Source organism: Gavia stellata, chromosome 5 (genome assembly GCF_030936135.1).
Source record: "Gavia stellata isolate bGavSte3 chromosome 5, bGavSte3.hap2, whole genome shotgun sequence".
Taxonomy (NCBI): domain Eukaryota; kingdom Metazoa; phylum Chordata; class Aves; order Gaviiformes; family Gaviidae; genus Gavia; species Gavia stellata.
Window position 1 is genome coordinate 55,164,512 of NC_082598.1, and position 117,144 is coordinate 55,281,655.

General features: G+C 44.4%; 3 protein-coding genes across 4 annotated transcripts in view; 2 read left to right on the forward strand and 1 right to left on the reverse strand.

Moving 5' to 3' along the window:
- Nucleotides 1-5,726, reverse strand: part of TRMT10A (tRNA methyltransferase 10A) — a 10,309-nt gene extending 4,583 nt beyond the window's left edge. Inside the window, exons 1-5 of the mRNA XM_009811428.2 lie at nt 5,448-5,726; nt 4,258-4,420; nt 2,292-2,363; nt 1,738-1,812; nt 599-748 (exon numbers count right to left, since the gene is read on the reverse strand). Coding sequence (XP_009809730.2) covers nt 599-748; nt 1,738-1,812; nt 2,292-2,363; nt 4,258-4,420; nt 5,448-5,722 — 735 coding nt within the window. The 5' untranslated portion in view covers nt 5,723-5,726. The remainder of the gene's footprint in view (nt 1-598; nt 749-1,737; nt 1,813-2,291; nt 2,364-4,257; nt 4,421-5,447) is intronic.
- A 5,768-nt stretch (nt 5,727-11,494) lies between these two features.
- Nucleotides 11,495-38,853, forward strand: MTTP (microsomal triglyceride transfer protein). The gene is made up of 18 exons (XM_009807125.2): nt 11,495-11,555; nt 16,383-16,570; nt 17,114-17,257; nt 19,249-19,356; nt 20,106-20,222; nt 21,400-21,539; nt 22,383-22,533; nt 25,942-26,099; nt 26,990-27,158; nt 27,734-27,841; nt 28,834-29,046; nt 30,123-30,334; nt 30,978-31,075; nt 31,177-31,298; nt 32,087-32,314; nt 37,137-37,261; nt 37,591-37,761; nt 38,685-38,853. Exons 1-18 carry the CDS (start codon nt 11,495-11,497, stop codon nt 38,851-38,853), a joined length of 2,682 nt encoding a protein of 893 aa, XP_009805427.2.
- Nucleotides 38,854-56,086: 17,233 nt separating this feature from the next.
- DAPP1 (dual adaptor of phosphotyrosine and 3-phosphoinositides 1) lies at nt 56,087-116,272 on the forward strand. Of its 2 annotated transcripts, none has more exons than XM_059818112.1 (9): nt 56,087-56,385; nt 102,915-103,037; nt 106,208-106,341; nt 110,587-110,717; nt 112,808-112,855; nt 113,095-113,157; nt 114,994-115,079; nt 115,665-115,752; nt 116,222-116,272. In XM_059818112.1, the coding sequence occupies exons 1-9, from the start codon at nt 56,087-56,089 to the stop codon at nt 116,270-116,272; spliced, it is 1,023 nt and encodes a 340-aa protein (XP_059674095.1). The 2 variants fall into 2 exon arrangements, with proteins under 2 accessions (XP_059674095.1, XP_059674096.1); XM_059818113.1 differs by lacking the exon at nt 56,087-56,385 and adding an exon at nt 93,527-93,588.
- The last annotated feature ends 872 nt before the right edge of the window (nt 116,273-117,144 follow it).

A 117,144-nucleotide genomic window follows, 5' to 3' on the forward strand; every position in this document is an offset into this window, starting at 1 on the left:
AAATTACATAGGAGTGTCTTTGAAGAAAAACGGTAACAGTGCTTTAATTTCCCAGCTGAATTCTCTATGACATTCCGGGTCCACACAGCATGATCCCACGTACAGGTATGGAACCAGATCCCTGAGGCACGTGTGTTACTTAGCCAAGTTCTCCTGGCAAGCAAACTGATTAAAAAAGGACATCCAAGATTCAAGTGCTGTTCTTCATCTATATTTGGGCACGTGCACATACAAGCGTGCACACACACACACACACACAAGTGCATGAACAGAAACCAAACCCTTCTGTCTGAAAATACGGCCCTCAGTAAGCTGAGCAGTGTTATTAATTCCATTCCTATATTTAAAATGAAAAGATAAAATCCTACAAAGCTCAGCATGTCTGCACTCTGGAACACAAGCCACTGCTAACACCACAAGGTTTTTTTTCCCATTTCTTCAACATTTTTTTGAAGTAAGTCTTTTTTGAAGAAGTTTTCTTGTTATTTATTTTTTGTTAGTTTACATATGAACAGCGTTAATGTCAAATCAGGTGTCAAAAAAAAAAAGGAAAAAAAAAAAAAAGAGAGAGCTGTAAAGAAACGGACCCACAGTTTACCTTGTGGTGATTGTGATCCACCAGTCCTCCAATCACATAGGCTTTCTTCTCATCAAGCTCACTGAGAACGTCCGGGGAATCTGAGGTAAGATATACTAGGTCTTCTTTCTTTATTAGCTCACTATAGTGCTCTGTTCTAATTTGGATGTCCTCAAAAAAAGGTAGTTAAAAGAAGTTACATTCAACTGATGAATTGCTGGGCAAGCTTTACAGAACCAAGATGGAACCAGTAAAAATAAATCCAATAGTATGCAGTCATTCCACATCCCTCATACATGTTTAAGTACATAGCACAGTGCAGACTGACTTCTGCATAAATAATCCACAGTCCCTACAGGACTGACTTGTAAAAATCATCAGGAAATTTTCTGAAACCCCAAAAGAACTTTACAAATCCTTAAGTTCTTGAGATTCCCTTCAAACGTTACCATATTTCTCCTAGGGATCCAAATAATTTTCAAGTCCACCTTTCTAACAAAAGTGAAACCAGAAGTAAATGCTTAGTTAACATTACTTGTTTCATAAGAGAGGTTTATGCTATGCTTTTGCAAAGCAGCTATCGCACAAGCTGTGCTGAAAATAGAAGTGTTTTTATTTATGCAAAGTGCTCTTCATTTGAAGTTGTTGGAATACTTGTTTAACAGGGCGTCACAAGGAAAACCAACGTGAGTTTGACCATAAGACAAGCTACTTCTCTAAAGAACACGTCAGTGTTGAGAGGCAACATAATGGAAGTGAAGGCGCACACAAAAGAAATACATCATGACTTCAAAGTCTTATTTTTCGCCAAGAAAAAAAGAGCACTGTCAAGACAGACAACAGTCAGAACTGCCTAAATCAAGTAGTTTTGCTTGGTCTATCAGAGAATGGAATCTGTTTAATAAAACCAGCTGAAAACAAATACAAGTGGAGTTTTTCAAGCAAAAATCAAATCTAGATTCAAGACAAACAGTCTTTGGCTTATTTAAGTTAAATTAATTAAAAGCACAAAGAGCCACATTATTTCTACTATGCTATTGCTCTAATGTCTTAGAAAAACCCACGTGGAAAAAGCACAGGTCCTTCGGATCTAACAACCTAGTTAGCAACTATAATCAAGATTTCTTTTTCTCTTTTTACAGAAATAGTCAATTATTCACCTTCCAGTTCACCCATCCTTTGTCATTTTCATTCATGTTGCTCTTCAGCTGTCCCCCATGGCTGGTCAAGTAAAACTTTGAAAAGAACAAACAAGAGGTACAAAATACTGAAATGTTAATATGCCTGTTTCTTCTCTGTACAAGACTTTTTCTACCCTTAGTTATTAGCTAAAACTCTTAATTATTTTTTAGCTGAAAGTGGTACTAAGACCGTATTCATACAGTTAGTGATACGTTTAAAAGACAAATACACACTATTGTCACTTTTTTTTTTTAATCTGTCACAGATAAAACTAAGTATCAACAATATTTTAGTGGCATGCCAGTATCTGGCACTTTTCATCTGCATGCACATACTTTTCCATATATACGGGGATTTTTATAACATGTGGGTTGAAAATTAATCTATTACAATAGAATTAATTTTCTTATTAAAAAGAGGCAGCTTAAATATTTTTTTTTCTACTGCAGTTCTCACCACTTGGGTCACAGCTGCCTCTCTCATATGCATTGTACATGGTAATACAGTCAGCGCTCAGTTTGTTTAAACATACCTGCACAGGATGAAATGCTTTGCGGTTTTCTGCATAACATCTCTGAATTTGCTTGTGAAGCTTCTTAACATCCTGTATACAACACAATTTGTTTTTACATAGTCCTTCAGACAGACCACCACAAAATGCTTTACCATGAGCCAGTCAGAAGCTAAAGAGAGAAAAAGGAAGCTTTTAACTGGCAAAAGTGACTACTGAGAGAGTGTGGACATCAGACCCTGAAAGGAAAAAACAGCCACTGTGAAGGGACTATGCTGACAAGGAAACACACACATCTTCCACAAAAGCATATTTAGACACCTCTATGCATGTGCTTGATTTGCATTATTCTAGGAAACGAACAAAACAAATAAAAATCACTGAGATTTAATTATATGTAATAACACACCCAAAACTAATCTGAGGAATCAGGCACTGTGACAATACTCAGTCTTTCACCCATGGGAAAACCCTGATAATATACAGTTTATATTTAAGAAAATTAGATATGCATAATTAACCTGAAGAAACCCAGAACAATGCAAATAATTTAGCGGCTGGCTCCAGCATTTTGACCTGACAATTTGGACAACAGTTAACTAGAAGTACTTAAAATACAGCAGACTTAATTTTTAGCCTATTATGTTTTTTGTAAGGTACACTACATAGCTTTATTCTCAGTGCCCCAAAAGCAGTGTTTTGTAAATATAACTGATTCCCATTTTAAAATGAAACATCATTACATTGCTTTGATTCATGTAGCACTTCGAGAATGTGTTGATATCTCCAAAGGATTTCATGTAAACTAGACTTTATCACTACAATATTGCAGTGCAAGTTCTTACAGACACTAGAAAAAGTGTCTAATTAACTGAAGGCCACAACCATCTTCACTTATAAAGCTTCATCCTTCCTACACACCTGCAGAAGTGCCAGGTTTTATATAAGGCCTAACAGGGGCTCTGCCTGACCAAGGAAGGAAACGTGTTTTAGCTCAGCAGGAAATGCCCAGCCAGCATCTCTGAAATTATCAAGGAGGTCCTCTGGTCTCTTCTGGGGGACTACTGAAGGGCTCCTTAGGGAACCAAGTTCCAAAACACCAACTGGAGCTTCCCCAAAATCTTGTGGTGAGTGGCACTAGCCTCTATTAGTGCTATACATACTTTGCATTACACTCAACGAGCAGCCAGATGGGCTCTGCAAAAGCTTGAATTCAAGCAGTCTTGCAGGGCAGTGAAGTCCCTGGCAGAGGCAGAACTGCTCAGGGTAACAGGGAGGGGAGAGGTCTGCCTCAGAAACCGAAGGCTGCACTTTTACAGGAGGCTGCAGATTAACATACTTTCCTCATAGAGTTCAAGCTGTTTTGATCTCAAAAACCCAATGACTGGTCAAGATGCTTGGTGTGGTGATCATGCTGATCTTTCTCATATTTACCTATCCTATGAACATCTCACCCGTTCTTTCATTCATTCTAAAATTTTAGAGACAGATTGAACAGTGTCCTCCTGTCCCAACTGCCTCTCATGTGACGGAAAGAAAAAGCTCAGTATCCTCATAATGCTCAAAATTTTCATTTCCACAAATACTTACTAACATGGTTGGGAACCTCAGGTCTGCTTTGACAGGGAATGTAACTGGATGGGGCATTTGCAGCCCCTCTAGCAAAACCATTTTGAGACAGAACTGCATTTAGCTTCATGGTAAACATGAGGCAAAAAACTGTTTCTATATTCCTGGTTTTGGAATCAAACCAACTTACTGCATCTCCATGAAGGCAAACAAAATCTCTGGCAAGCTTATATAAAGGTACATTCCAAACCCTAAAAAATTCAGCAGCTGATGTAAGCAGGTCTGGGAGTCATCACAATGTTAAACATGCTAACTGTCCTCTGAAAGCTGCTCTCCAGTTTTTGTGCTCCGACATTACATCAACACTGTCACTGGAGAACCTTTCAACATTTGTATGTCATGGGTAAGTTTCTTTTACCTTTAGCACCATCAAGTCATCAAAGCTGCAGTCCACAATGAGGCGAAGCGTACTAGGAACAACGTCCCTTCGCATACGCTTTCTGTCATTCCCTTCGTTATTGGAGTCCAATTTTGACTGACGTTCTAGTTTTCTCTTCTGGCGTTTTTCTTTTCGCTTCTGCCTAAATAAACAAACAAATAAATCTTCAAAAAGTGCTGCCAAATATGCTGAGGCACGTATTATGCACATAAATGCATTCTGCTATGATCAAGGCGGTTGTCCCATGACTGTGGTAATTTAAACTTATCCTGTTGCTTGCAGTTGTGCTAGGCTGATACCAGCATGAAACACACACCCCGTCTTTGTGAAGTTCTGTATATACCTACAAAGACAGACATCTGACACAAATTCAATGAAGTCAATAATGGGAGTCTCATAGATTTAAGGGTGCTCCGAGTCAGGTCTCATAACAGCAACAACCAAAAAGATTGCCAAAATTGCAGTATCAGAATGTGGAAAGCAATGTACCTCCTGTTTCACTGAACAGTTTCTCAAAAGGCTTCTGAAGCAATTGTTTTTTCCCCCTGTTCCCCCGATGGGAGCAGGCAGCTGGGACATGAAATTTCAGAGACAGCAGCTTGAACAGCCACTGCCTTGGGAAGCAACACTTCGCAATCAGCAGGACAAGGATAAACCACAACCAACCCATTTGCAGACACGCTTTCTGTTAACAACAGAATAATATAGAAGCTCATCATCTTCCAAAACTATTTTACCAGTCTGTAGGTCAATATAACTTATAGCACAGCACTTCATGTGTCAAAAGAAACTTTTTTTATTCACTGTCTTTGTAAGATTCACCAAGTCTGACAACACCAGGGAAATATGACGCAGCCCATTCAGAAAGGAACCAGGCCACACTTATTTCTCCCTTCTGACAAACCAAAAACGTGCAAGTTTGAATCCCTCCTGATATCCTCTTCAAGTTGAGGAACACTTCTAGTCTGAAGAGAGGACGCTTACCTTTATAGCTTCTTCATATGCAGATGGAGTAGCCTGTGACTACTGCTTTAAACCTGGTGTGGGAGAAAACTCGTTCAACTGCCTTGATTTGCTAAAGCAATCTACACTCAAATTGTGCTGACACGTCATCATTATTAGCATTAACTACTACACATGATCCTAGGAAAGCCATTTGCAAACCATACCTCCGTAGATCTTTCTGTTCTTCCCACTGTTTCTGCTTCAGTAGCTTCTTCCTTTGCCTCTTGGACATGGTCTCAAGGCATTCTTCCTTGTCTGAGCCTGCCTCCTGTCTCTCTACTGGATTGTCACTTGACTTCCCATTTCCCCCCACATCAGGAACTTCAGGGGACATGGTATTGTCTGTTGCCACCTCTGGACTTTCTGCTGGTGTTTCTGACGACATTAGCTTTTGGCCAGGTTTACTGACTTGTTTCTCAACACGTGATAAATATTTCATTAAAAGCAAGCTTTTCCCTCACCAATTCTGTAAGAAACAAAACAACAGAATGAGTGTTATTAACAAGAGGCTCACCCTACACCTACCATAAACATGAACAAAGGAAAAATAATAAGTAAGAGATGGCCTTTTGTTTAAAGCTAGGTTACTGCCTCTGCAAACAGTAACACATAACATACTGGAGAGATTATAACCAGAACATGTGTTCAGAACATGGCTAAAATTCCGCCTGCTACATCTGCAGCTATTCAACAGTTTCCAGTTAAAAACTTTGTGAAAACACAACTGCATAGAAATAGGGAATCATACTGGATTAACCATAAAAGAAAAAATATTAGCAGTACTATTATGTGTACACAAACTATTCTCAAATACACAAACAGAAAAAATTAAAGAGGTATCTTGTGATATAACTATGGCAGCATGTTAGAGAAATATAAAGAAACTAAAGCCATTTTGGGGGAAAAAAAAGTGTGAACAAGATGTACCCCTTCAAAATTGATTTTTATTTCTTCTGAGAACCAAAGACACCTGCCAACCACTGGCACTGGCCACTGTCAGCGGACAAAACACAGCAAGTAAGGGGATGAACACACTAAACTGTTACTCAGCAAAACATTCTGCATTTGAATCAATTACAATTATACCTTTTCAATGGCAAGTATTATTTTTTCATACTAGTAGCTCCCTTGTGCTCAACAGCTGCATAGATTTCTAAAGATAACTACTTCACCGGAGAACACTGCACCTACAGAGCCAAAAACCACTGCATCTACATGCAGGAAAAACAATCCCCTGGCTTCTTTACTAACAGAAGAGCTGGAAAACATGCAAAACACCAGAAAACCCGAAGTGTTTTAGCTAACACACCCCGATTTCCCTAACTGGGAGCGTTAAGACAGAAGGCCCGGGGAGTCGAGACGCTCGTAGGTGCCAAATGGCAGGGCCTCACGCGGCACAGCTGCATCCGCAACCACTGCAGCGCGCACGCCCCGCAGATACCGCCTTCTATACATACATCTGTGTATGTATATATAGACACATATACACACGTACATCTATATATATATACACGTATCTATGTATACATGCATTATATATATAGAAACACACGCGTTATCCCTGCTCACGCGCCAAAGTACCTCATAACTCAACAGGACCGGCCACGCCCGCCCACGAGGCCCGGCGGGGCCGTGACCCCCCCACAGGCGGCAGCGACAGCCGGGCGTTAAGGGCGACGGCGCGGAGAGGGGGGTCACGCTCCTCAGGCCGTTGGGAGGCGGCCATTTTCCCCTCCTTCCCTCAGGAACCCCGAGCCTGAACCCCAGCTCCCCCCCCACCCCCATACACAAGAGGTAACGGACGCGGCCGGGGAGTGGGAACGGGACTGCAACGTACCCGCGAGCCGCCCCACGCGCAGGGCCGGGGGTGGGGAGGGGATGGGTGACGGGAGGAGGAGGAGGAGGAGGAGGAGGAGCAACGGCTCCCCGCGCGCTACGACTTCAAATCCCGGCGAGCAACGGGCGGCGGTCACGCGGCGCTAACGGCCGCCGCCCCGGCGCTGAGGGAGAGCGCCGCGACACGCAAATACCGAGTGACGACGTTTCGGCGCGATACCCCTCCCCTGCCCCAGGGCCGGCCGGGGGCCGGGCGGGACTCGTCCCGTCCCTGCCGGTTGCGCAGGCCGGCGGGGGGCTGCCCTCGCCCCGGTCCCGCTGGGCACCGGCGGTTTGCAGTGGTCGCTGCGTTCTGAGTTAGCTCTGGTTTCACCCCGAACCGCTTCCGGTCAAACAAAAAAAGAAATAGCTACAGCCGTAACAAGTGCACCTGAAGAGCAGTCATGGTTTGGGTGGGTTTCTCCTTTTTGTGTCGTTGCTCATAACCGACGCCGACATGCCGAGGTTGGCTGTCGGTGGCCGCCGCCGCCGGCCCTGCGATGGCGGCGGAGCGAATGAGGGTGGATGTGGGTGCCAGGGCCAGGCTTTAGGGGCCTTTAGGGCCCGACCTTGCGGGCAGGTACGCAGATGAACCGATTGCTTTGAAACCAGCCGGAGTACGCGCTGGCAGGCCAATGCCCCCGCTGCAACTGGTGAGGAAAGCCATGCTCCTCCTCCCTGACGGCTGCGGTGGCTCCACCAGGTTAAGAGGAGCAAAAAGTAAGAAAGCCGTATTTTTATCTGATGGTTTCGATGACACTACTGAGTTCACGCAGGGGCCAGTGAAGTATTTTTAAGTGGTGACATTCCTCAGAGCAGATTTCTAACTCCAAAGGTCCCCCAGTTCCCTCTGCCCCCTAAAAAGGGGTACGCGCCTTCATGCTTCATATTTTTAAAGGCCACCGCCAATTAGCTTTTTAAACTCTAGTGTCAATACTCAACGAAGGGCAACGTTCTTTCGCCTTCAGATAACTTCATGAAAGAATGCTGCCCTGCCACAGGAGTCAGTTCTGGAGACCGGGATTATAATATATGAGAAAAATATATTTGGGGCAGCCTAAGTATGTAGGTATCTGTTTGCCCCTGGTTAATGAGGCACACGAAGTTAGCAAACGTACAAGTGCGTGCTACCATAATACCCTTTTCATCTGCATCAATGTTTATCTCAAGTTTCATTGGTTCCAGATATACACACTCTTTCAGTTTTAGTGCTGGTTTCAGGTTTGCTACGGCTATGTTAAAGTCACAAAACTGTATGGTGTCACTATAGTGAGACACTGACCTTTAACTACTGTTGGTATTTAATATTTGCTGTAATATTTGATTTCACTTGTGATTCCTATTCCCTGCATTACTTTAAAAATAGTTAGATTTGCATTTGCTTTTGCTAGCATCTATTTAAAACCTCGCTCATGTTACTATTAATATCTAGCTTTACACGCCAGCATCACACAAATCCAAATGCGCCACTATGAAGAATCCTTCGTTTTCCTTTGGTTATTAAAAGCCTGCAGATCAGTTACTGATAGAAGCCCGTTTGCTTGCTTGCTTTTTTGAAAAAGCAAAAAGGCATCTAACAAATTCACATAATACTCAGATGTGCTTTTTCTTAGAATGAAGAAACTGCTTATGCATTTTGATTTATAAATCTATTTTTCTCATATTGCACTTTCCAAAGTGGCAGTATTGCTAATCCAGACCCCTGCGTCCTCAAACAGCAATACAGGGTAATGCAATGTTTTCCAAAGTCTGCCAAGTGCCAAGTGGTGACAAAGCAAAATGAAGACCTGAGCAGTTGCAAATATTGAGAAAGAGCTGTCTAGCTGAATTTCATGATTTTGATTGAGCCATAACATGACTTTTCAAGATGCTCATTCAAATGGTGAGTTCCCCCCAGCTTTAGAACAAACTCAACACCCCATAGTTTAAAACTGCATATCGAAGCATTTTGTGCAAACTGCACTGCGGGTCAAGAGGCAGAGTATGGAGAAAGGAAAAAAGATCCTCCGTGGAGGCTCAGGTGTGGACACAGACATCACTCTCTGTGGGCCGGGTCTGATTGCAGTGCTCTTGAGGCAAGGCTTAGGATGCGAGTGACGCGCACAACTCACCTTTAGCCAGCGGCTTGGCTGTGCATCTCCCTGCCCCTGTCCCCTGTGGCAGAAGTTGGGGGGGGGGTGTGTCGTATTTAGCGAAACAGCAGGAGCTGGGGCACACAGGCACCAGTTGAAGGGCAAAGATGGGCTCGGGTGCTTCCATGCACATAGCTGAATGTTTGAGTTGAAAACCAAGATCTTCACACTGTCCTTTGTGAAGAGGAGACAAAAACATTTTGTTGACCTCAGAAGATGTGAGGAAATCTCATTAGTTTTATTAGGTCATATAAAGATATGAGCCTTATAGTTTGGACTCTGTAAAATGTGCAGCAACAGTAATACTTTGACCCCAGCACATATGCCAGCATGGCGTGAAGCGTACATTAGGGGCTGATCCTGCAACCTCTGCGTGTAATGGACTTTGGTGGGCGCAACAGTTCTTTCATTGGTGTAATATGACTTCAAGGAAGTCACTGCTGATTACTCCGGCCATAACTGAGGTGAGGCTCAGGCCTCCTGTTTTTAAGACATTTGAAGAATATACCAAGTATGTGTTATGGGTATGTATATAGGTGTATGTATGTATATGCATGTGGAAATGCATGTACACTATTTCTCTATGTGATGGTTACATTCTTAGTTCTGTAACTGGCACTACTACAGTGGTGTCCAAAGAGATACGCTGATTTACCTCAGCAGGGGATCTGGCCTCTGATATTCTAGTGTCTTAAGAGAGGCCCTTTTTTTAAATAACTTTAGTTCAAGGAAGAAATAAATTTCCTGTGTCCCAAGAGCGTAAGAAGAGGACAGTTGCTCTTCTCCAGATTTTAGCCCAACATCAACTCCTCCTCGTGAGTGAAGTGTGAACGTTGCATTTCCAAAACAGGATCCATACCTGTGGTCTTTCTCTAGCCAGAGTTGGTTTTGCACACAGATAGTGTCCTTTTTTTTTTTTTTTTTCCAAAAAAGCACAGATTGGCATCCACAATGCTCAGCTTCTCTTACCACAAGGCAACAACCCAAGACAAAGGCTGTTCTCACCTCACGATCCCTTACTAATACAGAGGAGCTGGTGGCAGAAATGGCCTGTTGGGAGCAGCTAAACGCAGCCTGGGGCAGCACTGGTTCAGTCAGGGTGTTTGTAGCTCACAGTCTTGTTAAAGCAGCCTCTGGAAGTGGAGCAAAAGAGCGTAGTCATGGCTCACGGGTGTGCAGGTGTGCCTCCTCTACCAGCAAGACCAGATCCTCCCTCCTTGCAGGGCCAGGGAGGCTTCGTGTGCCGGGAGAGAGGGTGCCCCTCTCGCAGGCTGTGACACCCAAGGTGTGCCAAGGAACGTGGCGGGGGTGGCCTGAGGGACAAGGAGGTCCTTTAGCGAGCCCTGTGGCGATGAGGCTTAGTGCCAGATGGCCTGGGATTTAGTCTCAGAGGAAACGGGGAAGCGCATGGGTTAGTCGGCCAGGGGCTTATCAGAGGAGGTGGTGAAATTAGTGTGAGAAAAGGGGAAAATTGGGGTGAAAAGGAGGGCTTCGTTTGTCCTGCTCCCAGACCCAGCCGAGCAGGTACTCTTCACCGAGGTGAGACAGAATGGCTGATTTATGTCATCTTTTCAGTCCCTAACCTCTGCCACTGCAATGATGTAAGATGGGGGCTGGGGCTGCTGAAAGAAAGAGAATTTATTTGGTATGGTACAATGTAGCAGGAACTGACATCCCATCTGAGTCTCCGTAATAAAGTAGCATCACTTTTTTGGGATGGCACTGATAAATCCCATGTACTTCTGCTTCCAGGAAGACCCTTAAAAGCATCTGCCTCTGGGGTTGCTCACAGAGTTGATACAAGACAGTGGTCAGGATCTGGCCCCTGGCAGCAACAGACCCAATTGCCCTTTCATTCAGACAGAGGAGGAGTGGCAGGATCTCCTGGTCCTGCCAGGACTGGAGGTGGGCTCCCCCACTCAGAAATGTGGCTGTGTGGACTCAGTATTCAAAAATGAAAGCCTAGGTGATCGATAAAATGGGGTAGAAACCACCAGTTACCTTAGTTCTTAATAATTAACTGGAAGTCCTTTGATGAACTTAGTACCTGAGTGTGGAATTTGGAATCTGACCTTTACTACATCTAGATAAACAGTGTGGCCAACCCAGCGGCTCTCTCTGCACGCGCCCCTCCACGCTCGGCAGCTCACTTCTTGGGGGCTCTCACACTTCATGCTGCAGTCAGGAGCTCAGGGGAGTCCAGCATGATTCTTCTTACCGTGCTGTTCCTTTGCATCATTTCCACCTACTCAGCCTCTGTTAAAGGTAGGTCTGTACCGCGCTTGGTTCAGCTTTTGGCTCAGCAAAGGCATAACTGGTGTGTGTATGCAGATCTGTTCTGCTTCAAAAATTATCATCTTTACTCATCTGTCCTTGAGTAATATGAAATGCATTTAGTAATTACAAAGGTTTCAGCGCTTGTGGCATTCGTGTCAGCAGAAGGGATGGAGGAGACAATGTTTTCAGGTGCACAGGGCCAGCGGTGTGAGCCAGGAGGCCGGAGATCTTGACCTTGCTTAGTCAGGACATGCTGTGCGGGCACCGACTTGAAAGGGACTATTCACACGCTCAAAAGTTAAACACACAGAAGTGATCTGGTGGAGCAGAGCCAGGAAGTGCTCAGGGCTCTCCAGGTTTCAGCTTCTGAACAGTTGACTCAGCTACCACTGAAGTCAGTAACAAGCATCCCATTAATTTCACGGGGAGCTTGCTCTGCAATAAGTCATTAAAACCTGGATGTCTGCACAAGGCCCGGGAGCGGGGCTTTACTCAGGTGTCCTGACAAAGGTCAAGGGCATGAAATCTGGAGACTGCCCGCTTCAGCAGTGCCAGTGTGTGAAGCAAGGAAAGGTGTCTTTAGTAGTGGCCCTTCGTGTACAACCTGACATTAAATTTAGAGGAGCAGCAACCTTAAAACATGAGCCGACACCTAGTTTTTAGTTTAATGAGGATGTCCTCATCATGATGAGGAGCGGGGGGGCACGCCATCCTAGGTTAAACTATTAAAAAGGCTTTAGAGGTGCTCTCATGGGTGCCTCTGCCTGCTCCCTGCAGGGGATCCAGCACACTGTATCCATGTAAGCACAGAGCAGCAACCTTCCTCCCTACCTCCCTACCCCCTTACAACAGGAGTTATAAAGCAGAGAAGTTTGCAGGCAGTTCCTCTACCCGTGAGCATATTTCACAAGAGTGTATTTCATGAGACCGCCAAGTTCATGGCTAGATACCATCGTGCCACATTTCTGGTGTCTGCTCTTCCCAGCTTGTCTTTAATATCAATTAAGCAAAGCTCCTTGATGTGAAGTAATATTTGCTTGTCACTTTACATCCCCAGGGTAGTGAGCAAGCATTTTCTCATTAATTAGTCCTCCCTTCAGCTCTGCCAGGTCTCATCTCTCTCTTGTGCAGAGACTGAGAGCTAAATTACTGGCCCAAAGGCCACTTAGTGCCTCAGTGGCAGAGGATTAGGATAAGTGTTCTACCTTTCCACCAGGCCATGCTGCCTTTTGGAAATGGTGAAGGACTATTATTTCTTTAAGTCAGCTAGATCAGCACACATGAAACTTTCCTACTGCAGTTTCACTTGAAAAATGTTTTCAAAGAAGCGGATGGGTTTTGCTTTTTAAAGCTATCCGGTATCAGAAACAGTGGCAAATATAATTTATGAAGGTAGAGCCAACAAGTAGTTAGAGACGCACATGCTATGCATGCCATATGTATTAATAAAAGGCACAGGACTTGACAGCTGTCTCCACTCATGCAGTGTAACCTTCTGTATTATACAGTATCATGATTTAATTATAGACTTGGCATGTTACCCTTAATGACAGACACTTAACATTACTAGTCAAACTATGTGTTATGCACTCCACCTTGAAAGCAGGCACTTCTGACCCCAAGAGAGCATGGCTGATTGCAGACTTTATGTCCATGTCTCCTCCTTTCTCAGTCAGTGGGACATTTGCCATCAGCTGAAATGGCTAGGTGGCAAGGATCCTAGTGCTCTGCTGAATACAAAGGAAAGAGCTTCTAAAGGCAGGGGGTTTTTTTAAGAAAAGTTTCTATCAGAAAGGCATAGGAATATTCCTTTTTGAATAGTACCAGTGTTTTCTTCATGAAAGATAGCATGAAAATTTCCTTACGCTGTTTTGAATACTGGTTCTGGGCAGTGACACTGCGTCTCTGTCCCTCAGCCACCAATATCCCCCTTGCCTCTCAAACTGATCACGCTATCCAATTGTCTCTCTTGGCTTCCCCATTTCTGCTGGGGTAAGTGTTAGCTCCTTGGGACTGCCTTCAATACTGCTTCATCCCTGCTGCTTCTCTTATGATCCACGGCTGGCTCACCCTTTTCCATCAGTGACACCAGTCTTGCAACTAAAGGTGTCTTCTGCCCTGGCTCCTGCAGTGTTTTCCATGTATGAAATGGTGAAAGCTTTCAGAACCTAATATTCTTCTAGCTCCCAGAAATACTTTGCAACTATTCATCTCTTCCATGACACTTGCAAGAAGCTGCTGTGTCATTTGCTCATCTGTTTCCTTCAGGGGGGAACAGCTCTTTTGTATGGGGGGACAAGCAAATGCTAAAAGGGAGGAAGAGGGAAGGAACTCTTGCAAAAGTTAAGAGATCTATGGGTTGAGCTGTGGGAAAAGGAAGAGGATAGGTGAAAGGTGCTTTTAACTGAAAAGAGAAAGGGAGCAAAACCACAAACATCCACCTTAACTAATAAGACACGTCTCTCAGCACCCAGATCACTTTTCTTGGACGTGCTTTCACCCCACCTTTTATCTTTAGATGGGACTGTGTCACCCTCTGTGTATAGAAGGCACCCAGTGGGTGGCAATCGTAAAACCTGAGCCGATACTAAATCATTAGCACTGCCGTTTCTGCTGCAAATGAAGGACATTTTGAACCAGGAAGCAACCAGCTCCAAGGTACTGCAAGGAATCAGGGGTGTCCCTGAAAGGCGCAGCCATCTCTGGGCAGGCACTGAGCACCCTCTGCTCTCAAGGGCAATGTGGCTTCAAAGCTGATAGGAGTGAGGGGAATTGGGGAAGTGGCTAGGAAATTCACAGTAAACCTGAAGAAAGGGTTGTACGCCTCTTGGTGACTTTGTTTTGAAGCAGACATGCAAGACATGCAAACCCAGAAGATCCCTGTCGTGCCAACATCAGTGCCTCAGCCCCCCTGCAAAAAAATCAATAGTTACAGCTTTGAGCTCTCACATGCAGACAGGCTGCCCCCCCCCGGGATTACCAAACTTGCTGTGCCACATCCCCAGCTGGTGTAAAGCATAAGACAGTTTAGTTCTGTGCAGCTTTGCCAATTTATGTGACTTGCAGACCAAACTTGGTGGGGATGCCGTTTTCCTCAGGGAAAGATTCTTTGAAGCTGACCTTAATCTGCTGCTATGACATCTGAGTGAATAGGGGAAGGAAGTGAGCAAAACCTTAACAAAAGGGTTTTTGGGACTCTCTGAGCACTGCAGGATATATCCGTCCAGCCATGATGGACTGTGCACCTACCTAACTGAGATTTAAAATCTGGGAGTGAAATAAGAAAAGACTTTGGTTTTCCTTTTTACCAATGCGTTGATTTGAAATCTATTTAGCAGAGTCAAATAAAACACTGAGGGACATAGCATAAATCAAGATAGCCTGTTGATTCTCTGCAAGGGACTTTGAACAACCTGATTACATTACAGCATGCTTGAGAATTTGTCTGAGATGTTTTGATAGATTTTTCTTTTTTTTTTTTTTTTCCCCCCTGAACTTGTCATAAGACTGAGCTGCATCTCCTTGAGGACAGCACTTTGCTTTTCTTAGATTAACTCTGTTGTGAAGTTGTCGTGTCTGCTCTGTACCTCCTGAACTCCATGAAGAAATTCCCAGTGGATTCAGTGGTGCAGCATTCGGGTCCGAGAGGCTGGTGCCGTGCTGCTTATAGATAGCACCTAAGGTCACTGTATGTGTATTTGCTTTGTGGATGTAAGAGCACTTTGTGCATAGCCAGCTTCTCCTCCCTTCCCTTCCCTCTACTAACTGACTTCATCAGTTTTTCTTGTGTGGAAGAGACCTTTGTAGCCACCCGCACCAGAGGAGGGAAGCTCTTGAAAGCAGTGAAAAGGGATGTTATGTATACCCTGCGTGACAAAATATTCAAAGGGTGTTCAAAAAGAAATTGGTTTTCCTTAGCCACAGATTTTAGGGGCATGGTCTTAATTCCTGTGCCTGAGGCTGGGTAGAGAGTTGTGACACTGGTGCCACACATTCCCTGCATGGCTGTGCGTGAGAGAAGAGAAAGAGAAGAGAGGAAAGGGTGTGGTAGTAAGTAGTTTTATAAAGGAAAAATAAAAGTCATTTGTATACTACAGATTTCATTTATACTAACAAGAGTTCAACTGAATCCCTAGGGAACAGTCTATCTGAGTTGTTGTTAATGCAGATGGAAATGGCACCATAAATTCACTATGACAGAGTTTGGCTTTTATATCCCTTAAAATACATCAATTAACAGCAGAGGCACAGCTACAGGGACAATTATTTAGTTTAAAGAACAAGGGCTTAATTATTTAATCTAAAAATTATTTTCCCAATGTCTTCATTACATTCATGTCACCCCTGGGCAAGGCTCTCAATGGAAAGATTCCCAATAAATGTGCAAGAGATGCAGAGAACAATTTCTGTTGGCTCCAACAAATTACATCAGTGCATTTCAAGTTGCTAAGCACACAAATTGCATGATTAATTACAGTATTTTGAGTTGCAAATAATTTTGGATTAATTTCTAATGCTAACATACCCAAAGTAAATAATCTGACTCTTTTTTATTTATTTATGTATAGAGCTAGAACAAAGGCTTTTCTGGACATTCTTATCTTAAATATATGAGATTAGTGTCAAGTTAATAACAAAAAAACCCCAGCTGCTCCAGTGGGGCAGCCTCTGTAATCAAGAGTAGCAGGATCAGTTACATAAACCTTTTGTTGGCAATTCAATTTTTAATTTTTCTAAAGGTGTTTTTTAGAGAAAATGACAGATTATGTGAGTTAGTCAATTCTAAAACACGCTTTGTTTTTGCTTTCCGAACAGGGCACACTACTGGACCAAGCTTAAATAATGACAAGCTATATAAATTTGCTTACTCAGCTGAAGTGTATGTTGATCAGGTGAAAGCGTCACTGCAGAGAAGTGCCGGATACCGGATTTCTTCTGGTGTGGATGTCAACCTCTTATGGAGAAATCCTGACAATGATGATGACCAGTTGATCAAAATTACGGTAATTAATGCCAACAGAAAACTGAAAACATGCCCAATCTTTTCTGCATTTATCTGCTAATCTAATATTGAAGAACTCATTTTCAGAAGATGAGCTAAATCTTCTATTCTTCTCTACTCTCATCAACTAAAACCAGCTTCTTCGATAAGCTGATTCATATAGAATAAGACTTCACAAGAATATATCTAACATCATAAGCCAGAACTTCAGAATATCCCCTATGTTTTGAAATTGCTTCATACATCTAGAGCTTCAAACAACTGGTGTGCAAGCACCTACCTGAGGTTGTCTGAAGTCCTCAGTTCTCACTACAGATCATGACATTTGCTAAATACAAACTGGGTTTGGTACTTAGCTTATTTTCCCAGCGGTGAGTGCTGGTTTCTTTTGAAAACATAGACATAGTAATCATGGAAGATTAATGATCAGAACCAGAAATGAAGAAATAAAAAAGATGTATTAGGCAATTTAGTCTATCCAGCCTACTCCAGGCCAATGTTAGACAGCTCTCTACATGAATTTTCTCTGCTTTTACTTTGCTAGATAAGAGATGTTCAAGTTGAAAATGTGAGTGAACGTCCAGCTGCTAAAAACATCTTCAAAGGAAAAAGCACAGAGAAGATCATCGGGAAAGAATATCTGGAAGCTTTACAGAGGCCCATAGTTCTTGAGCTAGTCCGTGGAAAAGTAAGACCCTGTCTTTTAAAATTCAATCCCTGAGGAAACCTGGGAGAAATATTTTCTTACAGGCTTGGAGAATTTACCAATTGACTATCCTCTTGGTGTTCTTAATATGCCATCGTGTCCTATCTTTCTACACAAAACACAATAGTTTAGAATGGACTGTATTTTACCTGTACAAGGGGCCCTTCCAGCCCAAGCCTCTAGTGCATTGAGAACACCATCAAGTACGGAAGTAAACAGCAGCTTGGCCACAAATATATGGGTACACATGTAGAAATATGCATAACTGCTGTGTAAGATTTGTGCTGTTGACTTCAGTGAGGCCAGGATTTTATCTGAAGGCAGAAAAGGAGATACAGTTTGTCATGCGGGAGGTCATACCGAGTCTGTGAGGAACAGTGTTAATCACTTTGAACCCTTATCAAATATTTTAGCATAACTGCTTTTCCCACCTCTCTGGCTTGCTTATTTACTTCAGTATCCCCTGCAGTTTCAACGGTCCCAAGTTAATGAGCTTGATGCTGAAAGAACTACCATCTTTAATGTTGTTCTACTGGGAAACTGTCTCCAAAAATCAGAAGAGAAGGGACAGTGAGCAGGTGTGTCTCGGTGTGTGCCTGGGTTTTGTAGCCTGCCCTGAGAGACCACCAGAGCACTGTCCCACTGCAGGAGCACCCATGTTCAATTGTAGCTCTCAGAGTCCCAGTTTTGCTCGGAAGGGGATTCAAGTAAATCCATCTTCCCCTCTTTTTCTCTGCAGAGCTGCTCACTTGTCCCCTTGCGCTCAGCCTACTGCTCCGGCCAGGGAGCGGCAAGGCTTGAGCCATGGCTGCTCCCGCCTCCTCTCCACGCTCCTTCACCCTCTCGTTGCTTGTTGCATTAGGCCAACAGCCCCGCTCTCCCCCCCCCGCAGCCCGAGCAATGCTGGGCAGGTGGGACGTGGGCAGAGGGGCAGTGAGAAAGGAGGAAGGTTGAAGGTCACACTCCCTTTTCTCTTCTGCAGAGCGGAGTGAGGGCTGTGACACCCTATCCCGGCAGGATCTTTACCTCCTGCTGTAAATAGGCACTGAGCACATACCCTGGCCACCAGCTCAGCCTACTGAATTGCAGCTGCTATCAGGCCTGCTCAGTAACTTCCAGACTCAGCCTTGTCATCAGTTTTACACAACATAAAAAGAAGCAGGTCAGCACTGGCTCCCAACTGTACACATCCCTAAATGAGACCAGAGGTATCAGAAGAACACAGTCAAAATACATCTGCTCCTAATAAATTAAGCAGTTCACACGCTGAGATTGAGAAGTAGTATTAAAAACTTGGGCTTTTTCTCAGAGAATAGGGTCTGTACACTCCTTTTATGATTTCTCTGTGGTGTGATACTTTCATCCCTGGCACAGTGATTTCACTTTCCAGGGTTGCCCCGAGATAACACACTGATTGTACTTACAGTTCCTGAAAAAAGTGCACTTTTAAAGCACCTTGAATGCAAAGTGGAGGTGCAAAGTCTCATTACCAGAGGAGAGGCTCAAGCACAACAGTTGACCCATGAAGTGCAAAGGTTGTGATGTGTTTGACACGTCATTTAAGTCATTCTAACTGTGATTTACCTATGATTCATTCTAGGGTTTTGTAACCTGTGATTAAAGTGCAACAGATACTATGCCCCTGTGGGGAGGGATTATCTGAGGATTATGCAGAAAAATGAGTTACTTGTGAAATTATGTAAAGTTTCCCATTTCACTTCTAAATTCTCTCTAACTAACAGGAAGATGCTCACTGCACTGACACTGTCCTTAGGTACAGCTGAAGCCCGAAACATGTTTGTACTGTTATCGGTGGGCCCTGCAGCCCCTGGAGTTCGCTTAAATAAGGGCAACAGGGCCAAATTCAGTTTCCCAATCAGAAAAAAAGTAAAGGCAGTTTTTCTAGAGAGGATCCTCACTATTCCTTTCTCATTTAAGCAGATTTGTTATATACTTGTTTTTTATTCCTACAGGTAAAAAACTTCTACTCATATCAAAATGAACCTGGTTTTACCCAAAATATTAAGAGAGGTCTGGCTAGCCTTTTCCAGCTACAGCTGCACTCTGGTGCTGCCCATGAGGTATGGTGCTATATCTGGCAAGATAATCATCATCAGAGAAACAGGCAGAGCCTGGTCTGCTCTGAAAGGCAGACCTGTGGCTCCCGCTGACTTCAGAAGGAATGAACTGTGACAGAAATCAGTCCTTTGATTGCATTTGAGGTTGGGCATGTAAAGACAGTCTTCTGAATATTTGGTGACACAAGTCGAGTTGCTGCAATTAATGTAAAGAATTGGTGAAATCCATTTGATTTAAAATGCTTTTACCAATTTAGCAGAATTTGGTAATAAATCAACTTAAACCAGGTCACTATAAAAGAGATTATACTGATGTTTAAAGTCGGTTGATTCCTAAGCTCAATTCAATGGATTAGGCCATTTTAAATCAAATAGAATATCCACACAAGGTTAGCAATGGTTTAGCCGCATCCATTTAACCTGCGTTACGTTGTTAAATTTCTACATCTGTCCACGTGAGCAAAGCTGGAACTCGAATTTGTGAGTGTAGTGCCAGCTGCCAGGTGTTTCCTAAATTTTTTGTTTAAACAAACATTGTTACTTTCCTTCATAGCCATCTAATGAAAAGCACGCCTGCCTATCCAAAGCAGGTAGTTAGAAACACTGATATATTCAAAACTGGTAAATAAACCCAAACAGTGCAGCGTCTCAGGTACAGGATTCCAACAGTGGAGAAAATGGTTCATCTTTGGAAGGCATGCTGGAGTCTCAAAGATAAATTCAAGAAATTGTCCTAATCTGTTTTTTTCAAGGTGGACATATCTGGGAAATGCAATACTACTTATCATGTGCGGCAAAATCAAGTGACTAAAATAAAAGCCCTGGACTCCTGTGAAATAGAAAAACAAGGATTTACCAGCCACAACAAGGTATGATTTCTTTAACAAAATAAAATCTGTTCTGCTTGTTTAAAATATATTCTTAGTAGCTATTACTCATTTTCTCAAAGGTCCTTTCTTGCATTAGAGAAAGTAAATTCTACATGTACATTTTGTAGTATTACTAGTAAAATTTCATATGTAGTACCCATGGGGAGAACAGGGAATGGATTCTCCTCTTGTGTAAACCACCTTGGCTCAGCTGACATCGAGTACAGCACACCAATTTGCATAATATTTGGATCTCATCCGTAACATATTTTAGTTTCTATGTGGATTTACAGCACTTTTGTCCTGGCTTTTTTTGGAGGAAAATACTAGATACAGTCACAGTCATAGTGACAACAGTAACCTTTTTGCCAGCTCCTAAGTCACAGCATTTAGTCTACACAATAAATGCCAGGCAAGATGCTGACTCCTGAATGGAGCCCAGTCAGGCTTGCCTGGAAGGTCAAAGGCTTCCCAAATGCACAGGTGTAATGTAGGAGATGTGCCGTAGAGGTAACTGAAGCCCTACTATGGCCTTAATGGTCCTCCACTACTAGTAAATGCCTTTCTAAGCAATTACTACTGAGCGCAGGCTGGACACACGCTGAAGGCGCTGGGATTGTCCGCATCAGAAACGGACCTTTCTCAACTCAGACAAGTACAAAGGTAGCACACGCTTTGTTAATAAACCGCCTTAACACTATGACTGAATTCCTGATTTTCACACTTGTCACTAAGACTTCATCTTGTTTACAAACAGATCAAGCAAGGTGGCTGGCTTTGCTTCCCAGATGTGAACATGACAATCTTATTTACAAGACATTTCCTTGGAAAAGCTTCTCATCTTATTTAAAGTGTATTTTTAACTAAATGTAGTACCGGGCATTTTCTCAGTTGCAGCCTGCCCCATAACTTCTTCCCCTCCTTCCCCTTTTTTTTCCCCTGGTACGTATCGAATTTGAAACACACGGTGCAGAAATGAGTGGCTTCTTGTTACAGAAGGAATTCTTGAGAACCTGGTTTATAGGCTTAGCTTGAGATGTTATCAACCCACATGCACCTTCCTCATTTGGCTCTGTTTCATTACGAGTTTTGCCCTGATTTGGAACTGTGAGCTCTTTTCATATTCTGTTTTTTATTGATCACCCCTTTTTCTGGTTTATTTTTTAATTATTTTCAGATTTTAGATGGCACTACAAAAGCCACATCTGCCACAATTTATGTGCTGGAAGACAGTTTCATTAAATCCATCAAGGCAGAAGAAAATTATGTTTTGCTTCTGAATTCCAGACGAAAAACAGGTGCCAAAATTGTTTCAAAGTAAGTTGGGCAATTTGACTGTCATTGATGGTAGCAGGTCTAGTGGTTCAAGTCAGGTTATCTGTGTATGTCTTGTAGCATCAAGATCTAAGGCTGTAAACTCTCCAGGTAACAATTTAGGTCTCTCTTGTATCCATATGGTACATAGTCCGACTTTGATAAAGGGTTCTACCACACTGCAAATAATAAATAATGGCATTCATAAGAAATTAAATGAAAACAGCTGGAATTGGCCAAAACGTTTTAAGCAACACATTACTTCTGTAGGTGTTCTGTTTCTGTGTCCTCTCCTTTCTTACGAAATACTTCCAATGGATCCCCATTTCTAGCATGCAAAAGTTCAGAAGTATAGAAAACAAAATCTGCTGCACAGAAAGGAAACAGTCTGTTAGACTCCAGACTCCAAAACACTGGAAGTTTGGAGATACTTACACACAATAAATGATTCAGGCATCTCCTTAGTACTATGATATTAAAAAAATACACATTCAAAATCTCACTTTCCAGATCTTCTTATGAACAAATATATGAAACATATCAGAATATATATGGTTACTGAAGGCTATTTACCAGGTGCTATAAATCCATACTTTAGAAAGTGTGTTATTTAGGTATTTTATGCCACATACCTCTAGCAGTAATTCTGCTGGTATCAGATACTGCTGTTACCTTAAAAAAGCCATAGACTTGCCATGTTCTGAACATTTTAAAGTAAGGCTTCAGTAAGTCTGTGTTCTATATTTTTGGTCTGTGGAGGGGTTTTTTGTTTCCTCTTGCTGTGATTTCTGCATTTCTGCTCTAACGGTTGAGCTCTAATGGTGTCTTCACCGTATGGATACACAGGCAGAGACTGGAACTGAAGTCAGTACCAGCTGGCCCTGGACTGATCGCTGGGAAGCAAGTCGCCAGCGTTATCAAGACCTTGGACTCCAGTTACGTTGCTGTGCCACTAGTAGCAGAGCCAGTCAAATCCGAATGCAAAAAGTGTCCTTCGGTAAGTAAACACAGGCTTATTGGACGTCAGGTCGGTTAGCTGAGCAGAACAAGTGTGAAAGAAGTTTCTGTCTAAGCAGCCCACTAGGAGAGGTCTAATGTAGCAACATAAAATACGCCCCAGAGGAGGGAGCACAGTAGTGATGCAATGGTGCTCCACCACACAAGGGTGTTTCAAGGTCTACCTCTAAAAGTACCAACCGGTTTGCTTCTCTTTCAAAGATTGAGTGCAGTATTTTTCAAGACCACTAGAAAATAACAACCTTTTGTTTTATCTCATCTTTGCCAACCTTGAGTTGGCAGGAGCTTATTTCCTCTGGATAATGGAGTGGGAAATTACTTTTAAGATGGTTGGCCAGTGTTTAGAAACAATTCTGTCATGGAGGAGCTGAACCGCTCCTGGAAATTAAAGGTAGTTAGCCATTCCTTAGGCAGGCTAAACATTTGTTGGTAATATGCCTAGCCTCTTCTTACTGCCTGACCCCAAAGGAAGTCTTTTATTTAAAAGGCTTTATAGGTATTTCATAAGTATAAAATGGGGCGTTAGTATTCTTGGCAAGTCCAATACTGTTCTCATTTTTCCCCTGGAAAAAAACCCCAGACTTCTTTTTTTATATTTAAGACATCTAAAGACTACTAAGAGCTTGGTACTGTAAATGCATCATCTTTTGTTTTACTGATGCTATTCATCATAAACTAATATAAATTGCTACAGTGACTGTTAGCAAACAGTTTTAATGCTATTATCATTGTGGAATGAATTTAGCAGTGAATGGGAACATTAATTTAAAGATTATTATTCTCTGTCAGTTTTTGATAAGCAAGATAAGGCTTCTATTCAGCACACATAATTTTAATCCTCCAGAGATACTCCTTATGAGCACAAATACCTTACTATATTGGAACTTGTGCTAGTTATTTGGAAGTAGCATTGCACTGTAATAATTTATCTTGTCTAATGCTTGTTGACCTGCAGAGAAGATAAAAAAATATGTTGGAGGAAATTGAATTAAAATGATGCTGCATGCATGCCGGAGCAGTTCTGAGCAGGGAACATCAAGGGATCTTAAACAGAGCAGGGACAGGTGCTTTTTCCCTGACTCTGCCCATCGGGGTTTGTGCTGACCAATTTGTCACTTGGAACCAAGTTTGTAGTAATAGTTATAGAGATAATTTTCAGACCAAGGTAACAAACATAGGGCATAATTCCAGAGCACTGGCTGGGGACTGAGCTATGTCATTATAAACCTAATGGCACGATGAGAATGAAGTCCTGCTTTCTCACTGTATTTTACAGTAACTGCTATGAAAAGATGGGGTCTATAAACAGAACACTGTATCCAAAGCAGCAACATAACATTTGGTACTTATATATCATAGTATACATTAATGCCATGCTGACATGGTATGCCCTACAGTTTTACATTTTCAAAACCCTTTTTAAACCATAACAGGTCTTATCTCTCTGTTTATTAATTTGGTAAAATAACCATTACTATCCCCACTTTACAGATGGTAGGCACTAGATTCTGTGAGGCTATGGCCAACATTTACATTTAAATTTAGGCCTAGATTTCGGTGTTTAGACATCATAAAGCATGCTCTTTTCAGAAGAACTCATGGTTCTTACATTTTTTTTATGCTTATGGTTCCTACAGGAACGGATGCTTGCCACTTCTGAGAGTGAAGTGGGTTTGTTCTGTCTTGTGCAGCCAACCTTTGTAGGTTGGTAAAGCAACTGTCAGGCACTGACATTCAAAACCAACTCCTGCTCAGTTTAGGACCTCTTGGTTTGGCTTGAATTTTCCTAGAGTGCCCACAATACCTCTGGTCTGGTCTCTCTATTGGAGAGACAGAGATTCGTGTCCGAGCTCGGCTGAGTTGCCATGTGGAAATGCATGCATCTGTGCCTTAATCCTTGGGATATTCAATCCAAACTGCCTGACATTCACATCAGGAGGACAAGGCCCCTTGCAAAAGTCAACTGCGAATGCTGTTTTTTAAAGTCATGGTCACTGCAGGAGATGGCAGCTGCTCCTTGTAGCAGTTGAATGGTTACAGCATCCCCGCAAAGAGGAAGACTTGGTCTCCACTCTCTTTTGCTTGAGATAGCTCCATCTCGCCTCTCCCACCTTGCTCGTCTCTAGGGTATGGGCTAAGCTGACTAAGGGCAGCCCACACAGCTGGGCTCTGCACGGGAGAAAATACAGGATTGATGAGGTTAGAGATTTTCTGCCAGGCTATGGTGCAACTTCAACAGGGGGAATAGAAAGTGCCCCATATGTTTATCCAATTTCAGCTTATAATAGCCAGACTGACCTTGGTGCTAAGCTCTAGTGACCAGTTGAGGTTAACAGACCCATCTGTGCCTCAGAACATGAGCTCCTCCCAGCTGGTCATTAATCCTCAGGAAATATCCTATGTCTCAATCATTGTTGCCTAATTATTGTTTGTTACAGTTGATGGAAGTTGCACTCTGTACTGCTGAATGATTTGCCGGCAGGTTCAGGTGTTATTGCCTAATACAAAACCCATGAAGAAGGGAAACATTTTAGTAAAGGTCAAATGGGTGCTAGTGTTATTTCCCTCTTGGGAAAACTGGAGTAAACACTGCTGCAAAGCACAGCTGAGTTTTCACCAAGGAATGTTCTCAATAATTTGAGATAACAGAGGCAAAGGCAGGTGAGAGAGGAAAGGCCAAAATGCCTGCACCAGTTTCTTATGAGAGTGTATCTGGAAGGACAGATATAGGTGGTTTGGTACCATGTTAACTCATTCAGGTCAAAACTGTGGTGCGTGGAATAAATACAGCAACAACATATGAAGAAGCCGATACCTGTTCCAATACCATCTTACCTATCATTTTGTACAATAGCCACAAATCTTATGCAGGCTTATGACTAAGAAATGGCAATTACTTATGGGACACTTACTCCTGTTCCACACTAACCACTTACAAAATTACCATATTCTAAGAAAATATGATTCATTTGTGAGTTGGGGATGTGCATCTCCCACTTCAAAAAATCTGACTTAGGAGAAAATGGGAACAGAAGGCAAACACTGTATTCACCAGAAAGCACAGTAAATTTGCAAGAGAAGAGAATTCACCTTATTCCACTTACAGTATAAATGATCGTGTTTTGTTCCAAAATAGACTGCATTTAAGGCAATGTGCATTATCAGGAAGGTACTGAAGTGTTGGAAGAGAGACAGCTATAGAAAGGTTTCAAAGATATTTGTACTGGGATATCATAAATTAAATAATACCTAGCTAAAGGATCACCAATCTATTAAATTTCAGCTAATTTGAGCAATAGCTGGCCCACATAGCTGCATTTATTATGTCTGATTTTGAGAACTGAAACCACAATCTGAGAGATTTGACATAACGTGAATTATTTTGCAGCTTTCTGAACACTGGCAGAGCATCAGAAAACATATGGATCCTGAAAAACTTTCCAAAGCTGAAGCAGCAAGAAGCTTTTTGTCCTTCATTCAGAACATCAGAAAAGCTACGAAAGAGGAGATACTGCAGATTATTAGAAGTGAAAATAAAGAACTTCTGTAAGTCATCATGAACAAGCTTTCAAAAAGTTTAAGTTACTTAAAACTGCAGAAGTGCAAAATGCATGCAAACAGATTCAGTTCTACTGGTGATGTCCTAGCAATGCGAAACCAGTATTCAGTACTGTCTACAGGAAAAGGATTTTTTTTAAAAAAGCTGTGTTTGGTTTTGTAGTGTAATATATTTGCAGCACATTGTTCAGCCCCTAAGATTGCATCTACAATGCAAGGCAAACATTCTTTTTAGCTTACCCAAAGGTTTTCATCCCAACTACTTGTTCTGAAACACTCTGTAACTTGTTCTTGACTTGTCTATTTGTTTCCTTCAAATGGAAATACAGCAAAGAAGGGCATGGGTCAGCTCTGGATATTACCCTAATGTTAGAGTTTGGGTGTGAACAGCATGTGCACCTAGACTTGGGAGTTGGAAAGCATTTCCGAGTCCCACCGTATAGTCAGGATCTTTCAAACAAATTGTAGCAGTTGTTAACAATAGAGATAAATGTGAGAGTAACTCAGGTAGCGTAGAATCCTGTTCTCTAGTTTCCATTGTGTATGTAGAAATAAAACACTTTTTTCCATTTACAACCTTGTCCTGTAAACTTCAAGACGCTCGGGATAGTTCTGGTTTTTTTAATACTTCTTGGTCTCATATTTGCATAAATTCAAATATTATTATCCATAGATATGAATAATTTGGGGAGTTCATCTGCCATTTTGAGGTGGAAGAATTCAGGGACACCTTTTCCAACAAGAGTAAAAAATACTGATTCTTAACTGCAATGAAGAGAATTTTCAGCACATTAGCTTCTTTCTTTCTATATGCAGCAAAGTATTTTCAGTATTTTCTAGCTCATTACAATGATACGTTCATTTCCACTTCCTTGTAGTCCACAGATAGTGGATGCCGTAACCTCCGCTCAGACCCCAGCATCGCTGGAGGCCGTCCTGGAGTTTCTTGACTTTAAGGATGCAAGCACTTCTATCCTGCAGGAGCGATTCCTCTATGCCTGTGGATTTGCTTCTCACCCCAGTGAAATGCTCCTGAAATCTTTAACTGTAAGTCAAAGGACAAAACAAATACAACAGAGTTAATACTCTTGAACCTCATACCTGTCAAGGAGAAAGGGAAGAAGAAACAACCGTTGCTGTTTCCTATTTTCCTTTCTTTATCCCTTCCACAGTTTCCTTTAAGTGTGCCAGTAGCATATAGCCTGGAAACAACCAAAATTCTTAGGTCTGGTCAGAAAGTCTATTTACTTTGTAAAATGTTACCAAATCTACTGCTTAGAAAACAAACATCATTCTGAGTGTTAGCAAAACAATTTGAGGATGAAAAGCTTTATCAAAGTCCTGTAACCATTTAATATTCTTTTTTTTTTTTTAAAACATAGCTTCAAAATCAATTTACTGTTTGAGACACTGAATGTAACTCAAGGGAAAAATGGCAGTCAGTTTTTATATGTAATGATAGAGCAGTGCTTTGCTTAGCCTGAGCCCAGGTCGTTGTGGTCATCACTGCCTTTGCATTGCACTAACTTTCACAGGAAATGAGGGATGGTATTCAGCCCACAACAGACTGTGGTTCATCATATTTAGACAGAGAGACTAATTGCATTGCTTTTCCGTAACAGGCTAAGTTCAAGGGTGATATCGCCAATGAAGAAATCAGAGAAACTCTTGTCATTGTCATGGGAGCACTCATCAGAAAGCTGTGTGACAGAGAAGGCTGCAAGCTTCCAGTGAGTATTTCCTATTCACTGCTGGCCAAATTCTGGTCTGCAACACACGTGAATGATCCTTGCTGATGTTACTGGGAGAGTGTGAGAGACACGGGCAGCATATTCCCCCCCCCGTTTTAAAATAAGCCCATAAACGCCTATGTTTGATAGAGAGGATTTTTTTCTTTTTAAATAGTGACATCTACTTTGTCATCTTTAGGCTTTAATCTGGCCTCTTTCCATTTCTATGGATTTTTCCCAATTTGCCCTCATTTGACAGAACTTTTTCTCACTGCCTAGTCTGCCAGCAGAAGCAGTACTTGTGCTCCGTTGTCCAAAAGCTTTGCATGTCCTCAGAGAAACACTGGAGGACCCAGGATCTGTTTAATATTTGGAGTCACTGTAGGTTATTTCAGCTCTGTGAGGAAAATTCATTTGTCCAAGTACTCAGCTCTGCCCCAAACATGCATAGAACAACCCAGGAGGAAGGCTACCACCTTGATCATGGACTGAATAGACGCTGATGATAGAGGGTGAGGTTGATCAGACAAGGCACTGCAGCCTGCTGGATCTGTGCTGTCCGGGATTGCAGCACACTGCTGAAAAGACACAGAGCACCTGAATGGCCCTTAGGATTCCCTTTTCCCTTCCCCCTGTTAATTGCCAGGCACTCTTATAACATTATATTATGCAGCACTAAAGAACACTTCCCTTGTCTTTTCTTGTGGGGACATGTTGGCCCCACAAGTAAGACCTGTGAAGACCCTGAATCAGGGCAGAAGCAGCTGGCAAATGATAAATCTACGGACCAGGTGTCACTGTGGCTATAGCCGCTTTCATTATGCTTGAAGGGTGCCACTGACATACCATTTACAAATGACAACTTTGCTAATCCTGTGCAATGATGCTTTGAAACGAAAACATGCTAGAACGCAGCCCTGCCCCTCCTACTTCTGTGAAGGAAAAAGATGGGTTTATGATCACCATTTAAACGTGATGTTGATTTTCTTTAGGCTGTTGTGGAAGCCAAAAGGCTGATTCTAAGTAGACTGGAGAAGGCTAAGAAAGATGACAACGTGAGGATGTACCTGCTGGCACTGAAGAACGCACTCCTTCCCGAAGCAATTCCACTGCTTCTGAAGTATGCCGAGTCAGAAGAAGGGCCCATCAGCAATGTGGCTGCCACCGCCTTGCAGAGATACGATCCTTCTTTTCTCACCAAAGAGGTAAGAAAATATACTGCCCAAGAAAAGAAGTGTGAGAGACTGTATTAAACAAAAGTATAAGTTAACAGAGTTCATTTGTCAGTCCCACTCTTTTTAAAGATGCCCCACATACGTTCTTTTTTTCCTCTGGGAAGTTATTATACACACTTCAGTTCTGGCCAGAAATCTCTACACATTCCTGCTTGCCAAATCCCAGCTCCCAGTTTTTCAGTGCTAGTCAGCCTTTGGCTCCAGAGTCACACACAGCCATCGAAGGTGGCAGGCAGCCTGCAGGGAATACTGGGCTCCCTTTGCAAAACACTGCCTTCTCTGTGATGTACAGGAGACATGAGGAACACATGGGCACCTCCGTAATCCCTGTCCTTTCTTGTGCTTTCACATAGCAAGGCAGAACACATGAAGTAAGAAAAGAGTAAAATAGCTGCATCTTACCTCACAGCTTCCAAGAGTAAGAGAAGACATACAAAATAGTGCAACATGAGGTCCTGCCTCTGCTGCATTACCCTCCATCCCATTTCATACCTCCTGCTGGCAGCTGTGACTGAGGTTGTCAGGGTGCTGCTCTGCAATGAATGTGCCAGAGGCCGTTCTGTCGCTGGGGCTACATGGCTCTCCATGGACTTATCTGTAACAAAGATGTGTCATAACCTTCTCAGGGACATGAGGCCACCACAGGCACTATCTAGAAAATTAAAATTGCAAGATTACTATTTTTTTTTAATACATCTTCCCTTAGCAGTCAAGGAAATCTCGTTCTTGATCTTATCACTGACACAGTATTTTGATCTTAGTGCTCCTACTTATTTACAGCCTCACTGGGAAAATCAGTGTGGAAGGCTGTATTTGGACTGTGGCTGAGAGAACATAACATGCCCCACTTGCCCATGTGGTCACTGAGCTATACATGTCTCGTACATTCCAAAAGGACCATGAAAAACAGGGTGCTGAAAATATATCCTTATGTATTAGCCTTAGCTATGGAGCTAGCTTAAGCTGATATTATAAACGAGATTCCAGGCTGTACTTTGCCCAGTCATCTGTGTGAGCACTGACTGAATGATCTGTTTCCTGACCAGGTGAAGAAAACAATGAACAGGATATACCACCAGAATCGTAAAGTCCATGAAAAGACAGTGCGAACCACTGCAGCTGCTATCATCTTAAACAGTAACCCATCCTACATGGAAGTGAAAAACATCCTGCTCTCCATTGGTGAACTGCCTCTGGAAATGAACAAGTACATGCTCTCCATGATCCAAGATATACTTCACTTTGAAATGCCTTCAAGGTACATTAAGTTCAGTATAAATAAATACAGCTCGCCCTTACTCCTTTGCAGAAACCCAAAGAACACACAGGTTCTCATGAATTACTACTGTAAAATTTAAGGAGAGTATAAAAGGATGCCTGATTTTTGTGTCACTTTTAAGTATTGATATTTCAGAATAAACCTCTGCATTTCAATGACATTCATTTACTATCTAGTCACATTTTCAGAGGTACAAATAAGAATTAGGCATCTAACTTGCATTACTGTGAAAAAGGTCATCTGTTGGTCTTAATTCTCTCAGTGGGGCGCTTACTTTTATATTTTAAGAACCAGTGAACCAGAAAAATTTTAAACATCACAGCACTAGAATGAAAATAATCTAAATATCTCTTCTTCTCAACACCATTTAATTTTCAAGCAAGACCTTTGCTTGCCTTTCTACCTATGACTGCAGGGAGTAGCTGAAATTGGAAAAGAGACTCTGGGTTAGGGCAGATTTTTATTTGGAAAATGTGAGGGTTTTGAAGACCCTCTTTTCTACTGAGAAATTCACCCTCTTTCAAATTTGATATTTCTACAGAACAGTAATACATTTGGTACCATAACATTTTTGTGTCTCTGTGTTTTTGTTTGTTTGTTTGTTTGTTTTGAAATACCACAGCAAAACAGTTCGGCAAGTTCTGAAGGACATGCGTGCTCATAACTATGACCGCTTCTCCAAGATGGGCTCCTCCTCTGCCTACTCTGGCTATATTACACGTATGTAACCATGAAACTGCCTTTTAACCCTGTTTGTATTCCCAAACATTTGATTAATCCACTAGTTTAGTCACAGGTACCTTCTTTCTTTTTTAATTAAGGTGGTCCTGATGTATCATCCACATACAGCCTTGACATCCTCTATTCAGGCTCTGGCATTTTAAGGAGAAGTAACATGAACATCCGTATTTTCGACAGAAATGCTGAACTTCATGCCAGCCAGGTAACTGCCACACTGTACATAAAAACTAAGCCGGTATGCGGTCCTCTTCTTACAGCTTCTAAATCAATTCAGCTAGCGCTTAAGACCATAATGGTCGCTGCACTGGGCAGAGAACAAGCCAATAACAGGGGAAAAAGAAACCCACAACAGCCAATGAGGCACATATTTGCCCTAACCAAAAGACAGGTGTTTTGTTCTGTATCATGTATCAAGTACTGTCTCTGGTTAAAGCTTATACTCTTTATCTGATGTAATCAGTAAAAGCTTTACGAGTTTGTAAAATCAAGTCCTGTGTTTCGGATATAACGTAGAACAGAAATAAAAGGAGTAGGTCAAATGTACGAATCAAAGAAATTTAAATGAGATGTCTCTGTTTTGGCCTTTTCTTAATGTTGAGGACTACCTTCAATATTATAATCCTCCTAAATTTCTGCAGGACAAAAATTGTGCAGTGGCACATGTTCAGGTTTTCTTTCCAAATGTCTGTGGAAAATAGTCATATGAATAAAGCAAAATTTGTTTGAAAGAAAAGTAGACTTGGGATTGTGAGCTGCACGTGGGCAAATTCTGCCTGCATCTAAAGGGAACAAACATGCTGTGAGATTATTTTATTTTCCATTTTTCTAGCGGCTCTACCTAGTTCCCTTAAGTCTTAACCTCATATGTTTTTACCTACAACTACATAAATTAGAGTTAGGCTCTTAGACATCAAGAAAATGCATAGGGTTGTTAACAGCCTGGGTCAGGCAGAGTTTTTTCATTGATTCTGTATCACTGTTGCTTCTTAGGTGGTGATTGAAGCTCAAGGTCTAGAGTCCATAATAGCTGCAACTCCTGATGAAGGCGAGGAAAACCTGGACTCCTTTGCTGGCATGTCAGCCATTCTGTTTGATGTCCAACTCAGGCCAGTTACATTTTTCCAAGGGTACGGTGATTTAATGTCTAAAATGTTCTCAGCAACTGGAGATCCCATCAACGTGGTGAAAGGACTTATCCTCCTGACAGATTACTCACAGGTACTAATAGCACACTGTTTGCTTCTTTTTCTGTCTCTTAAGCACAGATGCTCCCTCCCCCACACTGTTACTGTAGGACATCTTATTTTCTCTTCTTTTCAATGCTGATAAACCTGATCAATGTTACATAGGCTTCTCTTACTATGGTAGCAATAGGAAGGTCACAGGTATTAAACAACAGAATGAAATTACATGAAAAGCAATCTAGAACAAAGGTGAGAACACATATTGTTCTAGAAAACAAAGCAACACTGAATAAAAGCAAATCCAACTGAGTTTCCTGTAGAAAACTATTGCTATCAGCTATTGCCTCCCCTCCCACAGTTTCTTGTAATACAATATTGTCCCATGTGACCACCTAAGTTTTCCTCTTCACAAGTTGTCCAGAGAACTTACGTCCAGTTAGGCAATATCTGTCAGGCACTGAATGAATGAATCATTGGTAATCAAACTTTCCCAGATAACTAACCTTAAACGAACAATGCTAAAAGGTCCAAATTTCAAATGCTTATCCCTAGGCAAAAGCAGGAATTAAAATGAGTATTACTCAGTTTTTATGCAACTGTCACCCCAAATGCTCTCTTAATTTTATGCTTAAGTATAGACTCATATACAAATATAACTGGCTACATCATGTATTAGTGGAGAACTGAAAATCTAGACATCTCTCTGAAACTGCAGGGCCAGCATTTGGTTTGATATTTTTGTTCTTCCCAAACAGGGATCTCCTTAGAACCTGTGGATTTAATAGCAGCACTCAGCTCATGAAACATCTGTGGGCTCAAAGTTTACTTTTTACTTTTCCCCTTTAATTCTTGGCAAAAGAAAATGCCAAAAGCAGATGATGAGAAAATCCACTCTGATCAAAATTACACAGAAACATCCCCTGCACATGACAGCTGTCCCCATCCTGAACCCAGCTCAGCCCCTTTATAACGGTATTCCAAGTCTAGAGGGCTTCCCGTGTAGTGCACAAATTGGCGAACTAAAGCTCATTCCAACAATGCTTTACAGTTCACACGCAGATTATGGGCAAAAACTTTACCATGACCTATTTAACAAACAGACTGCAGAGGTGAGAAAGATAATCATGTCCAGTCCTGAGCATATGAGCATGGTGTTTACAGAACTAAATATTTCCAACTGCTGTGCATGCAGCAAGCTCCATACATACCCTGGCTGAATCAGCTGGCCGGGCACCCCGAGGGCTCTGCCAGCCAGCAGATTCTCCACTCCTCCTCTTTGGAGAACCTCACAAAAGCCTGGGGCACACCAGGGCTGGGACTGCATGCCATTTTTAACAGTATCAGGGTGTAACAGTTTCGGTCAGTCAGTGACTCCCTGGAAGCCTGGGCAGCAGAGCGATGAGATGGGATCCCACCCTGCTTTCTCTCTTGGGTTGCCACTAGCACAGTTGCTGCCTAACCTCTTTGGGACTCAAGCAGTGGACACAACCAAAAGTGTGTTCACAACCAAAAAGGCACTTGTTCTTACCTCTACACTCCACAAAGGCAGAAATGGTTTAAAGCACTGTTGAACACAGCTTCAGGCTGAGCTGCGTTTTAAACACAGCATGTCTTTCTAAGAATGGTTTTACAGTTACGTTCCGGGTCAACAGCAACATCAACATGGTTTGGGCACTTCCACATAATCCGGTTAAGCTTCATTAGAAATGCTTTCACTTGTCAAGTTCTTGAACTGTGATTACAACTGTACCAGCAAACACTGTCAGAATGGAAGTGTGAGTGGCATAACACTGAAACTGAGGAAAAACAGTGCAAGAGAGCCATAATTAATCTAGCTCCTTGATAGCTGAGTACTACCTCCACTTTCCCTGGCCAGCATGGACAGGCCTTGCCTAGAATGTAAGCCCCTTTACAAATTCATACGGTAGACAACCAAGCCAAACATGGATTTATCTTATTTCAGAGAAGAAAACCAGGCATGGGCAACAGTGCCCATTCTATGATACCAAAACTCAGTGTGCCACAGCTGGCTGCAGTGTGATTTCAGAACAGGTGAAAACCAAATGTGAGATACAGACAGCGCAGTTGAGATCAAACATCAAACGGATGGCTTGGAAGCCAAGACTGGAACTTAAAAATGAGGCAACTGAATTGTCAGAAAAGAATTTATGTAATATTTGGGTTGCAATTTTTGCATTGGTGCAGCCTGATTTTGAGAAAAGTGATTTTTAAATATTAGAAGAGTTCTGCCCCCTATTGCTGTTTATAAGGATCATTTTGCACAGAAAGACCAAAACTGAGTTGTGCTCAAGGTGCTGTCAAATCTACCAAAAAACTCCCCCCCTGGAAAATAGCTTCCTTTCATTAACTTTACAACTGCAGTAATCACAATAGGCACATTTTGGAGAGGTGATTTCCAAGTTAATAATATTGCTTCTAGAGCTTACACTCCCGCCCACCGTCTGTAACATCTTTTCTCACACAACTCCACAAACTGAAATCAGAGTGTATTTTACAGCCATTGCCAGTTCTCACAGTGTTGTTTGAGGGTTAAGAATAACCGTCCAGAAGTTATAATTCCCTCTATAAAATAAGCAGCTCTCGTAAAACTGTTTTTGAGACTCCTAAGTCACCTGCATTAAAGTTCAGTCATGTTAATATTTCTCCTAGGCAACACACCTGCCAGCAGCACAGAGAAATTAAATGCTGTATTAATAGTTCAGAGAAACCATTTGAAAGCCAGACTCCAGTGGAAGATAGCCAAAGTTCCCAAAGAAGTGCCAGTTTCAGCCGTCTCTGTGTTGCATTACAGTAGCACTATCAGTGCAGTTCATAAAGAAACTTTTCTTTATTGAAACATCGCAGATTTCAGCATTTTAAACAGTAACAAACTACTGATTCTGATCTTTTGGATCACATTTTCCACTGCAAATGACATACAACGCTTAAAATAGGAAAGGAAAGGAAAATACTGCTCCTGAGGAGGCTGGCTCCCTGTGATTTACACCTCCCATCAGCCTGGACTGGATTTGCACATGAGGCAAAGGACAGGACTGAGATCTAAATAAGGAAATAGATGAGCTAGTAAAACACAAGACGAGTTCTCCTTAGCTTCTCTGCTGGTTTCAGTGACAAACCTGACTTAATTCTAGGTAGCTTTTAAAGCCTTAAACTGTGCAGCCATTGCAAACCAAGCCTACTCTAATATTATTAGGTGCAATTTGACAATGCATCTAAAAATATCTGCTCCTCTGGTTGTGTGTACATGTCTCTGCCAGAACGTGTACTGTTACCTCCTCACTCATTAACAGCTGCCCACCAATTCAGTCCCAATTAAAAGCAAAGTAAAATAAAGTAAAACAAGCTTTATCTCCACACCCAAACAGACTGACAAGGAAAGTATTCCTTGCCCCATTGCAGTCAGTAGAAAAACTCCCTTTGATTTCAGAAAGACCACAATTCCAACACATGATTTTTACTTGGGTGAAAATAAGAAATCAGTGCACAATATGACCACGCTTGCTGGGGTCGTGCTGGATTTATAAGCCGCAGCCAACACACTGCATTCTTGCATTAAATCTCAAGCCCACTTCAGCAGCAACTGACTGCAAAGTTGGTTCTGCCAAGGAGATTGTTTCAGAGATTGTGTATTTGCCCTAAAATGTGAAGTAGCCATATACAGCCACCATAATTATCCAAGTCCTGGATTACAGCAGGAAAACTTTAATGCTCTGAATAAAAACCTCCCCAAATGGTGCTCCTTGCTATAGGGATTAGGAAGCCAGACTGTCTCTGCTTGCTTCTTTCTTAGCTCTTGGGACAGCATTAGCTGAAACCACTGGGCTACTGAATAGCTAAGAAGAGAAGAGAGACTTTTAAGGTGCCCGGACATCAAAAAGGGGGAGGAAATTGGGTATTCACATGTGCTACAAATGCCTGCAGCATTACAGGTGCTGAGAATACCACAGGCACAGAAACCCTCGAGGAGGGAGAAAACCAGCTGGGAGAGAGGAGGAAGTGTCCTGTACTCGAGGGACATGATCAAAACAAACTGTTCCCAAATTAATGGTTCTTTTAAAACAGTGAATTAATCCACTAGTTCTTAGGGAAGCAGGACAACTATATAAAGTGAGTTAGATTGCCAAGCTGAGTGAACCTTAAAATCTTGGCTGTGTGCCGAAACTTAAAAGTAATGAGCTGCCATGACCCTGAGCTATATTATCGCTTCCGAAACGGACTCCACACAGTGTGTTTCCAGTCCAGCCGTAGAGCTTTCTAGAAGCCATGGGCACACTTGATGGTTGATGGAAAATGCATGAAATGCAAATTTACGGCGGCAATTAAGGTGCGTTAGCTTATAGGTTTGGCCACCCAGCCACTGAAGACGTAATTCCTGCCGTACGGTGGGTTCGGAGCCACTACACCCTGCATGACTGCTTGCAGCGCTTTGCATCCTACTGCCAATACGGGGCTGCCTTTGGGTGTGCTGAAGAAGCCACATTGCACTGCACCATTGCTGGGGCTCCAGTGAGGAGTTTAACCTGACTTAGCTGGACTGCCAGCAGAGCCTCCGTGAGGCTTGCTTGGTAGCTCTTGGGGACAGAGGCTGTGATACTCCTTGCAGTGATAGTCCTTGCAAAAATGATGCCAGCTGGCACCTCGCCTTAGCCTCATCCCCTTTTCTAGGGAACGAGGTACATCAGGGCTGTTTTGTCCACCCTTTCAGAAAAGCCCTCTGTTCCTTTTTGTTCCTGCAAAATGACAAATGGCACGATGGTAGTACAAAAGGGAGTAAGGAAACCACTGAGGTCTGCAGTCAGTAACGGGGGGTTACCTGTGCTTTCTGACGGCTCTAGGACATTCAGCTGCAGTCCGGCCCAAGGGCCAGCGCGGAGTTCCTGGGCGGCCTGGCCATCGACATCTCAGGAGGGATGGAGTTCAGCCTGTGGTACAGGGAATCCAAAACCAACGTCAAGAACCGGTGAGATACTCCGAGCGTGCGCGCTATAGCTGTAGAGAGCTCAGACTCCTGAGCCCCGATAGTCCCACTGAGAAGAATTTAAATATTAAAGACCTTGCAGATGAGTTAAATAACAGTTACGTGCATGGGAGAACATTTGTATTTCTCTTTTTCTTTCCACCTGGGTAATACCAGTTCCCACTGGTCTCATCTGAACTTATATACCTTCACCTGAAGAACAGGCTCCTTTGAGGGCAGCTTTTATGTATGGATGGTAGGACTGTTTGCAATTTAATTTCCTCTTTCTTAATGTGTTTTGAATTAATTGTATTGCTTGAATTTATTTTCAGGGTAGCCATGTTTATAGCTGGTAACACCGAGGTGGATTCCTTCTTTGTAAAAACTGGTATGGAAACCACTTTGGAAGTAGAAACAGCACTAGACTTCATCTCCACGGTGCAGTTTTCGCAGTACCCATTTTTAGTCTGTATGCAGATGGACAGAGTCGAGTCTCCATTCAGGTAAGATATAAGAGCACACAATTTATGAGCCGTCCTTCCAGCCAGCTGCTGAATCTGGAACTTTTGGTGTTCACAGCCACGAGAGATTAATAACAGAGGCCAAATTTCAGCCTAACACTGTCAGGTGCAACGTAGGTTGTTAACGCACACCAAACTCTCTGCTAACCCATTCTTCCCTGTCCTCGCCCGAGATTCAGAAAGGACCTGTCTGAAGATCACAACTTGCTCCAAATGTGCATTTTAGTCTGATTTTCTAATTTGGTTTTGCAAGTAAACTAACTGAAGTGGCAGGACACTGGTCCCCTCGCATACAACCCGTTCTGATGGTGACCTGAAACTTTGCCAGCAGTAGTTCTCTATTACACTGCTGCGAGAGGAAGTGCATAGCTGTTAACTAGCTGAAGTTGAAAGCTTTCTTCATCATCTGCGATTTACTAGTGTTGACAAAAGTACCTGGTGTGTTAAGTTCTTGCAACCGTCATGTTCTGTCATATTTTACTAAGGCACCAACTTTCCTGAAAGCTAAACAACTGCACAGTAAGGTAAAAAAGATGCCTTCCAGTAGCCAAAGAGTAGTAATTGCATTGCCATGTGAGAAGCTGGGTTTACTACTCTCTCCTAATCCCTATTTGCTAAGACCTAAGGGCGATAACATTTGCAGAGCCTGTGCCAGATTTCCATTCAGGCTTTTCTGATCCAAAAAGGTAAGTCTGAGAGGAATGAAAGAACTTGAGGATCTCCAAGAATTCCTAAAAAAACAGTATCTGTTATTCTGCAGATACTACAACATCTTCTGGTTATACCTACACAGTGTAGAAGTGTAAGCTCATCTGGACGTAAAGTGTTTCTCTCTAGCCTCACCTACACGGTACAGATTTTGCATAAATTTGCTAATGCCAGACCACCACGTTGTGTCTTTACAGGCGTTACGTGACTAAGTATGAAAGTCTACCATCTGGCAGACGGTACACTGCAAGGAGAGGGAAAGCAGAACTGTTGGCAGGCAATGAATATCCTCTCCATCAAGAAAACTCCAACATGTGCAGGAAGGTTTTCGGTGCGAAGTCTGATTCCTCCAGCAACTGGTTTTGAAACAAGCACCCGAGCTTTTGCTTTCCTGAATCCATGGCTCCCTCGATGACTTAGGCTTGTACGTACCGTACTAACTTGGAGCTTGATCTCGCACTACTGCAGTTAATGGGAAATTTGCCATTGATTTCAATAGGCCAGGATCAAACTCTCAGTGCGTGCACAGTGTTTACATATTAACCTGTATTTAAGACTTTTGTAAAAAAAAAGCTAAGGCAAATAAAGACCAATTTGGTAGTATTCTGTGCACTCCCTTAAGGGCAGTGCTAGTTCTTTATTTTTACTTTTTCGTGCCAAAAGAAAAAATAATCCCTCGTTTTTCTTTCTTGGGGAATACAGAAGTCCATGTTTTTGACATGCAGTAAGAACAATTATGATGTACAAAGAATGATTATTTATGAATATATTTTAAAGTATTTACGTGTTTTAGGCCTATGACCAATCCTCATTCAAATATTCAAGTACAATTAACATCTAAATGGGACCATGAATTCCTGCTTACTCAGTATTGCCTGTTTACAAAAAAGCGGGTTTTATTTTACATGATTTTAAAGGATTTTCCCTTTTTTTAAGCAGTCAGTGCTTGGTTATTGTTATTATTTATCTTTTGGGGTTTTTTTTATTAACTGCTATAGTTAAATACAATTGATTAAAAATGAGGGGTAACATTTCCAGAAGTACTTACAGTTGCCTTAATTCTGTTCCCACTGAAGTCAATGGTATAATCTCTGCAGTTATCACCAGGAGCAGAGTTAAGCCAACACTGGTTGCTCTTCAAGGTTGCCTCCTGACAATATATGTTCCTGTGTGTAATCGAGGCAGGCGTATTTCAAAAAATGAGCACCCACTAAGGCAATTCTGAACTATGATGAAGGAAAGGGTCCTGAAAGAAATTCATTTTGAATGCACAGTCTGGCAAAGCCTGTGCAGAGCCAGAACATTTTCTTCTAGGTAAGTTAGGCTCATATTTCAATGCAAAAAAGTAATCATTACCCATACAAGTCCTCCAATTAAAGTTACTGATACCTTTTTGCTCATTCAAGCAGTGTCTTCATAGGAACTGTGTAAAAAAAAAAAAAAAGTAAGTTTTACATTTACAACAGCATTGCAGATTAAGAAAGAATATACTTCATCCCAGCTCAGCTGATCTCTGACATGATCCATCTGATTTAATTTTTATAGGACAAGGTGGGTGAGTGCTGGTCACAAAAAAGTAAAATAAAAAGCCAGGAACAATTGTTTTTCAAAAAAAACAAAACCAGGCAGGAAAAACTCATAGATTGTCATGAAAAAAAAAAATGTATTACAAGAATAAAAAAAAATTCCAAATTCTTTTATATTGTAAAAAACCAAGAGTGCAGAAATCTGAAAAAAATCAAACTATCAACGGGATGAAACAGTCTGCTTGTCGTCTTTCCTGAAAATGCTTACACACTTCTCGTCAAAGCGTAAATAAAACAGGTAAAAATACAGTGTGAAAAAATTGGTTTGTTTTCAGTCTTGTTTTTTTTCTCCGTTACCTTCTGGGTTGGGAAAGCCTCTCGTTGGGGAAGGAATGGTGTTGATAGGGGCAAGAGGAACCATTTAATTCACCACCACGTAGGAACCAATAACCTAAGTTGGACACCCACTTCTCCTTGGCTCCCCCTCTAGTCAGGAGATGGAGGTGTCTCCAGAGGGTGGTGTAGACCCCAAGCAGGATGCACTACGTGCTGGTGGTGCCTGCCCAAATCCTCTGCCCAGAGGAGAGGTAAGACCTAGGCACCCCTCTTCAGTGTTGACACTTAGCAGAAATGAATCAAGGCCAAAGCAATCCCAGCACTGCTGGCAGTGACACCACCCTGTAAAATAACATGGCCAGCACCACCAGCAAACCTGCTCCTGTTCCTCAGCCTTAAATGTCCTCTTTCACTCCTCTGCTGAAGATTTTACGCAACACCCCATCCCCAGGCATTCCTCCTCCCTCAACGAGGGGCAGCTTCTCCTTCCTCGCTTCCAAACCTCCCCTCCTTCTCCCCAAACACAGTCGTCCTTCTTTCAGCAAGGCTGCCACAAAGCTGTCTCTTCCCCTCAATACCCATGCTCAAAGTCTGCGCCCTCTATTTTGTAGACACTGATACCTCCACGACTGGTTTAGGAATTGAAACTGAAGACAAGATTTTACATTTGTTATTGCTACTTTGTGTCATATAAAACAAAAATAAGATCAGAGCTAAGCATTCACACACCTAGAAAGAGGCAGTCTCCTCCTGCGGTGATCTGACACCCTAAATATAGAAGACAGACAAAGAGTGGCACAAAGAAACAGCTACCATCGCTATTTCACTTGTAGGGAATTGCGATATCAACAGATGACGACCTCAACTCCACATCCTGATTTGCATCAACAGTCTGCCAGGCTTGCCCATGACTTCACAATCCAAAATCAGAATGAAAAGATTCTAGATAATGCAATTTGTATCTGCATGATCTGTGTCTGGTATCAGCACTCCCGCTGCAAGGCTTACCCCTTCTCAAATTTATCAAATCTAAGAACCTTCTGAATGTGCGCCTGTGAAATGGGGCCCTTTGGCACATGAAACTAATGTAACATCGGTGCTCACTTATAAAAAAACATACCATAAAGCATTTTCCAGTTACAAAAGATCATCTGGCTATTGCCAAGTAACTGGCCAACACCACCAGGTGTGCTTCTCTTTCAAGTGAAATGCACAGGTCTGTTTAACATAAATACGGTAAGTCTCCCAGAGATACTGATCTGTGTCACCAAGCCCTGGCACAGCTTGTCGAGGAAAATCGTGTGCCCGTCTGCACTATTGAAAACCGGCCTTTCAGAATGGGACAACCAGCCTGTAAGGGCAATTTTGGGGCTTCCACAGCTTTGACAACAACCCCTGAAACGAAATCAGAGCCTCCGAGGCGCACGTTGCTCCTGAAGTGATACATGTCCTCGTGGATACCCCCCAGTATCGCAGCAATACACTTGCTTCTGAAGCTATCTGACCCTAACAGCTGGACATAATGGGGATTCCGGAGGGGGTTTAGCCCAACAGCTGGGTAATGGAAGGCCACGGCTTCCTTATGTGGGCTCCATAGCTACGGAAACAACAAAACTGACAATCTTCTAAAAATAAGGTGAAATTAATACATTGCTTAAGCCTGCATTTGAAGTGAAAACACACTTAGGGTTACAACCAAAGCAAACACTGTGAGTGTTTATCAAATCAGTGGGGGTTAATCACAAATACGCAACATACATCTTTAGTAACGGCTATTATGTGTACTTTTAAATAATCAGCAATGGCAGCAATTAAACAATAATTCACATGTGAGGTTTAGAGAAGCAAATAAATGCTCAGTCCTTTCTAATCAGAAGCCACAAAAAGAACAGTGCAATGATAATCCAGCTAAGTCCAAAAAGCAACCCACTCGCAAGAGATTTTGAAACTTTCCCCTTAAACTTTCAAGGTGTGCTAATTTTTAAAGAGTATTTTTCATATACTCTTCAAAAAATGTTCAAATTCCAGGATTCAGTTTCTCACTCCACTCCTAAACATATTCTGCTGCAGAAAGCGCAGGGGAATGTGAAGATCAGTGGTTTGGAAGGCAGACCTCCTCATGAGGTTATGAATTAAGCCATCAGTGCAGTACAGATTAGCAGATATGGGGACTAAACATCATTATTTTTGTAACACTTGACCACGAATAGCTGCTGGTAAAATGCATTCTTTCCCACCAATAAGGGATACCCACCAGAGCTGCATGAGTGTAAATCAGCATGACCTCAGAACAGCCTGCAGTCACGCTGGCAGCATCCTTTCCCTTTGTTAGTGGGAACAAGATCATAATTTTAATATAATTTTCAAGTAAAATACTTTTAATAAAATTAATTGATACTTGGTGAAAGGTGCTAGGGTTAACACACGTGCAACAACTTGTAAAATACTTATCCCGGATTTCCGATGAATGCATGTTACTAATAAAGTCAGCTCTGTCTTACTGTAGAAGAAACTGCAGTCCTTAAGTACAGATACGGCTTAGCAGTTACAAGCTCATGAAATGCATGCTGCAGTTGTACCTTAGAACACAGGGGGATTTGTTAAAAATAGCAAAATAAAGAGAAGTCCTGGTTGAGCAAGGTTTTTAACCACATTTTCATCTTGAACTGTGTGCCTTGCCCAGCGGAGGTCAATGGCAAGCGGGGCAGTGGCAGAGCTGGGCTGGCAGGCACGGTTCTGCAGCGTCAGGCTCCGATTTGGTAACTAGATGATAGGTACCTCAAAAATGAAACAGCTGGATAGACGAGGGATACAGTTTGGGTTTGGCAAGCAGATCACTTGTTCTCAATAGCGACAATCCAAGGTGACAGCAGTGCTAAAATAGGTGCCTTTTCTTTTTTTTTTAAAAACTGCTTTGTTTTATCCTGGATAGCTTGCTTAGATCTGACATCAGGGAATTACCTGCTTCTCATTTTGCTTTGTTCCAACTCCTCCTAACAAAAAGTGCTGCATTTCTACCTTTTGGTCTCGTCATTCCTACCAGTGATGTTTTAAAAACTATTTAGAAACTCCAAAGATTTTCTCCACCAATCCTTGAAAATCTCAGACATATTTCACCTGGCTTTTCAGCTTAATTTAAGGTATCGTAAGAAACCCTCTCACTTCAATTTCAGTGGTTTCCTGTAGCGTGAGGTGCATTGCTGTTGGACAAACGCTGGCTGCAAGACAGCCCCTTGGGGAAAGGTTAGAGTTCATCTCTCTCAGCATGTTTACTTTTGACCTCTCTTTTGTAGAGGTTTCAGCTTAAAATGTCCAGCTATCATGAGAAACCAGCAGTGCTGGGAAGCGCTCGTTACAGAGGTCCACCGAAATCAGGCTCCAAGAACTCTTCTTGGAGAAAAGTAGATGAGCAGTTCCCAAATTTTCCTGTCGACAACCCTGGCTCCCTTTGCAAATTCAGACTCCTCCGGTTTGAACAAAGTGATCTAAGGCCTTTATCTCTGCTCGACACACCCACTATTAATTTGGTTCTGGTTTGGTCACCCTTTGATCTCCTGCGGCCACCCAGCTTACTGCTGTTGAGCTAAGCCTGTGTGGCTGTGCTCTCCCCACTTCATTCCCCCTCATTTCCAATTCTTCCTTTCAACATCTATTCTCATTCCTCTCTTAAGTCTTTTGGGTCTGCCAATCAATCCATTTGCATCTCTGTATAGGAATCACTAACTATATATTGGCAGTGAAGTCACTTGATGACATCTATCCTAAATGCAATGCTAAGGTACAAATTTCAAAGAACCCAGAAAGACAGAGAGAGAATGTCACAAACACCAAACCACTGTTTTATCAGTAAACTTGTGCTTCCAGCAAGGTAGGGAGACCGTGTAGCCATGTCTTGGAATGATACGGTAAATTCACAGTAGAAGTCTTCATACTGTATTACTTGCAGATAAATAACGAGGTGGAAATCTCTTTTCCTTTAAGCATCTAGGGCACATGATTAAAAGGAAGATCATTATAATGCGCCCCTTACATACTGAAAACTGAGAAGTGAAAGTGTTCTCTTAAACTGCAGAACTAATCTTTTAGTTTTCAAGTCCATTTTGTGATTTTTCAGCGTTTGATTCGTGCTTTTTTAAACATTTGGACTTAACATCAGAAAGCTACTCGATCTCCATTAGGGTAGAAGGAACACATGAAAGCAGCAAAAGGTTTTTCCTAGCAATAATTCAAGCAATACTGCTATCTACTAATAAAGTGATCCTATTTTTGATCATATCACAATATTAGACAATGAAAATAACATAGAGAATGAGCAGAAAAAAGTTATTCACCCCACCAACTGCACTCTCTGAACATATTACAACAGACAAAGATGCAGTTCTTTGGATACCAAAACCCAATATACCAGTCAAAGTTAGTCCACTGAAACTGGGGAGTTCTTTTTTCATTTAAGTTATATCTGGGGAAAAAAAATAAAATCAAAGAGAGTCAAATGAAGCAATGCCCCTAACTTCCCTTTGTCCTAAGAGGGCAGAATAAACAGCGATATGAGGTCAGAAAGACACTTACAACACTGGAACAAACTCGGGGAGACTCTGAGTGCGGGGTTTTGGCTCTGCTCTCCGGTGAAATCTTTTCTTCTGTTACTGTTTACACGTCGAACCAAGTAATGCTTCTGTTATCACTTGTTCTGTGCAACAGCGAAGGTAACTTTGCAAACGTACAACCAAGCAGGAAACTGCAGGCTTACTTGTAGTGTGTCTTTTACTGAAAAATACATTTTATTTACCATAACATTCAAAAAAAACCCCAACATAATACAAATGCTAACTCATTCAGTTACAAACTTTGGTACTCAGCGGTTTCAGACAGTCCGTTCTCGCGTGGTCGTGACGTACTGAAGCGTTCCCGACGTGCTACACGCTGCTAGTGCAATTCTCAGAGCGACTCTGCTGTCCTTCAATCCCAGGCTCACGGCATCCTGCAGCGGGATCACTTTGGGCTTCGGCTATGCACTTGCCACAGTGTCATCTACGTTGAGAGCAGCTCAAAGAGTCAATTTTTCTCCAGTTATGTATCTTCTTTTTTTATTTTTTCCCCCCCACAGGCAACAATCATCAACACAATGTGTTCACGGCATTTTCCCCTTTGCCTTATATCCCACCGCTCTCTCATCAGACATACCACCCACATCCTCTTAACAATCATTATCCTTACTTCACATTTGCACTTTTAAATATCTTTACACTGATAACACATCCCCTTAAAAAAGGGAGGAAAAAGAAAAGAGAATAAAAAGTAGAACAAAAAAAAAAAACAGAAAAAGGGGAAAAAAACACAAGCATTTTTAAAGTATGTGTTCTCAGGTAGCCACAAGTTAATGGTAATTTATAAGCATAAGGAATGACACTTTGGCCATCAACACTAGAGAGCAAAGGTAGCTTTGAATGCAGACAAGGGAAAAAAAAACAACCCACACAACCCATAAATACATTTTAAATCGTTCACCAAGTGATTCACCAAGGATTAAACTTAACTGAGTGAAACCAACCAGGCTGCAAAACAACATTCGTGCATCACTCCAGTCCCGCTCAAACTTTTAATTGGATCCTGACCTAAAACGCGTGGAAGTGGCCGGCCGGCTGTTGCAGACCCCAAACCCTGACGGCAGGGCTGGGAGGGAACTCGAGCGGTGCGCAGGATTTTGCCCTGTTCTGCACACAGCGTGAATTTCAGCTGTAACATACTATGACTGCACTGTGAAACATATAATACTAGCAGCTTGTGAACCCTGACATGGAGGGCTGGACTCTAATCCAAGATATGTGGTTACACATCACCCCATCAGCTGGAGAAATTCACTACTGGGTATACACGGGAGGAGCACCATATAACCGGAATTTTTTCTGGTGACCTTTCATGGCACTATCTGCTGGGTCTGGCTAGACTCAAGCCCAGAGCTCCGGTTTTATACATACAAAGAGAAGAACCTGAGAGTCGGGTCTGCAAGGTACTCAGCGCTCTGGGCCAAATTCAGCAAAGCGTTGTGTTGATGGGTAAAAAAAAAAAAAAAAAAAGAGACTGCGCTTCTACTGAAGTCCCCAGGAATCTGCTTAGATATTTGGAGTTAGAGATGCATGTGAAGGCTTTGCTGGACTGGGTCTGCGAAGCTCAGCTCCTTGCAAAACTGACCCCTTGACGCAAAGACGGAATCTCTTTAGTAATAGACAAAATTAAGCAAACACTGTTTGACATTAGAATTGACACATTCCACTGAAGAAATCTCCCCTGAGAAAATAAATAGCTGTTGGTATTGCCTCATTTCATTGCTTTCGTCTCCACAAGCAGTTAAAAAAACCCTGCAAAATTTGTCTCCAACAAATACCTGTTGAAATCCTGGGCTGTTTGTTTTCTATGGATTTTTTGCCTTTCAAGTACACTGGGTGAAACTGTAAACCCTGAGTTTGTGTGTGCAAACCTATATCTTGTAAACTGCAACGTGAAACTTCGCTCCTAGCACCGATATAGGAAAAGATAGGACAAACCATTTTTAAACACGGATGCTAGCATTATAATGTACGTACCGTACATGTGTATGTTACAGTGCACGAGCTACTCTGGTACCTGCACTGTCCAGCAGTCCGAAGTACTGTTTCGTTTAACACCAATACTCTAGTTGTAATGTCTACAGACTTACCAGTCATGAAAACGCTGAAGAAGCATTCATTTTCTTTAAGAGGCATTCAGCCCAAATCCCAGTAGGAAGTTAAAGCCTGTAACTGTAGACCGTACAACGAAGAGCACGGGGATTAAGCTTACACGCTATATGCTCTAGCTGGGCACGCTAAGCTCTTTAAAAAGGCTTAGAATAGTAGTTTTTCATCGGATTTCCACAACGATGAAGATAAATGAGAAGATACATGTTAAATCACTCACTATGTGTATACTTGCAGTGCATTTCATCCTGAGGGCAATTTCAATTTGTGCCTGTAAACAAATAAATCGCATTGAAATACAATCTCACATGTATGGTTAAAGACAGTTGTAGCTGAGTTTTCTGTATCTTGAGAGCTACTCATGGAAATGAAAACCTGATGCTTTCTTTAAGAATGGGAAACCCTGAAACGTCCTTCGCAGCAGGAAACCTTGAGAACAGGTGCAGGAAAATCCTGCCGGTGGGTAAATGCTTAAGTACAGACTTTTGGGTTTTGCATTTAGATTCTAGATTTCCAACCTGTTGCCTCAAGAAAGCTTTATGCTAAATAATTGAGGCTTGATCTTACATTTAATTGGCTTCCCAAAGCGCTTCGCTGAACTGAAATTTTGGGTGGGGAACACACTTTGGTAGTTTAGTTTTACTGTCGTGATAACAATTCTCTTTTAATGAGACAAACTGATTGCTGGCAACAAAATCATCAGTTTAAGCAGTTTGACACACGGACACGCATATCACTGCATTTTGAGTAGTCTTATTTTATATTCTCTTGTTCAAAGGAGAAATATTTTCTTAGCAAATACAGATAGCGTGGATGTAGCCCTCAGATAAACCTGTCAAACAACGGCTAAGGAAAGGACTACGTATTGTTGGGGCTGTAACATTAAAAAACTCCTCTCACAGGGGAAGCGCTAGGATTGTATTTTCAGCAATGTTGCAATTTAAGGAAGAAAAGACTGCAGTCTTAAAGAAAAATAAATGCTGACCTCTTCTTTAGAACTGGGGTCTAAAAACATTAAATTCAGTTTCTGGCTTTCCAGTATCTAAACACTGTCATAATTAAGGCAACTTGTGATGTTTAAGGCAGTACAGAGGAGCAAATGAAAAACGAAAGCAATCAAATGTGTTTTCTGAAATTTACAGAATCCGTTTTGAACCATGCCAAAAAATAAACGCTAAAGATAATCTAAATAATACAGATCTCTCCATTTGCAATTCCAAGTGCAGAAGTACAGACTACAAAATAGACATCTGATCACAAAGCGTCACCAAAACCTATGGGGAAGACCCTCATTTACTGCAGTGGGAGAGAGCTGAGGGCTTTGTTTTTTTCAAGAGTTGCAGGGCTGCACTGGATCATCACAACACGTTCCAGGGACCTGGACGAAGCTGTGCGTCAATCCACGCTGGAACACTGCTGCATTTACACCCTGCACTTTACAAACAGCTGTTGTGGCACTACCACCGCGAGCCACCAGCACAGAGGCAACACCTAAAGCCTGCACATTGCCTTCAATGTAAAAACAGCTTTGCAGAAGATAATGCAGTAGTGTTGCTCGCATAATTAAATGTATGCATACTCCAAAACTGGGGGTATTTAGGAGAAAACAAGAAACTTACACACTTGTTTTGTATGATAAAGCAAAAAAATGAGAAAACTGTAGAAGCAGTTTTTAGGATGTATGTTTAGAGTTACCAAGTGTACTTCAGATTAAAGGAGCATGATTCTTCTTCCTTATCCCTGTAAAAAACAAACAAACAAACAAACAAAACATAAAAGCATCATTAATAAGAAGTAGACTCTTAGAGAGCTGCCACAACCAATTCTTAGAGAGCAATCTTTACTACTCCAGGGAAGCACATAGTATCTCCTTCATTGTCACACTATTCTTGCTACTAATTTCCTAAGCTACTGACAAGCATCAGACAATAGCCCCCGACTTTTTAAACCGAGTCAGCGGTCGGGCAGGCTTCTTTTTTGAGCAGAACCGATCCTTGCTGCTCGAGGTGTGAAACATGCACTGCCTTACAATGCCAGAGCTCCCCGCGGACTGGTCCTGGGGAACCCCATGCACATAGGCAGAAAGAGGGCAAAGCGATCCACCTGGGATTTAAATGATCCATCGGCTTAAGTTAAAGACCTGAGCACCTTACTTACAAACACAGCATCCAGCATGGCGTACATAAGCAGAAGTGAAACAACCCGTAATCATGTGCTCCGAGATTTGTGGAGTTAAGACTGAAATACCAGCCCAGGAAAGCATCCAGGGCAAGAAGAGTCATTAAGCTCACACCTAACTTTCATTGGTATCAAGGTTAAGCACCATTTAAATGTTTCCTCAGTAGCTACGGATTTGAACACAACCTCAAGCTTATTCCACCTGTAGACTGATTTACTAGATCAAATGCTGAAGCCTTTTTAGTTCTTGGAATATTCCTGTATTTCCCACTAGAATTGGACGGGCGCTTTACTAAATTCTCAGTGAAGGCATCAGCATGAGTAAATCCTACGTACTGTCTATTTCACCGTAAGTTGACTTTTTGACTTAATAATGTAGAATATACATCTTGCTGAATAGGGCACAACTAAAACAGAGTTTAAAAATATCAATTTATGAGCCTTTAAAAAAATCACACATACACGCTACCCATGCAAAATTACTTTTTAAGGGCAGGCATAGATTGTCTGACAGCAGGTAGGAAGAAACACTTACAACTACTGAGTATATTTGCATACTTTGGTGACATAACTGCTCCTATTTGACTTAGCCTACTTGCACCACAACAATAAATGCCCCATGTATTCCTGTAACTACAAAGTGGCTTCAGTTTAGGCAGATGTTTGAACAGAGCAAGGAAAAATACCCTTCTAATAGTGGCAGTGCTATTTACTACAGTTACTTTCTACTTTGCTACATGTTATTTTCTCATTTATTTACCTAACACAGGAAGAAACTCCCCAGGGTATAATGTGGGAATAGATACAAAAGTTAAAAACACATTTTCAGTCATTCAGGTTGGGATTGAGCTCCCTTCAGGCAGTCCACTCACTACAGGTCGGCGCTGTCTTGGTTTGGATGCAGGCAGATACGGCAAGTTTATAGAACTGAAAATCAGCATCTTTTTTTTTTCTGTATAAAGGAAGAAGTGCAGCAGGCAAGAACTGTGTTGCTAAAAGCTCACCAACTACTGTGAGCAAAGAAGAGGAGGGAGAAAAGTGACCTGATGATACCTCTCAGAAACACGTACACATTCTCTAATACTTGCTGTACATCAAAAAATTGAGAATTGTTCAGAAATGGCATCTTGGATTTTGCCAGAATCCAAATTGATAGGATCCATTTTATCCCACTGATGATGCAGAAGAGTACCAGGCACAGAAAGAAGTGCTGGAAGAGCAGCAGATGTGCAGAGTATCTGGTGCCAACAGCCCCACAGGCATCACACCACCAGCAAAGCTTGAAGTCAGCTCTATCATCCTGATCTCCAAGAGGTGACAGAGACCAAAATGGAGCAGTCCTTGACACGGTGACAGTTTGTGAATGAAGATGTGGGAAAAATAGAGTAAAGAAGGGAGGAAGAGATTACGTGCAGGGCAGAAAGAAATACAGGAGTGGAAAGAACGAGCATTCATTCAGCTTATTTGGGCTAGTGAAAAAAAAGGGACCTGAAAGGACAGTATTTTATTCAAACCCCACGCTCATGTGATGAAATCTGGCTGTTTTAAAATCTGTTTTAGGATCTACACGCCATTGCTGAAATAAAAAAAAAGCAAACCTGATCTGATGTGAAAGCAATTGGAAGGAAAACATGATCAACAGTTCACTCTCTGATTCATATGAAATTACACTCCTGTTCTTGTTAGAGGAAAAAGACTACCCCCAGCAAATGCACGCATTTAATTAGGAAGAGCAAGACAAAAGAGAATCAGGAAAAGAAGGGGAAACAAAAAAAAGCAGATAATAAAAGAGGGAAGAAGAGAAAAAATTATCCACAGGGACATGAAAGTTATGTAGGTGAATGAAAATGCTGGGCAGGTACAAGGACGGAACAGAACGATGGGAAAGAAGGCGGCAGCTATGGATGCGATTCCCCTCTGGCATGTACCTTATTTTTCACTGAGAGCTGTATGAATAACCAAAGTCTGACGACAAGCTAAACCCATCTTCAGCACGCAGCTAAAATGATTTGTTTCACTGACTTTCAGAACAGGTCAAGGAAAAAAAACCCCACACCGCATCCATTATACACCAGCAGGACACCTACCTCAGCAGCTCTGAGACGGCAGGGAGGGGGCATCCCTGTCTCTATGAGACAACGTGCATCGTGGCATCGCTAATGGTAAAAGGTGAAACGAAGTCTTCGAACTGCTGAATGACCTTCTGTAACGAGTACAAAAGTTTCAGCTTTCACACCTGCATCGCAACGGTAGAGCTCCGGCGGAACGCAAAAAAGCAGACCATGGATGCAGTTATTTATGTCACCGATACGAAAGAGCAATTTGCTGAGAGCGTCGTGCTGGGCAGTGACACACCGGGCACTGCAGGCAAACTAGCCGCGCGACACGGCAGCATAACCCCCTGGGAAACGAGGGGCAAGTCACGCCGGGAAATATGATGGGTTTCACTGCTAAAGAGTGAAAAAAGATCGAGAAGCTAGGGCTTTTCGTTTAAATAGCTGCTGTAAGATAGAAGTACCCTTTTCAAAACCAGCGAGTGTCTAAACTGAAGTTTCACAAATAAGTGATTCCTTGTGCTAGCAGTCCGAATCTGGCCTAAAGACCAAATGGAAAAATCAAACAGCTTTTGCCATTTTCTCTAGATACTCTATCAAGACTTTACTGACAAGATCGACTCAAGTAGCATGGCAGAGCTCAACTTAAATTGGTACTTTGCCTGTCCCGAGTGACCCCATAAGGGGCAATGAAAACAACTTAATTTATATCCAGGATAAAAGAATGGTATTTTGGAGATAAAATATTTTCAAAGCAGATAAGAAGTAAGCGCATAAAGTGTTTCAGTAAGGTTTCATTCAACAAATAATCTACTACATTGTAGTAGAGGATGCAAATTAAAAGAACTACGGAAGCAAAAAAAGATAACCCAAACACTGGAAGAACAAATTTACCCTCTAGCACGCGACCGAACAAAACTCAGTGCAAACTGGTGACAAACCCAAACCTCCGACTGTCACCGCTGCTTCTCTTGGCCTCTTGATAAACACCAAGAACAAACCCCACGAGTCTTCGGTAAGCCGCAAAAGGCTTTGGTAGCTCTGCCCAATACTGCACTTGATAAAGATGAGCCGTATGTTTCAACGCAAGAGGCAAAAGGAGGAGCGACACCCATCCCAAAGCACTTTCTTAATATTTCAGGTATTTTAAAACGAAAAGTCATCATTCCTTGGTTATTTTGCGCAACGCATCCTGCACCCTGGTTTCGACGCGTGCTGTACACCCAGCCCCGTGCCCTCCTCCTTGCTCCAGACCGGACACTCAACACTCCCGCACGTGCATCCCCGAATTTGGAGGCCGGCCCTGGGTTATAGCCCTAGGTAACCGGACACTGGCGGGACCGCGGCGGGCCAAGCTCGGAGTAGCCGTGCGAAATCGTGATTCGCAGCGGTGCCCGTGGGCTCTGCTGGAGCCCTCCTGCAGTGCAGGCAGCTGCGGGCGCCCCTGCCCTGGCCGGCAGCCCCACGGCACCGGGGTCTACCCACATATCCCGCTCCCTCATCCTGCTGACAAGAAGGACCCGAAATAAGGGTTTGCCTCCATCAGACCCCTCTCCCGCTCCTCCCGCAGATGGGGAGAAGCAGGGGCTCAGGGCAGAGAGACAGGCGCTCTCCTCCCCTTGGGAGGAAGAGGCGAGGAATCGGGGATGCGCGGCTGAGGCAGAGGGGATGATTCATGGCTTGCAAGGGGGGTCCAGAAGAGGTGCCCAGCAGCACTCCCCTCACCGGGAGCAAGGGGACCCTTCTGAGAGGGGGCCCCCCAGCCGTGGGGCTGCACAAACACGGGCTGTGTGACAAGCAACCACGGTGTGCTTCTACTGAAGCTGCCGCCGGGCCAAAAAAAAGGGGGTGTTTACCTGCTCTGAGGGATACCGAACGGCACCGACGGGCATGTGTAGCCTTTGCGCTTCTATCTCACGCCTGTATTGTAAGTCCCGTTGAGGGGCCGCCTGTGGCCCCGGGCCCCTTACTTACCCCCCTCACGGAGAAGCTGTGGCACAGCTCTCGTTTGGAGGGTAACCCCGCCGGCCCTTGCCCGTGGCTGGGGACCGCCACGCCGACCAGCCTGCCCCGACTCACCGGCGCTCCTCACTGGTGCTCCACCACGAAGCGCATGGTGGTGCCGTCGAAGGAGGGCGGCGCGACGATCCGCGGGCCGGTGGCCGGCGCGGTGATGCTGATGACCGGCTTCGCCTCGGCTGCCCCACGCCGTGGCGGCGGCGGGCCCTTGCTGGTAGCCACGTAGTAGGGGCTGTCGGCGAAAGCCGCCTCTGCCGCCGCCGGGCTGCCGGGCTCGGCCGGGGCGCTGGCATCGCTGCCCGGGTGGGAGAGCGGGCGCGGCAGGGCGCCGGCCGGCAGCACGGCGGCGGCGGGCAGGAGGCCGGGGTAGAGCATGTACGTGGCGCCGTAGGCGCCGGCGTTGAGGGCGAGGGGCGAGAGGGGCAGCGGGACGGGCGCGACGGCCGGCTGCTGGGGCACCGGCACCTCCACGTACTGCCCGGTCTCGGGGTCGAAGAGGCGCCGCTTGAGCGGCTGCTGCACCGGCGTGTCCACCAGGTAGTACTGCCCGGTGCTCACGTCCAGCAGCACCTTGCGCTGCGTCTGCGGGAAGGGCTCGGCCGCTGTGGCGGCGGCGGGCACGGAGGGCGAGAAGCAGAGCAGCGGCGGCGGCGCGGCGCCGGGCAGGGCGGCGAAAGGCAGCGGCGGGCGGTAGAGGGCGGCGGGCGGGCCCTCGGCGGGCGGCGGGGCGGCGGCGGGGGCCTCCTCGGCGGGCGGGGGTCCGGGCGGGGGTCCGGGGCTGCCGGGGCGCTTGGCGGTGCCGAAGGGCTGCAGGCTGCACAGCGCCGCCGCCGCCGCCGCCGCCACCGGGCTGGGGCGGACGCCGCCGCCCGCCCCCGGCACCGGGGAGGGGGGGGAGCCGGGCTCGGCGGCCGCCTTCAGCGGCAGGGCCAGGTAGTTCCCGCAGTCCGGGCCGCGCTCCGCGTCGCCGCCGCCCGCAGGCAGCCGGGGGGAGCGCGGCGCCGCCTGGCCCCGCAGGCCGCCCTCGGAGGGGGGCTTGCCCGGCGCGGGGGCTCCGGCTGCTCCGGCTCCGCGGAGGGTGAGGAGGGCGCGGGGGGCGGCAGGCGGCTCGGCGCGGGGGGGCGGCGGGCCGCGCTGCCGCTGCCGGGCCAGGCTCTCGAAGGCGGCCGCCTTGGCCGAGACCTTGTCGGCGGCGTTGTTGGAGGGGCGGCGGGGCAGCCGCTCGCTGCCGGGCCCCTTGCCCGACGGCTCCTCCGCCTTCTCCGCCGGCGGCGGCGGCGGCGGGGGGGGAGCGGCGGCGGCGGGGGTGGGCCGGGGCCCGGCGTCCCGCTCCTGGCTGGCGATGAGGGAGAGGACGTGGCTGTCGGTGATGGGCAGCGGGTCGCTCTTGCGCTTCCACTCGCGCTTGTTGAAGCTGTACAGCTCCTCCATGCTCCGCACCGCCGCCGTCAGCTTCTCCAGCGCGTTTTGCACCGGCGCCGCCTTGCCCTCCTCCCGCGGGTCCTCCTCCGGCGCCCGGCCCCTCTCGGCGGGCGGCGGCGGGGGCTGGTGCCGCCAGGGCGCGGCGGATTTGGAGACGATCTTCAGCACGGCGGGCTGGCGCGGGTCGCTCTTGTTGGGGGCGATGGTGGCCACCGGCAGCCTCCCCGAGGTGCGGTGCACCAGGACGGTGCCCTCCGGGGGGCAGGCCGGCGCCCTGCCCGCCGCCTTGGGCCCCGCCTCGGTGGGCTTGATGCCGGCGTGGCCGACCGCCTGGCAGGTGATGACCACGGGGGAGAGGGACCTGGGGACGCCGGCAATGACCAGCTGCTGCCGGGGCTTCTGCTCCGGGCCGCCCTGGTCGGAGGCGACGCTGCCCTTGTCGCTGCTGTTATCCCCCGAGTCGCAGCTGTAGGAGCCCTTGATGAGCTTCCGCACGTCCCGCACCTGGTGGAGGGGCCCCTGGGCTCTGTGCTTGCCCTCCCTCACGTCCCGCACCAGGAACTGCGGCACCTTCTCGGGGCCGTCGCCGGCCTTGGGCGGCTTGGGCTGCGGGCCCCTGCCCTCCTCCGGCGGCCGGCCCGCGATCTGCGGCGTCAGCAGCTGGGCGATGCTGAAGGCGGCGTCCCGGGGCTGCTGCAGGCTGCCCAGGCTGATCTTGATCTCGGGGGCTTTGGGCTGGGCGGCGGGGGGCGAGCAGGAGGCGGCGGCGGCGGAGCACTTGGTCGCCCGCTTGCCGGGCTCCTTCTCCCGGGGGGTGTGCTGGATGGCGGGGACGAACAGGCGGGACATCTTGGTGGACTTGCCGGCGGAGATCTCGCCCAGGTCGGCCCGCCAGTCGTGCCTGGGGGAGAGCTTCAGCTTGCCGACGGGCGCCCTCTCCTCCTTCCTCTCCGCCTCCCGCTCCTTCCAGGACCTGAAGGCGCTGTTCTGGCTGCGGAGGAAGGTGGCCTTGATGGCCTCCGAGGCGCTGCGCTTCACCTCGCACAGCTCCTCCGGCAGCGCTCGGTCCAGGCTGCGGCTCCCCTCGCGGGGCGTCGACGCCTTGGAGGCCGGCGACCGGCCACCGCCGCCCTCGCCCGCCTCCTCCGCCGTCGCCGCGGTGCTGTCCGAGCCGCCCTCCGAGTGCCGGGAGCTCTGCCGCTGCACGCCGCCCTCCCGCTGCCGCTCCCGGCCGCCGCCGCCGCCGGCGGGCTCCGGCTCCCGGCCGGCGCTCAGCCCGGTGTAGGAGGTGTCGGTGATCTCGCCCCGTTCCATCTTGAACTCGTGCTCCAGCTGCATCTTCTTGGAGATGACGTTTTTGAGGAGGCTGGAGGCGAACTTGGACTTCTTGCTGGTCCCCCCCCCGCCGCCCTCCGCCGCCGGCTCCCCGCCGCCCGCCTCGGGGGGTGGCCCGGCCCCGGGGGCATCGCCGAGGTCCAGCAGGGTCACCACCCGGGAGCCCGCCCGCAGCCGCCGCGGCGCCTCGACGTGGGCGATCTCCCCGTCGAGCTTGCTGACCACGAACTCGAGGGCTTTGCTCTGCGAGCGGCCGGAGCGCAGCAGGCTGGGCTCGGCTCTCGGCCCCAGGCTGCCGCACTTGAGGTCCAGGTAGGTGGACCAGCGGTTGATGCCCAGGGCATTGTCGGGCAGCGAGGCGGAGGAGGCGCGGGAGCCGGGGCGCAGGGTGTCGAAGTAGGGGTACGCCAGGCTGCGGAAAGCCCTGGCCGTCAGGTTTCGCACCTCTTTGTCGGCATCGTCCAGCTCGCTGACGGCGCTGGAGGCGCCGCTCGAGTGCTCCCCCGCCCTGGCAGCCCCGCACCGCGTCTGCAGCCGCGCGGGGACCGCGATGAACTTTTTCGCGTGGTCGCGGACCGCGTCCGGTTTTAAACTCGCATTGCGTTCAGGAGCCGCGGGGACACGGAGGCTCATGTCGCCTTCATGCTTGGCCGCGTAAATAGTGTTTTGCTTGCCGCGCACGTTGCTAGACTCATTTATAGCCCGGGAAGGGGCTTTGATTGATAGGAGAAGCTGGGCGGCCGGGCTCCCGCCGGGGCGGCCGGGCTGCTTGGACCGGCTTTCCCCCGGGCTGGCGCGCTTGTCCCCGCCGGGGGTGTCGTGTTCGGAGGCAAGGCTGACGATCTCGGTGCTGCTGGTGTTGTCGCGGCTGTCCGTCTGGTTGTTGGGGTCGCTGGTGGTCGTGCTGAGGTAGCAGCTATTCTCCTCCTCCTCCGTCGGCGTGTCCCCCGGGGTCTCGTCGCTCCCGAAGGAGGCGTAGTCCACGAAGGAGTAGATCACGTTGTTGTCCTCGAAGTCCCAGCGAGCGGCCAGCCCCGCGTCGAAGTCCATGTCGTGGTCCACCTCGCTCAGCTGGATCTCCTGCGTGCTGATGTAGTGCGCCTCGTCGCGGCCGCCGCCGCCGCCGCCGCCGGGGGGGATGCCCGGGGGGGCGCCGGGGGGGGCCGCCTTGCGCCCCGCGTCCTCGTCCTCCTCGCTTTCGTAGCCGAAGGAGGACGAGGAGGTTTTGCCCTCCGCCGACACCGGGTCGCCCACCGCGGGAAAGCCGCCCGCCTTGGTCACCGGCGAGGGGCAGGAGGAGGAGGAGGACTCCGGGCAGCCCCCCGCCTCCGCCGGCCCGCCGCTCCCCGCCGCCCCCCCGGAGCCGGGGCCGGAGTCAGCGCCGCATCCCGCCGCAGCCGCCGCGCCCGGGGAAGGCGGCCGATCCCGCCCGCCGTCCGGGGATGCTGGCCCCGCGGCCCCGCCCGGCGGCCCGCCGCTCGCCGAGCCGCCCGCATCCCCGGTCCCGCCGGCTGCGCTTTCCGGTGCGGGACCGGCCGCTCGCTCCGCGCCGCCGGCCGGGGCCAGCTCGGGGGGCTGGCGGCTCTCCTCCGGCTCCCGCGGCGAGCCGCGGATCTCCACGTACGCCGCCTCCTCCTCCGCGCTGGCCGCCTCCGGGCTCGGGCTCGGGCTCGGGCTCGGGCCCCGTCCCGCCGCCGCGCCCTCGGGGCCGGCTCGGGGGCCGGCGGGCGGCTGGCCGGGCGCGTCCATGCCGGGGGCCGGCGGGGCGCGGCAGTGGCCCGAGGGGGCGGGCAGGCACGTGCCGGCAGGGACGGGCAGCGCGGCGGGGACGGGGGGGCAGCGGGCCGCCCGCCCCCTGCCCTGCCCTGCCCTCCCCTTCCCTCCCCTCCCCTCCTCCGCCCGGCGCGCCGGTTCCCGGGCCGGGCCGGCATCGCCGCCGGGGGGCGGAGGGGTCGGGCCGCGCCGGGCCGGGCCGGGCCGGGCCGGGCCGGGCTGCCCCCGCACCGCGGCCAGCCGCGGGACAGCGGAGGCCCGCTTGGTCGCCCGGGCAGGGGGTGGGGTGGCCGGTCACCCTGCGGGGGATCCCGGGACGGGCCCGCGTCGCTCCGGGTTTTTCCGAGATGGGAGGCACTTGGCCGGTCCCAGGCGCGGACTATACATAGAGCCGGCGGCGTCACTTGCGCCGGTTGAACAAAATCCTATTTTAAACCTCTGTGTTTGCCCCGTGGAAGGGGAGAGCCGCCCCTGTCCGCAGAGATGCTGCTGCTGCCCGGCTCCCCGGCCGGCGAACCGGCGGCACCGGCTGCAAGAGACAGCTCCCAGGGCACCCGCTGAGCACGCAGCCTTGCCTACGCCGAAGGCGCTCTCGTCCCCCACGCAGCGGTGGCTAAACAGCTTTTTTCTTCCTTAAACTACCTCCCTGCACCCCGTGTCCCCACTCACAGGAGGTGTGTTGCAGAGGGGTGCCCTCTGGCATCAGCATTCCCTACACACAACTTCACCAGGTTTTGTGTCCCCTCCACACACATTTTAGACTTGCCCCTCTGTCCCAAGCAGCCATAACAAAACCATGACATAACTAGAGAAAGGCAATATTTTAGCACCTTATTAGAGAGACATCTTGGTTTTAATTAGCAGTGGGACAAGAGTAGATCCTCAAATACAGTCCTTTGCAAATGCTTGGGATGCAGAGGGATACTAGGTTTTAAACCCTGATCATTCATTGTACTTGGGTGAGTGCCGGCAGCGGTAGCATCCCTGCCTCCTGCTCTCCCTCCCTTCTACCAGGTGCCTCCTCTCAAACCAGGTCTCCACTCCACATTCTCACTGCCCCCGCCCTCTGATACCCCAAACCAGGGTCTTGGGTGTCATTCTCTCACACCTTACTCTCTTCTCTAGTATTTGGTTTTCCTGCATGAAGAATACACAGTAAATCAGATCTTTGCTCCTGAAACCTGCACAATTAAAAGTGGTGGGGTTTTTTGAGTTGTAACAGTTGTTCATATACTCCTGCCAAGATCCCCACCAAAACTAGCATCAAAAGTTGACTCTTTATTTATCTATTTCAGCGGTCTAGTTTCCAGCTATCATCCAGAGATTTTTTTCTGCTGTTTTCCTTTGGTGATATCTTGAACTGAATCTACTCAATCTTACAAAAACCAGGCGATGACTCTCACCACTGAGGCTGCGACCATAATGGAGCACTGATACATGCATGTTCATAACATATCCATGTCTCCACCACAGGGAATTTATGTCCCTGATGACAAAAATACGTACATAAAATCCACACCTGTTCTTCCCCACTTTCAGTTCTGGTTAGCCCTGGAGGCCTGCGTGCCTTAGGCAGCCAGATCAGTGTATTTCCCGTGGCGCTAAGAGGTTGCTACGGTGTACGGAGCCACCCAAATCCTAATTTCTTTTGGAAAAAGTGAATCTGTAACATCCAGCTTGAGTGCTCGAATCACAGTACGCGTGTTAGAGGAGGGGGGGGGAAGGAGAAGGATTTCCTCCTCTTTTTTTGTATCAGAAATTTCTGCACTGACACGGTGCCAGCCCCTCAGAGATGCTTTGCTGCTAGTCTGGCCCTGAGCAAAGTGTAAAATTCCACGGGGGTTTAGGCTTAATTCCTTCTCCTCAGCCTTTCCTCTTAGCTACCTTAGCGTCAGCTTTTGTAGAGCCTGTTTCGGAGGTGCCTAATAACCCCTGTGGATCGTATCCAAAGCTTGGGCGCACGGCTTGAACCCAGGGACTGACTCCCCAGGACTGCTCCCCTGTAGGGCTGCCTTACAAAGGACCAAAGTTCTTCAACAGCATTGCAAAGGTGTAGATGGATATTTCAAGTTTTTCTATATCTATTACTGTTGCCAGACAAACCCTACAGCATGCAAAAGTAAAGTGATAGACCTGTTTGCTCCCAGTCAAAAGTACACAGGAAAACTGTGGCTCCATCGCACCTTCTTGCAAATAGCCATTTCTCGCTCTCAGCTGGCAAGACATCTCCACTGATTACTAATTAGATCAACGTGATTTTACTTAATAATGCTGGATATCAGTAACTAACGTATGTCATCCTTATGATCCTAGCGATACTCAGTTGAGGCGTTCATTAACACCGATTATTCTTTTGTGTTTTCCACCTTTAAATCTCTCTCGCTCACTAAAGCTACCGATGTCTAAGATTTCTGCATACAAATCTGTCATGAAGTGTTACTGAAGCTGACCTGACAACCACACAAAATCTGTATATATTTAATGCCTTTCGTAACGTAATAGGTACTCTACTTTTAAGCTCTTACTGTTAAAAATAACAACCCACGCTGTTTAGCCACATTCAGCCCTTTGCTAATATAAGGTTAGATCAGACAGGTAAAGGTGGTGGGAAAAATTCAGATAGGCTGAATTATCTGTGCACCTTAAAATACATCACTCATGGAAGTAGCAGGGAAGTGGGATTTAAAAGGGATTTGAGAAGAGGCACTTAAAAGCAGAATAAAGACATTAAGGATGAGGTTAGGGAGACTGTAGCTATACTCTGCACAGGAGACCATGCAGAAGAAGGCATAGGGGTTTTTCCCTTTAACTGAGACATGGACAGAAAAGTGAACAACTGGTGGAGGAATAGCAGGAGGGGAAGGATGTAGTTGAGCTTTCTGTGACTAGGGAAAGGGAAAATATTGTTAATTAACATTAAGAAACGTTAATACTGCGTTACACATTTTAGTTCTTACAGTGTTGAGTCACAGTTTTTAAAAACTGAAGTAGGAATAAAAATCACAAAGAAGTTAATAAAATCAGGCTGATACAGAAGGAAAATCAAAATGTTATTTGCACAGAGAACACGGACGCAGTTCCAGTAACTAAGATGGCCTGCAGGAGAGGTTGTGTTTCCCTCATGGAAAGACATGATGGCTTTTGCAGAAAATAAGGAAAAGCGGAAGGATTCTGCTGCATTCTGTGCACACAGCAAAAGGCTTCGTTTCGCTGTAGGTTCAGGGAGAGATGAAGAATGATACAGTCATAGGAAGAAGCTTTAATTTTGTCTGATTAGTCTCTTTTGACTAGTATTTGAACACTATTGGATTTGATTTTTCTCTCAGTAGTTTTTTGATAACATTTGCACATTGTCAAAGTGAGCTTTGTGGTAGACACTGTCTTTGAAATCAAAGCAAATAAATACTTGGCTAGAGTTTAGATATGTGTGTGTGTGTGTGTGTGTGTTAAGGAGAAAGGAAAATTGAAAACAGCACCCTGATTTGCCCTCAGGACTGGTACCTGAAACAGAGGGAGCAAAAGCCACTTTGGGAAAGGAGAAGGGGACTTGTGGTTTAGCAATAAACAGTGAAGCCCAGCGCACATTATTAAATCTCCAAGTGCTACCAGATATATTGAAAGGAAATACAATACCCACACATGTGCTTTGGTATGGAAACTTTCTAACAAACCCAAGTGGAAATAAAATGAGGTTTTTGTAGCTTGCACTAAAATGGTGTCTCTTCTGGGATTTAGCAAGAGCTTGGCTGACAAAGTACTGAGTCCTAAGTAAAAACCAACACCTGGATGGGTCAATCCCTTCTCGCAGAGAGAGGACTACGCAGGTGAGGGGGTCTTTTGTTTTCCACCCTGACCCTGTTGGACAGATTGAGGGGCTCTTCTAAACACTCAACCTGCAAATGTAAACCATATGTGGGCTCCTTCCTGGCAGACCTCTCCCTTTTAGTGAAAGTCAGACCTTTCAAAGGAAAGAAACTCCGGAGCTGGGTGGATATCAACACCCCAACCTGAGTGCTTGAGCTTGCAGGATTCAAAGGCCTTGGCTTTGAATGGGAGGCCGCTTTTCCTTCCAGGATGAGATGGGATCGTGTTCTGGCCATTGCCTTAGGCCCCATGGTGCGCTCCCGTGTAACTGAGCCCCTGCGAGAATCGGCGGCTGAAGTGCTTGTCGAACGACAAAAAAACCTCCCCCGCGGCTCTCTCCGGCCCTCGCTATAAGCAGCTCCCACTGGATGCCTTACAAGGTCTGCAGAAGATGAATATATTTTTAAAACAGATCCTCCCCCTCGCTACCCATCCTTCTCTTCCAGACCCCAAAATCTCATGCCAAAACAAACAGGCAGGAACGTAATCCCAGAAAGAGCTTAGATTTCTTCGGTACTTTTCTGTCGTGCTGCAAATACAGTCTAAATATGAGTTCATGTATTTATATGGGGAGTCTGCTACTCAGACGAAATAAATTAAATACTTGCTGAATTTTGCGTATGTCAGGTTAAACAGTGTCTACAATGTCATTGACACAAGAGAATATTCTGGTGGCTATTACACGTAGACAGCAACAGCACATGCAAACTGCGGGAACATGGTGAATAAGACTATTTATAAACACTTTATTGCCTTCACGAACATCCTGACAGGTGCCTGTCCAGCCTGTCCTGACAAACGCCTACTTGCAGATACTTCACAGCTTCCCCAGGCCATTTTCCCTGGTACCTGATAATCCATATACCATCAGAAAGACAGTCCTCAAGTCTACCTGACTCCTCCTTGCTGTAAAGCCATTATTTCTGCCATGGGTGGAAGAAGAGATGATTCCCACTCTCTGTGCTGCAGCTTTTTGCTTATCTAAGGGTGACCAGCATGTTCCCTTCACACTCCATCTTTTCACTAGCCCTAACAGCCCTAATTCACTTAACCTTTACCCATGGGACATACCTGCTAGATCCCCCATCACTGCTGTTCAGACTTTCTTTAGCACATCTGTATGTGCAGTGCAAAGGAGTGGCCACAAGATGCAAGGTGGAGCCTCCCCCCAGTGAGAAGAGGGGAGGAATGACTTTGTGTCCTGTTCATACACCCCTGAGTAACATCCATCGTTTTTATGCTGGCATGACCATGTCCTTCAGCTCAGGCCCTACTGTGAGCACGTTTTCCATTTGTCCTCCAGGTACTAATGAAAATACTGAACAAACGCAACCGTGTTGACCCCCATAAGTTCACTACTAATACAAATGATGCAATATTTGTAACTGGCGAGCACAATCCAAGCAGTCGTTTCTCACCTCGTGATTTCACCTGCACAGTGCTTCCCTAACTGGCTAAAAGAAGAGTATCACGCCATACCAAAGCCAAATGCCATTTCTGTGCTCTCTGCAAAGCCCATTGCCTTATTTTAGAAGGAAGTTAGAGGGACTTACCAAGAACAAACCCTACCCAATTCACATTGGCTGTTATTTATCTGTTCGTTATCTTTTAAGGGCCTACAGATTGCACGTGTATGCCAGTATTTCTCCAGGAACTGAAGTTACACCAACTGATCTCAACTTGTCTGCTCCTTCCCCCAGGTCTCTCGAGGTCCCTGTTCCACAGGACCACCTCTCCCAGGTCGCTGGGTCCGCTCGAGTCTCCCATCACGGGCCTGCCTTTGGAAATGAACTTTCCGCAGTGACCCTATTCTTCATACAGTATTGTCAGGTAACCCGAGAACAGCAGATGTATCTGATTATTGGAACTGTGGAGACGATTGCCACAAAACCCGAAACCGTGACCTTTCCTTGAGGTGTTATCAACCAAGCTGGTGGGGGGACAAGAGAGCTGATTTATGACCGTTCATTAAAATTACATGAAACTGATTATTTACAGAGGTAGACTTGAGCTGAAAGGTTCAGGCTCAAAACCTGTCATCTTCATAGTTCAGGGTGTTTGGACATGGGAAAACAAGGAATGATCTCTTGAAGCAATGTGAATCTAACTGGATTATATTTTATTATATTTTTATTAGGTTTTGTATTATATTTTAAAATACACTTTGTTGTTTATATTTAATAATTTTTATTAATTTGCTCATAGTTTTTAGTTTTATTAATAAATTTTATGAAACATATTTTTATTATTTTAATCTTTTTTTAAAAAAAATCTGTTTTTAACTGGCATGGGGCCATCACACAAAAACATAAAGTGGTACCATTCTTTTTCACTTACTTTAGAATTAGAAACGCAAACAGCCGGGCTGGATTTTATATTGGATAATACCATCCCTTTATGCAATCAACTGCTTCACAGAGGGGTTTTGAGTTCTGGCAACAGTTTGTTGATATAGAAGAGCTCCTACAGACAAATGCGCACCCAAGCAGTAAATTGCGAATCCGGTATCGTGAGACTGTAACATGAAATTGCCATGCTTTGGAGAGCAGCCAGCGTCGGATTGGGATTAATTTGCTCTCAGCATTCAATAAATAATGTTCGGAGGGCCACGTGAAAAGCGATCCCTGTTCGTTATGCACACCTCCCTGCCATGGGGCCTATGTTTGGTCACCGAGCTGAAGTTCGTGCAGCAAACGTCTTGGGGGTATTTCTCACCGGGCTTACAGTAAAAGCCAGCTAAAGTGCCTCCCACTGCCTGGCGATGAAAAGGAGGATCAAGCAGCCCTCGGAGCGAAGCCTCTCTCGGGCTGGAGTTTCTATATATAGGGGAGCTCAATAAACACCATTATGAACCCCATGTGATCCGCCTGCCCGGAATTAAGGTCACATACATAATTTTGTATATGTTTCTCCACTGGCTTGCTTAGCTTACAAATTAAAGAATTACAGGTGAGAAGCCGGCTACATAATGAGGAGTTATAAATCCAATCAGCTCTCATCTGACAAACCCCTTTAGTCAGTACATGAGGCAACTGCAGGGGAAAGCAAGAATGAGATTTTTAAACCCAGGTGTAAAATCCATTGTAAAGGTCAGGTTTATAAGGAGAACATCCCAAAACGCTAATGACATGACAGTTTTATGAGGTTGGAAAATGATAGCTTGGCTGAAGCTGAGTAATACTAGAGCAAGGGATTTATTTAAATTGGACTACTTTTTTTTTTTATTTTAAATTTTGTCCTTGGTCCTGCCAAATCGCACGGAGATGAGAAATCCTTACTTGTGTAAGCAGCCCCCCACATTCAGCTAAACAACTGAGGTAGGAGAAGGTTATTTATCTGAGGCATTACTCTGTGATCTTATCTTCCAAAAGTTTTACATATTTTTCCGCAGTATATATAATTGAAAATTATACAAATTTTTATGTCTGTACTTTGCAAAAAATATATAAAACATCAATTCTTAATAGCTAGCCTCAGAAACAGAAATAGTAAGAGTTGTCACACAAACTTTAACACAGTTTTAACTTAGAGAAACTGCGTTTCTCTGGTGTAGTACAGGAGGACAACCTGTCCAGAAGAGCTTGTAGTCAAATGTACACTTTTAACAGAGATGCATACAAGCATAGCCTGCACAACCTTAGCTGTGCACCCTAAGAATAGGCATTTGTGTATCTAACCAGAGCAAAAGTACTTTTTCATTTGCAACATAAAAATCTCTCTCATCTTAATATCGTTTCTTCAAAAAGCAGTGTCAACACCCAGTCTCTCTTGTTTTTTTTTTTTTTTTTACTTTGTCCTAATCCTTGTGCAATGAGTTAATTCACCCCTTAAAAGACTGCAAGCCCCTGGACACATCCTTCGTCAACTAGGCACTTCTTGTCATGCTGAAGCATAATGCAATTTTCATTAAACTGCAATTTCAAGCTTCGGCCTCAAATCATACAATATCTAGCTATAGCTATGTAAAACATAGCTACGTAAAACATAGCTATAGATACGCTATAGCATAATATCTATCTATAGTCATGTAAAACATACAATATCTATCTATAGCTATGCTAGGTTTTTGCATATGTAGTTCCACATTTCCCACAGTTCCTTTAATCAACAGTGATTTAGGAAAAATAGGAATATTTTAATGTTTAAAATTGTCTATCCTCTTTTCTCCAAGCAGTCCAAGGTTCTCTGACTAGGTCTACTATTTCACTTTACTGCAGTATTTTGAAAACGCAGGTGGTGTTTCAGCACCCGTGAGCGTGGGGTTTAGTAGGGCTCTCTGCACTGAGCACGCAGGCCTGATCCTGTGAGGTGTTGAGCGCTTCCCAGGAAGCGATGAGCTCTCTGAAATCCCTGCGATTCAGATCCCCGGGCCAGGCAGACACTGACCACATCTCCCCCGACACCTTCCTGTGAACCCTCCCCACCGCAGCAGGAGCCAACCTCATCCTCCAATGTTGCCTTCATGGAGGTTCTCAACTAATAAATCGCTCATCCCAGTAATGAGGCAGGGTGAATTTGGGGCAAATACCAGTGGAGACCACTCTGCCAAAATGCTGATATATTTGTCCACTTTCTGGCCGGAGCACGTTTTCACGTAGCTCCTCAGAGAAGAGGGCTGGCATGCAAACCCGCTGGGGCGATGGGCTCCCCATACAGCCCAGCTGGACATGGCAGGGTGCTTCCCTTTCCTCAGCCCCAGAGTCCAGGGCCAATCCAACACCACAGGGCAACATTCTTCCTCCAAACAAGCCTCTTCTGCTCAGAAGACCTTGCAGTTGCCAGGTGGCTTCGTACCCCTCTGCCCGCACACCATGGCTGGGGAATCACGCAACTGCGCACGAATCATCATCTGCTTTGGGTAAGTCTCTAGGTGGAGAGAAATTAGAGGGAAAGACTTCCCCCTCCTGTCTGTGAATGGTTTCCAAGCCTCTCTGTGAATCGAGATTGAGAAAACAAAACCAAAACCCCTTCTGTTTCAGAAAATCTACACACTAACCACTTTTTCTCCTCCTCTTTTTCCAACTTAAACTATTTGCTGAATTTAACCCAAATTAATAAATAGGTCTGAAGTGTTCAATAAATAAGCAACCAGCTGGAAATTTTATTTAGCCACACTCTAGTAATTGTTTTCTTTCCTATACTATTAATATAAGCCTAGATGACACAAAAGATTGCTACGCAGTGACACGAGTAACAACTGTATTAGCTTGTGGCTGCAGGGTGGCACGTAGCGCAGAGATACTTGAGCTAGATTTAAATTGGTTAGCTGGGATGCTGGCCATTCGTTCATCTGCAAAAGCGGAGACGTTAAGTTGGGCTGGGATAGCTCACCTTTAGGCACCCTTGTGTGAGCTTTTTCATCTCATTGCCACGTCGCAGTTCCCTCTGCAACAGCAAAGACCGTCAAGGGCCAAACCCAAGAACATGCTCCTTGTCAGAGAGAGGGATTTTATTTTTTTGTTTTATCATTTGTGATATGAAAAAGACTAAAAAAAGAAAAAGCCTAGATTTTTTTCACAAAAGCTGTTTCTCACCTGCTGCTCTATGCTTTAGAAGATTGGAAAACTGAAACAGATTTATCTGAGTTTTATCCCTTTACAATTACTTTATGTATTTTCATTCCTGTTTCCTGACCCTGCCAGGACTAGGCACAGATGGGAGAAAATGCTTCTAGAATAAGACTCCTCCCCAAACCTTAAAGAACAGAAAACAAAGACAAAACCAACAACCCCCTAAATCCAACATCACCTGATTCAAAACAAACAGGTATCATGCCCTTAGAAATCTCCCAGCCTGATTTTTAAGGCTGAAAAGACTGCAGGGAGACTCCTCCACTTTAATGCCTCTCTGGCCAAATGTTGGAGTTCACTGATCTGTAATTCATCCCACTTCGCGCCAGGAACTTGGTCAAGCTGCTCAGACTGGAAGCGCAGGCTGCTTGTATAGCCACCAAAGGGGGAATTCAACCCACCTGAAGTCCCCATCGCTCTGTCATTAGCCTACAGTAATTAGCTTCTTACTTCAGACGAGTCACTTTGGTGCCTAAAGGCACGTAGCACAAACCTCCCCATCTGGCCATAACTGCCTCACTTCCCATTTATGAGGAAAAGCAAATGGGGTTTCCAGAGGGACTGCTGCCCTGAGTCTTTTTTAGGGCCTCAGAGAGGTATGTGATGTACTAGAGACCCACTGCTGGGTTTCGGTAAAAAGATCTGCCAGCTGGGTAGCTCCATCTGAACTGGGATGAGTGGTCTTGCTGAGCCTATGTAGTAAAAGGGAAAGCAAATGAAAACCAGTTAGTGCTTTGGGCTGTTTTTGTGAATGGTGCCAAACCATTCAAGTGAGTTCGTATGGAAAAAAAGTAGTCATATATAAGTTTAGTGCCTGACACCTCGAACAGCACTGCAATGATATATTTAGCTTGAATGAACTCCTGAGCGCTGGTTCAAATGCGTTCAACTAGTGCGTGTTCATCTCTGTGCTGGAAAAAGATGAGTCCACGAAGGTCTTATTCTGGTACACCAGCAGTCCAAGCGAGTTGACTTTCCATGCAGTAAGTCATATGAAGTGAATATAAAGCAGGCAGAGAACACGGATTAACGATTTTCTGTCACTGGCTGATAAAAGGAAGCACACGCCGATCTTTTTGGACAAATCACAGCTCTCAGCTGAAAACTCCATACCTCGTCCTGTGAATATGTTGAAAAGGGTGGGCACTTAAAGTGATCCAAGCTGAAGTCAAGTACCACTTGACGATAAAGCACTAGTTAACACATATCCTGTTTGGGCTGCACAGTTGTTTTTAGTGACCAGATATAGCAAAAAGCATTTAAGGGGATATGATGGCAACCCGAGAAGAGCTGTGCAGCAACGGAGAGAGTATAGCCCGTAGATCGAGCTGAACAGACCAATGCCGACCTCTAATGTATGCGGCCAGGCTCTCAAGTTACGCGATTTAGTCCGTTGCTTACCAGGAGTGATATAACTAATCATGTATGTTTAGGGGAAAGGCACGATTTCTCAGATCCTAACCCAGAGGTTCATGTTCTCTCTCTTTACCTAGAAAAGATGGTCATCCAAGGTTACGGGAGAAGTAGCTGAGAGATCAGCATGCAAAAACTTCCATGGCAGCTGCCTTCGTCTGTTAGGCAGGCTTTTCTACCCCAGAGCAGATGGCTTTGAAGTTGGCATAAAAGCCAACCAGACAAGGCACAGATACACGTACAAAAACTTTCTCGCCCCCACATGCATTAATGGCCTCTGAAGACAAGTCACACCGGGCTTTCGCAGAGAGGTCTCTGGGTATGAGTGTGGAGGAAGTTCATTACATTCTCCTTTTTAACAAATCAGTTTGGTTCCCAAGCTTTGTTACTGAGGAAGTGATTGGGTAGCTGAAAATTCAATACTGTCACACTACGCTGCTGCAAGAGATGAAGACATGTTTGTCCTCTACTATATTCTGCACAGGTTTTATTTTTGGATATCATGTTTATATATTTAAGTACTAGAAGTTGTGAACAAATACTTAGTAAGAACGTATTAAAAATACACCTGTGTTAAAAGAGCGTCTCAAAAAGGAAAACTCTGAAAATTCAAGAAATAGCTTTTTCTTTTGTGCTTATCAGAGGATGATACAGTATATGACTTAAGTCGAATACCATCGCTTTGGTTTAGGGGGAAACCCCACGACCACCATTAGCAGTAAGAAAAGTCAGCAGAGCTATTAATATTCCTGATAACGCTTTACAAAGTTTTCTGCGGTTGCATAATCTTGCTGCTGTTCCTGTGCAGTGTTTCCCTGGATATGAATATCAATAACCTCTGAGAGAATAAGGCTATAATTTCCTGACCGATCAGCTGACCTACCAGAATACGGATTATCTGATCTTCTTTAATGCAAAGTGGTTGTCAGTACTTTATGGCTGTAACGGCTGGTCAGCAAGGCAGAACAGAAGACCAGACTTGGTAATAAAAATTAACATTTAAAATAACATACAATTGGTTGCGTACATAGCAGTAAAACACAGAGAAGGCAACGTCCTTTCAACAAAAAGTTTGTATGATTTTTTTTTTTTTGCAAATCTAGAGAAATAAAACTAGGTCCTGGGCTCATATCTGAGCACTTCCCGTTGATGGGGTGCCCCTGACATCAGTACAAGGCCTCCTATTTTGACCAGAGGAGCGGCTGGCCTGTTGACTTTACAGCATATCTCCAGATTCACACCAGCATGAAAGCAGAACCAAAGGCTCTCCACCTGCTGAACAACCTGCAGCGCTGCTCCAGCATTTTCACTGGGCACAAGATGGAGATTTCCTCCCAACTGGACGTTATCTGACCTCTCTAAAGCAGAAGAGGATTTCAAGTTTCTGAATAGAAGAGCATGGCAATGTACCAGGTTGGATTTGTATTGATCAGGCAGCATTTTAATAGCTCTCCTCAGCCTAATTTTAAGTGCAGCGTACCATATCAATAATCCCTATCATCCCTTATCAGCTGGACAGGTCTAAAATACGTTTCAGTAGAAGATAGGAAGGTTAAGTGAGACATCTGAAATTTTTTGCCTTAAGAACCTGGTATCTCCCACAGACACTTTATTGGGGGTTTTTGTCACATTAATGCTGACATAAGCATTAAGACGAGGATGCAATAGCTGCACTGGCTATTTATAGAGGCACTGTATAAAGATCAACAGATGTTTTCAGGACAGCCATATACTTCAGTGGTTACTTGCAAAAATTCCATTAGAGAAGTCAGAGCATTAGAAAAAACTATAATGCAGAAACTCAAAAATAAAAGTCCTGAAATGTTGAGGTTTTCTAGAGGATCCACCAGTCATTAGGCTAATTGCTGTTCTAGTCTGACTGTTGCAGGCTGCTTCCGTCTTTGATCAATATCAATTTAAAACATGGAAGTGTGGAAAAAGCAAGCCAAAGGTTGTGATGCCGTCGACAACTCACAGCAACACCTCAGACAAGGTACATATTAGATTCTTGGCACTAGATTAGTAGTTAATTGTATTGCCAATCCCAACCATTTAAAATCGAAAATTCACCAGATTTTTTAAAACAGTGTAGATGGATGTACTGGCTTGGAGCGTCCATTTGTCACTCTCAAATTCTGCTATTAAATCACAAGTAATTTTTTAATAAAAGCTGACACTGAAAAATAACCCACATACCAAAACACAACGCCGATTCTACCGCTATCATGGCAAAGTTACAATGCAGCTGTCGGGTTTTGCTAAAATGCACAGTAAGTACAAAGTACAAATCGAAAGTATCCCTTTCAATATAAGGCACATTTTGGTGAGAGTCTGACTGCAAAATACTCCCAAGGCAAGTTTCAGCTAAGTCAGTATAAAAGCATAATTATCGGGTTTATCTTTGAAGTTGGGTTTATTTTACCCAGTCCTGTTTAGTGCCTACAGGTGCTAAAGCCACTTGCCTGATTTTCAGGGTGAACTGTCTAAGCAGTAAGTTATTTCAGAGTGCTTTAATCCACAGGATAAGTACATGCACCACGTCTGCACAAAAGTGTAAGTAGCGCAGGCTGAGCAGTCGTCGGGCACCTGCAGGGTCAAGGCTTTTTTGTAGTGATTGGGAGCGAAGAGTGAAAATGAACATCATTATCACTGCTAATGAAGGATGAAGAGCTCAAGCTAGCCATACGGTAGAGCCATCAGGAAGGATGTCAAAAATTGGCTAATAAAATGTAGTAAGTGTGAAGTTCATGTGACCTTTCCATATGGAAAGCGAGCTCTCCACAGAGAGCATGCTTTCAGAGTTGCCAGATGGAAGGAAATACCTGGTACAGTACCTCCCCTGCTCTCAGTTTAGCATATGGAGCAGAACAGAGCCTGTGCTTTCGCTAATCTCTCATTACATCTGACGAGCAGCATGGATAACCATCAGGGAGAATATTCTGACCTTCACTAGGCATTCACAGAGCCCTGAGCTAGAAGCAGCTAACCTTACCAGCATCCCGATAAAGTTCCCCTCCTGCACTTGAAGGCAGCCTAGAACAAGGGACCTGATTTCAGAATTTCAAGATGTAATTTGAAACACCTCCTAGGACCCAGGTCAGGAGTGGAATTTGAGAAGAGTTTTACCGCCAAACTAAAGGCTCCAAATAGCTCTGAGTTTTGTGATGCCCGAAATGCAGACTTGGCATTTCGCAAAACACCACGTAGGATTTTCTGTTCCTTTTTGTCCACACCTATTACAGGTTATTAGCCTGAATGGCAGTGCATCAAGTTCATGTAGTATCTCTGCACATCAGATGTGCAATTGGCAAGTTAGCAGACCTCTGAAATTAGGCATCTTAGCTGTTTTAAGTAGAACAGGTGCCCTCCTGTAGTTGTCCTTGCCCATACTGTGGTCCCTGCCACAGGCTCCATCCAGGACAGTGTCCCAGCTGGGCTAGGTGCTGTAAAATCAGAGTCCAAACCTCACAGAAGAGCTCCAGCAAAAGCTTTGAGGGGCTGAAATGGAGGCAGGCAAGGAGAGAAAGTGAAGCGATCGCAGTAAACCTGGCACACGTCCTGCTAGACTGCAGGCATCAAACAGGCAGCTCTGAGGACATTTCATTTTAAATTTGGCTTTAATCTATCTGACCCAGTTCCTCCCTTTGTAATTTTCAATTAAGCCTACAAGAAAAAAGAAATGCAGTTCTGTTTAAACCACTCAAAGAAAATAAGCCTTTTCTGCTGGTTTGAGCAGCAGACCGCAATAGCATATGTTGTGTTCAGGCCAAATACAATTTTGTCAGATTCTGAAGCTTCCTGCCTATTTCCATGACCAAGAATTTAATCCTGAAAAACCCATCTGCATCTAGAAACAGTAGCAGGACCTGTTCCAACATGAACACCGGCAGGCACAGGAGCAGGGGAGTTGCCTGTGCACCCCCAGCAGTGGGGCAATTAGCACAATTACCCCTGGTTCTGGGTTTGGGTGAAGACTGTGAGCACGGCGGGTCTTGTTCTCTCACCTGAACGTGGCCAGGCTGTGCTTGGGTCGTTCATGTGGTCTGCTTGTGCCGTGGCACAGAGGAGGGGCAGGTGAAATATTTCTAGCTAGAAGGTCCCAGTGAGGCTTCAGCAGCTTTCGCCGACCGGTCACTATCCTTCAGGTGTGCTGGTCCTAAATTAGAGTCTTTTGCTCGGTTGCTTTAAAACTTTCCATACAGTGCAGAGAGACGGAAGACACCGTTTTCCTACTGAGGGATTAGAAGTGACCTCTGCCCAAAAGCTTGGCTACTTTTGCCTACAATGAGGCAAAGCCAGGCTCCTTTTGCTTTTGCTGGGTAAGGATGGCAACTTGCTTCATTTGAACTTTTTCAAACTGGTCTGATAGCCCCATGGGAACTCCCAGAGAAATTCAGGTTGTTGCGGATTTCTCCAACACCACCTTTTCTCCCAGCTGTAACTCACAGCTTACGTTCGGTTTAGATGTTTGCCTTTTACAGGCAAGTTCTTGCAATACTGCGTGCTGTACCCACATTTTAAACAAGCTAATGCTTAACTGCAGGGTTTTAGCAGTTTTCCGACATGGGGCCAGTGTCTGCAGGGACCTTGCAGAGTCCCTTGCTAAATGGCAAAAAGGGAGATGCGCTTAGGGGCACCTAAGGGGCAGATTGGCACCTGTGGGACAGAAGAGACATCTGTTGTGCCCATATTTTAGCAGCACTAATCCATGTCAGGAAGAGCAGGTTCCAAGCCCTCAGGGTTTAAGTCAATCATACTGAAATGCCGTGCACAAGAGGATCGGGGGCGGTAGATGTCTAATCAAGGTCTAGATGGGTCACGTTCATTCAAGGCAGAAGACATTTGGGAATTTTAAGGAGAGCTAAACCCTTGCCAGCCTTGCCTCGCTGCTGTAGGTGGCAAAGGGGACGAGAGACGAGTTGCAGCTGTCTGGTCTCAGCAGAGAAGCGCAGGGTACATGTACAGCTCTCAGGGAGCTATTTGAGAGGCCCCAGCTTTGGACATGGGAACAGCGTGCATAACGAAAGGTACACAAGGACACCCAGAACATGCCCACTCTGTGCAAGGCAGTGCAGGATGAGTTCCCCCTATCCTTATGGATACCTACACCTCACATTGCTGTACAGCAGCAGAGACCCCAGAGGCAAGGACTGTATCAGACCGTAACCACATGCATCTCAGGCGAGGCAGTTACCTCCAGCACAGTGCTTCGGTGTGGTGTCTATATTGCTTCTGACTCCAGAGCTAGCTTATCTGATGTTAACTTTAGTATCACGACACCCTGCTCCCTTGCACGTGTGCTCTTCACTCATAGGAAACCCTGAATTTACTGCCAATGCAAACAGCCACAGACAGGCACACAGACACGTGGAGTTTATGCAGCTTTTCTCCCTACAGCCTGGGAAACCATGCCACATCATGACTTGCCTTCCACTCCCTTTCCTAAGAAACTCATAGTACCAATGCATTTCTTAGCATGCCCTTCGTTCTTCAACAGGCCAGCCTAACTGAGTAAATGCTACTGTAATAACATCTAGTGCCTACTGTACAGCGTTGTTCTCATCCAAGGGCATTTAGAAATACTGAGTTTCTGCAGCTCTGAGGTAGAGGCATTTATGATCCTCATAGCTCTATGTTGTAAATAATTTTTGAATATGGTGAAATGCATGTGGAAAGAATTAAAGACTAGATTATGTCTGCAAAGCCACTGGCAGTTTGGGGAATGACGTAACACATACAAGTCCTCCGAAAGTAACAGGACAGACCAGTTTTTGCCACATTTTTGATGAGAAAAGCTTATATGTCTTTGTACAGAAATACCCTTTCACTGCTCTTTTAGATCATGGATGTGATCACATTTCATTAATTTCCTTTACAGACCACAGGGTGGCAAAGATTGCTTGGTGCTTAGCTTCTGCACAGCAAGATGACAAGCTGGAAAGCTAGGTTCTCAGCACCTACATGGGTAGAGCCATATGAAGCGCCCACTGCCCTTGAGCGAACAGAAACCTCAACCACAGCAGCATGCGCTCCACCATTTGGATACGCAGGTTATGTTCCCTTCCCATGGGAGGAACGTAAGGCGAGGAACGAAAGAAAGATGCAGATGCTACAGCAGAAGATGGGCTACCAGGTGGAGTCCATAAAGGGCCAGGTCTTTGTCCGTTCCAGGTCTCCAGAGCCTAACATGGACCAATGGCACCCCAAGGCCCTGCTGGTGATTCACGCTGCAAATAAACTTCAGAAGGCAGCAGGTGCCAGCACTCGTCAGAGGACGAAGCGCAATTGTGTTCTAGTGAACAGAGTAATTTGAAAAGTATTTGTGCCATCTTGCCAAAAACACACACTGTGCCACGTTTATTTTTAGATGCAGCTATCCCTCCAGGAAGAAACCACAACCGGTTATGTCACACATAAATCAGAGCTACCTGCTGATACCATCACAGAGCATACTATAGTGCTTTTCTAAATGGCTAGCTACCCAAATCCAAAGCTACATTTTCCCTTGTCACATGGCGAGCTATGATATGCTATTAGGTATCCAAACTTTAATTTACATCTCAAACTACCTGCTTTCTCAGGGAGCAAAACACTCACTGGGATAGAGGTGTTGGGCAGGGAAGAGAGGACACGGGGGAGCGGGGCTGCAGCCCTCTCCTCCTCGGCACATTTCTATCCCACACTTTCAGCTCCCCAGAGAGTACTTTGTGCTCCCTGCTAGAGTGTGATTTATTTTTTTTTGTTTTTTAACATTTTTCCTGTTTGGTGAATAGCGCCATGCAGAAAGGAAGGGAATTGATGTGCTGGCCTCAGGGCTATCAAAGCATGTAATGCAGGGGCCGTATTAGGGATTTAGGTGGATGGATGCTCGATCCTGCTGCGGTAGTTCTGGGTAGTCACACAGCAGGCAAGCAGGCAGCTCTCATTAACCTCTGTAGTGGATTAGCCACTGGAGGGGCACAAAGGTCTGAACTGGGCGGGCTCATCTGAATAACATGTGGTTATTTTTTCTGAGGCTTTTTTTTTTTTGCAATCTGCTTTCAGCACTGTGCCATGCTGAGCCCTCTTCTGCTCCAGCCGCCGGGCTCCAGCTCCTCACCCCACTAACGTCTGCATTAAACCGTGTGACATTATTCACCCCTGGATCCCATACAGCACTGCTGCTCTACACACAAAGGCAACATGCTCTTTCAGGTATCCGCATCCCAGTAAGATTAATAGGATTCATGACAGACAACGGAGTACAAATCATAAAAAACCCCCAAACATTTCCTGTATCAGTTACAAAGCTTGTACTACACAGCAAGCCCATGAGTCTTAGAAAAGGATGCGTGAATATATGTGTATACAAACAGAGAAGGGTTATGTCAAAAGAAAGACGTTTCTGCAAGACTTCCTTAATAATATTTTCTTGCTCATCTTGTGTTATATGCTATGGGCAGTACTGGTTATCCGTTGTCTCACATTTCCTGTCTCAAAAGGCCGTTTGACCCAAAGGCTGTTCTTTCAAAAAATAATTATATTATTCACGGTGCAAGGTTCTGCAATTACACTTTCACTATTCTCACAAAAAAATAGCATTTTTCCACATCCTCTTCACTATTTGGAAAATGAGGTCTGCAAATCCAATGTGAACAAGCACTATTTAATTCATTAAGGCAGTATACTTTCTGACTACATAACTGATTTTGGATACATAACATATTTTGTTTAGATTTTGTTTAGATTAGATGCAAACCTGCACATATCAGTGGGAAACATTAGGGATTCAAAGTTCTGGTTTAACTCAAATGTTGGTGGGGATTAAGAGTTATGAGCTCTGACGTCATTTTGTCTTCTCATTCCTCCCAATTTTCATCATCATCCTTGCTTTTTATGGCCACATAATGAGATAATTACAATCCAATTACTGCACTGGCAAAAACTGTTTTGAAAAACGCAGACAAGAGCCCTTGATAGCTGCACAGAGGGTGGGCAACAGCCTTATGGATGGAGGTTGGACTAGATGGTCTCCAGAGGCCCCTTCCGACTTTAATTTTCCTATGACGTTTTAACATGTGCACTTATATGCCAACACTTAATATTACCCTTCTGTATGCCAGTTCATCCAAACAGAAATACCTCCACAGGGCAGATAGGCCTGGGAGGATGAAATTCCTCTGCTAGATCACCTCCTGTGCCTTGCCAGATGGAGCTCTGAGGAAAGGTGATACGCTGCTCTCTAAATATCACACGAGCCCCATCCTTGGGGAGCTCAGCAGTGGTGGCATCTGGGAGGATGGACGCACAGACCTGGCAGCTATTGGATTGAAATGACCTGCAGGGAGAGCCTGCTCCTCCAAAAACCGAGCCTTGCTTTCTCCTTGCAGGGCAAGGACCTCGGCAGAGGTGCTGCCTGTGCATTGTCACACCTGCCCGCAATGAAATTCTCAAGCATGGGTGGATGCTCGGGGTAACAAGCGCCGAGCAGGGTCTCGCCACCTTTCTTTGCCCCCGACCATGGTACACCTCTTGTGTTCACCCTCTGCCTCCCCTGCACCACGACTGTCAGTGGCCTCCAGACCACGCTTCTGATAGAGCCTGAGTACCTCTGCAGCCCTCGCGTTTCTGAAATCCTTCACCCCTTTTACTCCGTCCCATAAAAAAACAGACATAAGCCATTTGCACTCCGGCTATTGAGAAAAGCAAGAGGCTCGCTTCTGTCTGTGAAAAGTGACCATTCCTCCCAGACTGGCCCTTCTGCTGCGTGACACAGAGAATGATGGGCACCGTTTTTGTGTCTTGTTAAGCTAACGCCATCCCTGTCCTGCTTCTCAACTATGCAAGCGATAAAGCTTTGTGTAGTTCCTGTGTTTTCCAAGGCACAGTCCATTTTGGACACGTAAACTCTAAAAATAGCAAATTCTCATGTTCCAAATATCCACCAGCTTACTACCTGCCCAGCACCCAGACAGCACCTTGCAGGCAGGCCAGTATGTCTGTACTTACCTCAAACAGCTTCCCGCAGCCCCTGCCTGCTGGTGTTTTCCTCCTCTTGGATACACGTACAAGTATGCAGCCACACAGGGACTACTTTGTTATACAACATCATTTTCTAAGCTACAAATTTGCAGTGGAGGCCCAGTTTCTCTACCGCAGATTGTATACTGCTCCAGAGACGCTTAGTGTTAAGATTAAAGAGCTATATCATTTTGATTAAGCCTAAGATTAAGATTTTCATTCTCATTCTAATGAAAATATATATTCCCTACCGCCATTCTGGAAATGGTAATACTAATCCCTACTCAAAACCAGAAGCAAATCCATCTGAGATTCTTAACATATAGGTTGCATTAGGAACCCCCAGATTGACACGTTTACAAATTCCCATTTTGTTTTTCTCCTCAGCGATGTTAGCCTTGAGGAGGAGCAGCTGTTTGTACCACGACCCACAGATACTGAAAGCTGTTTAAATATAGTCCAGACGAAGTACTTGCTAGAACTACAACTAGGCTCTGGGCTTTCTTTTTTGCTATCTGCCTCTCCCCTCGCTACTCCATGTTTTTTCTTTCTTCCATCATTCCTTCTTCAGTACTTTTAGTTCCTATCTACCCTGTAATTACTCTTCCGCTAGTTTGTCTGGCTCCTGCCCATTTGCTTGCAAGTTTGACGGTGCATGTCCTATGCTGGAAGAAAACACCTGAGCCTTCCTTTGCCCTCACGTGCCCCGCCAGCTCACAACCTGCTTCCAGCATCCAAGCCCCCCAGGCGAGCTGGTGCGTTGCTTCAGCACCTGGGGCTGCTCTCATCCATCTTTGCTCTGCTGGCATTCTGGAAACACATCTCCAGAGCATCATCTCTGCCCCTCACCTCAGAAAGCTTCAGTGGCTTAAAGGCTCTTTCCCCATGGGGTATCTCAAAGGCTTTTTTCCCCAGTGGTATCTCAAAGCACAAATCAATCGCACATAATTTTTCTACCCAACAGTTTCAGAATTAGATATATTTTATCTACTCTAAAGTAATGAGGCACAAAATACTTTTCTGATGTTTAGTTTCAAAAAAAAGTATGCCATTGCCCGCATTTTTCTTTTGGTAACAATTTTTCTCCTTCATTACTGCTTCAAGTGGAAGTGGTAAAAGCATTTAAAATACAGTGAAAGAGTTGGTTAAGAAGTCAAAAAAGTAAAAAAAAGGAGTGTGTTTGGAAGAGTATTTTCTGCCCTCACCTCCATCACTTCCTCTGATGTTACTATTATTTTCCTAGCGCCACAGAAACACTCAGAGGCTCTGGTTTTGTTGTTTTATGCTGTGTATCCACACAAGCCAAGGAGAACACCTTACTCCTGGTTTCAACAGGCCTGGACTGTGCTAACAATTCAAAACACAGTTGGTTTTTAAGGTGGTGGCACCACCTGCAAGCCAGTGAGGCTGCAGATGTTTACAGGGTCTTGATGAAGTGCGAGCCTGCATGGCAAGCAACAGAACCAGTGGGAAGACATTTGGAAGAAAATATTTCAATGCGAAGAAAATGTCTCCATGCTTTTCAGCTAGAGGAAAAGACTGATTTTTAAAGCTAAAAGTAGAAGCTAGAAGAGGTAAAAGTGTTACCACTTTTTTTAAAATCAAAAGAAATATTCTACTGTAAAACTGCAACTCAGCTGAAAAGTCTTTTCGATTCCTCCTGCTCTTTCTCTCCAAACACGCACCCCTTCAGCCAGCTCGACTCCGCAGGGCTGCGGGAGCAAAAACTCCTGGGATCTCTCTGTAGATGCCAACCCGTGCACCCTTTACGGGAGCAAGGGAAAGAGAGAGGCTCCTGCGAGCCCCACTGACCGGCGGGAAGCAATGTGGAGAATCTGGCGCTGGCACCCGCTCACTGCTCTTTCCTGGACACCCTCTTGAAATGCCTGTCAGGTAGTTTCTTCTAAGAAAATTTATGCCCAAGAGCAAGAGAGTAATGCATTTCCCCCTCCACGGCAAAGCTGGTGCTTGTGCTGTTTTCGATGACTGACTTACAGTGGCTTGACTCGAAAGGTACGCTTTATCCTGCCTTCAGGGAGAAGGTAGGGGCGCAGCCTGGTGCAAACAGGGCTGCTCCATGTTTCATTAAAAAGGCAAACCAGAAGTCCCTGGCTAATCCCCAAGACATGGATGTGACTCTCTGAACCTCTCATTCTTTCTGCTCACCTCCCATGGCCCAAAGCAAGGCAGCTCAGAGGTCTGGATGCAAAGTCAAGAACAGCAGCAGCCACGTTACATATATTCAGACCGCAGTATGCATCCTTTATTTTCTCTTCCTGCTCACAAGACACCGGGATGAGGCGAGGATGCTGTGATATGACAACTGCACAAAGAGCACAACTGCTAGCTGAAATCCCATCTGTGTTTCTCTCCTCGTTAAAAAATAAAACAAAAGAAATCCAGACTAGGTGATGAGAAGAACTGGGCAACTCTATAGCTGTCAGACAAAGCCCTGCCAAGAAGGACAATTCCATTTTTCCACTCCTCTGGCTTCAGATATCATGTGCTAACCCCAGCTGTACAAATTTAAATCTGGTCTTTAAATCTAGGTGACAGGCCACCTTCATGGCACATCTGGACAGCTGCAAGGCTATCCCAAGTGGAAGGGAGAGGGTTCAGAGCAATCGCTTAGCAGATGAGCCTTTAGGTATTGCCTGGAAGGGTTTCAGGACTTTTTCATACCCTCCACAGAAATTACAAACTGTCACTGCTACCTCTACTTGCTGTCCACTCCCTTTAGACTTATTTTATTCCATATAACTATATTAAAATTACATTCAGGATTACTCACAAAGCACTAGGTGCCTTTATTTGTGCGTACAGTATTTGGCCTTCTCATTAACCTCCCCCCAAAAAGGAGCTCAGAGAACAGAAATTAAAATACCATTCTCCAACTTGCCCGCGCAGACGTCACAGTGCAAAAACAAATGGATGACTGACTCCTGAAATTCCAGATTTGGCTTCATAATTGAAGGACCAGAAGAAATTCTAGCTTTTTCAACAAATAGTTAGCTTCACTAAAAATAGCATCTGTTCCTTTCTTGCACTGTGCAGTTGCTCAACCAAATTAACAGAAACAAACAAACAAATTTAGTGATGTTGGAGGCGAGAGTGTCAGACTCTTAGTTGATAAAAGAAGAATCAGCCTCCTGAATTCTGGTGTTTGACAGCTCTGCTGTTGAAACTTTTCTCCAAAATAAAACCAGTGGTTTATATTCACCTCCCTCGGGGACACTCCTGGAGATTTAAAGCAGAACCCTGTATTATTTCTTCTCCTCTAACTCTGTTATAAGTTTTACACATGTTTTCCTATGTAGAGGCTCCTAAAGTAGTCTGAGCATTTCAAAAAAGCTATTCTAAGTCCCACACATATATCATAGTGGAAAAATAGGCTGGGGTTTTTTTTTTCTGGAAAATGAAACAAAATAAGATGAGAAGCTCAGCACATGTGCACCTTACTTGTTTAAACTTTCCTATGCTACTAATCTCTCCATACCCTGAACCTGCCAAGTGTGAAAACCCGTGTCCATGTGGCTAAAAGCAGAGTACCCCTTGCATAAGCCTCCCCACCCTGACCATGACCACAACCATCACCCCTCCCTCAGCTCATGACCTCCCTCCTGGGCTGACTGCAACTGGTTTCCCTGCTCAACCCCAGGCGTGCACTTGCAGAAGCGGAGGTGGATGAAGCAGGACTGCCTCAAGCCTGCACTCTGCACCACCTGGAAGGGAGCTGGTTTTGGCCTGAAAACTAAATAGCTATGTTATCAGGCCTGGGAAGCCCTATGCTCTCCTGCAATGCAAAGATGCTACAGGAGTGGCAAGCCTTACAGTTCGTATCTATTGTGGCATGGCTCAAAATGACGCTGTCATTAAGGAAAGAGGCTTGCCCCAAGTTTATCCCAACCTCCCTCAACCTATATGCAGGCACAAAGTCCCAAGGCAGGAGTTCAACAATGGAAGAAGTCATGGTGTCAGAAAGCAGCCCAAAACCCTCCCTTCCACCACGGAGACCCATTGCTAAATCATGTTTGTACCATACTCAGACCTCTCAGTGAGAAGAGTGATATATAGCTGTCTAGCAGTATTTATACCGCAGCGACCACTGCAGTATCTGGGGAGCGCGGTATAAATACAGACCGAACGATAGCCAGGGAAGCCCAAAGAGTGGGCGAGGAGGGCAAGTGGCCAAAGCAGCTGAGAGACGTGCTGATTCAGTGCATCTCCTTCAGCTGTCCTCAGCAGCGGGTTGCCACGGAGTGGAGGTCGGGAAGGTTAAAAGAACTGATTTTTCTTTTTCCTCCCCCCCTTTAATGGCCTGTTTCTCATCCTTTGCTTGAGTCCACGAGGTTCATCATTTGAGTATCCAACCACGGCACTTCGCATTATTACATAAAGTATAATAAACACACAACTATTTCTTCTAAAGTGATGATTTGGCTCACGCCCGCCAGCGTGCAGCACTCAGCAGATGAGGTTGGAGTTGTCATCCCTGTCTTACAGGTGGGGAAATCCATGCAAAGGGAAACTTGCCCCAGCAGGCTTGTGGCTGTGCCAGAAGCAGAGGAGAAGTTCATGTTCTCACCCCAAAATCCAGCCACAGGTCTTTTAAGATGGCAGTTCGAAACATATTCCTGTTTAAAGGTGAGGGAAATGGAAATGGTTGTTTAAGAAAAACTCCTGGATGTGCATCTCAGTCATATGCTTAATTTCTTCCCAACACACGTTAAAGGAAAGTATTTTCAGCTGACTCTGAATAGGGCCTTTCAGCAGTGAAATCAGTGAGAATTTTAAACAGGAGCTTTGCGTGTTGACTTCTTTCTTCTCTATAAATAAATTACAATTCTCTATTCCCGAATGAAATCTTTGAAATAAAATATAAGCAGGGAAGAATCCCTCATAGAAACAGGGGATTTGCCACAGGGTTTTGCAAGCACATAGCTGGCTTAGGGGAGCTTCTTCCCATCTGATCTAGCAATGCCTGAGTACCCCTCCTTGCTAGAGAAGGAAGGGCACTTTGTTCTATTTTTTCCACTCACGATACTGTATTTTTTCTGAAGAAATGTGACAGACGCAGCAGCCTATTTACTTGCTACAATTCCCACAAGAACAGTTTCTTTTCTGACTCCACCACTCTGCAGGGAGCTGGACTTCTCAGCAGCACCCCAGCATGCAGATTAAATACTCTGCAACTACTTTTCATCACGCCTTCAGAGCCCCTCACACGGCCGGAAAGGCCAGAGTGAACTGTTCTCAAGGGTAAGATCAGGTTTGGGAGTCCCTTCTTCCACCCGCAGCAGTGGAAATCGAGGAGTGCATGGGACTGCACTTACAGAGCAAAACTTACCTATGGTTTACTGAATTATTACCATTTGACTCACTGGGGCTATTTCTGCTCTTACAAAAGAAGCATTCAAGTCGGGTATTGCTGGAAAGCACTATAATGACAACTCGTCTTTACACGGCCACTCGTTCAGGAGGGCATAGGGACACTACTTCTTGTGAACAGCATTTTTCAAGCTGTGCCTCCTGGCTTGATTCACTTAACAGCCTGGCTAAGGACCCTCTCTCCCTGCTAATTTGGCACTCCAAGCTCTTTAGTAGAAGATCACCAAGGTAGGCAAAATCAAGTCCAGCTTGCTTCTCAGCGTACAAAGAGTGGGAGAGCTTCTGGGGAGAGATCTCTGACTGATACCTTCTTAGCCCACTTCTCTGAGTAAGATGCCACAGGACCAGCTTGCTTTGCTTTGGTTTGATTGCAATGCATACTCAATAATATTCTGCAAGTTCAGGATATCTTTCAAAAATATCTCAGTCCTAGTCATCTTCTCCCTGTTTTTGCAGCAGGCTTCAAAGGCAATTTTCACAGCAACTCTACTGTGGATGCTACTTCTTTGCAAGGAAAAAAACCTGTAATAATAAAAATCTTTATCAGCCTGGCAATACAGGGTCTCCCTAAAGCCATGGGTTTTGATCATGAAAGATCTGATGTAGACTTTATTTTCCTTGCAGTTTTCCTTGTGTACTCCTGTAGATAAGGATCTGCTCTGTATCAGGCTGAAGGACCTGACAGTACCCACTGTAACAGGAATGTGCCAGCTCCTCCTGGATAAGAGTTCCTCTTTCCTCCCCTGCTGCTGTTACTCACCAGTGGTGTATGTGTTTGTGCTTGGACATCCCTGAGACAGCTCTGCTTCAATGTAGTGTTCTATACATTTCTAATGTCAAAGAAAACTGGAATTTAAGAGCAGGACAGAAAAATAAGGGGGTTTCTGGTGTCAGGCTGTTTAATCTACAAGGATGATAGTTTACACTGCCTGTACTTTAGATCCTAAAGGACACTTGTAGGACTTGACTACATGCTGGTAGCACAGAGCAGCCAGTGGAGCCTGCTCCCTACGGTGAGAAGCAGCACAAAAAGGTGAGCAAAACCTATCACTCATAACCCCCCAAACCAGTTTTCTCCTTGAATCCCAAACAAGCAAAAGCTTGTTTTTCAAAGTGCTAACAGGGGCTGCTTGCTGCTGCCTAGGTTATTTCTTGTAACCATGATAGCAGACAAAGAATCAAAGTGACATTTTCCTTCTTGGCATCAACTAAACTGCCCTCCCACCCCTGCATCTGACTCCACAGGTTTTTTTCTGGAGATGCTGAGTGTGTTCCCTATTTGTACACTAGTGAGACATCTCCAAGGTATGCTGAATGTCCAGCTCTCCTTTGACGAATGTGATTATGAACAGGCATCTGTTATTAAAATGGATTTTTATCACTTGCAAAATATGCCACAGATTAAATGCTGTCCAGCTTCTCGGGGCTATACTTTTTGTTACATCCAGATTGAATTGCTATAAATTCTTTGTCTGCAGCTTTGCCAGAAACACTCTGACACCACTTGCAACCAATACAGAAGTCAAAATAGTTCTCACTACCTGAAGCAGATACACATTTTGCTCTATTCCGAGATCTCTACACTAGTTCTGCATTTTTAAATTCAGAGTGTTTTTGCTCTATGGACATGTCATTTACAGAGCTTCCATTTATTTCTGTCAACCTCAGGACTGCTATTAAACCTGCACTAAAACAACTATGAATTTCAGCAGCGTTTCCTAAACAACTGAGCTTGATTTTAGCAGTTTAAAAATAGCTTCAATCTCATTAATACTTTTTCATTGCCATACCATTTCCTTCCCAGAAGCCTGTGCTTTGCAAACTTTCATTAGTGAACACAGAAAGGGATTCGCTTGTAAAAACACCTGGGTTCTGCTCCCAGATGTGGTACGGGTTGCTTGGCCTTATCAAACCACGCAGCTCATGCGGACTTCTATGTATCTCCAATAGCTGGTACGATTTTGTGTGCAGTTTTTAAGCATGCCACAAGCACGAAAGCTCACAGGTCTCTGTCTGACACTGGCGCACTCTGTAAAACCCTCAGATGGCACATTTCTGGGTCTATCAAGTAAACGGCACCATTTATGTGGCGAAGTGCTACGGGCCCCTGCAGCTCTGGAGTGAGTCTCTTCTCTTCTGCGTACGTTTGTTGCTTATATTAGAGCATGACTTGTATCTGGCTCTCACGACTGCAAGGATGATTCCCATGGGCAGGATCCTGTGGTCCCTACAGAAATACGGCAAGGAAGTCTTCCTCTTAGTATATGAACCTATATGGTGAGGGGTCTGGAGCACAGGTCTTATGAGGAGCGGCTGAGGGAACTGGGATTGTTCAGTCTGGAGAAGAGGAGGCTGAGGGGAGACCTCATCGCTCTCTACAACTACCTGAAAGGAGGTTGCAGAGAGGTGGGTGTTGGTCTCTTCTCCCAAGTGACGAGTGACAGGACTAGAGGAAATGGCCTCAAGTTGTGCCAGGGGAGGTTCAGGCTGAATATTAGGAAAAGGTTCTTTACTGAGAGAGTGGCGAAGCACTGGAACAGGCTGCTCAGGGAAGTGGTGGAGTCACCATCACTAGAGGTGTTCAAGGAATATGTGGATGTGGCATTGTGGGACATGGTTTAATGGGCATGGTGGTGTTGGGGTGATGGTTGGACTTGATGATCTTACAGGTCTTTTCCAACCTTAATAATTCTGTGATTCTGTGAACCTCTTATGCTTTTTGTAGTAACTTATATGTGTGCAATATATAATTTTTATACCAGTTAGTAAAATGCTTTCTGTCGGTATAGCATATTTACTTTGGCCAGCACTGGCTGAAGTGACAATGTATGTTTTTTTAAAGCTGCAAAGATCTGGATTATTATAGACAAGAAATGTAGTTTAAATAACCAAAATTTCCTGGATACAAGTGGAGGTTTTTTGCCTTTATGCATGATTACACTTCTCAACAGATTACAGACCATGGATTTTTGTTTTTATTCCACCTCTGGCAAACAGACTCCTGGACTGTCCAATGCTTTCAAAGCAAGAAAGAAGTTCATTAAATTTTAACATTCATAAAAATAATGATGCTGAGAGCTAGCACCTTATGAACTTCTTGTCTCAAACTTAGGATTTCCTGGGAGCCCACAAATAACCCATTCCCCCTCCAACCCGTGTCATGCACTAAATGTAAAAATCGGAGAAATGCCAAGAAATAAAGGTGGCCAACAAGAGATCCCAAATTCTGATTCCAGGTATTACATCTTAGAGTCTGTCAGGACTGGGAAAGAAGACAGACTCATTGACTGAATACAAATGCAAATTGAATTTCTGAGTGCAAAGAGGAGATTCTTAACTTCCTGAAATCAAACCAGGCCATAATAACAGTAAAATCCCCATGTTTCTAAGAGTCTCCTCCATTTTCTTTACAGTATCAGGTCTGCGTCTCAACTCTCAATTTCCTTAATTCTTCCTCTTCAACCAGAAAAATCCTCACTGGTTTATTCTCAGGCCATAGGCAAATTCTCTCTTTGTTCAATTACAGCTTATATTTCAGTCATCCATATTGCGGGATACAACTGTCTTTTAATTAGTTTTGTCTATCTGAAATGAATTTAGATCAGTGGCTATACTTGGAACACATCCACAGTGTTGACAAGGTCTGAGCTATATCAACTTTGCAACAGATAAACAGGAGGGAACCCTGCTCTGCTGTAAGGAAACATAATCAAAGATGACAACCGCTACTCTGCAAATACACCATGCAATACTCCTGTCTTGCACAGCTAACTGCCTTCAGTTTAGCCAAGAGAGAAAACATTTTTTTGCTCCAAAGTGAAACCACTACATGAAAGCTGTATTTCGTTCAAAACAGAGCCAGATCACTACACCAAAGTCATGCTGGCAAGGACGTATCAAAACCAAATTGCTCAGCCCCTTGCTACTTTACTTGTTTATGTCAATCAGTTTGGAGATTTTTAACATTTGAGTTATGTTTATCTGAACTGCTTTTCAAGATCTAATTATAACATGTGAAGTGGAGTGAGACTGCTGCTATGAAAGTCGCAATATAAATAAGAGGACTTGACGGGCTGACTGATATGTTGGCACAGACCAGACACGTATGTCACGTGGAAGCCCAGCGCAGCTGTTGTAGTCCATGGTACAATAAATAGCTATGGGGAAGCGGTGCAGTCATGCGGGATTTTTTAATACCACCTACTGTGCTACTTGGCCGAATGCACTCGCCTTGCAAAAAAACGGGCAATATCTGCAGTTTAAACGCAGAAAAGTGACAGTCCTGGCAGAAGAAAGGCTGGTGCATTTCCAAGGCTCTGGAGGAGAACATAGCATGGTTGCCTGCCTCCCCTGCCCCGTCCTCCTTTCACACAATCTTCCAAAACCAACAGAGCACGTGCTCTCACCTCTTTGAGCTGGGAAAGCGCACTGTGCACAGGAACATGTGCAACCTCTCCTCCCTCCTCTTTGCAGGAGAGATCCACTGCAACCACCCAGTAATGGGCATGCAAGGATCATGCCTGGCGGCACTTGCAGATGGATGTCTCAGGTAAGACTATGCTTCTGGAGAGGATCTCTATTTATAACCCGGACCCCGATAGGTGGCTGGTCGTGGGTGTTAATGTGACAAAGTATTGGTTTTTAGAGTCGCTGAAATGCCTCAACACGGAATGGAAGATGAAACCGCTGCTGGCTTGCAAATGGTCATTCATGCCATATGCTGGTAAAAGAAGCAGCCGTCAATACTGGGCATTCACAGCACATTGAACACCAATTAAAGCAATTAGGGGCCATGAAATATTAATTATAAAGCACGTGCACCCTTTCTAAGGTTAGGTTCTTATCTGTTTTAGAAAAAATTGTCCTGCCATGGGGCATATGTAGCTTTAAATTAGCAACTGGCAATGAACTGAGCTTTTGACAAGGCTCTGGAAAATGCTGGCATCCATAATTCCAGCAAGATGCCTTCTAGGTTTCTATTACACAGATGTGAGCAGCATATTAACCCATGTTTCCCCAGCAAAGAAAAGGCATCACAATTGCAATCGTTGTCCTCAGAAAGTAATTTACATCCCCTTTTTGACCCACATTCTCAGTATCCTGCTTATGCAGCAACAGTGCCATAAAATGCAAAATGATGCAACATTCAAATGTTTTCGGAGCTACTGATGTAACATAATTTTATTTGGGTAAAATAATTTTTCTCCCTAGCTCCTTTCTACTCAGCTCTCAGTGTAACTCATACAGTTTGTCCCTGTATCCATAAACAGTTGCATAAAGTGATAGGGATATCAAGTTTGATAGTGCATGCATACATTTTGTACATTATTTGAACCTAGACATTGAAGCTGCAAAAAGCCAAAGTGGCAAATTTCAAAATGAAAAAAAAAAAAAAAGAAAAGAAAAAACTTATGTAAATGAGCTGTAACAGGATCACACAAGAAATCGAGTTTCACAAAACAGCAAGTAAAACTATTCTCAGCTATTTTTCCTAACCTCCTTTCTAGTTTAAACAGTTTCATTCTATATTTTAAGATACTTTTACATGATCCTAAAAACATATGCTGTTTCTCTATCAATTTTGTTGCATATCGTTGGACACCGGCATCTGTGTTCAGTTATGCTCTGGCTGCACTAGCAGTCTCTAGCTTAAGCATGTCAGATAGGTACTGTAACCCCAAGTGTGATCTGAACCCGAGTCTGTGGTCAGCTGGGAGCTGTAACTCGTTACAGATGTGGAGCTGGGACCCTGGGTTTTGCTGCAGGACAAAGCTATGGGTTGGCTTCACAAGAAAGCGGGAGAGGAGCAGAAATCCCTGGTGGGGCTCCAGGTGTGAGGACGTTCAGGTCTCCAACTCTGACACAACTCCCTACCCCAGATTGCTACAGCACAGACACAGATTCGAGGGAGTCTGGAGAGCCTCCTCCTCTCTGCATCTACATACCGGGTAATGACAGTGCACAGACTTGCCAGCCAGGCATGATGCCTCTTGGACAGAGACCTGACCGCTGGCAGGTCACTTGGCTCCAGGCACCACATGGCCCACAAGAAGGGCTGCCTGGCTCCATCCACACCCCTCACCCTGGCCTTTGGCAACAAGACCCACTCTCCTACACCTCCCCACACGTGCTGCCACTAACAGCCCCTGAAACTCACATTTTCTCATTTAAAAATAATTCCTAAATGTTCAGGTTTGTTTCTTGAGATTATCTTGGGGTTTGGCTAGATAGAAAAAGCATTTGCAACACACCCCCGTCTATTTAGAGAGAACGACATTGCTATAAGGTAGGAAGTTTTAAAGAGACTTGGGCTGTGTCTGAGGAGACCTGAAAAACATATTGAAGGCTTCAAGCTCACATGTGCGTTAAACAGTGGATTGAAAAAGTTCCTAGAAAGTTTTCCTTGTAGAACTGAAACTGGGAACACGTATCTTCACGTCATTATCCACATTATTAAATCTGTGAAAACCGAACCATGTGCAATAACACAGCTGTTCTAACTAGAAGCCTTTAAGCTCCCACTATCATCTCAAAATATACATGCTCCAGCTCTTGGTTATGCACACAGCAAGCAAGGACTAGAGAAAATTAACAAGCATCAAGGCAAACTTCCTGTACGGATTTCCATGTCCCTGTTTAAGTTCACAAATCAGAAAAAAAATCCTCCTTTACTTACCCCTAAAGGGGTAGCTGAATTTCCTAGAGCTGAACAAACGAGAGGAGAAAGTGTTACGTGGTTGGTCCCAAAAGTCACATCTTTGACTATGGGGAATGTGAGTTTTTTTACTAAGGACAGAGTTAAGAGACTTAAAAAGCTGAATTATTAAATAAATATCTTTGGGATCCCATACGTAATCATATTTGCATGTGACATGGCTGTGCCCATCCTACTTGGCAGGAAACTTTACAAAGATTTGGGAGGACATGGCTGTCGCATCTCTTGCTGTATCTAGGTGGAGATGTGGTCCTAATCCAAGCCTGGGGAATGAGCCTTCACAGCAACACAGCTACAGCAATCTTCAGGTACAGAGGCTCTGTCCAGCCCGAACTGTAGGATAAAATGGTGGAGGAATAACCCTTCCTTTTGCCCAACTTGTCTTCAAGCCCCTTTTCCCTAAGAACCTGTGTAGTTTCACATCCCTTTTCTCACCTCTGTTCCATGTTTCCTGTCTGAACAGATTGCAGACAACGTAGGGTTAGCTGGCATGCTCTGAAAATGTGTTGATCACGGAAATATGGAACACATTAAATAAACATGTCTCAGGCACCTCAAAATCTGCAGAGAAAACTTATCACTATGCTGATATCCAGTATGTCAAGTGTTTTCCAACAAAAAAATTGTTTCAATAAGAAAGACAACCTGTGACAGATTCGGAGACTAAGTAACTGGAATTATTTAATTACACTTTTGCAGCAATCAAGTCTCTTTACCAGCTTTATTAGTCGCACTGCTATCTAAGCCAAATTCTCCTCTATTACATGAATATATCTTGAAACTCAAGTACAAAAAGACACCTATCTGAAAAAAATTAAAGCTTTCAAATAGTTTTAAGCAATTGCTATGTAAAAACTTGAAAACCGGGAAGAACCATCGTGATCCGGGGACCTGACCACTTGCAGGACACATGCGGTATCACGTTGCCTAGCGATCCCACAATTTCTGCCCAAACATAGGCACATCACCTCCAAATGCACTGTCCTAGAAGAAAGCACCTGCTAGTCTGAGAGACCTGGCAGCTGCCATGTAAAGCATTTAGTGGAGTTTAAAGTCTGCTGGTAATTACGGCATTCTATAATAACCTAGTGTGACACAGAAGACAAGGGATCATTATTGTATTGATCATTATTGGCCTTCCCCTCCCCATTTCGATGGCCATAGTTTTCCTTATGTTTATTCATGACCTGAAGTTAAAACAATAGGGTTTGGGTTTTTTTTCTATGAGATGGGCAGTTATTCAAGCAAGACTTCAAGACTTTTTTTTTTTTTTAATTAAATCACGCTTTGGTATATGATGACTGACAGATGTGAGAAGAGAAGAAAACCAAACTACCCACTGATTTTTCAAAAAGACACCTTATTCTGCTGTTTCTTTCAGGGGTGCTTTGATCTCAGCAGTGCTCTGGGCTGAGCTACAAGGCTAGAGCACTGCTGCTATCTACAGGTCTGCTCCGCTCAGTGCTCAAACTGGACACCAGAGTCCCGCGACAGGGATGCTCACGCCTGGGAAAGGGACCAAAACCCTGACACTGAAGTATGTTGGCTTTTAGGAAATGCAAGCTGGAATTTGTAGCCTTTCTGCCCTGTGGCTAATGTATGTTAAAAACCCAAATTCAAGCGGACGTCATTAAAGGGGAGGCTGATCCATGCTGCATGAGACTACAATTTCTGCTTTTATTTTTTTTCTGTGAACAAAGAGGAAACGTTGCACTCTCAGGTGCAGAGTAAGAGGAAGCATCTGCTCCCAGATGGGAACCCTCTCCCACCGCAACACGCCGGTGCACAAAACACAATGGGGTACACAAGGGCTGGAAACCACCTTTGAGCCTGCAATTAAGACAATTGGTGATGTAATTAGAATTCACCAAAATTTAGTTGTGGCTCTTCATCGTTTGGAATTTACTTAATTTTTCTTTCCCTGCTTTTTCCTCTGTAACCCAGAAATTTTGATAACCGCTTTTCTGCCTCTTTCAGTAACACAGACAAACAAGATAACCTGCAACGGGTTCAGCACCACTGAAAACAAACAAAGCATCTTTCAGAACGGGAGAACAATAATAAATAAATCTATCCAGCAAATACAAGCAAAGCATGGAGATATCAAAAGCACCTATTTAACCGAAGGTTGTGGATTTCAAGATCAGGTTACCAAAGACAGTATCAGATCACAAGGTTTCAATAAGGGATAGAGGAAGGGACAAATTCAGAAAGAGGAAAAAAAATATTTTTTCCCTAATTAAAAAAAATATTATTTTTTCCTAATAAGGAAAAAAAACCCCAGCTTATTTGCGAAATCTGTATCTACAAGTGAACATTTGGCTGCCGAGACGAACAGCCGAGCAGAGGAGCAGAGCACCTTGGAGCCAGGGAAAGCACAATTAGAAGCTCAAACAGCAGGACAGCCTGATCTGACATATGGAAACTCTGTGAAGCTTTTCCCACTCGGGAGGCTAGAAAAGCTCTTCCAAAACTGATTCCCCGAGAGCAGCAGGAGCAGCAGGCTTTTAACGAGCCTGTTCCAAATGATTTTAAGCTCCACACTGCGCGTGGTGCCATACAACTGCTTGTGAGAAAATAGGTAGCTGTTCTAGCCTCTTTAAATATCCGTTTTTCTGGAAACAACTTATTTTCAGTACTGGATACCTGGTGAAAACTTCAGTGTGTGTGACTGGAAAATAGCACTCAACCATTTATTTCTTTTTTCACATTGGAGCCTTGTCTTTTTGTCAAAGAAGTTTGGTAAAGAACTTGCCAGACCTATAGTTACTGCCCATGAAGTATTGGCGAATACAAATAACCTCTAGTATGCAGCAAATCGTTTAAGCATTTGGAAGGACAGGCACTGGCTAACGCTCCGGTTTCTCGTTCACAGAGCTCAGTCCTCTGATACAACCTCGTGCCCTGTTTGCCAGTATCTTTTCAGCGATCTCTTACATTACGTTCCTATTACCGTTTCTGCGAGACAGTATGATCTCTTTCAAGCCTGCACGGAGGGGGATGACCATCACCGCAGAAGCCAGCTAGTCAGGGTGCCCGGTGCCCTGGCGAGGCAGGCCCCGGGCGGGCAGCGTCCCGCTTCCGAGGCAAGCCATCCGCAGCGGCGGTAGCCCACCCCGGAGAGCTGTGCCTGGAGGGGCAAGCTGCCAACCCCACGGGACTCTCGGGGTTGGGTGGGTACAGTATTTTAATGCCTGGCGCTTACAGAATAAGTACATTTCACTTTAATCCGGAAACCTCCACAGAGTTTCTCACCGAGTACTTTGGTGGACGTGGGAGGGGTGGGGGGCATCCATTGCAAGAGAAAAATGAACGTACACAAAACCCTTGAGAATATGAACTTCTGGGATGTACAGATTAAAGTAACTGGAAATACGAATCATTCTGAGAATGAATACAGTATTTCAGGGTGGGAGAGACATGGTGCACACCGGGCACCGCTGGCTACCCAAGGGGCTCCGGCCGCCCCTGCTGAGGGGCCAGGCCCCGCTGACAGGGCCCCGAAAAGCCCCGGGGAGGGGTCGTTTCCTCGCCGGGGGGGCCGGGGTGGGCCCCCCCGCGACGGGGGGGCCGGGGTGGGCCCCCCCGCGACGGGGCACCCCGCGGCGGCGAGGCGGGACAGCACCCGCCCGGGGAGGTGCCGCCCCGTCCGCGCACTTCCTCAGCGGCCCTCGGAGGCGGCCGTGGGCGGCCGTCGTCCCCCGGTGGGGCGGAGAGCCGCGCCGGGACGATGACCCAGCGCCGGGAGCCGCGTCCCGCCGCGCCGCTGGACGAGGAGCTGGAGGCGCTCGGGTAAGCGGCCGTCGGGGCGGGGGTCCCCGCGCGAAATGGCGGCCCCCGCCCCGCCGCGGGGGGGCTGAGGGTCTCTGTCGGGTGGTGCCGGGCCGCCCGGCGGGAGCTGACAGGGTGGGAGCTGCTGGTTCTTGCAGCTGAATTTGGTAACGAAGTGAGGAACGAGATAAGCTGGGGTTTGTTCTAACGTGCCCGCCGAAGGGCTCCATGCACGCCATGCAGCCCCTCAGAGAAGCCCAGCGCCTCGTCCCTGTGGCGGGTCCGAGAGGCCGGCAGGCTCCCGTGTACGGGGATGCTGGCGTGCCGCAGGTAAGTGGGAGAAATAAATAATAGTTAGAAAAACTAGAGCGCAGGCAGGCGTTCAAATATAGCGGAGACTTAGAGGCAGAGGGCTACAGCATCCCTCAGAGAAGGCCCGTGGCGTTGAAACCTCCTCCACTGGGGAGAGCCCGGGTTGCGCCATGTTGCTTACCCGCGTCGCACGGGAGCTCCAAACCCAGAGCTTGTCCTCAGAGCTGCCTGTCCTCCCCGGCTGCAGAGCTGTGCCATCCCTTTGGCCATCTCCTCTTAGCTTGGCCTGGGCCCTGGCCCAGAGGGCTGCCATCCCAGCCGCCATGCCGGCCCCTCCTTGCTGGGCCCTGGGAGGCAGCAGCCTTCCCCGGGGCGCCTCGGGAGTGGGAGCAGTGGAGGGCTGGCAGCCGTTACGAGGATGTCACCCTCACTCAAAAGCAAAACCCGAGCAGCAAAAAGGAAGGCTGAAGGTTGCAACAGACCTCGCTCCCTGTCCGACGTGACTCGCCCATGTTGGCTGCCAGTTAGTTTTGGTTTCTACAGGAGGAAGGCTTGGGTTACTTTTTCACCGGCAGCATTGCCGTGGGCGAGAAGAAACACGGGCTGGAGGAGCGGCACAGGTGGGCATCGGGAGGCCAGGGAGGGAAGGATCAGTGGCAGCAAAGCGAGGGGGAGACAAAGCAGAAGAAAGGCCAGCGAAGATACTGACCAAGCAAAAAGGCTCTGGTCTCAGCTCTGCATTCAAAAAGAATAGATGAAAAAAGTAAAGGTTTTTTGCTTCCTGAGTACTTATGGGTAAGGACCAACTCATCGTTTATTTTTGTGATTAATTCACTTAGTGAAGAAATTGGCGTGCAACAAAGAGACTTGGAATTACTATCTCCATTCTGCTGATATTTTCCCATATTTAGAAGAACCTGTTAATGAAATGCCTGTTACTGAAGCATCTAACAAATACAAAATGAAGTAAAGTCACTTTGCAGTGGTACCCAAAGTCGGTATTGTATGCTTTTCCTTTACGTCTGTAAGAGTACACTCATCCCAAAAAAGTATCTACAGAAAAAAACCCAAAAATACCCCCACTGTTGCAGCTGTTGTGGGAAGCATGATTCCCAATTGCCAGACTTTTATTCATTTAGACTATATGGCCTGAGTTGATTTATGCCAGTAATTTGTGCTTATAAACAGCCTCACTGGTTGGCAAGGAGTTTGTCCTCATAGGTGATCTTGTGGGACTGCAGCCTGATGGAATACCTGATGTGGTACCAGTGAGAAGGAAAGACTACAAATGAAAAGGCTACAAATATGCATTTTTAAAGCTGTAGCTTCTTGATTTTATTTCCACTTCAATGGAAAACCTAAACGTTTCACTCTACCACAAAATAGCTAAGCATCTCCTTCAGGGCAGTGTGTTGAGTTAAATGCACTAAAGGTGAATAAGCAATGCCAAGCAAAGATTCCCTTCAAATCATTAAACAAAGTCCTTTTGACAGCTAGTGCTAAAGCTACTTCTTTCTTTTGTTGCTTTTTTCTAAAGAGGAAAAAGAATTCCTCACTCACCAAACATTCTGGTAGCATAGTCTAAAAGATCTCTTAATGTAAATACTTTCTCAGCTGTGAGAAGTAGGTGTGTCACTCTCCAGACCATAACATTAAATTCTCAGCCAGCACAAGGGTTTTTTATCCTAAACTTAGTCCCTGGTGCTGTCACAGTGCCGAGTTCCCCTTACACCTGACATAGTATCTAGCACAACTGAGACCCAATTCCAGTGAGCAATATACGTCATTACCATAGTAAAGACCATAGAGACGAGGGTCATTCAAATGAGGAGCAGCTTTGACGTCCACATACCTCGGGGGGGGGGGGGGGAATTACAAGCAGGTTATTTTAGAGCTTCTGCTTTACTGTGCAAAAATGAAAGAAGTTGGTGAAGGTTTGAAGAAGTGTGAAATGGGAAGGACTTTTTCTTTACATTTAAGAGAAAGGAGGTTCGGTACCGGGATATCGTCACAGTTTATCAGGTCAGCTGGTCATCAAAATGGAAAGTTGACAGCAATGTAGATGGGTGTGCAGTGTAAAACCTATCTGACTCTGCTAGGTTTGGAGGACCTGGTATTTACTGGACTGGTCTAGATTAATGCTCCTGTAATTACACTGAGAATATTGGAGCTGGTGAGAGCAAGGCAGGAGGGAGGGAGAAAAAAAAGAAAATCAATATATACAAAACCCGTCTTTATTTTACATTTGCTCTAGAGGTATCCCATCTGTCACAAAAAAAAAAAAAATCAAGAAATAAAATCTAACAATCCCAGTTATCATCAGGGACAATCACAGTCACTGAAAGATCTAGATATATCTACAGCTGTTTATCAGATTGGATTTTTTTTTTTCCAGAGCCTCAGTATTTGTAAAGATGGACTTTCTGACCTTTTACATCACAACAAAAGAAAGCAAGAGTGACGGGTTTGGCTTTTTTTTTTTTTTTTAAAAAACTATTTCGTTCAGTCTGAGGGAAGATGGTAGCTTATATTTATTTGGAGAGTTTGGGTGGTCAAACAATCAAGAGTTCAAAGTGAAAATTCACATTACTGTCAGCTTCATTGTCAAGGTGTTTATAGGTGGGACTAATGCTAATGAAAAGGAAGATCAAAATCGGAACATGTTCTTAAAAATGTGTTACCTCGTTCATTGACTTCTTCCCTAAATCTACCAAAATATTTAAAAGGGAACAGTGAGGTTTGTCAAAAGAGACATAAGCATCTTGGCTTAAAGGAAAGGGAAATTGCCATAATGATTCTTTGAAGGTCTCTGGCTGTTCCTGGAGTCAAACCTTTTTCCAATCACATCGATTGCTGTTACTGCTAAAAGGACAGCCTGCGCACTGCGGTGTGAAACTGCTGTAGTTGGTCACGTATAATGTGAGTTTGGGGAATTCCACATTGCAGTTCATGTTACTTGCGCAAGAGATGAGAATGTGGAATATCTCATCCCCGGAGTAATTACAGGCTGGTCTGGTAATGCAGCTTCCGTCCTGACATAGCACTTGGGCAAAGCTGTTTGTCTTTTGGAGGTGAAAGGGACAGGGCAAGGGGAAACAAGTTTTTGTAGCCTTTTTCCTTTTGCAGTCTGAGCGTTCTTTGTCATCCCTTGCAGCACAGCTTTTATGTTCCTCCACCACCAGATTTGACAATACCATGACAGACAGTATTTGTAAGACTGAACAATACACTTCATGCTTAGTTTTAGTAGCAGAAGAGAAATTAGGCCACAGGCCTAGATCAGCTGATGATAGAATTGGGGAATTGAGGAACTTGTATGACTAGGACAGGGCAAATGGTCATAAGATTTTTTTTTTTCCTCCATCTACATTTCTAATGTAAACAAGGGCAAAATTACAACGGCTAGAAAGAGGGCAAAAGAAATGGGTGAAAATCAGAACAAAGGCAGTTGAGAGAAGGGGGAGAGAAAATGGAAGTGAAAAGCAGAAGCTGAACTAGTGAAAGCCTACAGTTAGAAGACATGAACTTTAAGGCTGGCTACACTGATGTTACTTTCTCATATTTCTATTTTTAAATTATTTTACCCATGAAATGGCACCCTTGTATTCCAACAAAGTACATTACATAGGTGTGTGATTAAGTGTTTCAGTGTGACACATTGAAAGGATGTCTAATAAATACCAATTTTGGTTGTATGCCACCTATAACTTCTGTCTTAGCATTCTCTCTTTTGTAGGTTTTCTAGAGCTCTGTCAACTCATGCGCCATTAAAAGCTTCACTTTTACTGATGTGAGGCACAGAGAGCCCTTTGCGACTTTCAGATGATAGGTAATACTTCTAGGGTTTGATATTAGGAAAAAAGTTAAAATAAATAAAGAACTTGACAGATATGATCTGGAAGTTGCCAAAATCCAGCATGCAGAGAATAGAGAAGTAGTGAGGCTATTTTGTAGAGTCATTTTTGGAGTACAGGCACGTGAAAAGCATTGTGTCCAGCCAAAGAAGGTAAGTCAGTGCTTTCCCGCTCACTCCATCAAGCAGTACAGTGTACTACTCCTTTAGCCTAAGAATAGGAATACATCTTTGAGGCTAGTATATAGTTTCAAAGCGTAAGAAAATTCAACTCCTTGTTGTCAAAGATATTTGTTTAATACCAAAAGAAGTGCAAAACCTGCCAACATCTAGCACCACAAAAAAACCCCAACCCAGGGTAAATAACGGCTCTGAATAAAATTGGAGCGAAGTCCTACTGAGAGCACATCTGGACCATCTCCCCCCTAATGTAGACCTCTGTTCCCTTTCAGAGTGGACGAGAGATGAATTAGATTGACCGTGTTTCTGCGTGGCTCCTGCAGCTCAGGCAGCCAAGGTGCTTTCCACGGGGACGGTCACCCACCGAGAAGCACAAGCAATATTGCACCTTATGCGGTAGGGGAGGGAGCTTCTGGGAAGGGAGCAGAGAGATCACCCAGCTGCATACTGAGAATCTCCTTCCTGCTTCAGAGAAGGAACTTTGAATTGCCTGACTCTTTACAAAAGCAAGCCAAACATGCATACCAGTTTCTAACTCTATCCAGGCTGTAACTATCGGAGAACATAATATGATAAGGACACAAAAAATAAGAGTGACCTATGCCTACTGCATTTATTTGACGGCTGGGCATAGCTCGGAGTTCACTCCAGACACTAAAACCAAATGGCAGTCAGGACTTCCAGCTGTGCTCTCTTCTGGCGCTGGCTATCTTTCATTTTTATGAGGAAGAAAAGCAAGTGTTTCTACCCGGTGTTACACGGTTTGCACATAGAAATGGCTGAGAAGAGATTTATTCAAGTCACTCAGCGTTCATCCTTGGGTTAACCACGGATGAATGTTTGGGTTCCTTGTGTATTCCAGTATTGTTAAAAAGTTAATCCACCTGATGCCAGCTACAGGTTTATTCACCAGCCCCTATATAAACAGGCAGAAATGTTTTGCAAAAAATCCATATGGTTTCTTTGTCAACAGCATTATCAGAAAAGACAGATGCCATACCTAAGCGCTGTCTGATCTGCAGGGGACATAGAAATGAAGTTTCATTAACATTTTTCATTGAGGCATCTTGGGTTGTTAAAGAAAAGAATAAATGAACATTTTCAGGATCATGTTCTTACCTGAAGAGGGAGTTTCCCACCCTAACATTGCTGTAACATACTCCTGATCATCACCGCTGTGTAGGGGGGTCTAGTCACTGCATTAAGTGCACAGAGACCTTAACGAAAGAAGTTTTAACATGAGTGCGTCCTGTTCTGGAATTGTGATGGCTAGCATAGCTGCAGTGGTACGGCTGGGCAGCACAAACATGGCATTTACTGTGACAGACACCAGCTTACCCCACAGGGGAACCCCACTGGTGACTGAGTGGGCAGATCCTTAGGGCAAGGCTGTGTGCTCTTAGGAGTTTTGGTTCTCTGGGAAACTGTGCACCTCATTTTTCTCCTCCTTGTCTTAACAGCAATGCCAGTAAAGCCCTTCCTACGCTGTCACCAGTGCAATCTGATCTACAGAATGGGCTGATTTCTGAAAATGCTTTATTTCTAAAGAGAAACAAATGTATTCTCACTAGGGCTGCGTGCCCATCTTAAGACGGGCTTTCATGGACCCAGCAGACTCCCCCACTCCAAAGAGCAGGAAGAATAGCATGCTCTTTCAACATGCTCTAACTACACAAACATGCTTACACGTATGGGATAAAGAGATTTAATGTAAATTAGGAAAAAGTTAAAGTAACAAGAATGCATAAATGACAGCAATTATAAACTCTGAAACTGAGATCGCTAGTCAAATTGGTGATAAGGAACCCAAAAAAGGGGAGCATGCAGGATTTTTTATAGGAGAAATGAAATAATTAGAAAAGGAAAACCTCCCAGAAGTACCGATGCATTTGAGACAGGAGGGTGCACAAGGCCAAGGGCACCCAGCAGAAGTGGCTCTGAAGCAGGGAAGGATTTTCCTCTATCCTTCTTCTTGTGTTTTTCCAGAGAAATCTGAACCGGGAACCCCAGGCAATTTCTACACTACTGGTGATTTTCAGTCTGACAAGTGTCAAAGTACAGGGCATATTTCCAGATTTTTTTTTTTTTTTTTTTGTAGCGAATACAAGACTCTAAGTTGGGTCAAATAAAGATGACTTTTAGAAGGACCTTCAGGAACAGCCCAATATGCAAGTTATGCATCATGGTTCAAAATGAAAGAGTTAAGGCAAGACAATTCAGCTTTTTGAAGGACTTGCTAGGGGCTTCAAACAGATGGGTATTTGTAAGCCTTTTGTTTTCCTTAACTGCTTGTTTTAAGAAGGCAAGAAGGAAGATATAGTATTATGTTTTCTATCAACAGTTTCCTCCCCCAGACATCACTCAGAAGACAAAACTTAAGCTAGAGGTGACTGCCCTTTACAGTGTCTTGCTGAATGAGCCGTATCTCCCACCTTGATTTACCCACAAATTTCAAAGAACTGCCTAGAAGATTTTTTCTAAACAAGATAAATAGAAGGATTCCCCCTCTGACAAACACTTAAATTCAACTGAAGTGTATCTAGTAGTGTCTAACCACAAGGCTGTTTGCGTTTCTTTTTAGCCCTGTTTACTTGTATTTGTGTCATCAGGCAGGCTTGACTGGGAGAGCAGACTATTTGCATAGGTGTGTCTTTATTTACTTTCCTGGTGGTCTCTGTGCAAATGCTAAATTTTCCACAGTGTTTTTGAATTTTACCTGTGTTCATGCAATTTGAACAAATTTTGAGTGACCGTTTTCACAGTGGAATATCTAAGTAGCCTGACAGTTTTTCCTGATTGAACCATCTGTGACAGTCAGGAGGAGAAAGAAAAAACAGCTATGTATAACACAGTCACTTTGGCACTAAGATCTGTGTTACTGTCTCACATCCATTTCCACTTTCTCAGCTGAGCAAGAGGAACACGGTAACATTTGAGAGATTTTTGTCTGAGACAGCATATTTAGGCAAGACGACTGGTGCAACCTTGTCAGCAAATATGTAAAACTGCAATTTAAAACAACATTATTTTCCCAATTAAGTGGGTGTGTTTGTGTTGTTGGTTTTTGGTTGAGTTTCATTATTGTTTGTTTTTCATAGTGGTAAAATTTCATTAGTCACTGGCCTTTTACGTGTAAAGAAAAGAGTAGATTTAAACCCAACATTTTTTAAACTTAAATTACTTCTATTTTAAAATCTTAGTAAAAGGCTTTTTGGAAATAAGGTAACAGCACACTTATGAGCAACCTCAAACTGAATACACCTCCTTTATGAAAAGGATCATTTACAGATTTTCTCAATGTATGTTTCTTTTGCACAGAAGCGAGAGAAACAGTGTTGTCTTCTCAGGTGTAGGTCCGGCCAAGCGCGCATGCTGATATGGTCCTCATTGCATCAGGACAGATCTGACCTTTGACTGTTACTTACTTGGGCAGTTAATCCCAAAGCGGATTTTGGCTGACAGGTGCTTCACAGGATGACACTTTGATCTTTAAATATTCATTATTTTATTCTACCATGTAGATGGTCCACAGAGCACGTTCTAGAGCCAAAGCAGCAATACCCTGCCTGTATTGAGTTTCACATGGATCTTGTCTTCCACAGGGTTAATGGTCTGGAGTCTCTCATAAAGCAATTTGTCAGCCAGCTGGCCTTTCAAATAGGCAGCCATCTAAATTCAGAGTTAAAACTTTGCGCGAGATGCCAAGTTTAGTGACAACTTGCGATGAACAGATAAGGAGAAGATAAGGAGAAAGAGTATACAATTACACCTCATTTCAGTTTGAAGACTGCCGTGATACAAATGCCGGAAAGTGCTGTGATCACACCTCGGCATTCAGTCCAACTGTATTTCTCTGGCTGAAACAGTAATAGACTTTGACCCCAGTACTACAGGCACACACAGTTTTAAGGAAGGGGAAGGAGACTTGGCACCACTCCGCGTACGGACAAGGGGAGAAGCTTGCTCCCTGCAGAGCTGTGCCCTGGGTGCAGTATCCCCCCCTCCTTCTGCACCAGATGTTCTGGTGTGTGTGTGTCTAACTCTCATTAATATCTGCACACAGTGTGTCTTACAGGATTGGCACTCCAGCCTTTTATAGCTGCAGCTCTTTTTTGTGTTCGGTCGCAGGACCTTTTCTAATGAGATCCTTTTCTATTGAAAAAAAATCATGTGTTTCTATCGTGAATCATTCTGGATGGACATGAAGACATAAACAACATTTCGTGATCTTCTCTGCAGGATTTTTTTTCTGTGGATTCCTTGTGAAATTTTTCATATGAAAAAAATTAATGAAGTTAGTTTTAACTGAAGTTAAATGAAGCAGGTGTTTCGATGTTTTCCTGCATTGCTCAGACCATATATGGCTGAGTGGCAGCAATGGCGGGATTTCCTAAATTTTCACTTCAAATTCTGTCAGTTAATTTTGGTCCCTTCCTCTGTTCCTTCTTCCAAAAAGGTTATGCTTCAAATGAAAATTTTAAGCTTAGGCAAATGTGTTTAATTGCAGATTTTAGCAGTACAGATGAATTGAGTTGCAGGAAACACAGAGTTTGGGAGGAGTTTTAAGTGTTGCCTGTTTGCCCCAAAAGAGGAAGTGTACCAAAGCATGTAGATATGTCAGGAAGTACAGATTCTGAAAACAGACAAAGGATTCTGCATATCCCCCAAAATGGCTTTCACCTTATCAACACAGACCTGGGTAATTTGTTGCTCATGCAAGTAGAATTTGCAGGGTTTTTTAGATTCAGCAAACTGTCAGCTGTTTGTACGCAACTTTGTAGTTAACAAAAAATAAATAGTTTTCTGAGTGTGTCAAAAGGAGGCTGCTGAAAGGGGCACACTTCTGTGTAACCTGTGTGTGCCTCTGAGAAGGATGGTAACTGAAAGTTGTAGCAGCGTTAGTCACAGTCCTTCCTCTTTCTCTAACTCGGCTCCATAACGCAGCAGAAGCTGTCAGTTAAGAGCTGAGTCAATGACGCTTTAACATCTTGTGTCTTTCTAGGTGGTACCATGATAATCTTACCCGACATGCAGCAGAAGCGCTGCTGCTTTCCAATGGGCAGGATGGAAGCTATCTCTTGAGGAAGAGTAATGAAAGGGAAGATTTGTACTCCCTCTCCGTAAGGTAGAGTATGGACAGAAGTGAATTTATCTAATGCCGCACAGCTAGCAGTTTTAAAGTCTTCACTTACTCCCATGTTTGTTTGCATGTCTCATGCATTGAGATGGCCTGCAGATTTTTTCCTAGGGTTTGAACTATTTTAATATATATTCCTAATGGTGTAATCCTGCTGAATGACATTTTGTTAGAAAAAAAAATTGGATTTGATTTGAAAACTGCTCTCATTTTTCCAAACTATGAAAACATCATTGCGTGGATTGGCCGTAGATTTTCAGTCTGCATGATAAAAGTCTGTATGGCAGTTACGGGAGTTTAAGAAACAGCTGATGGGAGTAGAAAAGTTTTACGATGAGGATATTAGTAAATATACCAGCTAATAGGCGCTAACTTCACCAGTTTCTGGATCACTGTATAGGAACCGTCCTCTCTGAGGGACAATCCAGTGTTTGACTGGGTGGTTTTACTCCTCCGCTTTAGGCTAAGACTCAGTCTTAGCCAGTAACACACGGCTGAGTTGAACAATATTTCGCAAGTGACAGAGGTCAGGCTCTTGAAGTCAATTACAGCAATTTACATCAGTTCAGGACACAGCCAATACAGAGCACAGGTAGCCTGGCCTGGGTTCTTCGCTACTGAATCACATTTAAAGAATCTCCCCAGAAGGAGAGAAGCCACAATATTTTAGAGAGGCAACATGAAAGATGTGTGCATTAGACACATAAGGTAGTCCCTGCATGTCAGCTGACTGGAGGTAACCAACCCTAAATACGTTCTTAGCCTTTGGCAACTGTATGATATATTAAGCCTCTACAGTGAAATTTTAAGCTAGTGCATTCAAGCTCATTTCTGCCTCAAACTGAGCCTCTGAACAGTTAGTGACCACAGCCCAGTTGAATCGCAGTGACTTTCTGTGTATTCAGTACCAGGAGCTGTTGTAATTTGGAAGTGTAGTCGCTTGGAAACTGAGGAAAGTGCAATTTGCACATAACCTGTTCCCCAGAGGTATAAAAGGCAAATGTTAATTGCTTCACTCATCTCTGACAGAAGACCCAGGAGCAACTGGGCCTATACATACACTGCTGAAATTATTACTGCTATAGACAGACATTTATACAAGGAGCTTGGGGGTGCCCAACAGATCTGAAGGTGATGTTACAAAATGAGCGTTCGGAGTAGCAATGACTGAATTGAGTGCAAGTCTTGGGAAAAAGAACAGTAGCATTTATAAGTAATAGCCTTCCTTTAAAAAAGTAATTTAAAATGAATCATTGTCCTGCTGGTTAATATTTTTTGACTTTAAAATGTAACTAAACATTATTTGAGGTAATCTACCTCAGACAATTTTAAAAAACCAAATATATCTTGAAGCTAGTTTTAAAGGGCATTCAGGAAACAACTTACTGTAATAAAATAAAATTTAAATAGTTGTTCTTTTAATAGGAAACAAGCTGAAGTGTTAGTTAATGAAAATAATTTACTGCTTTATCAAATGCTAGCCTTAGAAGGCCTAGAAGAGTCTACTTCAGGCTGGTTCCAATCTCTTGTTCAGCTCTCCATGTAGGAACAAGAGCTACTTACTGCATTACCATCTGAACTGAATATCCCGGTCTGGAGTTTGATCTTTTATTCTGTTACATTAGTTTTTTTGGTGGTGCAGCTCCCTTGAAATGCTGATTTTGATTTTAAAGTGTTTTAATAATTTTCTACTGTTTAAGTTTTCCTTTCCATTTTTTGACTAATATTGACTTAATTTTAGAATAAGTAATTCAATTTTGTTCTGATACATTTTTGTAGAAAGGATAACTTTAGTAATTCTAGTTGTCATTTTCCTTCTCTCCTAAAATGTCTTCCATAGCTTTTGCTTTACTTTCTGCCTCTGCCTCACAAGGAACTTCAGTCATTATTATAGTCTGTTCTGAAAGGAAACAATGCTTAGACATCCCTTGAGGCTTTTATTGACAGCTGTAAGAAGAGAGATCACACATTACCTGAAATCCCCTCCCCCAGCTAAATTAGCCAACTTTAAAAAGAAACTAGGAAGTAGAGTAGAAGTTGCTCTCATTGCAGCATTATATTTCTTGTGAAATGAAACGAAAAGATGAAAACCCTGTCGTTGCAGCTGAGTCACAGCAGCTCTTTGCTGTTGTAGGGCATCTGCACTTGGCTTGCATGCATTGTGTCTCAGCTGACTGCAGTGCAAAACATGTGGGAGGTCAATAGAGGCATGTTCTACAATATCACGAGTACTGTTCAAAGATAAATATTTGCTTAAATACCTGTTTGAAATTATGGTCTCCTGTGGAAGTGACAGTAAACAATGTTAAAGACGCTATAAATCCCTTTCTTCACCATATTTTCAGTATATTTTCTATGTACATTTTTCCTGAGACAAAGTTCCTCTGAACTATTTTGGATACTAGTAACATTAGCAGAAGTAACTTTTTCCACAGGAGAGATACTTGCAATAAGTGCTTCCCTGTCTTCTGAAGTCAAAATAATTGCCCGTCCAGGAAGCGAGGCCTTGCACAGTTCTCTAAATACCATCAGCTTTCATAAACAAATCCTGATACTTCCCCGACTGACAAAGGACCCTGGTTCATGTTTGACAGTGCCCACCATAGAGGAACCATTCATCTGAGTACAGAGAGAAAGCAGACAAATTCTAAAGTCTTAAGTATCTAAAGCTAGGTTATTAAATCCCTGTTTTGGTGAAAAAAGGAGGCAGCCTATTGTTGAAGGAGAAACAGAAGACATTTTCAATGAGAACGGAATCTTAACAGAAAAGTAAGACATATACCAAGTAATATAGGTACACCATCAAGACTAAAGCCTGGTAGGTGAAGGGATATCATCCTGCTTAGACAGAAGGCTGGAAACCTCATTTATGAGTCTTTTTACTGATTGCCACAAGAGTTAAATTAACTTACTTGGCCTTTTTAGGGTTTCATCATCTCGTATCTGTAAAGCAGCAATTAGATTTTTCTTAAATCTGAGTCTCAGATGCATTGAGTATTAGCGAGGGACAGTAATGGCAGTAGTATTACTGCTAGGACAGTGATTGTCAGCCTGTGATCTGGGCCAGATTTCCTGTAGTGGAAACTGCTGTTTAAGGGTTGTACATGCCAAATGCCTTTGGCATTTATGCCTTGACAAATTTTCCTTTTTTATTTTAGGGGAAAAGATTCTGTGAAACACTTCCATGTTGAACATACAGGAACTTCATTCAAATTTGGTTTTAATGAATTTTCTAGCTTGAAGGAATTAGTCACGCATTTTGCAAATCAGCCTTTAATTGGAAGCGAAACAGGTAAGGAAAGCTGTATGTTTGTAGTCATGCTTCACACAGATCTAAGTAAAAGGAGCCTCCGATGTGTTATCAAATAGATCTACTGCTGAAGTGTTCCTCTTCAGAAATTCACGTTTTTATTACCCTCAATTATCTAACATGTTCCTCTTCAAAAATTCTTTCAAGTACTCTAAAGACAAGCTACATGTAAGCTTACTGGGTTTTTGCTAACCAGGGACATGAGTTCCTTTTGATTTCTCAGAGAGAGAAGGAAGCATTTCAAAATACGCATGTACTGGGAGGAATAGAACCTTCTCAAAAAGGGCAAAACCAAAGCAGGGTGTTTAGTGAGGAAATAAATGTTCATCTGTGAAGTTGAAATCCCCCAATAAGAATAAATGGAAAAGGGACTTCCAATTGTTTAGCGCTAAGGAAGAAGTCTACAGTGATATGTTCCTCTTTCCTTTAGGGAATGTGGCCTACATTACCTCTCCCTTTCTGTCTACAGTGGATCAGCCTGCTGATGCCATCTGCCATCACAGTGATTTGTCTTGTTTTTAAGACAAAGAGAGAGAAAAGCACAGGTTTCTTTAGCCAACGTGCTGCCTGAATTAAGAGTCAAAAGATTAAACTTGATTCCCACAAGTGAGTTGAACACCACCAGACCAGAATCCCTGGAGAAACAGATGCATATTATCATGCTAATGCCAGTTTTAGGTTTAGCTTCAAAGGTAAGAGTTGAAGATGTGTCAGTACAAGTTAGTGCCAAAACTTCAGTATCCTGTGTAGAAAGCATATGCAAATATCTCATAGAGTAGTACTAATGATTTATGCAAGAGACCAGTTAAATGATGGTTGGCACATGCAATAACTGTAATATGTCACACACTAAGTATGTACCAGCGCTCTTTTAACTCAAGCATTAAATTCAAGAGTTGCTTTGCAATTTCCTCCCCCCCCCCCCCCCCCCAAGAAAAATGCATTGGTACACTCAATATGACACTTGTATCTTTCAAAGCATTATCTTTTTAAATTGCTTTTAAGAGTGGTTCGGACAGAGTTCCTCCATGTGTCTTTTGTGCCAGTAAGCTATTTTTCCTGTGAAATCAGACATGCACCTTCAGGCCTAATGCTGTAAAGATTTCAGATGTCATAAAACTTGTATTTCCCGATTCCTTCACTGCATGTGTTACAGACATTAGTAATCAAGGCATTGGTGTTACATGATCTCTGTGGACAGGATCAACACTGCTGAATGATGGGCTCACTTGTCACCTTAAAGCTCCCTAATCAGATTCTGCTGCCTCTGTGAAACCTCTTTAAGTTGGATGTGCTACAGAATAAGAAAAGCCATTTGAACATTGCATCAAGAAACCTTCCACCTTACCTTGCCATGGAGAGCGGTAGAGAGGAAGAGAGAGTTAGCACTCAGGCAATGTTCCCGTTCAGATACAGGTGTCAAAGGTCTCCTGGGTCGTAACTGATTTATACCAAAAAGGGGGTAGGAGCTCATCAGACCCCACTCTAAGCCAAGTGTCAGCATGGCAGAATGACCAGCTGAGCACAGGGTCACACAGCAGGTTGGCAGAAGGGCCTGATTTCTTAGGCCACACTTCCTTTCAGTGAAAAGAAGCAAGCGACCTTTAGCTCAGACATTAGTAGAAAGTAGTTGGACAAGTTTTTCTTATTCCTTGTTATACTTACAAACAATTTTCTGTAGAAACACTGTGAGATCAGGAAGGAATGAGTAAAGCAAGATAGCATTTTTCATGGCCTCCTTATGGACAGGATTTTAAGACAGAGACCCACGAGATAGTGGAAACCATTACATATTCTATCTTCCATTTACGTCTCACTAGAGCTAGTTTTGTGTCTGAAGAGGCACACCAGACTCTTTGATCTGTACTCGAACACGCAGGCCTGCACCCCTGCGAACTGGTCCATGGAGTGCAGTGGTTCTTTTATACTGGGACAGCTACAGGCTTGTGCTTCAAGCCCAACAAACCTTGTCTTACTACAGCTTCATTTGCCACTCCAAATTGCTACATGGACTCACATCTGTTTTTCTGCAGTGTAATGTGTACACTTCCTTCTGAACTACAGATAATTAAAAGGAAATTTGGGCTACTGTGTTCTGTGAGATGGTTTACTGAACAGGCAAGCTGGATCTGTTCAGTAACAAGGTTAAAGCAATACACTATCATATTTCTGTATTTTTATCTGTATTCAAATTGACAAGGTCAACATGTTATTCTTACCTATTTGCTTTGCTTATCAGTTTTTACCTAAATTATTTTGAAAACACATACAAACTTTAAGTCATTACCCAGACAAAAAAGCCAAAGTCACTTGAAGCTAACATTTCCAACAATGGGACTAATTTTCATTCTTCCTTAGAAATAGATATCACACACAAACATGCAAGAAGAATCTTGCTGCAGTACAGCTTTTACTAGTTCTTTTGTATAGTTACCAGATGATTCTGTACAAGTATCTTTTGTGGAGAAAAAACATGGAGAACTTACTAGAAAACAAATGTTGTATAAAATGTTAAACTAGTCCTCCCAGTTCTGCAACAGGGCTCTCTATCCATGGTGTACAGGTGATGGTACTCTGATTCTGTAAAACAGCTTAAGAGTAGTTTCTGTAGACTGGTGATGGGCGTGTTCTCAATTTCATTTTTAAGGATAAGGCATTGTTTTTCTGCAAGGCCAGAGAGAATTAAACTGATTTTGACTTTTCACCTACTGCAAGTTGAATATCACATTTGCATACACCCCCTGTGCCTGCAAACAGATTTCAGTTGGTTACTTCAAATACAATTTTTCACTTCCCTTTGTAGCCCTTCCCATTACAAAATATACTTTAAACTTCATTTCACTTTTGGATTACTCAATCACCTGTAGGTGTCAAGTCCAAGTTCTTACCAATTCTAGCATCCCTCCTCTTTAAGAGCTGACAGTATCAGCATATAATGCAAATGGAGCAGCACTTGGTACACTGTGACATGATTTTTAAAGAATGAGATTAGATGGTGTAGCAGTTACTGCTTTAAGGAGGTTCTTCACTATTGTGAATAGTGTAATAGATTCACTGTTGAGAATGTAGCCTTTTGCAGAAAACGTGAAGTAAACAAGACCTTATTTGGAGAACAAATAATGGCTATAATCAAAATGTTACTAATTGGAAAGAGCTATGGTAAAACAGTTAGAGGCAATCGTAATGTGGGCTTACTGTTAGTAAGCCTGTATCCAAAGCTCAGAGATTAAATGATTTACACAGCAAGCAGTGGGTTGTTGGCAAAACCAGGATGACTGTTAGGACCTCGTATCTAGTCTAGCATCCTGCCTACCCACCCAGCCAGCCTCTTGTGCAGCAAGGGAATTTAATGCGGCAAGTAATTCCCTGCAAGCACTAGCAAGTTTAAAGGTTTTAAAAAGGTACCATATATTTACACTTTTCACAGTTGCATGTAAACAGGTGTGATAATGTCTGTAGTCACATCTTCATGAATGCAGTGAAAGTGTAGGTCACGTGTAGGTCAGCATTTCAGCTGTAGCTATGAAATCTGTGTTGCAACTTGTTCTGTATTACCTAGTTACTCCCTGACTGAAAAGAAGGTTCAGGCAGGACAGGAGACACCTGCCTTTGAGGGTTGTCTGATGGTCCTGTTCTGTTGCTGTCTTGATTTTTTGCCACTTACCATGCATTGCAGAAGGGGTTTAATTACGTACTGCTTAGAAGAATTAAAGAGGGTTTTCACTCTTGTTTTCAGAGATGTAAGAACAAATTGACTCCCACTGTACAGGGATGAGGGAATGGATTTAGGCAAGGTCCAGGTGCCCAAGGTATTGAGGACTCTGAACACCACAACAGAACCAAGGAAGTGAGACAGGGCAAGTGAATCCAGCAGCAGGTGCCCCTCTGTAGTTTGCATGGGCAGATTTTTGTAGAAAATACCCTTCACAAAATCTAAACTGTTCAGGTGATGCATGTTAGAAATACTTTTCTAGTTTTATCAGTATGGGAGAGTCATTTATAGCACCTGATTGTTTTCTCACGTGGGTGTGGCCTGAGTCCTGCCCCCTTCCAAGGAAAACCGCTTACAGGGGGTGTCACAGAGATCTTGAGGAGGTTATTAGCTCTTACACCTTTTTAATTTTAGGAAAAGTTAAAGTTAACCATTCCACAAACAGGCAGCTACTGCCAGTTATTTTCTAAGACTGTCTTGCCAGATGACTTACTCCTGCTCTTTTTTCTCTCCAGGAACCTTAATTGTATTGAAGCATCCCTACCCACGGAAAGTGGAAGAACCTTCCATTTATGAATCCGTCCGAGTTCACACAGCAATGCAGACGGGAAGGACAGAAAGCGACCTTGTTCCAAATGCTCCCTCAGTAAGTTGTGTTCTGGTACGAGGGGTGCTTCTCCTGGCCCGAGTTTAGTATGATTGCCAGAGTGAGCTATGGAGTAACACCAGTAATTCATCCCTTTATGGGTTTGTAAATACAGGAAGTCTTTGCTGACCAAGGCAAAACAGTCCCATGACAAATAAAGCCTTTTACAATTGTTGTCACCAAGACCTTCAATGCTGTCCCTGGGAGAACACTGTCTGCAGCAAACCTAAGTGGTTCTGACCATACAAAGAAAGAATATATGAAAGGTTTTCATTCTCCTGTTATCTTCCTTTTAGAATGCCATCTTAGCAGTAACATTATCAGGAATTTAAAAAAAAAAACACCAAAACAAACAGAAAAGAAACACACCACACAAACCACAACACTTCTCACATCTTTCTGACCACACTCATCAGGCTGTATGCAACAACGCGTATGTCAGGTTGTCAGTAAGCCCTTGTTTTGCCAAACATCTTTTACAGCCAGTGGGAAGTCTCTCTCTCTCCCCCCCTACAGGTGAGGAGAGGAATACACTGAATAGCAAAATCAAGTAACAGCTACAGGATTTTCCGCATTTTGTGTCTCACTTTGTGACTATGAGGATTAGATGACAGGAAACAGATAGTAGTCTTGACAGACATAAACTCATTACTACTTATTATTTTTGCAGTTGTCTTTGTTTGTTAGAATTCTTTTGCCCAGTTAGCAATATACAGCCTCCTTCCTAACTGGGAGGAAGGAAAGAGCATCTCTGACTTTCTAAGTCAGTTAAAAAGTGACCTTTTGAAAAAAATATTCAAAGATGTGCAAGACAGGCAGGGACACATTTGGAAAAGGAAACCCCAAACTGAAGTGCAGTACAACCAAGTTAATAAGAGTATCTATATCCTGATAGGTGCATTACTCAAAAGGTTTTTTTGGCATTTTCACACTTGGATTTTATTATTTTAGAATCACCTTGTCTTAAAGCAGGAAGACAGCTTGCTGTATTCTGACACAGACTTAAACCCAAAATAGAGCGATACGACAGAAGAGCCTCCACCCTTTCAGCCTTAGTAATTTTGAGCACAGTAAAAAGCTGTGTCATGTTAAAAGCTATGTCTTACTGGTGTGAGAAACAAGAGAACATCTTCATATCCATTTGGGCCACCTGCTCTGACATCTGTGACTCACTTGGACAGTAATTAGAGACTTTAAATCCCTAGTAAGTGAGACAGGTGGTTTGTCTGGAACAGTATTGCTCAGAACGGAGAGGAAAGTATTTTAATTACATACTATATTTTTTGAGAAAAAGAGGAAGAGTTACATTAATACAGGTTAATGAAGTTGATAAAAGAACCCCTTCTGATATGTCGCACAACCAACCCTTCATGGCTGAGTTCCACTTTAACCTCCAAAGAAGCTTGACTTCCACATACAACCCATAAAAAGGCAGTATTTTTTCAAAAGCAAGTAGTAATTAACTTGGCAAGGATTTGGTTTTCAGAGGTCTGCAGTCTCACAACTAGGTCCCCACACAGAGTTTCAGAATCTGAGAAGTCATAAGGTCCCAGCATCACTCATAGCGATAGAGAAACAGTTCAAAAAATAATTTTTCAATAAGCACATTGAACGTAACAGGTTTTTCCTCTCAAGCATGTGGCTGTTTGAGAGAAGAGAATGCTTAAGTAAAACAGCATTTTCCCCCCAGCTTGCATTTCAGGAGCAATTTCTGTGGATAATTCCGCTGTCGGCTAAACCCCAGGTGCTTCTGGTTACAACATGTACCGAGGCTACCATCTAACTTCACTAAATAAACTGTAACTGCAACTATTTTGCTGCATTTGGTTGAGAATATGCAGGCCAGAGGCTTGCTGAGGGAGGCATGGTCTAAGAGACTGCCTTTAGAGCCAGTGCAGATCTGTGTTTAACCTAGTGGTGGATCCAGCTGCGCCAGGGGAGCACGGGAGTAAGGACAAGGCCAGCGGCCATGGAAGTTTCCCCAAGAACAGGCTGCTCTTCATCTTCCGCACGTCAGCAAAGAGGGGGATGTGGGAAATAGAAGCAGAGCTCAGTCTCTAACCCCAATCTCTTTCCTTATTACCTCACAGCTTGGTACAAAAGAAGGATATTTGATAAAACAAGGCAAAATAGTCAAGGTAAGGAAAACTCTTACTCATTGCTTCCACTCTGCAATCACCCACAGAAGCTAGAGACAATGCGGAGCTGAAATAGCTCCACCTGCATTCCCCTGCAGAGAGGAACAATTTGTGTTTTGAGCAACAACAAAACACAACTGTAAACCAGAGCAAGTCAACAGCTTTAAAGGTTTTTCTTTCCTAAGAAGCCTTACACTAAATTCTCACAAGACAATTACCATCCATTCTTGATCTTTCAGAATTGGAAGACAAGGTGGTTTACACTGCATAGGAATGAACTGAAGTATTTCAAAGACCAGACAGTAAGTAGCAAACACCAGTTCTAATCTTTAAACCTCTACAGAGGCAGCTGCAGCCTCCTCCTATCTCTGGCTTCTCACATCTGCATCACACCTTCCCAAGCTAAAGCTTCCCATACTGTCAGAGGGGTCAGACCTTGCAAATAAAGTCAGAGTTTTGCCGATGACTTCAACAAGAGAAAGGCAGTAAGTTTTACAGCTGGAAAACATTTATCGTGCTCTGTCAGTCTTACCCACTAGATAGAGTTGTTGTTTACAGTGCATTTTTGGTTGCTTTGTTCAGTGGATTTTAAGCTACCAGCACAACACAGCTTTTATGGGTAGCTTTGACACACAACCTAACAGACAGTGGTGCTATTAAAATATTTCTGCAAATACTAGTAGCGTATTTTGCATTCCTTGATTTCATCCTTTTATTTCAAGTGGTCGCACAGTACACACAGAAAACCATGCATTTAAAAGTGTTTTCCTTCCCAGCACTCTGACATAGATTAACCTGCTGCATCTGGGAAAAACGGTGTGTCCTTACAGTTGTCATTCCATTTCTGTCTTAAACTGAGTAAAAATAAGAAACAACTCTAGAATTTCTCCACCCTTACAATACCTCCAGTTCAGGTTCCTTCATAAACACAGCCAATCTGTTTATCTCTGCACTTCTGCCAAGCCCTAGTTCAAGCATGTAACAGATTTTAACGCAACAGCAGACGCAACTGCCTTCTCTCACCAAACATTACCATTTATAAACAGTTATGTATTTACGGGGCCTTCCATCAGTTTTCATTTCAGTTCAAGCCAACTTGAATTAAGTTTCCAGGATAACATTTCAAAGGGCAGCGCTCCAAATGTTTGAGTAGCATTTATGACTTACCAGGCAAGAAGGTGTCTTTGTCAGGAATATGGCCTCCTCCCGGGCCACAGCTCCAGTATCTCCTGGCACTCCCCGTTGTTGCTGTGGGGTTGCAGATACCTACAGAAGAGCAACTTGCTGCTGGCCCTGGGATAGCATTGGCTAGCACACCCCAGCACAAGTGGCTTTCTTCTAGTGTAGCATATAACTAGCAGCTACTGAGCCAGAGGAAAATATAAGGAAAGGTGAGAAAGCAACAGACACCTCTATACACCTGAGGAAGGACTACGGGAACAGCTAAGGGTGGGCAGAAAACAAGCTGTTCTCCTTCAGCTGCTTCTTCCAAGGTGCTCAACAGCGTGAGGCTGAAACAAATCAAAGAACTCTCACACCTAAGGAGAACGAAACTCTTAAGGGAGATGGGTTGCGATTATACACAGACAGTCTGCACCTAAGCACTCCTGGGCCTGTCCCAAGAAACTTAAATGTACACACACTACTCATCACTTCTGCCACAAGCACTACTTCAGCTTTGCTTCTGCATTTCTCCCTACCCAGCTTCATCCTTTTAAAGCACTTACGTAAGAATTAATTAAATCCCCAGCAGCTGGCTAGGCCTGATAAGACCTATAACCATCCCTTTGTCTCTGTAAATCTTAGCTGGAAGTGATACTGGATTTGCTGCTGTATCAGTTACATTATAGTGCATCAACCAAACCCTCAGCACTCTGCATCTAGCTCAAACTTTCCTGCAGTAGAGATCTCCTCTGTTGTTTGTCTAGATCCGAACTGACTGTCCTGTTTTTTTATATTTAGCTCAATTCATATCATGTTAGCACTGACGTTACATTCGCTAGTTTGGGTTTATGGTGTTACAGCTATTGTACCTCTGCCTGGAAAAACCTAGCGTGCCTGTAAGGGTCTGGATGAACTGAGCTCACCTTATCTTCTGTTTTGATGTGTTCCTGTTTTAAAACCATTTTATTTTCAAGGCCACAGAACCGATTCGGGCACTTGACTTAACTGAATGCTCAGCCGTGCAATTTGACTATTCCCAGGAAAGAGTCAATTGTTTCTGGTAAGTTGCTGTACTTTCTCCACCTTTCTGGGAAGGTTGGAATAGCCAGGGAAGTTTGAAATGTAACCACTGGATGCTTCTGAAAGCTCCCTTGCCAGCTGCGACCCTGCTCTTCCTCTAACTCACAAGTCTGTTTCTGTCTGCCAACCTCTGTCTGTCCAGCATGGCTTTGCCGAATTACTGCTGGCAAAAGGTTTTCTTGGTGAGGAGGAAGGGTGTAGGCCTGTGTGTAGTGGGCATTTCTTTTCCTAATTCTGTAAGCATGTATAATCATCACCTAGACCCATGGAATTTAGGTACAGTCCAGCTTCCAGTTCAGACATTACTATGGGTCACACAGTAACCGCTTCTGTGCCCAAATGTGGGTCTTTTGTCCTTTACAGTCCTGGGGCAGCATCTCCCCGAGCTGTAAAGGACTGTAAATCCTTCTTGGCTAACCTCCCTCCTGGTGACTGAACGGGAGCACGGCCTCCCTGCCCTGCTCTGTCTAAACAACTGTTGGTGCAGGCCAGCTGGGTTCAGTTTTAGGAAGAATTACCAGCTGTTCTAGCAATTTAAGAAACAGTTTTAATTGTTTACTTACAGTTTAGTGTTCCCACTAAGGACATACTACCTGTGTGCGAAAACTGGAATAGAAGCTGACGAGTGGATTAAAATATTGCGATGGAAACTGGTAAGATGACGTGCAGTGTTACATGGCAGCACGCCTCAGGCAGCAGTACCCTTGGTACTGCCATCATAAACCCCCCCAATATTGTAGCACCCAAGTGCTATAGTTCTCAGTATCTGCAAGAAGGGAGTACTTACTCTGGCTTCCAGGCCAACTAGACTGGAATACATAGTTCTCGCATGATATATATTCCTGCAAACCCACTTTCGCATTTTCGGGATGCACTTTTAACACACATACTCATTAGGAAGAAGAAATTACTTCCGTCTTTAAGGATGTCATTGTGTAGATGGTAAACAATATGGAGCATTAGCACAGACCACATGTGTTGGTTCACGAAGGAAGCAATGAGAAGACAATGTAAAGGCTTGAAGGCATTACTTGCTTAAAAATATCAGCATTTGGGTTGGTCATACTCAGCCACATCCACATGCGTGCAGACAAACAGTAATGGATTGTCCTTCTGTTCTAGTCACAAATACGGAAGCAACTGGAGCAGCGTAACACCACCCTCAGCTCCTAGCTGCGCCTCCAGTACTTCCGCGCCGTGGGCAGGAATTGCCTCTTTGCCAAGGTGAAGGCATCGCTTACAAGAGGACAGTTTCACAGGTCTCGTTACTCACAGCGGGCACGCGTGTGCGTGAATACCCGCTCGCAGATGCATGCATCCAGCTCCGCACACAAAGGATTCATTCAACTGAGTGCTCTCGGGCTGTTGAGTCACATGTGGAGATGGTTGCAAAATCAGTGTCGGTTTGATACGCATGGTGTACGCCTGCAGTGCACTTAACTCAAACCCCTGTTAACTAATCACAGAAGGAGTCACTGTTTAAAACTTTAGTGGTTATTCAGAGCACTCTCAGTAATACATTGCAAGCTCCATCACAACTAACTGTTAGCAGCATATTCTGTAACCTTGAGCCTGTTATTTAAAACCAGTCCTTTCTGGAAACATGGAATATTTTTTGTATTACCAGTTTAGGCTCTAAACCAAAAGAAAAATGACAGAGGTAATTGCATCTTTGTAAATAGTATCTATATTACAATGCGGAGAATATTTCAAGGCCCTTTTCAAGGGGATGGATGAGTAACACTTAGTTCTGGTCACATATGGTTCTGTGTGGTTTACATTTATACCGCAGTGATGGCTACAAGTGAATGTTTGTTTCAGACAGCAATCTACAGGTAATGGTGAGCAGCATCATGCTCGTTTACAAACTAGGATTATAAGAAACAAACAGGCAGTTGGTTCCAAGCCCATGTATGCCAGAGCTGCCATGGACCCTAAGGATGGGTAACAGGGCTCTGCAGAAAGCTTTACCTGTGGCAGCCACCAGCATCACCAGTAGCATTACAAGTCGGGCCCCTTACAGTCCCCCTTGAAAATGGGCTGGA

Excerpts from the sequence above, each read along its gene's own strand:
- DAPP1 (XM_059818112.1), top strand. The coding sequence starts at position 56,087 with ATGACGTTTTTGAGGAGGCTGGAGGCGAACTTGGACTTCTTGCTGGTC. Across the intron at positions 106,342-110,586 it reads TTTAATTGGAAGCGAAACAG|GAACCTTAATTGTATTGAAG; the intron begins GTAAGGAAAGCT and ends TTTTCTCTCCAG. Across the intron at positions 113,158-114,993 it reads AGTATTTCAAAGACCAGACA|GCCACAGAACCGATTCGGGC; the intron begins GTAAGTAGCAAA and ends TTTATTTTCAAG.
- MTTP (XM_009807125.2), top strand. The coding sequence starts at position 11,495 with ATGATTCTTCTTACCGTGCTGTTCCTTTGCATCATTTCCACCTACTCA. Across the intron at positions 22,534-25,941 it reads AATGCAAAAAGTGTCCTTCG|CTTTCTGAACACTGGCAGAG; the intron begins GTAAGTAAACAC and ends ATTATTTTGCAG. Across the intron at positions 37,262-37,590 it reads AAAACCAACGTCAAGAACCG|GGTAGCCATGTTTATAGCTG; the intron begins GTGAGATACTCC and ends ATTTATTTTCAG.